This window comes from Peromyscus maniculatus, chromosome 21 (assembly GCF_049852395.1).
Source record: "Peromyscus maniculatus bairdii isolate BWxNUB_F1_BW_parent chromosome 21, HU_Pman_BW_mat_3.1, whole genome shotgun sequence".
Classification (NCBI taxonomy): Eukaryota; Metazoa; Chordata; class Mammalia; order Rodentia; family Cricetidae; genus Peromyscus; species Peromyscus maniculatus.
The window spans coordinates 49,763,754-49,895,235 of NC_134872.1; the positions used below are offsets into that span (position 1 = coordinate 49,763,754).

Genomic DNA, 131,482 nt, shown 5'->3' on the forward strand with positions numbered 1-131,482 from the left:
ACCGGCGCGCCGCCTCCCCCTCCCGGCCCGGGCCCATTCATAAAACCCAAAGGCATTGCCCGGGCCTGGCAGGCTTGGACTCCTAATTGCAAACTCATTAAGGAGTTTGCATCTCATTTGCATGGAAATCATTTCCTGGGCCCTCAACAGAGAACTGTCCTCTCTCTTTAGCCATCAAGCATCCTGTGCCCAGTTCGACCCATCCACAGACTGGGATAGAAGGGGGCCTGTCTCTTGGCCAGTGCCCCCTCCCCATCCTACCCACTGGGAGTCCGAAGAAAGGGGGTGGTTGGCAAAGCACCCACCAGCAAGGAACCCTGCCTGCGCCCCAGGTGAGCTGGCTCTGCCCCAGTGGGTCCAAGCGAGGGAGGTGCCCGCCAAGTCATTTGCCCCCCGGCCTGGCCGTGCCCAGGGAAGGGAGGAGGCGGTAGGCATTGGTCCGAAGCAGCTGGTCGTACCTGGCAAGAGTAGGGCTGGTGGGTGAGGCTGTTCGTGCCCAGCCTCACGTACCTCCCTGCTACAGGCTGTGCCCCCACCCCCACACCCCTTACCCCACAGAACAAGCGCTTAGTGACTCCAGACACAGACACCCAGTCACAACGCACAAAGACACCCACAACTGGGCCAGTCATCGTGGCCACCACCCTGGCAGCCACGCTTGATGGCAGACAAATCCTTCACAAGCCATTTTGTCCAGGGTTGGAGGAAAGAGTCTTGTCCCGAGGAAGTGGGTCCAAGGGGGCGGGGGGTGACGTATGTACCTCACATGTGACCTTCCGTCCCTTCTGCCCTGCAATCCCTTTTAGAAATCCCCAAGGGCTGGCTCTTGCAGAAGGACTTGCCCAGGCAGTAGGGACTCAGGGACCTCGTACCCAGGAAGGAAATGATACTCCGGGATGGTAATACTAGACTCCATCAGAGCTGGTCTCTGTCCTGGTCCTTCATGTATGCAGTTGGGAGGGTATCCCCAATGTGTGGGGAAGGGGTATGCTTACCACTTACCAGGACTGTCTGAAGTACATGAAATCTGATTTGGTGTAGGACACAGTGTCCTCGTTCTGTATCACCTGCTACAACAGAAAGGAGATCACATGTCCAGCATTCGGAACGTAAACGAAGAGCCAGCTCTTGTCCAGATCACCTCTGTCCCATCTCACTCCCACCCCTCACTCCCACTCCCCACCCCAAGATGTAATCCTGCTCACACTTCCCACCTGAGGCACCTGAGGTTTCTCAAAGGTGGGCAAGACAATCATCCCGAATGGGACGGAACTGCCTCTACCTCCCAGATTCTGTCACATTTAGGTTTCCAGTAGAGAATGTATGTATGCACGGTACAGGCATGCTGGAAGAAAGTGCTAGAACACCTATGTGTTTTCTAATACTGCATCTCATCTCTATTTTCATTTAGCGTAAGTGTATTACCAAAAAAAAGCAATGTAAAATTACTTAAGTTACTGGGCAGTGGTGGCACACACCTTTGATCCCAGCACTCAGGAGTCAGAGGCAGGCAAATCTCTGAGTTTGAGGCCAACCTGGTCTACAGAGCAAATTCCAGGACAACCAGGGCTACACAGAGAAAACCTGTTTCAAAAAACAAACGAAAACTTGTTTCAAGTGTGCATGAAACTTTTTTTTAATTGCTAGGACACAAACTCAAAAACGCCTTGAGACGTCACAGGTCTAAACTTCAGGTGAGGTGATGTGGGGGTGGCTTGTCCAGTCTGTCTTCATATATGGCCTGGAAAAGAGCGAGTGTCAGGGACAGAGTGCAGAGGAACAAAGTCCACCTGTGGAAGTGAAAGGTGAGGAAACTGAGATGACCCTGAGGTGGGGACATTCCTCAAAGGAGAGCCTGGGCGGGAGAGTCTCCCACAGGCCCTGTGTCCACAGCCTGCCAGTGCAGGGCACCTGGCACCCCCAAACCCACCCCCAAGAAGCACAGCCCCCTCTTCCACTCTCTGGGCTCATTATGGGTACTCCAAGAGCATAGTTATAAGGGATGTCACCTACCATATCTGTCACCCCCAACCTTACACGCCTGCCTCAGCTTGGCCTCCTAGAAAATTCCAGAAATCCACCTGTTGTGGGGGAAAGAATCTGGCTCCAGAGAGGACTCAGTCCTCCTACAAGTGGGTGGCAGGTACGAGAGCCTTGGTTTCCTCACTTGTGATGTGGGACTAACCACCACACCTATTACCCAGCATTGTCGTGGGTACTGGCTGACCTACTGTGTGTACAGGCTCTGGCACACGGGGGTTAGGGGTCATCCAGTAAGAGTCTTACATACAGCAGGTGCCGCACAACAAACCTGTGTATATCCAAGGACATTGCAAACTGTTCAGCATCAAAACTTGGAGTGAAACCGAGGCTCTTAGCCAGGTCATCTGGGTCCTGGGAACGTGAGTCACTGCAGACATCCTCCTGCAGCAACTGCCTGCCCAGCCCGGCAGACTACGCCGCCGCTGCTCTCAGCCCATCACCTCCCTGGAGGGAGAGCTCCAACCATGAGCGCCTTGCGGCACAGCCGCCCTTCAAGTGTGAGCTGTGGCTGACACCTAGTGGTCATTCCTATAACTGCAGGGCCTTCCCACAAGTCAAGTCAGCCAGGAGCCTCTGCAGAGCGGCCACCCTCTCTCCCTCGCTCCAAACTCCAGCCCCTTCGGATAGGGGGATGGTCTAGAAGCTTCTGCACTGCTACCCTTGCTGTTTTAGCCCCCATCCCAGACAAGAAGCAGAACTAGTTAACCTCCCCCCTTGCTTACTTCTTCTTACTAACTCATTGGTATCACAAAGGGAGAAGGCGAGGCTCAGAGAGAGTCACGTATCACGTAGTTCAACACACGGATGAAATGAGACGACCCCCCAGCAAACAGGGCACCAGACAAGAAGTCTCAGGAGACAGAGGAGAGCTAGAGGAAGTGACCTTCCCCGGCCTTACAAACGTCAAGTCCCAGCTCGTGGGGTGACCTGCATTACGAGTCTGCCATTCCCTGGGCCTCTGTCTCTTCAACTGTGCCACAGGAGGATTCTCAAGCTGGCCGGCTGTGGCCAGCGTGGGCAGGGCTTCCGACCAGCCATGCTTGCCCAGTCCTGACTGACAGAGAAACGAAGGTCAACACAGGTGGGGCTGAGGCAGGGCTGGCGTTCCGAGTCTTTCTCGATGATTCTCAGCTCTCCTCAGAGCACTGTTCTTCAGATGACAGTGCCTCCAGAGCATCCCCCTGTCCCTAGGCCAGGCCTCTCCAGAGAACCATTGAATCTGTTGGCCCAGACCCATGGGATAAGGGGTCTCCTCCTCTCCAGGGGCCCCAGGGGGACACCAGCCAGCCCTTTCTAGAGGTGCCATGGCAGACTTGAGCCTCCTTAGTCTCTGACCTTAGGCCTAGCCTCTAGAGCAGGGGAGGGAAGGCCACAAGGAGCTTAACCCCAACAGGATGAAGGCGCCATAATTAGGGTCAGGCGGTTGGCTCAGCCTGCGGAAATCCTTGGCTTAGTAGGGATGGGGGCCTCAGCCTGAGGGGGGGGCAGAGCAGAAGTGAAGGGGCAGAGGAGGCCAGGCATGCGGAGATCCAACGGCTTAGCCCCAGCCATCCCCTGAAAGAGCCCATTAGGGACACCAGCACGCAGACCCTCCCTCTCCAAAGTGCCAGTCCCATGGAAGAAGGGTGACAGATTGCCCAGCCCCCACCACAAATGTCCTGATGCTCTCTCAGGCTGGAGTACACCAGTATCACCCCCGACCATGCCTTTGGCCGGAGGAAAGCCATGTGAGAAAGGCTGGCCCCTGCATTCCCAGGGCAGCCCAGGCCAGCCCTGTCTGTAATCCTGGCAAGGATCACTTTTCCACTGTGGAATGTAACACCCGGAGATGAAACAGGACAGAGCAGGGCAGGGACTTTGATGAGGGTGCTCCCCAGCTCCCCAAAGGCTCCACAACTGAAGAAAAAGGCTCTTGCTTCCCCCATTACTGTCTGTGTCTGTTGCCGGGGTGCAACCTGGCCTAAGGTCTCAGGCTGGCTTGGCCAGGTGTCCCCAGAACATCCCCACCTGGGACCCCCACACAGGGAGCCAGCCTGTATCATCCTCCAGCAGAGGAAGCAGGTCCAGCATAAGAAGCGGCTGAGGCCGCGTGCAGGAGAACCCCATCCAGTGCTAGAATGAGGAACTGAGTAGCAGAGGGACAGCAGGGTTCCCACCCCTCCTCTGGGACAGGATCACAGTGACCTGCACCACACAGCCACAGCACGTGCAGACACACACACACACACACACACACACACACACACACACACACACACAGAGGCACGTGCAGACACTCCAGAGCATGAGTCCCTGCACGTCCCAGGAGCTGAGAGTCCCAGCCCCTTCACTCCCCTCTGATAACGTAGACGGTTCCAGCCGGGCAGACACGTCGCCTTCGGGCTGGCCATGACAGGCATGTGCCGGGCCAGCGGCCAAGGCCCCGAGCTCCAGGCTCCTGGGCCCTAGAGGATGCCCTGCTCAGGTATGGGCTGCCTCAGAGGTCACCTCACTGCAGGGTAGGGCCTGCAGCGGACCATCACTGCAGCCTCTGCGTAGCAGCAGCCACTGCTCGCACCCCAGGACACCCCAGGGCACCCCAGGGCACGCTACAGAAAGACGGAGGGAAGTTCTGCAGGGACCAGCAGGACAGGGAAGGGGTTGGGTGGGCAAGCGAAGCGGAGGGTCTGTGCCGGCTTTAGAGACGTTGTGGAGAAGGCCTATCCAAACGATGCTGGGGTCCCCCAAAGGGGCAGAGAACGTGAGGGCGCCAGCAAGCAGAGCTGTGTGAGTTCAGATCTCTGCTCTGCTGCTTTGGAGCTGGGTGACTTGGTGAGTTGACTTGGTGGCTGGTGCTCTCTGGGCCACACCCCGACAGACACACACCCAGTGTCATTTACAAGTGGGAAAAATAGAGAGGTCCTGGGTGGAAAGTGTCCATACCTAGCGAGTCAAAGCTAACCACAGGGGGATGTGAGGAAAGGTTGCTCTTCTGGGAGGCCACAGAGAGCCTGGACCCTGGAAGCCCTGGTCCTAGTCACTTCCATCTTTGCTTGGTGTGGCAGGGTAAAGACCCTCTACTACTATCCTAGCATCTTTCCAGAGGCTTCCAGAGGGCCTTGCAGATCTCTCCAGGCCAAGCCCAGTGTTCAGAAGAGTCGGTGAGGCCCCAGAGAGAAGGGACTCCCTCAAGGTCACTCGGAGTGAAGAGAGAGACGGTCTGTTGAACACACCATCTCCTGCCCCGTTCAGAAACGGAGGACAGGGCAAAGCCTCCTGAAGCCTGGGAGGACAAAGGCCCAGAAGCCACAGCTCCAGACAAGGCAGGGGAGAACTCAGGCCCCATTTCCACCCCGGGCTCCCACTAAGTCCTTATCAAGGCCTGGGGAACTCTGGTGTTTGATACAGAAGACTCCTCCCTGGAGAATCCCACCCTGGCCGGCAAATCCTGCTCTATGGCCTAGCTGAGCCCTGGCCAAACAAATGAGCTCTTCCCATAGTAAAGAATCACTTGGAGCTTTTGCAGCTAGAAACAGAGTCTTCATCAAGTTGTAGACCCCAGAGCTGACATAATGGTCCAGCCTAGCATGAGCATGCAGGAGCCAGCTCTGACCTTGCTGGGCAAGGGACCCCCAGGCAAAGAGCCAGGACACTGAGCACTGTCATGCACCCCGCCCTGTCCCTCCCCTGGGCCTGGGTCCATGTCAAGAGCAGGTTCCTGGTGCAGGCTGTACCTTGTCCCTGACACCTGGCATTTAGCAAAAGGGCAGGGACAGAGAGAAGGGCCTCTCGGAGCGTCCACTCCTGCGGAGGCTGCGGGAGGGGAGGAGTCAGATTTCAAAGGCCTGAAGATGACGGAATGACAGCGGACGCTCGCTCGAAGGGTCGAAACAAATCCGGGGGAATGTCTAGGCTGGACGACTAAGGAGCCTCTGCAGAGTAACAAGAGGACAGAGAGCCTGTCCCAAAAGTGAAGATGAGGGACAGACAGTTAATAAAGGAGACAAAACTCCAAAGCTAATAATAAACCCCTCGAGGAATGCCAGCCAGCGGCGGCACTCACGGGTCTGATCCCAACGCTTAGCTAAGGCAGGAGAATTGTCATGGGTTTGAGGCCAGCCTGGACTACATAGCAAATTCTGGGCCAGCCTAGACTATAGAGTGAGACTCAGCTAAAAGAAGAAGGGGTGGGGAGGGGGGTGCAACACCTGAAAGCCACCAAACACCACTTTACCTCTGGTAGGACAGCTGAGTGAAGCCCGGCCTTGGTGGAGACTGGGGACAGGGGGCTGGGGGAGGCGGGGGTGGGGGAGGCAGGGGAGCTGGGCAGCCACTCTGGCCCTGTGTCGGCCAGCCTTAGACTAAGCACCCAAGGGTCCCGTAATCCAACAATTCCATTGTGGTTTTCATTGCTGGGCATTCAGAAGCAGCTCATCCAGGTGGGGTGTGGGTGAGGAAAATGGGGTACCCATCCTGGGGTGCAGGCAGCAACTTGAAGCAACAGGGTGGTGTGGATATGTAACAGTGGCATTTACCAAAGTATAAATAATAATAGGGCTGGGTGGTGGTGGCTCATGCCTTTAATCCCAGCACTCGGGAGGCAGAGCCAGGCGGGTCTCTGTGAGTTCGAGGCCAGCCTGGTCTACAGAGCGAGATCCAAGAGAGGCACCAAAACTACACAGGGAAATTCTGCCTCAAAAAAACAAAACAAAACAAACAAAAAAGGTAATGACGGATGTTTGGAACATAGCCAGGCCCACTTGCAGGAGGCACACGAACAAAAAAGGCTGTGTGAAGGAGCGCAGAAGGATGTGAGGGGAGGACGCAGTGAATAATAAGTTCATGGGGGTGAGGAGAAGGCTCAGCGGCCTGAAGAGCTGAGTTCAGATCCTTAGCACTGACAGAAGAACCAGGCCCAGGGCCTGGAGAGATGGCTCAGTGGTTAGGAGCACACACTGCTCTCCCAGAGGACCGAAGTTCAGCTCCCAGCACCCATGTCAGGAGCTCATAACTTCCTGTAACTCCGGCTCTAGAGGATGTGATACCCTCTTCGGGTCTCCATGACAGCTGTACACATACATGTGCACACACACACACACACACACACACACACACACACACACACACACGCAAATCTACAAAACTATTAAAAATCAGCAAAGCCTGTAGTCCTCGCACTGAGGAGACAGACAGAAAGTCTGGGGGCTTGCTTGCCAATCTGGCAAGTTCCAGGTTCAGTGACAGACTTGTCTTAAAAAAAAAAAAAAGATGAGGGGCGGGGCTGGAGAGACGGCTCAGTAGTTAAGAGCACTGACTGCTCTTGCAGAGGACCTGGGTTCCGTTCCCAGCACCCACAAGGCAGCTCACAACTGTCTGTAACTCCAGTTGCTGGGGTTTGCACCTTCCTCTGGCCTCTGCAGGCATTGCACACACATGGTGCACAGACATCCAAGAAGGCAAAACACCCACACACATAACTTAAAATAAGTAAGGCAGAGGGCCTGGAGAGATGGCTCAGAGGTTAAGAGCACTGGCTGCTCTTCCAGAGGTCCTGAGTTCAATTCCTAGCAATCACATGGTGGCTCACAGCCATCTGTAAATGGGATCTGACGCCCTCTTCTGGCAGGCAGGCAGGCATACATGCAGACAGAGCACTCATACCAAAAAGAAAACAAAACAAAAAGAGTGATAGTGAAGAAAGACATCCCCATCCAGGAATGCACCCCGCCCCGGGTGTGTGTGTGTGTGTGTGTGTGTGTGTGTGTGTGTGTGTGTGTCCGTCTGTCTGTCTGTGTATATACCCAGAATAAACAGAACTAGAGGCGTGGGAGGTGCCATCACCCGAGTCAGCTCCAATCCTGCACCTGAGCTAGTCACAGGGGCATGTCCCGAGCTGCCCACAGAAGTCACCTCTCCCTCTGCCCCTTCACAGGCTGGGCGAGAGGAGACCATCTTGGGCAAAGCCAACCCATCACACAGTGGAACTATCCATTCCTGAGCCCCTTTTATGGCCCGAAACGGAAAAGAAAGAACCTCCGACCCCAAGAGCAAATGCTGGGGGGAAATGGGAGGTTACCTCCTCCCATGTCACAAGCTCCTGTAGTTAAGGTGATCTTTTTTCCCCTTTCAGATGAGGCCTTACTATAGATAAAACTCTGAAATATCACTGGGCAGTGGTGGCGCATGCCTTTAATCCCAGCACCCGGGAGGCAGAGGCAGGTGGATCTTTGTGAGTTCGAGGCCAGCCTGGTCTACAGAGTGAGTTCCAGGAAAGGCACAAAGCTAAACAGAGAAACCCTGTCTCAAAAAACAAAACAAAACAAAACAAAAAAACAAAAACAAAAAAAAAAAACTCTGAAATATCTGTGGAATACTAAACTGTCTCAGAAACACTTTAAAATAATCTAGAGCCAGGGGCTAGGTGGGGAAAGCAGATTAGCCTCAGAACAGATCCCCCCACCCCACCCCTGCCCTGGTCTGAGGGGAGGTCCCCAAATCCTTGTCAAAGCTTCCTGCTTCTTTTCAGAAGGGTCCTTGAAGCCCTGGCCCCAGGTGCCTGACACCTAAACCCTGTCACTGGACCCAAGAGGCTCAGGGCTGGAACAGGCTTCCAGTAGGTGTGGCCCTTGTTCCAGGCCTCACCCTGCACGTGGCCCTGGCTTCTCAAACAACAGCACCTGCCCGAAACAGGAAATGCCCCCAGCCACGCTCCTCAGAGAAGGCCTCTGCCCCAGCCTCCCACACCAGCTCCTGGCTCCTCACAGCTGCCTCCACCAGGACTCTGCCTCCACCAGGACTCCAAGCACCAGGTGAGCTGAGGATCAAATAAGGCACCATTTGTTTACTGAGAGCCCATAAAAGTCACCGGGACCAGGGGACGGACCTGCCAAGGTCACACACGGCCGGAAGTCTGGAGCTGCGTCCACACAGGTGTAGGGCATCAGGCCAGCACTACCCCGCCTCCACAGAGCCCACAGGCTGGTGCACAGTGCCCTCATTTACTGTCCGGGGTGGTTTCCCTGAGACCACCCCCCCACCCCCACCCCCGCCCCTCTAGGGTCCTGTTGCACAAGGCCTGAGTCAGGAAACACAAGGAGCCCTGTGTGGGACAGATGCAGCCGGGAAGGGAGGGCTGGGACAGAGGGCGACAGGAACCTTCTTTTTCTTTCTTTCTTTTTTTAACATCATTACATTCGTATTTATTTGGTCTGTATGTGGACATGGGGTAGTTTGTAGAGGGCAATTTTGGGAAGTTAGTTCTCTCTTCCATCATGTAGGTCCTGGGACTTGAACTTAAGTCTTTCAACCAAACGAGACTTTAGCCATTCTGTCTGCTCTGAATAGTATCTCACTTAGTTCTCAAGTCCTGGGGCCAGTGACATCACGTTCCCCATTCAGCAGATGGTCCCCCTAAAGCAGAGAGGATACACAACTTCCCCGTAGTCGCTCAGCTAGGGAAGAACAGAGCTGTCTAGAAGGTTCTGGCCGGCTGCATTCAGTGCACTAATCACCCGGACATACATGCAGCCTGACATGGTACTTTTGATTCCTAGAGTCTGACTGGCAATGCAGTGGAGGGTCTCTGCCCCAAGGGGTAGTGGTGGTGCCCCCAGGACAGCCTGGGACACCTCACCTTGTCTGCCCAGGGGAGCTCAGTGCCCCGGTATAGCAGTGGAGGCCGTTTCGTTATGAAACCTTCGAGGCAGTCTTCTAACAGGGGCCTGGCCTTTCTGACATCCGGCAGTCTGCCCTCCCCTCTTTCTGGAGGCAGGGGGTGGAGGTGCCCCCGGAGGCCAGAAGAGGGTGTTAGGTCCCCTGGAGCTGAAATTACAGGCAGTTAGTTGTGAGTCCTGACACGGAGGCCGGGAACCAAACTGGCTGGGCATCGGTCTTAACTACCGAGCCCTCTCTCCAGCCCCGCTTTTCCTCTTAACTTCAGTCATTCACGGGAGTTTGCCAAGACCAATGGCAAAGCCCGGAGAGAGCCCGTCTACCAGTCCCGTAGTGGCCTGCAGAGCGACCCTCTCCTCAGCTGCATGCATCGGCTGGTGCATCTGTGTGTGGCCCGCTACCTTGAGGAGGCGTTATAAAGGGGCGCTGGTGGGTGCCTCCACCTCCAGGCCGTGCAACCCTCAACAAAATATTGACCTCGAGGGGCTTTAGTTTTCTATTAAAGAGCTGTTTCGTGGTTCAAAGAGTCATGTCCCGCAAGCGTACATACAGCCTTGCGCCTGCGCACAGTGAGGGCAACGCAGCCCACTGGTACTAGTGCTGCTTTGGATCAGCCCAGCCGAGCCCCCAATGCAGGAGGAATGGCAACCCGTCCTTCTGTCTGTCTCAGCGTTTTGCACAAAGTGCGACACACAGTGGGTGCTCTTCGTCTTGCGCCAGATCCCGAGAAGCCGACTCTGAACTGAGCATGCTTGGCTTTGTGATCTTGGGGGTGCTCCTGGGAAAATCTGGAAGGGAGAGGCCGTCAGGGTGCAGTTGCAGATCCCGTGGCGACCTTAGGGTGTAAGCTATGTCTCCGGGCTGTCCCCACTCCACAAGCAAGGGAGAAGGGACCTCAGGCGACTTCCTGCAGCCCAGCTTGGGAAGGATGCACTTCCAAGACTGCCCACTACGCGGCAGTAGCTGAGTAGTCTGAAGAGCTCTCCGGAGGAAGGCACAGGAGAGTGGATAGAAACGGAAGGGAGGTTGGGGAGTAGGTCGACCTTCCTCCTAAATGTCCCCCCATCTCTGAATGCAGACGCTCTCTGTGGCGTCCCGCGTGCTCCTGAAGAGGACGGGACCGCCAAGCAAAGAGGAGCTCCTCTAACTTAGGCTGCTGGACGCTCGCTGGTCAGAGCCAGGAGGCACGTGGCGCACGCAGCAGGACCTCAGAAGAGCTGGGGCCATTACACTTGTCTTGGGAGCCCTGCTGTGTGTCCGATGCGATGCTAAATCCTTACCACGATCTACTCATTTAAGTCTCCCATGGCCCTGTGTAGCACCAATTTAGAGAGGAGGAAACTGAGGCATGAGTGGGGGACCTGCTTTGCATAAGGGCAAAGATGATGGAGGATTAGTCCTAGGAAGATGCAAATTAAAACCACAGTGAGGGGGCTGGGCATGGAGACGCACGCCTTTAATCCCAGGACTTGGGAGGCAAAGGCAAGTGGATCTTTGAGTTCAAGTCCTGTCTGGTCTACATATCGAGTTCCAGGCCAGCCAGGGCTACAATGGTGAGACTCTTTCTCAAAAATAAATAAGTAAATAAATAAACATAAAATAAAGCTATAATCAGGGGCAAGAGAAACGGCCCAGTGGTTAAAAATATGTACTGCTTCTTGCAAAGGACCAGAGTTCTGATTCCCAGCACCTACATCAGGTCGCTCACAACCGCGGGTAACTCCAGCTCTAAAGGATCTGACACCCTCTTCTGGCTTCCCAGGGCACCTGCACTCATATGCATTTATTCACACACAGATACATAACTAAAAATAAAACAAATCTAAATACACACACACACACAGAGTGAGATACCATTTCATAATGACTAGGATCGTTATAATAAAAACTAAATTTAAGAAAATGGAGCCGGGTATGGTGGTAGCACACTTTTAATCCCAGAACTTGGGAGGCAGAAGCAGGTCTCTGTGAGTCCTAGGCCAGCCTCATCTACAAAAGGAGAAGAGGGGGGAGGAGAGAAGAAAGAAAAGGGGAGAGAGAGGGGAGGGGAGAGAGAGAGAAAGAGAGAGAGAGAGAGGGAGGGAGGGAGGGAGGGAGGGAGGGAGAGAGGGAGGGAGGGAGGGTCTGGACACAAGAAGCCATGTACCTTCTGGTTCCCTTTACATGAAATCCCAGAAGAGGAAATCCACAGAGACAGAAGGGAGACTGGGGACTGCTGGGGTGGAGCACTGGGGAGGGGGTGGAAGCTGACTGCCTCGTGAGCCCTGGAACGGCGCAGCCATGACTTCCACACTGGAATGGTGCAGCAGTGTATTCACACTGGAATGGTGCAGCGGTGATGTTCACACTGGAATGGTGCAGCGGTGATGTTCACACTGCAACGGCGCAGCCGTGCCGTCCACACTGGAATGGTGCAGCAGTGTATTCACACTGGAATGGTGCAGCGGTGACATTCACACTGGAATGGTGTGGCAATGACATCCACAAACCACCACAAATGTACTATGACTGGATTGTGCATTTTGAAAATAATTAAGCGACATGTTTTGTGTGGGTTTTACAAGTGTTTTTAAAAAATACATGTTTGTGTGTACGTGAGTGTTTTGCCTACATGTATGTGTGTGCACCTCGTGCCTAGTGCCGGTGGAGGCCAGAAGACGATGCTGTAAGACTCCACTTTTGGTCCTCTGCAAAAGCAACCAGCGATCTTCGCCTCTGAGCCATCTCTTCAGCCTCTACAGAGAGAGAGAGAGAGAGAGAGAGAGAGAGAGAGAGAGAGAGAGAGAGAGAGAGAGAGAGAGAGAGAGTTAAAGGCAGGGCCGCAGTCAGAGGTGGTCATGGCCCTTTACTCTGAGGGCTCAGGAGCTCACACTGAGCCATCATTTGAGGGAAGCAGAATAAACCATAAACAAGTCTGCCGATGCCATGCTGTCAAGGAAACGGAGCTCACGTTGTTTTAAACATTCTTATTTTTATGCCCTGGCATCCTGGAGAAACAAAAGCATCGGCCTTGCCGCCAGGCAGATCTAGAGATGAAATGCAGGTTCCTCCAAGGCTGTGTGACCTCCAGCAAACCTCTGAGTTTCTGGGCCCGTTTTCTTACCTGTCAGGTGAGTCCATCTACTGTGTCAGAGACGTGAACGAATTAACTGATGAGAAAGCCACACGAAAAGTCCCTGATCCCAAGAAAGGCTTGGCCAGGGTGGGCTTCCTCCCTCCCGACCCCGTCCTCACCCCTGCACTTGGTGTTTAGAACAAGTGGAGTTCACCTGTGTGAGCCTTCACACGCCGCTGTGAGCACAAGCCACACCGACCCTGCTTCTCTGAGGACCTGCCCATGGTAGAGTTCATTGCAGAGAGAACCAGCTGACTGGTGGAGGCTTCAGGGTCCAGGGAAGCGCGAGACCTCCAGACCCAGGCAGGACACATGCAGGATGAGCAGCACCCCAGCTCTAGCATCACGCCAGCTTCAGTGATGTTTTCTTTTCTGTTTGTGTGTGGTGTGCACGCGTGTGTGCGCATTCACTTGTCTGTGCATGTGTGTGCCCAAGGCTGATGTGAGAAGTCTTCCTCAATTGCTTCCCCCTTATTCACTGAGGCAGGGTCTCGAAACTAAACTCAGAGCTTAAAAATCTGGCTCGCTTAACTAGCCAGGCTGCTCCTGGGACTCCCTGGATCTGCTTTTCAGGGCTGGAACTGTGGGAGAGACCTCCACACCTACTCAGCATTGATGTGGTCCGGTCCTCATAGTTGGGGGCAAGTTCTTAGCTCACTGAGCCAGCCAGCCATCTCCTGGCATTCTCCCCAGCCTGGCACCATTTTCTTCCCTACACGTGTGCACACAAATATCCAGGCATACACATCCAACCCCCCCAGAGCTAGACTTCACCTTGTCCTCACCTGTCCCCAGCCCAAAATATTAGTGAATGCTAGCAGGTCTTCCTAAAGATTGTCTCATTATATTATAATATATATCATTAAATACATTGTTATTCAAATGGTCATAATTTTAGCCAGGCCTGTAATTCCACTACTTAGGAAGCTAAAACAAGAAGATCATAAGTTCAAGGTCAGCCTGGAAACTTACCCAAGACCCTGTCTCAAAGTGAAAAGCAAAAAATGCCAAGTGTGGTGGCGCACACCTTTAGCCCTAACACTCAGGAGGCAGAGGCAAGCAGATCTCTGTGAGTTTGACGCCAGCTTGGTCTACAGGACAGCCAGACCTATGTAGAAACCCTCTCTCTCTCTCTCTCTCTCTCTCTATATATATATATATATATATATATATATATATATATATATATAATATATATATTCCACTTAAAATCCTGTCTATACAAAGGAGCCAAAACTATACAATGGAAAAAAGAAAGTATCTTCAACAAATGGTGCTGGCATAACTGGATGTCAATATGTAAAAGATTACAAATAGATCCATATCTGTCACCATGCACAAAACTCAAGTCCAAGTGGATCAAAGACCTAAACATAAATCCAGTTACACTAAACTTAATAGAAAAGAAAATAGGAAGCACTCTTGAATGCATTGGCACCGGAGACCATTTCCTAAATAAAACACCAACAGCACAGACCCTGAGCACAACAATTAATAAATGGGACCTCTTGAAACTGAGAAGCTTTTGCAGGGCAAAAGACACAGTCAATAAGACAAAAAGACAGCCAACAGAATGGGAAAAGATCTTCACCAGCCCCACATCTGACAGAGGATTGGTCTCCACAATATATAAAGAACTCAAGAAACTAGACATCAAAGTACTGAACAGTCCAATTAAAAAATGGGCTAAAGAGCTAAACAGAGAATTCACAAAACAAGAACTACAAATGGCTGAAAGACATTTAAAGAAATGCTCAACATCCTTAATCATCAGAGAAATGCAAATCAAAACGACTCTGAGATACCACCTTACACCTGTCAGAATGGCTACGATCAAAAACACTAATGTCAGTCAATGTTGGAGAGGATGTGGAGCAAAGGGAACACTCCTCCACTGTTGGTGGGAATGTAAACTTGTACAACCACTGTGGAAATCAGTATGGCGGTTTCTCAGAAAATTAGGAATCGAACTACCTCAAGACCCAGCCATCCCACTCTTGGGCATATACCCAAGGAATGCTGATTCATACCATAAAGATACATGCTCAGCTATGTTCATAGCAGCACTATTTGTAATAGCCAGAATCTGGAAACAACCTAGATGCCCATCAATGGAAGAATGGATGAAAAAAATGTGGTACATATACACAATTGAGTACTACTCAGCAGAGAAAAACAATGAAAGCATGAAATTTGCAGGCAAATGGATGGAACTAGAAAAAATCATCCTGAGTGAGGTAACCCAAACCCAGAAAGACGGTCATGGTATGTACTCACTCATAGATGGATTCTAGATATAAAATAAAGAACAATCAGACCACAACCCATAGAACCATAGAGGCTATATATATATAGCATGGAGGTCCCTAGGACAACTGTGGCTTATAATAAATTTCAGTTTTACTCAATTATTGAAAAAAAATAGCCAAATGAATGGAAACACATGAACTATGAACCAAAGGCTGAGGGGCCCCCAGCTGGATCAGGCCCTCTGAATAGGTGAGACAGTTGATTGGCTTGATCAGTTTGGGAGGCAACTAGGCAGTGGGACCAAGTCCTGTGCTCATTGCATGAGTTGGCTGTTTGAAACCTGGAGCTTATGCAGGGACACTTGGCTCAGTCTGGGAGGAAGGGACTGGACCTGCCTGGACTGAGTCCACCAGGTTGATCGCAGTCCTCGGGGGAGGACTTGTCCTGGAGGAGGTGGGAATGGGGGGTAGGCTGGGGGTAAGGGGAGGGGGTGGGAGGGGGGAGAATAGGGGAACCCATGGCTGATATGTAGAACTGAATGAGAGAGAGAGAGAGCAAAAAGGAGGCTGGGATATGGCTTGGTGATACAGGACCTGTCTAGTACTTGAGACCCTGGGTTTAATCCCAAGCACCACAAATACAAGAATAAATAAATAAGTAGTCGTGTGTGTGTGTGTGTGTGTGTGTGTGTGTGTGTGTGTGTGTGTGTGTGTGTAAAAGTGAGGACCAGGAACTAGAAGCATTTGGCTGGTTAAGCTTTCAGGCTTCTAGCTGCACAGTTCAGCTGAGATTCATTCTGGATGAGGACTCAGAGGCTTCCAGTCTGAGGAAACAGGATCAGCTGAGGAACTGGCAGGGTGAGGTAGCTCTGGCTTGTTCTGCATCTGATCTACCAGCATTCACCCCAATAACTGGCCTCGGGTTTGATTTTATTAATAAGAACTGCTACGATTCCTGCTACAGTAGGAAACTGATTTTTCAGCTTCCCTGAGGGCTGAGGAGTTGGCTCAGGCTGTGCAAGCACAAGAAGCCGATGTCCAATCCTGGCCCAGTGAAAAGCTGAGCAAGTTCCCTCTGAGCGCTCGAGGCTTCACTAGACTGTGGATCCCACCCAGCCTGGCCCCGCCCAGCCCGCCGCCCCTGAGAAAGATTTATGGCAATCACTGTGCCCTCCAGACCCTTTCTGTGTCTCTAGGGTTTAACCAGATTATTCTAGATCAGGAGATGCTGAGAGTGTGAACAAGGCTTCAGGGTCCACTTAAAATCCTGTCTTAGCCTTAAAATAAAACCAGATACACTGAACCTGATAGAAGAAAAAGTGAGGAATAATCTTGAACTCACTGACACAGGAGAAGACTTTCTGGACAGAACACTTAGCATGGGCACTAAAATCAACAATTAATAAATGGGATCTCATGATAATGAGAAGCTTCTGCATGGCAAAAGACATCATCATTCAGACAAAGCGGTAGCCTCCAGAACGGGCAAAGCTTTTTACTAAATCCACATCTGATAGAGAGCTAATATCCAAAGTATATAAAGAACTCAAGAAACTATATATTAAAAAAAAAAAAAAAAAACAAAGAATGCAGCCGGACGGTGGTGGTGCATGCCTTTAATCCTAGTATTCGGGAGGCAGAGGCAGGCGGATCTCTGTGAGTTTGAAGCCAGCCTGGTCTACAGAGCGAGATCCAGAACAGGCACCAAAAAACTACACAGAAAAACCCTGTCTCAAAAAACAAAAAAAAAACAAATAATCCAATTAAAAGTTGGGTACAGATTGAAACAGAATTCCTAATAGATGAAACTCAAATGGCTAATAAACATTTAAAGAAATGTTCAACATCCTTAGTCAGCAAGGAAATGTAAATAAAAACGACTCTGAGATTTCATCTTACACTAGTCAGAATGGCCAAGATCAATAAAACAAGTGACAGCTCACGCTGGCCAGGATGTGGAGTAAGGGGAACACTCCTCCATTGCTGGTGGGACTGCAAACTTGTACTGCCATTATGAAAATTGGTGTGGTAATTCCTAAGGAAGATGGGGATTGACCTACCTTAAGATCCAGCTATACCGGGCTGGAGAGATGGCTCAGTGGTTAAGAGCACTGGGTGCTCTTCCAGAGGTCCTGAGTTCAACTTCCAGCAACCACATGGTGGCTCACAACTGTCTCTAGTGGGATCTGATGCTCCCTTCTGGCATAAAATTATGCATGCAGATGGAGCATTCATATACATAAATAAATAATTAAAATCTTTTTTTAAAAAAATCCTGTCTTAGCAAAGCTGGAGGTAGGTGGCTCAGTGGTTAAAGCTTGCCACATAATCATGAGGGCCAGAGTTTGAATCTCCTGGAAACCCATGGAAATGCCAGATAGGCTTGGCAGCCTGTGTGTAATTCCAGTCCTGGAAAGTGGAAGGAGGGAATTGATCCCTAGAGCTGGCTAGCAAGACTAGCCATATCAGAGAGCTCTGGATTTGATTGAGAGAGCCTGCCTCAATGAATAAAGGGGAAGGGTGATCGAGGATGACTCCTAACACCGACCTATGCATGGGTGCACACAAGTACAAATGGGAAGGAAGGAGGCTTCAGGGCCACCATGGGCTGGGCCCAGGCTCAATGCCAAGACGATAAACAGGAACTGGGAGACAGAGCCCCTGTGGGATGGAGCTTAGAGAAGCAGGCCAACCCTGGGGAGAGGGAGAGGTCAGCCCTAGCACCAAGTCCATTCGCCTCCCAAGAGCCCCTGCTTTCTAAGCAGGAACTGAGCTAAAAGGTTGACCAGTTGCCATGAGGCTAAGTCCTAGAGGAAACGAAACAGAACAGGAGACCAAGCCGAGCTAGACCCACAGTTTAGAGTGGGCAGGTGGTCACAGAGGGCCTCACAAAGTGACGCTGAAAGGAGCCGGAGGATCCCAAGTAGAACACAGCAGCATAAATGCCAAGAAGCCAGGGGATGTCAGGAAGCCGTGGCTGGAGCGCAGGATGGAGGGGTGGGGAGAGAGACTGGGCTGGCTCTGTAGACGCCATGGCAAGGATTCAGGGTGTGCAACATGGGCTTCATCCCATTTGGTGAGAAGAAGAACGAGGCTCAGCAAAGTCAACTACCATACAGCTATCAAGTGACCCAAGAGACCAAGCCAAAAATCTGCCAGGTCTATTGACAAGGACCACGGGACAGGTTTTCATCGCTCTACCTATAAACCAGGATCTGGGCCGGCTGCTCCAATATGAAATGTACCAGTCAAGTTACTGATGGCAATCACTTTATTTATTTTTGTATAGGTATTGGGGAATGCATGCCGCAGCATGCATGTAGAGATCAGAGGGATCTTATGGGAATCAGTTCTTTCCTTCTACCATGTGGGTCCCGGGGATCGAACTGAAGTCATCAGCCTTGGCATCTTTCCCCACTGAGCCAACTCCCTGGCCCTGTATCTCAGTCTGGCCTCAAACTTGCTAAATAGCCAAGGACGACCCTGAACTCATAATCTTTCTGTCTCCACCTCCTGGGTGCTGGCATTCCAGGTGTGCACTACCACATCTGGTGTAGGCGATGCTGAGGATGGAGCCAGAGCTTCATGCATGCTAGACAAGCACTCTGCTGATGACGCCACATCCTCCACCCCTAACGGCCCATACAATGGCAGGAGCTGGGGGGGAGGGGCACTTTTCTCATTTGTGTAGGAGCCAACAGGAACCAGGCCTGAAGAACTAGGGGGTCTTACCAGGTGGAAAACTGGGGGGAAAGGCATGGGAAGCAAGGGCCATCGCTTGTGAGCAAAGGTCAGGAGCACAGAGCACAGGGTCTGATGGGAGCCGGGGGATGGAGGGTGACTGAGAACAGATGTCTGTAAGACACAGGTTTAAGGAACTCTGGCCCGGGCTCTGCATGTCTGAATTACCTCTAGGAGCTGTAGGTAGTCAGGGAAGGTCCTACAGGCTGAGCCAGTTAGTCTTTAGAAAAAAAGAGTCAGGGCTAATGAGCTGGTTCAGGGGGTAAAAGCTTTTGCTTCCAAACCTGATGACCTGGGTTCAACCCCAGGGACTCACACTGTGAAAGGAGAGAACTTCTACAAATTGTCCTCTGGCTACCACACTCATGCCTAGGCAGATGGACAGACAGACAGACAGACAGACAGACAGACACACACACACACACACACACACACAATGTAATCTTTTTATTTTATAAAGAAGACTCTGTTGTGAGGGGGGCAGGAAGGGAGAGAACAAGGGAATCTGTGGCTATTATGTAGAACTGAATAGTATTGTAAAATAAATAAATAAATAAATAAATAAATAAATAAATAAATAAATAAATAAATAAATGAGATGCAAAAAAAGAAGAAGAAGACTCTGTTGCAAGAACCTAAGTGGTTGGGAACAAGAAAAGAAGGCTGTAACAGGTGAGGGGACAGAATTTAGACCAAAGGTATCTTACTTAGGATTACTACTGCTATGATGAAACACCATGACCAAAAGCAAATTGGAGAGAAAGAGGTTTATTGGCTTACACTTTCACACCACAGTCCATCACTGAAGGAAGTCAGGACAGGAACTCAAGCAGAGCAGGAACCTAGAGGCAGGAGCTGATGCACAGGCCATGGAGGGGTGTTGCTTACTGGCTTACTCCTTCTGGCTTGCTACTTTCTTGTAGAACCCAAGACCACACCCTGAGAGTGGGGTGGACCTCACCCTTCAGCATTCTACCCACCTCCCAGCCTCACCTGGGTCTGTGGACAGAGTCCATTCCTAGCCAGCCATCCTCAACTCTTTGCCCAAGTCTTTGCCAGGAACCCCAGGAGCCTACAGCTTCCTGACCACAGCTCCTATAACCACTGTCCTCTCCAGCACCCACAGTCCCATCCTCTGGAGGAACTAAAGGGTGGTGACACTCACAGACTGGCAGCCCCTTGTTCATTTTGTTTTTCAAGGTTTCCCTATGTAGCCTCGGCTGTCCTGGAAGTCGCTCTGCAGACCAGGATGGCCTTGAACTCAGAGATCTGCCTACCTCTGCCTCCCAAGAGCTGGGGATTAAAGGCATGTGCCACCACTGCCCATCTAGACAGCCATCCCTCTCAAAGGGGCTTTCTTTTATTTTTCTAATATTCATTTTTTTAAATTTTATGTTCATTGGTGTTTTGCCTGCATGTATGTCTGTGTGAAGGGAGAGTGTTAGATCCCTTGGAACTGGAGTTACAGACAGTTGTGAGCTGCCATATGGGTGCTGAGAACTGAACCCAGGGCCTCTGAAAAAGTAGCCAGTGCTCTTAACTGCTGAGGCATCTCTCCAGCCCCGATCTTTTATTTTTCTTAGACTGGATTTCCTATGGCCCAGGCTGGCTTTAAACTCACTGCATAGGCAAAGATGACTTTGAACCTCAGAATCTCCTGTCGCTCCCTAATGCTGAGATCACGGGTATTCACCACTGGGCTGGGTTTATGTGGTGGTGGTGTCTAACCCAGGGCCTCATGCATGCTGGGCTAGCACTCTGCCAGGTGTGCTGAATCAAGAGTGCATTACTTTGACAACATCCCTATGAGGTCCCCTATATTCCAAGGAGGGAAACTGAGGCATGACAGACTTGTCCACTGTCATCCTTGATAGTCTGGTATCAGGATCCATGGTGTCCTCAAGGTTACATCCACACCCTGGCGCCTTCTTCCTTTTCCTCCCTTTCTTCTTCGAAGATCCAGATGTTTCGTTTCCTGCCAGAATGGAGGGCTGCGTGTGGAGATGTGGAATCTGGGTTCCAGGTTCCGTCCCCTCGGAGCCCAGCTGCCCACTGTGGGGATCAGGCCAACCTGTGGAACCCTCCACGACATCTACACAAGATGGCCAGGTCACCTCAGACTGCCCTGTTCCCAGCCGACCCCCGCACCCTGCTCTGGCTACTGGGAAAACAGGGGTGGGTGGGGCAGCCCACACAGCCGCTATGGGCAGTCAAGGTGCCAAGGTCGCACTTGAGTTCCAAGACCTTGCTGGGAGCCCTCACATCCAACAGAGGGCGCAATGTGCACAGAAATTTGTCTACTGGCTCGACCTCCCCTCCACTCCCTCCAGGCACTCCACTGGTTCATTCTTTTCTTTTATCCCAGTTCCTCACCCTCACCTAACACAATCATCATATATGTTCCTGTAAGCCAAGTGCATGCATTTTTTTTTTATTAGTAGTATTTTTTGGTTGGTTGGTTGTTTTTTTGTTGTTGTTGTTTTGGGTTTTTTTGTTTGTTTCAAGACAGGATTTCTCTGTGTAGCCCTGGCTGTCCTGAAACTGCAAAACCCAGATGGCCCTTTCCTCTTCTACAGAGCTACACCAGCTCTCTGAATTTCCCCACAGCTCTTCCCACCCCTTTTCAAGTGATCTGTGCTTCCCAGTTCTGCCTGGGAATCCCAGGGTCTAACACTGAAGTAAATAGCACCCCCTCCTGGCCTCTGCCAACAGGGTCTCTGACTTACCCAGCCCAGCTTCCTTGCAGAAGTCGTTGGCTGGAACCAGACATAGTCTCAAGGCCCTTAACTCAACTGTCACTCAAAGAGAGCTCAAATATTGGGCGGGGGGCGGGGGGGGGGGGGAGTAAAAGCCAAAAGAGCAACAATGGGTGTGATAGATTAAACACCCACTCTGTGCTAGACCTTTGCTCTGGTCTGCCATGTCACCAGGCCCTGGAGATCGTCATTGCCATCTCTACTTCAAAGCACGTGGCTAGGGGCTCAGAGAGTTAAGGGACTTGCCTGAGGTTGTCGACAGATCATTGTCAAGGTCGGGTCTTGAACACAGGCTTGGGGGGGAGAAAAGCAGTCTTCCACTCCACACCACTCCCTTCAGAATCCTGACCTCTTCCTTCTCTCAAGCCCCCAGATGAACATCGGGGTTTTTAAATTGGTTGTAAGGTCATAAATAATACAGGAATACATTCTCCTTCTTAAAAAATTAAAGTACTCAGGGGCCTGGGAGACGGCTCAGCAGTTAAGAGCACTTACTGCTCTTGCAGAGGACCCAAGTTCAATTCCCAGCACCCATATGGCAACTCAAAGCTGTCTATAGCTCCAATTCCAAGGAATCTGAGCCTTCTTCAGGCCTCCAAGGGCACCAGACATGAGCATGTTCCACAGACACGCATGTAGCATGTAGGCATTCACACATACACATTCAAATAAGAAATAACTTTTTTTAAATTAAAATACTGCCAGGTGTGGTGTCTCAGGCCTGTAATCCCAGCACTGTGGAGTCAGAGCAAAGGATCTCCTTTGAACCAGCCTAAGCTCCAAGTGAGATTCTGCCACAAAAAACCAAGATACCTGCTGCCAAGGCCTGACTGAGTTCAGTTCTGGGACCCACATGGTGACAGAGGGAATCAATTCCTCCAGGCTGTTCTTTGACCTCCACTCACACGCCATGGTCTATGCATCTCGGCCCCACACTAATGAATAAGTATAGTAATTTTAAAAACAAAGCAGGGGCTAGAGGGATGGCTCAGTGGTTAAGAGCAATGACTGTTCTTCCAGAAGACCCAGGTTCAATTCCCAGCACCCACATGGCAGCTCACAACTGTCTGTAACTCCAGTTCATGGGGATCTGATGCCTTCACACAGACATACATCCAGGCAAAACAACAGTGTGTGTGTGTGTGTGTGTGTGTGTGTGCGCGCGCGCGCGCGCGCGCGCGAATATATATATTGAGGGTTTTTTTTTGGGGGGGGCAGTTCAAGACAGGGTTTCTCTGTGTACCCCTGGATGTCCTGGAACTCACTCTGTAGACCAGGCTGGCCTCAAACTCAAAGAAATCTGACTGCCTCTGCCTCCTGAGTGCTGGGACTAAAAGTGTGTGCCACCACTGCCTGGCACAAATAAATCAATTTTTTAAAACAAAAATAAAAAATGAGACAAGAGGCCAGACATGGAATTCTGCAGTCAGGAAGCAGAGACAGGTGAATTTCTATGAGTTCAAGGCCAGCCTGGTCTACACAGCTGTTCTAGAATAGCCAGAGCTACATAGTGAGATCCTGTCTCCAAAATAAAATAAAATAAAACAAACAAACAAACAAACCACAAGATTTAGTGGAACATGGTGGTGCACTCCCAACACTCAGGAGGCAGAGGCAGGCAGATCTCTCTGTGTGAGCTGGAGGTCAGACTAGTCTATATAGTGAGTTCTGGGCCAGCCAGGGCTACATAGTGAGAGCTTGTTTTTAAAAATTAAAATTAAATTAAAAAATAAAGACTCGGAAGTGGCAGAGAATTTGCCTAGACTGTGCAAATGTCCCGTCTCTAGATCCACACAAAGACATATAAAGATAGATACAAAGTTGATAAGACTGTCTGATCTAAGACCAGGACTTCCTTTCCCTAAGGGATTCTGCTACTCAAAGTTTGGGGGCCACAGTCCAGAGCTTTTTATATGCCTACATACAGCTTTCCTATAACTACAGGAATGAAGTAAGCCCTGTGCGGCTCGGCCCTGGTGGGTGGAAGACACCCACAGGCCCGTCTGGTGCCTCGGAGTGGACACCATCACAGTGAGCGAATCTGTGGTGGAGAAATGGGAGAGGAGAAGCTGGGCAGTTCGTGTGCCATGGAGAGACGTGAAACTGGAGAAGCCAAGGCGGGGAGGAACAGGTTGCCATGAGTGGCCTGCACTGCCACCCGGGGCCATGGTGACATCCGGACTCGGATAGCTGCCAAGGACCATGTCTGGGTCCACAGTCCTATAGCTACTGGTATCTGTGATGTCCATGGCCCATGTTGCCACCAAAGGCCACACAGATGCCCGGGGTCTGGGCTGTCATTTGTGGCTGTGTTGGTGTCCGAGGGCTGTGTGGCCACTGAGGTCATGCAGATCTGGGTGGCCTGCTCTGCCACTTGGGGCCATGCCTGGGTCCGTGGTCCTGCCAGGATTGGGGTCTGTGTTGGTGTCTGTGGCTCTTGTTACCACCAAAGGCCCTTCAGATGCCCAGGGACTGGACCACCACCTGGGCCATGTTGGTGCCTGAGGGCTAGGCTGATCTGAGTGGCCTGCACTGCCACCAAGGACCAGGGTGACTTATAGGCCTGAGCTGCTGCTAAAGACCTTGTCTGTATCCTACCAGAGCCAGGGTCTGTGTTGATGTCCATGGCCCACATCGACACCAAAGGCCACAGAGATGCACAAGCCAACCATGCTGGTGTCAAGGGCCATTTGACCATCAGGGGCCATGTGACCCATGCATGTTGAAATCCAAGGGCCATATGCTGAGCTCTGGCCCTGCTCCTCACTAGCTGCTGCTGCTGGAGACCTGGCCCCACCCTTCACCACTGGCATGGCTGAGCTGACCCCAAAGGCATGGGCATGGGAGAGCTGGCCCTGACCAACTCAGCTACCACCCAGGCCCACCTCTATGACCTGCTGGAACATAAAGGGGCTGGTCCTTTGGAACTGTAGCTGCAGGATCTCCAAGACTCAGGGCAATAGCAGGATATCCCAGAGGATTGGTGAGGGTCCAGTGATGATAGTGGACCAGAGGCCAGAGGCCTTGAACCAGTCCAACAACTCATTACACAATGAACATTTGCAAGTAAAGCGGTTTGAACAAAAGGGTCTCCTGGGTGATACACAGCAGCTCCCAGTGTCACGGAGGGAGGAGCGGAGAAGTGGTTTTTGTTTTGTTAATTTTTTTTCTTTTGGGAGAATGCTGCAGGGGTGAAAGGTGGATATGGAGGGACTGGGAAGAGTGGGGTTGGGGTTCATGATATGAAATTCCCAAAGAATCAATAAAAAAAATGTAAAAAAAAAAAAAGGAATTAAGTAAATTGGGCAATGGTGGCCCACACCTTTAATCCCTGCACTTCGGAGGCAGAGGTGGGTAGGTCTACAGTCTGAGTTTCAGGACAGCCAGGGCTACATAGAGAAACCCTGTCTCAAAAAACCTAAATAAATAAGTAAATAAATAAATAAATAAATAAATAACCTGTTTTAAATGGGGCTGCTGAAGCCAGGTCTGGGGTGCACCCTTGTAATCCCAACACTCATGTAGTGGAGGCAGGAGAATAATGAGTACAGGCTGAGACACACACACACACACACACACAGGCCCCTGTGCACTGAGATGTGTGTTACCACCCTCTCCCATCGCCTGTCACACTAACAGACATCTCTCACGGTTGTTTTCCTTGGGAGCCTCTGGAGGCCTGGAGGTGTGTGTGTGTGGGGGGGGGGGTTCCTAGCCCCTGACATCACACCTAAAGTTACCTTTGTGTGCTCTGCAAGTATTAACTACGCTGCGGGGCAGAATGCCCATAACCATGCCAGGTTTCAAGCTCTTGGTGGCCTCATTGGAGCCAAGAGAGGGCCCATGCTCCAGCTGGACTGTGGCACATGCTCCAGGAGACCAGGAAAGCATGACATTCCTGTCTCCAGCTCTGCGGTGCGCTCTGGAAAAGACCCAGGGGGCTCTGTCTTCTGGGGAGGCGCTGCTTCTCCAGGGAAACCTTTGGGTGACTAATTAACACTGGAGCCTTGGTTTCCATGAAGTGACATGGAGCGGTCCCGGAGAGCTGTCAAACTTGGTGATGATTCCAGCATGCACTGTCCGCGTTACCTTACCTCAGACAAAGGTCGGCAACTGTTTTAAGGGCAGTCTGGGCCAAAATCTGTCATGGACTGATTAGGAGCAGTGACGCCAAGAATTGGTGACACACATCTATATCCCCAGTACTTTGGGAGGTGAGGCAGGAGGATTAGGAATTCAAGGTCATCCTAAACTGTCTCAAAAAAAAAAAAAGGTGAGGTGGGGCTGTAGCTCAGTTGGTAGAGCACTCACGAGCACAGGAAGCCCTGGGTTTGCTCCCCAGCACGGTACAACTCTAGAGCAGTTGTGCACATCTGTAGCCCTGGCATTTAGGAGACGGAAGCAGGAACATCAAGGTCATCTTTGGCTATATAATGAGTTTTTTTTTTTTTTTTGTTTTTTGTTTTTTGTTTCTTCGAGACAGGGTTTCTCTGTGTAGCTTTGCGCCTTTCCTGGGACTCACTTGGTAGTCCAGGTTGGCCTCGAACTCACAGAGATCCGCCTGGCTCTGCCTCCCGAGTGCTGGGATTAAAGGCGTGCGCCACCACCGCCCGGCTATAATGAGTTTTTTTTTTAAAGATTTTATTTTTGTATATGAGTGCTCTATCAGCATGTACAACTTCATGCCAGAAGAGGGCATCAGATTCCACTAGAGATAGTTGTGAGCCACCATGTGGTTGCTGGGAGTTGAACTCAGGACCTCTGGAAGAGCAGGCGGAGCTCTTAACCACTGAGCCATCTCTCCAGCACCTATAATGAGTTCTTTAGACACTGTCTAAGGAAGAAAGGGAGAGAGAGAGATCAGACAAAAAAAAAAAGACCTACGACCAATGACACCAGGCAAACTACTGAGCTGACTCTGGTTGTACCACACACTGTGGCTGCAGGGCCCACCCTGGGCCTGGAAAGGCTTTCAGGAACAGCTCTGACCGGAGCAGTGTGTGTGGGTACCTCGTGTATGCACCAGTGGACGGTCATGGTCTGTACTGTAAGTGTGTGTGTGTGTGTTCACTGGGAGCTCACCGGGGACAAAAACAGGAGAGCTGCATTCAAGTAGGCCATGCAAGCACTGGCGTTCCTGGTAAGTGCCACGGACACCAAATGACATGCTTCCTGCCCTTTTGAGTCAGGCATGCAGTTCTGTGTAACCCCGTGTGTGGCACCCAGGGGCAGAAAACGCTGGCTGGAGATGTAGCTCAGTCTGCAGAGTGCTTGTTCAGCATGCATAAAGCCCCAGGTTAGAGTTCCAGCATCGCAAAAGCCAAACATAGTGTGACCACCACCACAAGAGAGGCAGGGACAGGGGGACCAGTTCAAGACCTTCCTCCTACATAACAGTGAGTTCAAGGCCAACCCAGGCACGATTCTGTCCTGGCCATTGAACACTGAGAGATGAAACATGACTTCTGCCTTGCAGTTCACACTCAGGATGCTCCTGGCTGCCTGTTCTGTTCCATATATGGTCCCAGAGTCCCGCTAGATAGGATCTCGCTCTAGAGGATGGGAAGTCACAGGGGCCTGCCTGTCTCCACTTCTCCCTCCCTCCTGGCAGCTGGTCCTCATCCCTTCCATCGCCCCTTCCACTTCTACAGCGTCAGCATCCTGAACCCCTCCCACACACATTATCTCTGTCCTAAACATGTATGGGTGTTTCATCTGCATGGATGTCTGTGGACTGCTTGCATTCCTGATGCCCGTGGAGGCCAGAAGGCGGCCATTGTATTCCCCTGGAACTGGAGTTACAGATGGTTGTGAGCCACTGTATGAGCACTGAGAATCAAACCGGGGTCCTCTGGAAGAGCAGCCAGTGCTCTTAACCACTGAACCAGTTCTCCAGCTCGGTTTGTTTTGTTTTGTTTGTTTTTTGTTTTGAGATAGGGTCTTGCTACACAGCCCAGGCTATTCTTGAGTTTATAGTGTAGTCCAGGCTGGCTTCAAATTTATTTCAATCCTCCTGCCTCAGCCTCCCATGTTCTGGGATTACAGACATACCCAGCAAACATGCTTACCTCCCTGCCTCCCGTTAATCCTCCTGTCTCCCCAGCTCAGGGAATAGAGCACCTTCCACTTTCTCATGCTCCCGGAGTCTCCCCCACTGCAGGGTCTTCCTCCACCAATCTCCAGCATCTCCATCATCTCCCTCCCTCCAGCTTCCTCCTTCCACTTCAGGATGGCCACACTGCAGAGTGCTTAAGCAGTCCAGCCCCACCAAGTCTCAGCCCAGCATCTTACACGTTATCCCATGTCCAGAACTTCGAGTCTGATGTCTGGAGCACATGGCAAAACCCAGCGGTGTGGACAGAAGCCGCCTTGGGAGGCCCCTGGGAAAATGAAGGATGTGGAGTACATCCTTATGGGGACCACATGAAGGGACATCCACCAAACATGCCCAGTGCTGCTGCGGACTGTGGTACTAGAGTCTCAAAGGCCACAGAACCACCAGGGAAGAGAGAGAACCAGTGATGCGGAGTCACGGCGGCATCAGACAGTGTCACGGTCCCCACCAAAGCATCCTCCTGGGCTGACAAAGTGGCTCAGCCAGTAATAGGATTTGCCATGCAAGCCTCATGGCTTGAGTGTGATCACCAGAACCCACAGCGAGAGGGGAGAACAGAATCTCAAAAGTTGTTCTCTGACCTCTCCACTCATGCATCACAGCACACGTGTGTGTGCACACGATGATGAAGATGATGATGATTTTTGTTTTGTTTTGTTTTTCAAGACAGGGCTTCCCTGTGTAGCCCTGCCTGTCCTGGAACTCGCTTTGTAGACCAGGCTGGCCTTGAACTCACAGAGATCCACTTGCCTCCGCCTCCTGAGTGCTGGGATTAATGGTCTGCACCACCACCACCCAGCAATAATAAACATTTCTAAAGCATCCCTCAGTCTACGTCAGATAAGCTCTTGATTCTGCCCCTCCCGGGGTCTCCTTCACTCCAACCCCACCCAGCACCTTGGCTCTCCATCAGGCAGTTTGTTCTACTTCCTCCCAGAGGGTCAGTTTCACCAAGTGGAGATTTCACCCGAAAGTAATAGGACTGTGCAGGGGTGGGGTGGGGGTGGCGCACGCCTTTGATCTCAGCACTCAGGAGGCAGAGGCAGGTGGATCTCTGTAAGGCCAGCCTGATCTACAGAGTGAGTTCCAAGACAGCCAGGGCAACACAGAGAAACTCTGTCTTGAAAAACCAAAAAAAGAAAAAAAGAAAAAAAAAAAAAAAAGCATTGGGAATGAAACACAGACTATACTGGGACTTCCCTGACTAAACATGCAGACTTCTAGCATTTTCTGTGTTTAATGTCTTACCATGGGACCCTCAGGAGGTCTTTCTCTCTCTCTCTCTCTCTCTCTCTCTCTCTCTCTCTCTCTCTCTCTCTCTCTCTGTGTGTGTGTGTGTGTTTATGTGTGTGTGCGTGATACTTAGAAGGGGACCAGAGGTTAACATCTGGTGTCATTTTCAAGATGACACTTATCCACCATGGTTTTTTGTTTTATCTTGTTTTGTTTTTCAAGACAGGATTTCTCTGTCTTGTAGCCCTGGCTGTCCTGGAACTCACTCTGTAGCCTCGAACTCACAGAGATCCACTTGCCTCTGCCTCCCAGAGTGCTGGGATTAAAGGCATGTGCCACCACAGCCTGGCTCACCTTGATGTTTTTGTTTTTTGAGACAAGGTTTCTCACTGGTACCTGGAACTCAATGACAGGGCTAGACTGTGGCCAGTGAGCCCCAGGGATCCCCCCCGTCTGATTCTCCAGCTCTGTGATGACAAGCACGTGCCATCAGGCCAGGCTTTTTAACATGGGTGCTGGGGATCAAATTCAGATCCATACTTAAAAGGCTTGAGCTACCCCTAGCACCCCCTCAGGAGAGCCCGCCCATCCACAGGAAGTTCATGTTTCCCCAGCTCTTCTACTGACTTCTCCATACAGCCCACCTTTCCTGCCCCTTTCAGCCACGCTCCTTACACGATCTCCAACAGCTGTGGAGACCATCCCTGACCCCACCCCCTTCCCACACTACCACAGGCTGCCTGACACCAACGCTCTCACCAGTGACAACCCCTTCTGTCCCTCTGCAGGCTTCACTGTGTCCGATGCGGTTACCCACTTCCTCTTTTTTTTATTCTTAATGATTCACTTATTTTTATTATGTGCATTTATTGGTGTTTTTTCTGCATGCATATTTTTGTGAGGGTGACCGATCCCCTGGAACTGGAGTTGCAGACAGTTATGAGCTGCCATGGGGGTGCAGGGACTTGAACTCAGGTCCTCTGGAAGAGCAGTTAATGCCCTTAGCCACTGAGCCATCTCTCCAGCCCCAGCCCACTTCCTCTTAAGGCTTTACCTCCTTGCAGCCAGGACTCCACTCCCTCAGCCCCTCCTCCTTCGGGACTGGTCCTTCCTGGTCTCACCCTGTTTCCTTCTTCACTCACCTCTGCCCTTGATGCACTCCTCTCTCTCCCTTCTCCTTAGGTTCTCCCTTGAAGCACCACCTACATCCCGACGCCCCTGGAATCTCTCTCAGATCTCCCAGGCCTTGGGTTAAGTAGACCTCACTGCCCCTGAACATCTCAACCCAGAATCAAATATGAGTCCCTTCCTCCATCTCTCCACTCCCAGGATCCTGGACTCCATGGGGAGTGTGTCCCTAACCCCAAGCAGGACCTAGAGTGGACCATCACCAACTTCTACCCCAGCCATTCTTTAAACAGTTTTAAAATTTAGATTTATATATTTCATTTATATGAGAATATTTTGCTTGCATGTATGTCTGCGCATCATGTGCATACTTGATGCCCATAAAGGCCAGAAAAGGGCATCAGATCCCCTGGAACTGGAGTTACAATTGTGAGGCACCATGTGGGTGCTGGGAATCAAACCTGGGTCCTCTAGCAGAGCAGCCAGTGCTCTTAACCACTGAACCATTCTGCAGTCCCGTTTTTTTTAAAGATTCATTCATTCATTCATTCATTCATTCATTATTATTCATTCATTCATTCATTCATTCATTATGTATACAATTTCCTGTCTGCATGTATCCCTGCATGCCAGAAGAGGGCGCCAGATCTCATTACAGATGGTTGTGAGCCACCATGTAGTTGCTGGGAATTGAACTCAGGACCTCTGGAAGAGCAGCCAGTGCTGTTAACCTCTGAGCCATCTCTCCAGCCCCTGTTTTTGTTTTGAGATAGGGTCCAGGCTGGCCTCAAGTTTATTTCAATCCTCCTGCCTCAGCCTCCTGTGTTCTGGGATTACAGACATACCCAGCTGTCTCCACAGCCCACCTCCTACTATTCTTGAAGGTCCACCCATTCAACCTCGGGGACACAGAGAGCCCTGGGTGGAAGGCTGCAGTATGGGCAGGCACATGGGGTGCTTGATTTAGAGGCCACAGCCTGAGGAGGGGGTGCTTCTCAGTAGAGGGGTCCCAGCAGGCAGCCAGCTCCATGGCCCAGGTCACACAGCAGGCAGGCCAGACCTCTCCAGGGACTACAGAGCAGCAGAGGCAACCTGTCCACTCCCCCAGTCACTCACTGAGCTGGCCACACTTCCCCCAAAGGCCCGTCCTGTCCCAGCTCCACTCCTGGGCTTTCCCTCCAATTCTCCCCACACACACTCAGCTCTCCACTAGCTTCTGCTGCCTTCAGCGTTTGGCTGCCTAGCAGACTCCACAATGACAAGTATCCTCAAACTGCTAAAAACCTATCCCTACCCCAATTTCTCCCCCTTGGCTTTTCCAGACAGGGTTTCTCTATGTAGCCCCTTGCTCTGTAGATCAGGCTGGCCTTGAACTCAGAGGCCATCTGAGTTTTGCCTCCTGTGCTGGGATCAAAGGCATGTGCCACCACTGCCCAGCCCATCTTATTTTCTTTGGGACAAGGTCTCTTGTGGTCCAGCCTGTCCTTGAATATCCTATGTGACTGAGGATGACCTTGAACTCCTAGTCTTTTGCCTCCACCTCTGGTATGCTGGGACCCACAGGTGTGTGCCAGCCATGAGCATAAAGCCAGACGACAATGGTCAGAGCTGCAGCCCACAGGCCGGCCTCTGCCAGCTCGCCATCACCACTATGAACCACAGACTACGGCAGGTCTCAGTACAGCCCACTCACTGTCACATCTGTGGCTCTGGCTGGGACTGGGGGTTATTGTCCTTCAACAATGTCACTTACTAACTCTGACTGGTCTCCCCCGCCCTGGCCATCCTCTCTGGAAGTCCTCCTTGTTCTTCCAGGTTGAAGGCTGCTGTATGTACCGATCCATGCCTTAACACCATCACAGAATGTGATGTCCATGGGGGCAGGGAAGCCCCTCCCAGGAGCTCCTCTAGAGGCAGAGCCCTATCTTGCCCACTGGACGCACATAGTGTTTGAACCAGGCAAGAGCAGAGCAGGCAACAGGTGGGCCCCTCTGGGACAAACTTGGAGTATCTGTGAGCAGCTTAACAAAGGGAGGGTTTTCAGAGGTGTGCGCCAGTATGGATACTGCATGGCCCTGCGGTCCAGCCCCTGGGCAACATAGGCACTTGTCTGTAGAGTACTGTGGCATGATGAGGGCTGTGGCCAGCCCTGAAGGGGGAAAGAAGCCGGCAGCAAGTGCTGTAGCCTTCTCTCTTGTCCTCCAAACTCCTGATCAGCATCCCCAATACAGAGCAGCATGGACGAGGTTCTGAGGTGCTACTTAAGACACTCAGCCTGGACTTCAAGTGTCTGTTGAACAGAACTTCATTGATGAGAAATCTGAGCAGGACTCCGGAGGATGATCGGTCACCTCTCCAGACAGGAAGGGACACAGTGCCACCTGTGAGCTTATACTGGGCGTATGCCGGGAATTAAAGGCGGAAATCCTAGGGACGGAGCAGGAGAAAGGAGGTCCAAACAAGAGGTCCCTGAGTGGGGTTAAGCTCCAGTCAGTACTGCAGGGACCACTGAACAGAACCACCCACCCAGCACCTAACTGGCTTCTGTGGCCTGGGATTTACGGAGAGGAGGATGGGGTTTAGGGGAGACAGAGCTAACCTATCGCTGGTGTGGGAGAAGGCTCACAATCTTCATTCGGTTATTTATTCAACAACCATGGAGACCCATTTCCTTGCTGGGTTCTGAGAGCCCAGTGGTGAACAGACAGACACAGGGCACAGGCCCTGGGAAGGCAGAGGGCCCATTTCCTGGGCCACAGTGGATGCCAAGTGAGAGATGACAGGAAGCAGAGCCGGGAGGCAACCCCATGGGGAAGCGTGGCCTTCAGAGCTTAGACTAGAGGATAATCTCAGAGGCAACCGGAAGCAATTGCAAGTATCTTGGTGGTCATCCAAAGGATACTTCCACAAAACCATTTTAATTGCTGGGGAGGCAATCTTACCAAGATTACTTCAAGCCGGGGCAGCGCAGCTGAAAGAGCAGGAGCTGTGAGGTCAGATGGTCCTGATTTGGAGCCCGGCCTGCCATTAGCCAGGAGTTCCTGAGCGCTGGTCAGCCTGGGGTTCTCTCCTAACGTCAGGCATACAACAGAGTACCGATTCGAAGATTACTTGGAAGACAAGATGTAAAATGCCAAAACAGCACCCCACCTCCATCCAACAGACTGCTCTCTCCTCTCTGCTCCTGTTCAATATATGCTAAGTATGTGCTTAGTATGTATGCGTAGTATATGCTACAGATTCAGGGTGAGAGGGGCGTGGCTTCTGTTCCCGAGAACTGGTGGTACAGTGTGGGGCGTTTACCCACCACCCCCACAGCTTCCCAGAGTTTTCTTGAGTGCGAGCAGCAGGAAATATTAGATAGAAGGATTTATAGCGGAGAATCTTGCGGAGATAAACAGATAGAAAATAAAGGATAGCCTCGAGAGGGCCTGGAACCTATTCCAACGGGCCCCGACTGTCTCTGGTCCAGGGTTTTTATAGAGACGCCAAGGGGTGGAACAAAAGACCTCCTCCCCCAGCACAGCCAAGTGCAGGCCATCTCAGACACCTGCACTCAGGCCCGTGGTCCTGATCATCCTCTATTCGGACCTGCTGGGTAAAGCCACGAGGAACCCCAGAATGGGCTCCCACAGGTCCCCCCTTCTTAATATATAAAAAAATAACTATTAATGGCTTACAGCAATCTCCATAGCTGTTACACCTCCCAGTATGGGAGTAGAGGATGATATAAATGGCATTTCTCTTTTGAATTAGGTCCAAGGTGACCACAGCAGTCTTAGCTGCCTCAAGCCCTTTCTAAACCAAAACTCTTAAGGCGACTACAAACTTAAAGAATCCCTTAGCTTCATCATTACCATTAATAGGTTAACATAAATATTGCTATACATAGTCACAATTCTCTCAATCTTACAACTCAAAGCAAACTCTTAACAGAACCATTCGAGTTAGCATATATGGTGCTATATATAGTTAACAATTTTCTCCGTCTTACAACTTTAACTCAGTCATTTGAATTTTCTTGTTAACAGAACATAGGAAAAACTTCGATGTATTCACATCAAACTTAAACATTTTCTTAACTCCACAAAACCAGGGTGCATTAATATCAATAGGTTTCTGCGAACATAATTCAATCTCATAACTCCTCCTTTTCTTTATAATTTTTTAAACAAAGTCTCAAACCTAGTTAGAGGAACCCAAACTTATCTGTTTGAACAGTTCCATTTGTAACACAAAACCAGTTCCATAAGTAATTCCATTTTTACATAAACAGTTCCACAAAACAATTCATAAATCTCCAGTTAATAAAGCATATACGCATACACAAAATTGCATCTTGATTCTAAGTAGAAATACATTTCTTCATTTAAACAGTTTCATTTTTAACCCAATTCCAGAAAACCATTCCTAGGTCATTACTATAAGTAAGCTCAAAATTGTCCCATTGCAATGAAATCTCTATTGTTCATTTCATTTAAGTACCAAAATTCAAATGATAAATATTGGTACTAGTCTTCCAAATTTGAAGAAATCCATAACCAAAATGTTTTTGTAATTTTATCTCATTTTAAGTTCAAAAAGTTTAAATAAGAAATAAATTCTGGTATCAGGCTTTTACTTCCAAATATGAAGAGACTTTTTTAACCAAAACTTTTTGCAGTTAATAATTTTTGTTCAAACAAGCGTCTCTGCAACTTTTGTTCTCACAGACAGACCTTTTTAGTTATAGTAAGATTTTAAACCGCACTGTTTTTGCTGTTAGCTCAGGTTTTTCTGTGCTGCGTTGATATTCCACGGATCTCAGCTGCGGATGCCTTGTGCTGGTTCTGGCGTCCGCCATTCTTAGCTTCTTAGCGGCTTCTGGAGCTTTTGAAATCATTTAGACTGCCTACTTTGCAGTCTACTAGGACACTATCTCCTGTGTCTCAGGTGTTTTCACCATATACATTAATAGACTCACACTTAACATTTACACTTTTTCACAAACTCACATATAACATTTTTTGCCTTGCAAAGCATTTAGACTCATATTCAACATTTACACGTTTTTACAAACTCACATACAACATATTAACATCTACTTATTTATACTTTATAGAACTACTTTAGCAAATATATTTCCTATTAATTCTTATATACTTATCTTATTTCTTATTTAAACTTACATTTACAACTAGCATCTTACAAGCTTATTACTACATGTCTTAAGACTACCTTAGATACTTCTTACTTATCTTATTTCTTATTTAAACTTACATTTACAACTAGCATCTTACAAGCTTATTACTACATGTACAAACTTATATAGGCTACCATTAGCATATATCTAACTTAGCAAACACCTAAAGATTTCTTAACACAGATCTAACAAGACAGAATTTCTACAAACTTACATATCTTATTTTCATTTTTCTACTTCTTACTCTTAATTATTATCACCATCTCTATCAGAAAGATTCTCTTAACTAGACAGGAAGTACGTACATCATTTCTAAAGTTTAGCGTTTATAGTCAGCTTTGTTATGAAGCACTGGGATTTAGTGAGTGTTGTCATTATAGAGTTGTGATACTTGTTGCTAGGGGATTGTAACATTCTCAGGACGAAGCCACACCCCAAAGTTGCGAGTTCTCTCAGCAATTCCGGACAGGCAGAGATGCACTGTCAGCGGTAAACGGTTTTTTAACTCGAGGCTGTCCCTTCACCCAAATTCATAATAGCTCCCCTAAGAACTTCAATTCAAACAAACGTTTCTATCACAGCAGTTTTTTGGTTTGTTCTACTGAAAAACTTTACGCTGAGGGTGAAATTATCATATTTAGCTGCTGTAAAGCTCTTCGCCAAAAACTGCACAGCTATTAGGTGGTATTTTAAGGATTTTAAAGTGACTTGTTTGCTCTTATAGGTAGTTTTGTCATCCAATTACCGTAAAAACTTTGCACAGCTATTAGGGTAAATAAGGCATTTTACCAACGGAGCCCCAAACCACGAAGCACCTAGTTCCGTATCCTTTCCATCTTTCATTGGAACTGATACTTAAACTTAAACGACTTTCCTACTCATTCTTTTAAAAGCTGTATTTTAAGTTTACCATGAACGTATTTTCGAGCTGACAAAAGTGTTTCAGGGCAATTGTCGCCATCTTTAGCGGAAAAACTACCTTTCCCAGAATGCATTTCCCTTATATCAGTCCATAATAATATCAGTCCCATATCAGTCCCTTATATATCAGTCCCTTATATCATTTCCCATATTTCTTATCAGGTTTGAGAGTCAACTGGTTCTCTTTTACCAGACTTGCTTACAAAATTTTTGCCCGGGAGGTTTGAACAAAGTTTTTTGCTTTTGCAACGGGAGATTTGAACAAGCATTTTACATTTTCAATTGTGGGACATTGGGAGATTTCTATTCTCCTCAGCTGGCTTCAACAGGTGTCTCTCCTTCATTAGACACTGGCCCCCGGATCAGATCCACACCTGCCTCGTTAGCGCGCATTGAGGCTGGCATTTCTGATAGCAACTTTCCTCGGGGCTTGTGTTTGTTTTAGCCAGTCAGTGAAAAACAAGATCATGTACAACAGCTTTTCCATAGCTCCTTCAGAGATTTTCTCCCACTGATCTTATTCTCATTTTGCTTGTTCCTTCCCCCCCAGATGCAGAGCTTCAGGTATCTATCTGCGGCTCTGTACCTCTGCTAGCTGCCTTTGGAGGTAGGGCTTTTTTTTTCTCCCCCTGAATCTGCCTCAAACTCTAGCAGCTTTGTCAGGTCATGCATTTTTTGGGGAGGAATCTGTCCCTTCTGTTTCTTCAGAGTCTTTCTCCCAAACAGTTCCCAGTTTGGTCTCAGTTTATCCCCTCTACCCCAGAAACAGTTTCCGACACTACAATGGCGGCTTTCCCTGCTACTGAGGGTAGGGCTTTTTGTCCGTTTCTGTTTTTGGGGTCTGTGTGGTTTGCGTACAGACTGAAAAATTTAACAAGGGAGGTTTTTTGCCATTTCTAAACTCCCATAAGGACAGGTGTTTTGCCTCATCAGGCCTTCACCTGGCCCAGTCCCCCAGTGGGTTGGGTTTGCTTGTCTGGGTGCTCAAGGACAGAGCTTATGGCAGAGGCAATCACCCCTCAGGGCTACACTCCCTCATCTCAGGGAGTCAGTTGAAACAGTTTTTTTCAAAGAGGTGCTTTCTCTGACAGAAAAGAAAGCTTTACTCCTGGATAGTTCTGTTCTGCCCTGGCTGGGCTCTTTCCCCAGACAGCGTTCTGACTCGGCAGCACGACTGCTTCAGACCCAGTTCAGCTTTACCGTTTTCCCATAAAGGTCCTTACTCTGATAGGAAAGCTTTTTCTCAGATTTCTTTTTGCAGCTGTGGACCTATCAAGCCGGGCCTTGTAGGAAAGTGGACAACTGTGCCGTTCCCACCGGCTTTAGCTTTGTTTGTTCATTAGCAATCTTCCCCTGGGTCCTGCACCTTCCTGCCTCAGCTCTGTGTTCCAGGAAGTTTACAACTGCAGGAACCCTAGTATCCCCGAAATGCACTCCAACTCAGAGACACTGGCCAGTCACCTCTGGGTTTTTGCTCAGAAGCGAGGATACAATGTTAACCGTTTCAGGGAATCTTTGCATAGGACATTAGGAGCACCTTTTCATTCTGAAACGCTCACTCAGAACCTTTGCCGCCTCAGCTCCGCTGTAACTGAAAAGCTTGGCTTTTTTGCTTTTCTCAGGTAAAGTTTCCTGCCCTTTTGGGCTCTCTGTAGCTCTTTACCCACACTCTCCCCAAGCGTTTCCCTCAGGGTACTCTGACCCACTGTCTTTTACTAGCTTGAAGAGAGAGCTTAGAAGACGTTCTTAGAAACTTGTCCCTGCCTCCTGCATTGCAGGGAGGATTGTTAAAGCTTGAAAGAACTTAGGTTTTGCTGTCTTAAGTTTGTTGTTTTCCCTTAGAGCTAATCACAGGTGGTCCCCATACTAAAATCTTCAGGTGATTCTAATTTTTGTCCTGAGAAAGTTAAAGGCTTTAGTTTCTAAGTTTCTTAAGAGAGAAAGATTAGGGCTTTTTAGAGAGATTTTCCCCCCAAGTTTTCCAAGAAAAGCTTTATAGTTTAAGAGAAAGGTTTTTTTTTCCCCAGGAGAAAGACCAACTTTTCCCAAAACTTCCCAACTTTAAACTTTGACTTCTTACACCCCCATTTTTGCCTCAGGGAGAAATTACTTTCTCCTGCCGCTTGGACTTGGCATTTCAGCTGTCCCCAGATCAAAAGCTTCCATATTAAACTTTTTCTTCCCCATAAGCTCAGAGAAGAGCTTTTTTACTACCCGTAAAGCCCAAAGAAAGATTTTTTCCCCAGTTTGCTTTCAAAGCCCCTAAAGTTAGAAAATTGAAGAGTTTTTCTGTCTAGTTGCCTTACTTATTTTTTCCTACACAATCTTACACTTCTAAGTTTTTCCTAACTATATTACTACCCTATATCTTATACTTATCACAGATAGAAATTGAGAAAGGGATAGAAGATAGAAAATTTTGACAGAAGAGAATTTCGCTGCAGCATCGGACATCCTTCCAGTCCGCTTTCCTTTTCTCTCGAGGATAAAACCCCTGCCTTCCCAAAAAATATATATAAAAATATATATATTCCATAACACCGGCATGCCTTTCCACTGGCAGGGCTGACTCAGCACTTTCACCAAAAACTCTGTAATAAAACTATTATTTTCCTTTATCTTTAGTCCCTATTACTTTGTCTTAAGTCCCTGTTCATTTGTCTTTAGTCCCCTCTTTTTTGTTCTTTTTTCTTTAGTCCCTTTTCTCTTTAGTCCCTTTTCTCTTTAGTCCCTTTTTTTCTTTAGTCCCTTTTTTTCTTTAGTCCCTGTTCACGGCGCCATTCTGTGGGGCGTTTACCCACCACCCCCACAGCTTCCCAGAGTTTTCTTGAGTGTGAGCAGCAGGAAATATTAGATAGAAGGATTTATAGCGGAGAATCTTGCGGAGATAAACAGATAGAAAATAAAGGATAGCCTCGAGAGGGCCTGGAACCTATTCCAACGGGCCCCGACTGTCTCTGGTCCAGGGTTTTTATAGAGACGCCAAGGGGTGGAACAAAAGACCTCCTCCCCCAGCACAGCCAAGTGCAGGCCATCTCAGACACCTGCACTCAGGCCCGTGGTCCTGATCATCCTCTATTCGGACCTGCTGGGTAAAGCCACGAGGAACCCCAGAATGGGCTCCCACAGTACAGCATGCTGCTGATTCTTGTAAACTCTCTTACAGCATGCAAAGATGGGGGGCCCTAGGATGGAGGAGGAACAGGGGTGTGGGTGTAGGAGGAGCTCCTTCTAGAGCAGGGCAGAATGTGGGGTTGAAGTTGGTTCTCAGTGTGCTTGCCTGGCATGTATGAAGCCCTGGGTTCTATCCCCAGTACCTCAGAAACCAGGCGTGGGGTGCACACCTGTAACCCCAGCACTTGTGAAGTAGAGGCAGGGTGATCAGAAGCTGAAGGTTATTATGGGCTACACAGCCAAGTTTAAGGCCAGCCTGGTACACATGAGACCCGGTCTCAATTTTGTTTGTTTTGTTTTGTTTTGAGGCAGGGTCTCACTGTGTAGTCCTGGCTGTCCCACTTTGTGGACTAGGCTGGCTTCAAACTCAGAAATCTGACCGCCTCTGCCTCCAGACTGCTGGGATTAGAGACATGCGCCACCACTAGCTGGTAAGTATTTTTTAAAAGATGAAAACACCAACTTTAGACTGTCAATAAACTTGTTCATGGGGGCTGGAGAGATGGCTCAGTGGTTAAGAGCACTGGCTGCTCTTCCAGAGGACCCAGGTTCAGTTCCCAGCCTCCCCCCTCCCCCATATGGCAGCTCACAACTGTCTGAAACTCCAGTTCCAGGGGGTCTGACACCCTCACACTGACATACATGGAGGAAAACACCAATGCACATAAAAAAACAAAACGTGTTTACTCCACAGCCTCTGGGTGGAGATAAGGGGGAAAACAAGCTGGAGGAGGAAGGTGAGAATCCTTGTCCACACGCAACATCCTACAGCCAGGCATCGTGGCACAGGACTGTCCCAGCACCAGGGTAGCTGAGACAGGAAGATGACAGCCATTTCAAGGCCGTCTTCCTCTACATAGAGTCCCCGGCCAGCCAGAGCTATTTATGAAGACTGTCACCAGTGAAAACGTACATACATATGTACATACATACGTACATACATACATACATACATACATACATACATATCTTCCTGGAATGGAAGAACACTGAATCCAGTTTGTGGTAGCATGACATCATTTCCCAAAATAACTCCCCATTATTTTGGTTTCCTGTATGGCCCCTGCCTGAGGGGTACTGCCGATTAACTTCCAAGACCACACAGTCAGTTTGTGTGTCCCCTCCTCCTATCCACCTGACACACAGACCCTCACCCAGCCTGAGGTGATGGCTGCCCTCACCACTCTCCCCAAAGCAGGTGCCCCATGGGCCACCTTGTGACCCTCTTCCCCTCACTGTGAACAACTGGTAATTCCACAGAAACTTCTGTGGAATTAGAAGCAGTGGAGCCAGGAAACAGTATTTAAATTCGGAGAAGGAAGTAACCAGTTACAGTAGGGTGCAGTGGTGTACCCCTGTGATCCAGCACTTAGAAGGTAGGAGCTGAGGATCAGGAGTTCAAGGTCATTACTGGCTATATAACAAGTTTGCTGTTGCCCCATGAAACCCTGTCTCAAAAGACCAAGGCAGGGCCAGGAAGATGACTCCAGGAGTGCAGGCCCCTGTCTCAGAACCTGATGACTTGCGTTCAATATACATGGTGAATGGAGAACCAACTCCCAAAACCTGTCCACATGTGTGGTGGGATGTACTGGCACACACACACAGACACATTTTTGTTTGTTTGTTTGTTTTTGTTTTTCGAGACAGGGTTTCTCTGTGTAGCTTTGTGCCTTTCCTGGAACTCGCTTTGGAGACCAGGCTGGCCTCGAACTCACAGAGATCCTCCTGCCTCTGCCTCCCGAGTGCTGGGATTAAAGGCGTGCGCCACCACTGCCCGGCACATTTTTTTTTTTAAAGACAGTGTAAATTGGTGGTGCACACCCTTTAATCCCAGGACTCAGGATGCAGAATCTGGCAGAACTCTGTGAGTTCCAGACCAGCTGGGGCCACAGAGTGAGACCCTATCTCAAAAGAGAGGAAGGAGTTTGGGGTGTAGCTTTCAGTTAATGCTCCCTTTTCATACCTCATCCTGGAATAGACATCAAAGTTGAAGCCAAAATGTCACATTATCAAAGGTTCTCTCCAAGAAACACATCGATTCTCTGCATATAAATGCAGACTCCAGTTTAACCGAGTTATCAATCTAGACTTGGCACAGGAATCGCCCCGTGAGTAGGAAGCCCGAGGCACTCAGCCAGTGAGGGCAGTCTGTGGAGGTAAGGAGCTATCTGGAAATGGGCAGCCCTGGCCCGCTCAGGTGCCTGTTAGCACTGCATATGTCTGCATGTCACCCCATGCTAGACCAGTGTTTGAAGACTCTTAACCTGGGAGTCCAAGAGCCAGTGAACGGTGACACAACCCTCTAGTCCCAGCCTTTGGAAACTGGAAACAAGTGGATCAGAAGTTCAAGGACGTCCTGGCCCGCCCAAGTTGTTTGGGGCCAGCCTGCACTGTACAAGACAATGTCTCAACAAACAAACAAATAAATGAAATACATAATCAAATTGAGAGCCCTAATCTTTTCTCTTTTTAAAAGACTGAGCACAGGCCAGGCAGTGGGTGTGCACACCTTAATCCCAGCACTCAGGAGGCAGAGCCAGGTGGATCTCTGTGAGTTTGAGGCCAGCCTGGTCTACAGAGCAAGATCTAGAACAGGCACCAGAACTACACAGAGAAACTGTCTCGAACCACCCCCCCACCCCCGCCCAAAAAAATTGAGTGCTTTGTTTGCATGTATGCATACCACACAGCTTCCTGGTGCTCTCGGAGTTTAGAAGAGGGTATTGATTGGATCCCCTGGAACTGGAGTTACCAGCAGTTGTGAGCCACCACATAAGTGTTAGGAACCGAAACCACGTCTTTTACGAGAGCAGCAAATGCTTAGACACCGAGCCATCTGCCCAGCCGGAGAGATATGGTGCTGTGGAATATTATTTTAAGGTGTATTAATTTGTTCGTGCTGTGGAACATTTGTTTTAATGATGCAAATATGTGCTGCATTCTTTTATGCTGCATTTGTTTAATTCTGTGAAGCTGTGTTACTTTGCCTGTCTAAAACACCTGATTGGTCTAATAAAGAGCTGAACGGCCAATAGCGAGGCAGGGGAGGGACAGGCGGGGCCGGCAGGCAGAGAGAATGAATAGAAGGATAAATCTGGGGGGGAAAGAAGAACGAGCAAGAGAATAAGAAGAGGATGCCAGGGGCCAGGCACCCAGGCACCCAGCCACCTAGGCACCCAGGCATGGAGTGAGAGTGAAAGTGAGGTTACAGAAGTAAGAGAAAGGTGAAAGCCCAGACAAAAGGTAGATGGGATAACTATAGAAAAGAAAAGATGGCTAGAAACAAGCTAAGCTAAAGGCCGGGCATTTATAACCAAGAATAAGCCTCTGTGTGTGATTTATTTGGGAGCTGGGTGGCGGACCCCCAAAAGAGTCAAAGACCAAAGACCAAAAGAATAAAAAACAACCAACAATATGGAGCCGTAATCTTAACGTGGAGCAGTAGTGAACAGGACAAAACTGAGCTTGCACTCAGGGGGCTCGCCAAACTCCACAGGGGTATAGGAAGCACCATGAAGTAGGGCAAGGGGGACCGTGGGATCTTTTGGAGCCGGAGATATAGGTGGTTGTGAACCACACAACCTGGGTGCTGGGACCTGAACTCAGGTCCTCTGGAAAAGCAAAAAGCTCCTAACTGAGGATCCATCTCTCTAGCCCTCTTTAGTGTTCTTTCACATTCATTTATTCATGTGGTGTGTGCATGTTTGTATGCAGGTCAAAGGACGACTTGCAGGATTCTCCTCTTCTACCATGTGGCTCCCAGGGATCCCGGTCAGGTTGTCATGTTCAATGGCTAGCGCCCTTTACCCACCAAGCCAACTCACTGGCCCCCGTTTTCTATCTTTAGAATTGGGACTTCAGTCAGGCATGGTGCCACACACCTTTAATCTCAGCACTCAAGAGGCAGAGGCAGGCAGATCTCCGAGTGAGGACACCTTGGTCTACAGAGAGAGTTCCAGGACAGTCAGGACAACACAAAGCAGCCCTGTCTCAAAAAAAGAAAGAAAGAAAGAAAGAGAGAGAGAGAGAGAGAGAGAGAGAGAGAGAGAGAGAGAGAGAGAGAGAGAATGGTGAATGCTTATGCTCACATGCTCACATGCTTCTCTCTGCAGTCTAGGTTCCCAGCCCCAGAAACGGTTTCGCCTACAGTGGCCAGTCTTCTCAGTTCAACTAACCTAATCAAAATAATCTCCTCCTGCAGGCCTGCCCAGCCACCCATCTCCCAGGTGAGTATAGATCTCAACAAGTTGAGATTAATCATTACAACCCCCTAGACAAAAGCCCTGTGGGGTACAAGCAGTGCAAGGCAGTTCTGCAATTGTGTTGTTCAGAAGCCGGGGGTCCAGAGGAGGAAGGGACTTAGGACTAGGTGGGAGAGAAAGCCACGAGGGGCCCTCCTGTGCTGACCCAGGCTGTGGGGGGCAACGGGCTCAGAGAGGTCTCCACACAGCACCCCTCGCCTCCTGCCTGTCCAGCACTGCACACTCGGCCCTGTCTCACTGTGCCCCAGACAATAGTTCTTGGATACCAGGCTCTCACCTCCTCATAAGCAGCCTTGGTTTGTTTTTAACCAGTCCAGCTTCTTAGGCTAGTCCTATCTACAAGGCTTTGTTACTTGTTTGGGGGCTTTTTGTTGTCTTGAGACTTCAGCTCTGGTCTGAAATAAACTGTCCTCAAGCATAGGTCAGATGACTTTGATTAAACCTGGGCCTTAGAGAAAGGCCCCTCCTGCATCTAAGCACTGGGTTTAAAGGGGGAAAAAGTTTAAGATAGGGTCTCATATAGCCCAAGCTGGCTTCAGACTCACGGTGTGGCTAAGAATGACCTTAAACTCCTGATCTCTCGCCTCCTCCTCCTCCTCCTCCTCCTCCTCCTGAGAGCCAGGATCACAGGCAATCACAGGATCACAGGATCACACTTGGTTTACGGTGCTGGAGACCAAGCCCGGGACTTCACGCACACTAGGCAAGCACTCTGCCAGCTGAGCTCCATCCCAGGCCCTGGGTGTGAACTCTTGAAATGGAAAACTCCAAATCCTCGCAGACTAAGATCTCAAATGTCCCCACAGGCTCCTGGTCCCCAGCTGCCGGCACTGTGTAAGGAAGTGAAGTCACATGGGAGGCGTGTGCTTGAAGGAGACCTCAGAAGCTCACCCGTTACTTTCTCCGCTCAGCAGCCATTGTGAGCATCTGACCATGACCCCAGACCACGAGCCACGAGGGCTCTCCTCCCTTCAACTGTTTCTCTTAGGTATTCTGTCAGCGAAGGGATCTCGTAAGGACTCGAGTTCAGTTCCCAGCACCCATGGCTTACAACCACCTGTAACTCCAGCTCCAGGGGATCAGACACCACTTTTGGCCTCCAATAAAGTAAAAATAAATATTTTTAAAAACACAAAACATACAACCCTATGAAGAGGACAAAAATTAATTTTTATGCATAACAAAATACATGCACACACAAACTCTCTCCAAAAAAATGAAATATAAAGGATACCTGTTGGTTGGGAGGTCTGCAGCAAAGAGTGTTAGGGATAATTGAGGAACCACAGGACTATAATTACAGGGATCTGTCCTGGAGAAAGAGGTTCTACAAAGAACAATAAAGCCTTCACTTAAGCATCCTTCTTTTCCCCACACCCCTGAACAGAGCTGGCGGCAAATCCAGTTGTTTGTTACGAACGGAACACTGGTGTGGTTATGGACACATGAACGCATAGCTCCCTGGCTCCGATGTGCCCACCCCTTTCTGGACATGAGCTGTGGCTAGCCAGGAAGGCGCTGGGTGAACCCCGAAAGGACAGTACAGTCCACTTCCAGGCTGCAAATCCCCCGGAGGCCAGGGGTGGTAGCCAGTGCTAAGGCTAGCATGGGAGACACACCCCCTCCTTCTCCTGTGCCAGGCAGCTCTGGGGAAGCAAGAGGAAATCAACAGGAAGCCTGCAGCAGGACTGGGGGATACAGGGGACAAATGGCCAGCTGAACCCTCCATCCTGGGTGAGCAAGGGTTGCTTCTATTTGGTATGTAAATACTGGGCCTCCATCACTCACCCACTCCAGGTTTCATAATACCCAAGGGTATCCCAATTATGCAAGAGCTCTTGTGAAATTCTCAAAATCAGTTTTTCATTTTCAGCAAGCCTGTAGTGTGTCCAAGGAGACAGATGGCCTGTTATACTGTCAAGCAAATGGCAAGGGGTCATCACTACCCTGAATGTGTTAAGCAAACCCATGATCCCTTTCATCCCAGGAAGGCCAGATACACTGGAAATGAGTCATATTTGATAAAATAGTTCAGCAAAAAATGTTTCCAAGGCTGAGAACAAAATAGTGGTCCACAGCCAAACAGGTGGGAAAAAAATAAAACAAAAGGCCACAGTTTCTTTCTATCCTGAAGACTGAATTACCAATTTAAGCTACGAGTACAATTTCAGCTATGCATCTGGCCCCAATATAGTACAATCTCCACCAAAAACTGTTCTCAGCCTGAGCTGGGCGGAACACCACACACCCGTAATCCCGGCACATGGGATGCTGAGGCAGGTGGACTACCAAGAGATCAAGCCAGGTCTACATAGGGAGCTCCAGGCCAGTTTGTACTACAGTGAGAGACATTCTAAGGTCTCTAACCAAGGACCATGAGGGAACGTGAAAAAGCCAAGAGAGGCTAAGTGGGAAGCAGAGACCACGCAGGAGGCAGGGTTGGTGGCATTGGGGGTGTTGGGATGGACCACCTGACACTCCTGCCAGAGACAGGCGACTTGTAGAGTGCCAGGGTAAGGCAGCCTCTGCACACGCTTTGGCAGCTCCCTATCTGTAGCCATGGGCACATCCTTCAAGGTGGCCGGGGTGAGGGCTGGATCTGTGAAATGCAGCCATCATCCAGGCCTCCTGAGCACCGAGTCATCAAAGGAGAAGCCGCAGCTCCCCTTCAGCCCGAGCTGTGCTCAGAGACACACAGCAAGCTGGGGCTTCCAACCGCAGATGCCAACCTAGGAGCCTTTGCCACCACAGTCCTTCTGTAGCGACGTGGCAGAGTCACACTGTGGGTGGGCAGGACACCAGCAAAGACACTGCAGGGAAGCCCACGGTGACCCTGGAAGGATGAGTGAGGCTGCAAACCCGACGGGCGGCTTCTTAGGGGCCCAGAAGGGGAATAAACAAAAGCAAGCTTACACTCCCGAGGAAACATAATCTGTGATTATAAATATTTCATGGGCAAAGAAAGTACTGGCTGTGGGCACTGGGGGTGGGGTGGGGGGAGGCAACAAATTAGATCTCCCTTTGCAAAGTGATAGGAGAGCTGGAAGGGCAGCAAGGCCGGCTATTCTGGGCAGTGCGCTACAAGGGCCTGCGTCACAGGCCCCGGCCACTCGGCTGTGTTGAAACCACAGGCTTCCCGTGGTCAGCACAGTACACCTTGGGAGTGTGCTTAAGTCCGTAAGAGACCAGGGGACAGCAAGGATAGAGCCACTCAGAGGACACCGGTGAGCCTCAACAGCCAGGACACAGGTGAGGGGGCACAGCAGAGCAGCCAGCACCCTGAAAACACATGACAGGGCAGAGGGAGGGACCAACTCCGGCTAAGCAAATGGCCAGAGCAGCTGTAAGGTAGCTCAGGCCAAGCTGTCCTGTCAAGAGCAAAGGTCCAGGCAAAAGCAGGTTATGTCAGGCTGAGGACAATCGCTGCTTTCCTTTGCCCCAAGACAGAGGCTTCATCCACCCCACCCCCACCAGGCCACCTTCCAAGCTGCAGAGACAGCAGGGAATTAAGAGCCCACTAAGTCCCAGCTGCCAGGCTGCACACACACCAGCAAAACAGCAAGGTGCTGGCGGGTGCTCTGCCAGTCACCCACGCCTACAGCTCACTAGAGCAGCCCGGCAAACGGGCAGGAGGGACGGGCAGGCTCCCCAAATACCCAGGATCCCTTGAAGCAAACTTAGCCAGAAGAGTCCCGTGAGCAGGAGACACAGGGCTGGAAGACACAAACGGAGTGTCTGCCTGTTTGTAATCAGGCAGACAGTGCCCCGCCGCCGCCGCCGCCGCCGCCACCACCACCACCAAGGTCTGCCCTGAGGTGTGCAGGAGAATCAAAATGGCAGCCTGCAGGATCACAGCTGGTGGGAGTCAAGATGGAGAGACCTCAGCAACAGAAAAAACAGAGTCGGGGATGTTAGGGGAAGACTCTGAACGGGAAGTCATAGATCTGGCCTGAGACCCAGCTTCCCCACACGGCCTCTGAACCTGTCCTCACCTGCAGTGGGGCCAATGCTTGCAAACCCAAGGGCTGTGAGAAGCACTGGGAACATGGCATCCCTGGATGTCGCACAGTGCACCAGCGCATACCTTAAGACTGTCCTCAGCGACCTGCTCGGTACCTCAGAGGCACGGTTACTTACCCACCCACCACCTCCCTCTCAGACCCTCAGGCCTCTCCAGCAGCCCCCGAGCTCAGGGTTCCTCATGAGTGGAATCCAGAAGCCCCAGATTCACCTTGGGCTGTCACCGTGTGGGCCCATTGCCAAACTTAGCTATTCAAGGCATCTACTTCCGACTGTGACCAGTTCATGGTAGCATCTTCCAGGACTACTGCAGTCTGTCCTCTTCCAACTCTCCTCCCCTCCTCTTCCCTGAATACCCACCACTTGCATCTTAATGTATCTGAGTAAATGGAGGTCCACTCCTCTCCTGCCTTGCCATAGCCAGATGTGAAGTGGCCCCAAAGGCTCACATGTTAAAGGCCCTGGTACTTACCCCTGGGTGGGCCTGTACACAGGCCCTTCTCCCTAGCGAATCCCTTCTCCTTTAAAAGGACATGAGTAGGGGTTGGGGATTTAGCTCAGTGGTAGAGCGCTTGCCTAGCAAGCTCAAGGCCCTGGGTTCAGTCCTTAGCTCCAAAAAAAAGAAAAAGACATGAGCACACAGCTCATTAATTATTCACAGATAAAAACACTCATCAACTGCGAAGTCTAACACATTCCCAATGCCCAGAGGCTCCCTCTTGCCCCTTCCAATCCACACCACCCCCAGCACCTCAAGTAACCCTTACTTGGGCTACTATCATAATGCCAATTTAGATGCAGCGGAGGCCGGCAACCCTTTCTCTAGACAGCACCAGCCTTACTGAAGGCCTAACCCGTCGTGATAAGTCCTGCTACACTCGGGCACTGCGTGTGTGAGAGGGATTACTGGGTGTAATAAATACTCTGAGTGCCGGGAGGACCAGAACCACACCTGCTTTCACTCACCTTTGTTCTCTCGGAACTGGCACATGCCGTCACGATACAGGAAAGCCAGGGATCGCTCTGAGCAATCACAGGCACTGGCCCTTTCCATCTTTGTATCAATGGCATCATGTGGGCACCACTGCCATGCATCCTGTGAGGACACGGAGGCTCAGAAAAATAAACCAACTTGTCCAACGCTATGAGGTGGTAAGGGATGGAGCTGTGACTCAAATCCAGGCAGTCTGAACCCAGAGCCTGTGAATCCCCATCATTGGCCCCTCAGACGCCAAGAAGATACTTTTGTAAGTCACTATAGTATCTTTTAATTAATTTATTTTTTTAAATTTCATGTATAGGAGTGTTCTGCCAGCATGCATGTCTGTGTACCACATGTACCCACCGAGGCCAAAAGCTGGGGGCATCAAATCCACCGGAACTGGAGTTCCAGAAGGTTGTAAGCCTCCATATGGGTGCTGGGAATAGAACCTGGCCTCTAGAAGAGCAGCCAACTCTCCAATCCCACAGCATCTTCAACAAAACACTTTGTGAGTTGATAAGGTTCTTTTAAAAAAACTAAAGGAGATCGATGGGTGAAGGGGAGAAGAGAAACAGGCGCTCAATCACCGCATGGACGCAAGGCTGATGGCTGTGAAAGAAAGCCCAGAGCATCCCTGGGGTCTAGGGAGGAGACCAGCGTTCAACTGCTCTGTTACCCACCTCACGACCACAGCTCAGACAGCATAGGAAGAAAACACACATTAAAACATTTATTCTGTTCCAGGGCGTGTCACCAGTGTGAAGGGACGCCTGCATGGCTCAGAGCCGCCCTGCTCACACAAAGTTCTGAGCTATGGCCAACACCTTGGAATACTCGCCTTCCCTCTTGCGAAGGCTGGATGGGATGGGTGTTTTAATCCGAGTCCCCACAGGGTTCCCATTGTCCTCGATGAGGACCACGTTGTTGGAGTCAAACCTTGGAGTCATCCGGGGGCCAGGCATGCGGTGCCCCACAATGAGTGCTCTCTTCTTCTGCCCCCTGATGGCCAGCAGGATCTGATCGCCTACCTTGCCCACCCCACTCTTGTTGTAGACGTGGATGCACCGAGGAGGCCGATGGTAGGGGGTGTTCCCCAGGGCACTGTTGTCCACCACGCGCACCCGAGTCATCTTCTGGATTGCCCCGAGGCTCCCAGAGGTGCTAGTGGGAGAGAAAAGGAGTCTGTGACACAGACCTCTCTGGGCACAGGGCACAGGTCTCAGACAGCCGGGAGGTGCACGTTAGCCACATGCATAGACATGCATGTACACGCTGAGCAGGGATGACCCCGGACCCAAAATAAAGTCAGGGGTTTGTGAAGCCTTAACTACTGATTTCCTTGTAACTGAGAACATCTTAGACAGTGTGCTGGCACACACCTGCAATCCCAGCACTTGAGAAGCTGAGGCAGGAGGATCACAGGCTTGAGGCCAGCCCGTGTTCCTCAGTGAGACCCGCCTTCATAAACTAAGAGCTTCTACTGGGTGTCAAGATTCCAGTTTTTCTCCGACAACAAACTTCACGGACTACTTCACCCGCAGCCTTTGCTTTCTGCGTGTCGGGGAGAACTAAAGGAATCTCTACAGGCAGCCTCACCCCTGCCGATCCTGCAGAACCTGCTTCCCCGGGTGCAGCCCTACCCTGCTCTCATGGAGTCTGGGACCCGGAGACTCTGGTTGAGGGATCCTGACACAACACGGCAGAAAGCAGACACTGTCCAGGCAACAACTTCGTAACGCTAGCAAAGGGGCTTGGCTTGGCTTTGGAGACGGGTCTTCTAGGTTGCCAAACTCCTGACAGCAAGTGATCCTCCTGCCTTAGCCTCCAAAGTGGGAAGACGGAGCCATGGCCCGCAGCACACCACCCCCAGGCCCGATCCTTTCCAGAAACAGAATGCTATTACCAGCAGACCCAGTCTGGCCACTGGGATTTCCATCTCCTGATGTTCACCCTAAGGGGGGTTTTCTCCAGCACAATCCCCCAGTCTCTGACCCTTTCTCTGCTCGCCCCGCCCCAGGGTTCCAGCTATGATTCACCTCTGGGCCAGGTCGCTCCTTTGTTTAGCCTTGACTTAGCCTGCAGAGCTCCCTCCGACGACGTATGCTACACATGCCGCAAACTCAGGTCCTGAGTTCGAGTTCGCGATCCTCAGAAACTCCCTTTCTAGGTGCCTCTACCTCCTTCCTCGACAGACAGCTCTCCTCAGACCTGGCAAGCACTCACCAAACCGCTCGCTGCTCTATTATACTCATCGTGTTCATTTTAAAAACTCCTTCTCCTTACTTGGTGTGTGCACATGTACACACGTGTGGAGGTCAGAGGACAACTGACGGGCTGGTACTCTCCTTCCGCCATGTGGGTCCTAGGGATGGAACTCATGAGGTCACCAGGCTGGTGGCAGCCCCCATTCCTGAGGAGCCAGCTCCCCGTTCTCACCCCTCTTAGAGTCAGCGGCTCCACAGTCGGTTCTGAGGCTGGCCTCGGGAGCTGTTCTGCTGTGGGATGTTCTGTATGTCCTGTGGGAGCCCGTTCTCGGGTTCCTCGAGGCTTTACCCAGCAGGTCGGCATAGAGGATGATTAGGACCACGGGCCTGAGTGCAGGTGTCTGAGATGGTCTGCACTTGGCTGTGCTGTGGGATGGTCTTTATGTCAAATTGCTCTGATTGGTCAATAAATAAAACCTGATTGGCTGTGGCTAGGCAGGAAGTATAGGTGGGACTAACAGAGAGGAGAAATAAAAGGACAGGAAGGCAGAAGGAGTCACTGCCAGCCGCCGCCAGGACAAGCAGCATGTGAAGACACCGGTAAGCCACGAGCCACGGTATAGATTTGTGGAAACGGGTTACTTTAAGCTATAAGAACAGTTAGCCAGAAGCCTGCCACAGCCATACAGTTTGTATGCAATATAAGTCTCTGTGTTTACTTGGTTGGGTCTGAGCGGCTGTGGGACTGGCGGGTGACAAAGATTTGTCCTGACTGTGGGCCAGGCAGGAAAACTCTAGCTACACTGTTCTGCACTGGGATCCATTCTCACCCATGGCTGAGGATGCAGTAAAGATGGGTAGCACCAGATCTCAAAGGGGAAGGCACTGTGGCTGGGGTGGAGCCGTCTTGGCTTGGCAAAGAAGCATGTGCTGACAAGAACTGTGCAATTTTGTGATTAAAGAATAATTTTGCCGTGTTTTGTGATGCAAGAATACAATCCTGTCAGAGACTGGGCAGGAAGATGGCAAGTTCAAAGTCAATGTGGGCTACAGAGTTCAAGGCCAGCTTGGGGAACTTCGTGAGACCGTATCTCAAAACCAAAGAGTAAAGCAGATGGCCGGTAGCACACACCTGTAACCCTAGTGCTCAGGAAGCAGGAGAGGGAAGATGGCCAGCCTGGTCTACATGGAAATATCCAGGCCTGCTACAGCTCTATAGTGAAACTCTGTTGCATAAAGCACATGAAAACAACGAAAATCAAAGTAAATGTAAAGGAGGGTTGGCTGAAAACCCTAGATTCAATCCATAGTCCTGAAAAAAAAATCATCTTAAAAACGTTTGGGGGCCGGAGAGATGGCTCAGTGGTTAAGAGCACCAACTGCTCTTCCAGAGGTCCTGAGTTCAATTCCCAGCAACCACATGGTGGCTCACAACCATCTGTAATGAGATCTGGTGCCCTCTTCTGTATACATAATAAATAAATAAATCTTTTAAAAAAAAAAGTTTGGGGTGGTACACACCTTTAATCCCAGCACTTGGGAGGCAGGCAGATCTCTGTGAGTTCAAGGCCAGCCTGGTCTACAGAGCTAGTTCTAGGACAGCCATGGCTCCACAGAGAAACCCTGTCTCCAAAAAAGGAAGAAAGAAAAGAAAAGAAAAGTTTGGGGTCAGTAAGCTGGCTCAGCAGGCAAAGGTGCTTGCCACCAAGCCCAACGACCTGAGTTGGATCCCTAAGAGCCACACTGTGGAGAGAAGCAACTTCTGCAAGCTGTCCTGTGACTTCCAAATGTGTACCGTGATACCTGCATGCCCAAATCTGTGTGTGTCTGTCTGTCTCTGTCTGTCTGTCTCTCTCTCTCTCTCTCTGTCTCTCACACACACAGTGATTTTTTTGTTTTTTAATGTAAGGTGTTCTAAAGCCCTGGGAATGACAGACAGGATCAAGAGCTGTGACTCTAAGGAACCGGCATGGACTGAAGACAGCTTCCACCATAGGCCATGCTTTCCTGCACCCGAGATAGAATCTGCATGTCTGTCCTAGCCCTTCCCCGTGCTGACCAAATCCCAGCTCCGACTGGCCCATGACACCTCCCTGAGTCTCCTCTCCCATTCTAGTCACCACAGGATCCAGTCAGGGCAGCAGGCTTACCCAGGGACACTTCTTAAGAATAAGACGTCAAGCATTACCTGAAGCAGCGCTGGCCGAATGCTCTGCTGGCGTGGGCAAGGGGGCCCCAGAGCCCAATAAGGACAGCCATGGGATCCCAAGATGGCAAACCTGCAGGAGAGGGCACAGAGCCTGTTTGTATGGGGACATGTGTGGGAGAGGACACGGTCACACAAGTTCATTAGTCACTAACTACGAGTCTCAGTGTTTGAATGCTACACGATGATTAGACACAACTCCAGCTCCCAATTCTGCTGAGTCACATTCCCACAGGTCAGCGGGGCTGGCCCTCAACAGTTCTGCTGTAACAGACCCGCAGAGAGAATGCTGACAGCCTGCAGCCTCCCGGGCAACAGAAAACAGGAGTCCAGCACACCCGAGCTAGCACAACTTCCCAGGAGGGCCCCCAAACTCAACACCGTCCTGACACCTTCTTACCCTCCGAAACCCACTTCAGCACCCTGGGAGAGAGCACATTAGCCAGGCCTGCAATCTCAGTTAGTCTGGAGAGGAGGACCACATTCCACACCTGGCCAGACTACAGAGAGAGTTCTAGGTTGGCCAGGGTAATTTACCAAGATCCTGTATTAAAAACTCTTCAGCCAGGTATGGTGGCTCACACCGGTAATCCCGGCACACTGAAGCTGGAGGATGAAAAGTTCAAGACCTGTGCTATGTAGTGAGCTCTGGGCCAGCCTGGGCTACATGAGACCCTGTCTCAAAGAAATTAAGACACAAAACATGCCAGGCAGTGGTGGTGCACACCTTTAATCCCAATGAGAGGCAGAGGCTCTCTATGAGTTCGAGGTCAGCCTAGTCTACAGAGAGAGTTCCAAGACAGCCAGCTACATAGTGAGACCCTGTCTGGAAAAACAAAACCAAAAAAAAAAGACAAAACAAAATTTGGAGCTGTAGAGATGGCTCAGTGGTTAAGAGCACCCACTGTTCTTGCAGAGGTCTTGGGTTTGGTTTCCAGCACCCACATGGTGGCTCACAACGGTCTGTAACTCCCGTTCCAGGGGTCAGGCATCCCTCTGGCCTCTTTGGGAACCAGGCACACATGTTGTGATCTATACATATGGAGGCAAACACTGGTACACATGAAACAAAAATAAATTTTTAAAAGGGTTGTGAATATAGCTCAGTGGTAGTGTGCTTACACATACCTTGCGTCCAATCCATAGTGCTAAAAGGGGGGTACAAATGTCACCTGTCACATATCACCCTTCCCCCAAATATGAATGCCAGGACACCTGTAGAGCCCAAGGTCAGCAAAGTAGAGCCAAAGCCGCCCTGGCCAAGGCACTGACCAGTCTATATTTGGGTGAGTCTCCCCCACAGCACTGTGGCATGGAAAAACTTCCACAGACAAGAGACAGCTACAGCACCTTGGGGTCAGGAGTCCAGTTCACAGAACTCGGTCACATAGAAGTCAACAGGTCCTGTAGGGCATGAGCGTGGCTGCGTCATGGCAAGGAAAACTGCCACCAACCGACGGGGATCCCAGCTGTAGGCAGCCAGCTCTTCCACCCAGACACCTGACCATAGAGGGCACCACTGGAGAGCCCCAGAGCTATGCCTGGGCACCGGAGTATTTACACACAGCTCTGCCTAGTGAAGCTTCAACACGCCTGCCTCAGATAAGACTATTTAATAAAGGTGGGAGAGAATGCACCAGACACTTCCACAGAAATACCTGGGCATTCCACAAATGCCCGTCACTGAGAGCCTAGCCTCAAATCCCATCACCCAGTGTTCTCCTTGGGACATCTGTGAAGTGCTGGCCCACTCCATGATCAGAAAACGTGCAGCAGTTGGCAGCTAACCTAGGCAAGCCTGAGCACTGGACACACAGAGACCAACGGGAGAGGCCAGCTTTACTAACGTGAAGATCCTGGGCAAGTGAGCTATGCAGATCACCCAGCACAGGCTGGACGCCCATGCCGACCAGTTCTCTTCCTCTTCCCATCTCATCGGATAGATGAGGAAACTGAGGACACAGAGCACTAGACAGAGCCCCACAACCAGTCAAGGGCAGAACCAGAACCTCAGCCACGGCCTCAGGCCCTCCCTCGGCACCCCTCAGGCTTTGAGTTGTTGGGTCCCTGTTTTCTTGATGAACCTTTGCTGTGGCGGTTACAGGTCAAGTCATCTCACTCAAACATCACTGTGCAGTGCACACCTTTACCGACCTCACTGTCTTCACACACACACACACACACACACTTGACCAAGGCGACACAGTGCAGAGTAACAAGGCTGAAATCTGAACCACACGAGCCCGCTATGGCAACCTCAAGTATTTCAACAACTGTTCACACGCTCTACTTCCACCAAGAATACTGACATCTGCCTGGTGTGCAGGTGCATGCCTCCATGCCAGCACTCAGGAGGCAGAGGCAGGGGTTGAGACCAACCTGGTCTCACAGCAAGTTCCAGGATAGCCAGGGTGATATAGATAGACCTCCATCTCAAAAACTTAAAACAAACAAACAAAAAATGGCATTACATGTCCACCTGATTGACGGGCACCTCCCTGCCTGCTGAAAGACTTGAAATACCAGGTGAAGAGGATTCTTTTCAATCCAACCCAGAGCTTCGGCTGTGTTCTGTGGTGCTGGATTGCACACAGCACCTTGACCCTCTCGAGCGCTGCACCCATCTAAGTTCTGAAGACAATCTGAAGTGTAGGCAGCAAGAAGGGCTCACGCTCTAATCACAACTAAAAAACCACCACGGCTCTGAAGGGCAGCCTGCCTGCACCTTCAACCTCAACCACGCTGCGCCATCGGATGCCAGCAGGCCTCCAGGCTCGCTCCCAGAGGAAAGGGACTCCTTCGACATTCAAAATGAATCGAATGCAGCCCACAGTTGATCCTTCTAACTGCTAAACGACGGGCCCAGGTCTCCACTTGGCACCCGCTTTCAGCTGGCCCTGTGACCCATGCCCCTCTCTGCCTACTGAGTCTGACCTGGTCCCAAGCCTTTTTTTCCAAGTGAGCTGCAGCCCCATCTACACGGGGACACCCTGGTATCCCGTGCTGATGGAAATGTCACTGAGATAATGTTCAGTACACTGAGGGGACCGACCCTCGAATATACTAGGACAGTGACATACCACTGAGACACACATCTCAGCCCGAGACTCATTCTGCCAAGCCAGAAATTGAACCCAGTGCCTCAAAAATGCTAGGCAAGCTTTCTACCACAGAGATCCACCCTCATTGAACTGCCCAGACATGCCATGAACTTGGCATCCTTCAGTCTCAGCTTCTGAGGTCGCTGGGATCACAGGCCTATGGACATCAGGCCACTAGGTCTGGTTTTTGGGTAATTCTGGATGTCCCTTCACATTCTACTCCTTCCTACTTACTACCCCAAATTCAGGAACTTAGAAGGACATCTCAAATGACCACAGGAAATGGGAAGGCAGGAGCTCTGTACTCCAGTACAGGGGTCATGCCTCCAGGAAAGACTTTGACTTTCTTAAGGCCCATGGTTACTCTCACTCTTACTGTGACTCTAACCTCTGACCTCAACCCCAGCTGACTTAGCAACCTTAGTTTCCTGTGGCCCTAAGGCAGTCACAGATCTCACCTATATGCCTTATTCCTCAAGACAACAGCTCCTCCCATACTGGGAAAAGATCTCAAGTCCCAAAAAACATTAGGAGTGCAATGAATGAATTAGCTGTTCACCACCACCACCACCCCACCCCCCACTCCTCACCCCTCTCCATGAGACATGGGAACCTCACAGGCAACCCCTCTAGGAGTTCCCTGCTGCCAACTTGGTGCTAGTGGTGGAGGAAGTCCATGCTTTGTCTGCAGACTCCTGGAAGCATCTCCCAGTCTAGTAGGACAATGTCCACATCACTCAATAACCGCTCCGGAGCTACGGAACAGCAATGAATGTCAAAGAAACTCTTGAGAAGCCTTTACATTCTCTGCTAGCATGAGTCCATCCTGCAGACCCAGGACCTGAGGCTCGGCAGACCTGGGCACACAGAATTCTGAGTCTCTTCCTCAGCCTTGTGTTTGCCCAGGCAGTCCTCGGTATATCTTTCTTTATGACACTCACATTCAGATGGAGTCAGGTTTTTTGGAAGATTCCAAGGCCAGAGGCAGCCTTTCATGTGATTTCCTGGTCAACTACGAACACTACCCTCCCATTTCAGAGTGTGAATCACAACCTCTCCTTCACAGGGCAGGGTGGAGATGATTTAATAGGTCTAAGAAGCAGGCCCCTTTCCCATCGAGACTCAACTAACTCTCCACTGTGCTGCAGAGACACATTGGTGAGGTGTCCACTAGCCTTATCACATGCACGTCCCACTGGAATGCATGCTTCATGGAGGCAGGGCCCAGTACCTGCCCTGCTTAGTACTCTAGGGTGGAGAGCCACTGACATATGACTACCGCTCAGAATTGCCAAGTGGACAGAACTGACTTGCAGTTCAATGTGGAGCTCAGTTTCCACGTTCTGTGAGCTTGTGTGTTTTGACTTTTTTCACGCACCCAAACTGCGGATGTTTAAGAGCAGTGGTTCTCAATCAGACTGCAACCCACAGACAGAACCAGGGAGGCTACCTAGCAGGGGGGACCCTAGGATGACTGTGGCTTATTATAAGTTTTGGTTTTACTCAATCACTGGGCAAGCTTCAGTGAAACATTTCACTATTAGGATAAGAATTTGTACTGTATCAAGCTGATGATAGAAAAAATAAAAATTTTATGGTTGGGGGCCACCACAATTAAAAAAAAAAAAAGCAGTGGTTCTCAACCTATGGGTCTCGACCCCTGGTGGGTGGAATGACTTTTTCACAGGGGCCACCTAAGACCACTGGAAAAACACAGCTATTTACCATTTATAACAGTAGCAACATTATAGTTATGAAGTAGTAACAAATAATTTTATGGTTGGGGGTCAGCCCTGTATTAAAGAGTTGCAGTATTAGGAATGTTGAGAACCACTGATTTAGGGATTCATCTTAAACTAGCTTTCTTTCCTTTTTTGGGGGGGTAGGTAGTTTTCAAACTAAGGGCTAGAAGAGCAATTAAGTAAGGAAGCATCCACGCTTGGCATGCTTTGTGAGAAAAGAAAGCACCAGCATTTGCGGATATTTATCTGTTATTATGAGTGTCATGGTGCACATGCAGCGGGCAACTCTGGGGTCAGATCCCTCCTTCCACCTTTACATGGGTTCTGGGTAGCGGACTTAGGTGCTCAGACTTGCGCATAAGCATGTTGCCGCCCTGCTCAGCCGCCCTGCTCAGCCATCGTTCCCCGGGTATCACTTGGGTGCTGAACTGTACAAAGTAACCAGCAGAGCAGCCCTCTATACACGTATGCCGCCACATACTGAGTATCACAGACCCATCCACTGTTTCCAAGCCAGGCCTGGTGGCACACACCTTCAAGCCCAGCACTCCGAAGGCAAAGGCACTTGTCTGGCCTGCATTGATGTCCCGGGTTCAATCTCTAGTACCAGGGGCAGGAGGACCGAGAAACAGGAGAGTCACTTTTAGTTCAAGGGCAGCCTGGGAATTCCAGACCAGCTTCACCTACAGAGACCCTGTCTCCAAAAATAAAACAAATCAAATGTATAGGAAAAAAGGAAAAAAGCAAAGGCCTGAGCACTTTGAAGAATCAGAAAAAGACCTTTCCCATCATTCTAGACCAACAAATACTTGTATTTGTTGCTTAAACACTTGTTACTGTTTCCCTACCTGCGGATTCTCATTCTCTTTCAGGAAGTTTACTTTGTGTATACAGTTTAACCTCACACAAGTCTAACATGTTGCAATTCTCAAAGTATCCACACCAGAGGGCTTTCTTTGCTGAGTTCATTCCTAGGCACCCAAAGGAAACAGAAAAACAAATAAGAACAGGCAAGTGTAAGAGGCTGGACCAGCTGAGGACTGGCATCATCTTGCGGGAGGAGGAACCAAGTCAGAAATGGTACTACTGCTTGCCACCCCTCCCAGGTAAGAAGGCAACCAAGTCCAGACCAGAGCTCAAACTTCCTACCCAGTGCGCCCTGTAGGACAGGGGTATGGCTCAGATACAGTCCTACCCACTAAAAAACTTCACCAAAAACAAACACAACACACACATTTATGTGTGTAAAGGCTGGCACATGTTTTTAAAAACTCAAGAAATAAAAAGCTGCCTTTGTTGTGGTGGTGCACACCTGTGATCCCAATATTGGGGAGACAGGGCAGGGACATCAAGAGTTCAAGTCCCACATCAGCTACATAGAGATTCAAGGCCAGCCTGAGTTTAATTAGATTGTCTCCAAAAGAAAACAAATAAAGCCAGGTGGCGGCGCACGCCTTTAATCCCAGCACTCGGGAGGCATAGGCAGGTGGATCTCCAAAGCAAGTTCCAGGAAAGGCGCAAAGCTACACAGAGAAACCCTGTCTCGAAAAAAAAAAAAAATGAAAAAAAAAAAGAAAAGAAAAGAAAACAAATAAAACAACTAAGGCCAGGCTTGGTGGTGCATGCCTGTAATCCCAGCACTTGGGGGCAGAGACAAGCAGATCTCTGTGAGTTCAAGACCAGCCCTGTCTACATATTGAATTCCAAGCTAGCCAGGAATACATAGTAAAATCCTGTCAATAATAATAACAATAATAGTAATAACCACACCCAGCACAGCCCAGGACAAAACAGAAGCAGATTTGACTCTACCCGGGTGTGAGTTTTCACCACTCACCACTACCAAGGAGCACAGCTCCCTTCAACAATATGAAGATCTATTTCTTCTACAGCTGCCACTGAAAAACCCATTTATCAGCTTGGTCCACAGTTTTTATCTTAGGCTTAACTTTCTATGAGGACTTAACTGAGCCAGTGGCAAGAAGCCAGGGATAAGAAGTCAGGTAGCCAGAGGAATGTGGGATAGCAAGGTTAGAACCAAAGAGGAAATGCTCCTGGCAGAACTCATCTCTCGGATATGTCTGTGACCTTTAAGCCACTTCTCCAGGTCTCAAGGACTTGTGGACAAGTGGGGTCGTTGGGTAGAGCAGAGCTGCCCGGGTGAGGGACCACCTGGGGAATCCTTCCGGTCCAGAGTAGGCAGCGTGTTTCCTGGCTCACTCCTTCTTCACAAGGCAGCACCAACAATTCCTTCATCTCAAATCCTCAAAGTGCTTCTCAGCTTAGAGGAGACACAGGAAAGTATTTCCTGACTTTGCAAGGACAGACATGATTTTTAAGAGGTTTTTTATGGGGGGGCCTTCCACCCTGATTCCCTAGTGAATAATAAGCTACTGACCTCTCCTTCTGGGTCAGCACATTTCGTGACTCAGAACAATACCATGAGCCCTGAATCACAGTCCTTTCTTGAACACTGACTATCATTGTTAACATACCTGTAAAATTATATCAGATAAACCTTCAACCTCTAAAATGAAAGAATGGAGTCGGGTATGGAGGTGCACCCATTTAATCCCAGCACTCTGGAGGCAGAGGCAGAAGGATCATGAGTCTGAGGCCAGCCTGGGCTACGTGAGCCGAGGTCTCACCTAAACAAACAAATAAATACAGGTTAAACTATAATCTGACTTCCTGAGGCCTCCCAAGTTCCCACAGAACAGAGTCACGAACAACTTGGAAACACATTTGGGCAGATCCACCTGTGACAGACACAACACAGGAGCAGACCAAGGTAATCTTCACAGGACTTTTGCTTTAATCCCAGCACCCAGGAGGCAGAGGCAGGCGGATCTCTGCGTTCAAGGCCAGCCTGGTCTACAGAAACCCTGTATGGGGGTGGGGGAGGGTTTTTGCATCATTTAAGATTCTAGGCACTGTGTTCAGATAACAGCCAACTGAGAAAAGGCCTGACGAACCCAGAGGTTGGCTGGAGCCTAGGTTTCCTAGTGACTGTACCCAGCAGGACTGCATGGGAGGTTGATTGGACCACGGGCCTGGGTACCAGGTGTTTGTAAGGGTCTAACTAGCAAGGGGGAGGTCTTTTGCTCCATCCCTTGGCACTGTTATAAACAGACCTTTGGAATACAGTTCTGGGCGGGTGGATAAGGATCCAGGCCCACCCGAGTCTGTCCTGTGTTCTCTCTCCCTCTCTTTCTAACTGAGTCTCTATCCCTCATTCCTCAAGAGTCCCTGGGGTAGATAAGTGTGGGGGCTGGTCTTAGAGGTTCAGGTTCACACTTGTATTATTTTTTAAAATAGTCAACAAACATCTTCCAGTGATCCCTACAGGTCCCCAAACCAAGTTAGCAGGGCCTCCATTTCCATTTTCTAGATACCCACTGTCAGTGAATTGTGTTGTTCCAGGGACATTCAAATCAATATGGGAGGACTTTTTACAAGAACCCCTGTGGGTAAAATGGGTAACACCAAAACATTATAACATCCTTTTTCACCAAGAACTGTTTACTCCAACACAGCTTCTCAGAACCCAGACCTACAGACTTCTGCCACGAAGCTGTCTACACTGACAACCTCACCTCCATCTTCTTTCCCTTACCTCCAACAAAATTCTCATAGTTTGGGACGGGCTTGGATTTTTGTATGTTGGTTTGGTTTTGTTGAGACAAGGTCTCAGGCAATCTCAAGCCGGCCTTAAACTACCAAAGCAGCTGAGGATGGCCTTGAACACCTGCCCACGTCTAGGATTACAGGCAAGCCTCACTGCTAGCCACTCACCAACTGCAACTTCAGAAGATTTAAACTGACTGAAAGCTCAAGCCGAGGAAATCGAGAGGCATACAAGTTTGGATCGATGCTTCTCCAAACTTCTCTATGACACAAACAATATAAAACACCTAATACAGCGTGCCCTTGTGTCCCAACACACAGTACCTACTCTAAGTGCAACACACACACACACACACACACACACACGCACGCACGCACGCACGCACGCGATGGCCATGATCTACTAAACTGATTTTCAAGTCACTCATGGGAGTGTTTGAAAGACACTTCAACAGCCCGAACCTTCCAGCTACAAACGGGCAGCTGGATATCCAAATACAGCAGACACACTGACCAGGATAGACAGTGTCCAGCCGTGACTGCAAGGCCCTGGGTGCCAGCATTTCCCAAGCAACCCAAGGTGACTCCGTCTCAGCTCTTGTGACCGCTACATAATCTGTCCCTTAACGTCTCAGCGTGGCAAAGCTCACTTAGTGCGCACAGTGGAAAGCAGTGTTTCCTTCTGTTCCCTTTAAGAACCCGCAATTAAACAGGTGGTGTTTGTCCTGTCTTTGTGATCGTGATTTGTGTGGTGACACATACAGAAAGGAGGCGGTCCGCCTCTCCAACGTCCCAGTCTTAACCCCTGCTAGGTGAGGTCTTTGGTGAACTGAGAGAGCAGGGAAAACCCTGGACCAGAGGAGTAATTCTGCCTGACATAAGCGAAAGCAAGGACTCCCTCTTTACACTGAAGAAGCTTCCAGCAAACTCATCTCCAGACCCAGTGGGAGAAGGAGGAGCAGATCAACTGCAGGAGACACGCCAGAGCAACCGACCGAAGTTACTTGGCCCAGGCTAGACTGCAGCTCCCATTCCCCGAGGCTCCACCTCCCTGACCGGGATAAGCAGGTGAGCGCATCCAGGGGGCGTGGGAGGCGCGGAAGCGGCGCGCACCATGAAGCCCTAGGCAAATAGGAGGCTAGAGAGGGTCCAGCTCTGAGGCCTCGCGAAGCGGGGGACCCCTCTCACTTGACTCTGGGCCCAGTATGGCTTGTCCTCACCCCTCCCCGAGAGCGCCTCCCCTACTGCAGAGAAGAAAGGGGAAGGAGAAGCTGCGCGAGGGGAACAAGGTGGCCCCTGAGCCCCCATCATACCGCGTTGGCTGCCAGGGAATCTCCCGCCACGAGCCCTGCAGGTCAAGCCCCACCCCGCACCCTGCGCCTGCGCGCCGGTGGCGCTCCGCGAGTGCGCGCGCACTTTCTACGTGTGCGGCGTGGGGGGCGGGCCCGCCGGGAGCCCCGCCCCCGGGCTCCCCTCCCTCCTCCGGCTCCCCCTCCCCCACGCGCTGCCGCGGCCGCCGCAGGAGCCCAGAGCTCAAGCCGCCCGGCGACTCCCCCTCCCCCTCCCCAGCCCCGCCCCGCCCGGAGCCGGGGCTCCCGAGTCGGAGCCGAGTCTGCGCCTGGGGGTGAGTACGCGGACCCCTCCCCAGCACCCCTTACTTGGAGCACAGGATCCCACTACCACCCCAAGGAAGGAAAAAACAAAAAGCAAAAAAAAAAAACACCGGGACTCAGCTGCGCGTCCCCTCCTTTCCACCTCCTGCGGGACCCAGAGGTGCCCAGGCCCCGCGGGACCCAAGGGAGGCACGCTTTGTCCCCAAACCCGCACCGTCCCTGGCCAGATGGGAGTCCTTCCCTCCTTGTCGGGGCTCCAGATGTGCGCCGCCCTCTGCCCCCGCCCCGCTGGGATATCCCAAGGGGTGGGACCCCCTCTGTCCCGGCCCTTGAGTGCTACTCTCGTCCCACCTGCCCCATCCAGGTGCGCGGCCCCTGCGCGGCCCTCCTCGGGTCCCAGCTGCTCCCCAGCCGCCGGCGCCGCTGAAGGGAACCACCCGCCTCCGCCCCCGAGTTTTGCATTCTGGGGTCGCCAAGTCCAATGCCCTCGGTCTCTTTTTATTCTTTCTCTTGTTGCTGGGGACGAAGCTGGCCTCGAACAAGGGGTCCAGGCTCGGGCAAAGGGGAGGGCTCGAGGGTCCTGGCACCTGACGGGTGGCTGGCCCTGGCCCTGGTGGGGACTGGTCTGCCGGCTGGAAGAGGACGGCTGGCCCCGGGAGCATGTCCTCTCTTGCGCCCCACACAGAGCAGTTCATTCATGAGCCGCCCCGGCCTGCGTTGGAGGGTGCGGTGGGGAGAAGAATCAGACGCCAATCCGGAGTAGGCAAAGGCCCTGTTGAGGGGGAGGGGGCGCGCTTTGTCCCTCCCGGCTGTCTTGACCGCCTGGTGCGGACTGTCCCAAAGCTTGTCGTTGGGTTACCCAGAAGAATGAAGGAGGCCTGGGAAGTGGGGAAGAGAGGTCAGAGGGGCTGGCCGCCCTTGGGGCTTCGTGCTGCCACCAGCCTTGGTCCCCTTGTCAGGTCTGGCGGCCCATTGCCCAGGGGGGCTTGGGTCTCCGCTCCCTGACCCTGTAGCCTCCGCCCCGGTCTGCAGTAGTCCGGGGTGAATGAGAATGTGCCCAGCAGCTCCTGAAGAGGGTCCCACAGCCCTCTGCCTTCCAGATTCTTGAGAGCAGGGGAAGGGGAGTGAGTGACTGCCAGGCTCAGGTGGGGGGTTTGCTGGCAGCACTTTTGTCCTCCGGGGTACCAGAGGGTCTACGCCCTGGCATGCCCCAGGTAGCACATGCTGGGGCCTGCTGTTAGTTCATCCAGTGCAGCCAATGAGTGAGTGAGTAGGTGGGTGGGGATGTTTTGAGGCAGAAGATGGGTGATAAGTAGCTAAGAGCCCCTTTTTGGACATCATACAAGTTCCTTCCGAGCACAACAAACTGACAGAAACTTGGGTTCGAATCCTAGCCGTGCTGTTCTTGAGCCGTGTGACCTTGACAAGTTACTTAACCATCGGAGCCCTCTGTTGCTATTTAAAAGTGTGATTGGTTACCACCACCTCCTTCCGAGGTGGAGCTTTGGGATCCGATAGTGTGATGCAGGTAAAGAGCCTGGCAGGCTGCCTGACGGTTGATCAATAGTAATGGGTTCACTTCTCTGAACTTCCTGACCTACCAGTCACCTCTGGTGCCCCACCTTGCCTAATGCAGGTGGATGGGGTACATTCTGGGACTCGGTGACAGAGTCCTTAATGTAGAGGAAGCAGCCTCCCCCACTGAGTAGTTCAATTCCTATCATGAAATTATATGCTTTATTTTGTTCTTAACCAGCCTACCTCCATTAAAGCAACCTCTTGGAGTCTATATCTTGTTAACAACAGCTGTTTTTGTGTTGTGTTTGTTTGAGATCCACTATCATTTAGCCCAGGCCAGCCTTGAACTCCTGATCTTCCTGCCTCCACCTCCCAGGTGTACATCAGCATGCTTGACTTTCAACAGCTGGTCTTTTCTTGTGGCAGTTTGTTTTGTTTGGTTGGATTTCTCTTAAGAGCTTTGAACTCTTTTGTTTGTTTCTAATCTTATTTCGTCTTTCAAGCGGCCACAGGGCTGAGTGGCTGTCCCCATCTTCCAGGTGAAGGACCTGAGACCCGAGCTGGTTAAGTACTTTTTCCAGAATAGAACCCAAGTGCATTTCATTCTAGAGCCCCTGCCTTCTATCCTTGCCTCAGAACTTGAACCCACAAACTCGAGTCAAGGATCAGGAGCTACAAGCAAGAAGAAAGGCAAGCCTCCAGGTCCTGGGGTGTGGCATTCCAGAGCTGGCACTGACAGCCCTCAGCCTCAGAGCCCTGCTGGTGGCCTCCCCTTTTTGCAGGGGCAGCAAAATGCCTGGGCCTGTCTCTGGATCTACCACAGACTGGTGACTTCCCCAAGTTATTTGCTCTCTGTGTGCCTCAGTGGCCTGTTGGGGTTGCCAGGGGTAGCAAATAGTAACATTTCCAAAGTGCTTGGGGTAGTAATGCCTTGCACAGAATAAAAGTAAAATAAGCCAGTGTGGTAGCTTGTGTCTCCAGCATTCAGGAAAGTCTTGACTTGAAACAAAACCTAAACTATATAGCTAGACTCTGGGGAGTGGGGCGGCTGGCCTCTGGATAGATACGCTTTTACTTTTCTCAGAGTTCCACTCAGGCCGGGCAAAGCCATTAATACTATTTGTTACAGGTTGGAAGAGTGAGGCCCAGATTTCATTTTAAAAATTAATCTCACTGGGTGGTGGCGGCGGCGGCCGCGCATGCCTTTAATCCCAGCACTTGGGAGGCAGAGGCAGGTGCATCTCTATCAGTTTGAGGCCAGCCTGGTCTACAGAGTGAGTTCCAGGACAGACAGACAGAGAAACCCTGTCTTGAAAAACCAAAAAAAAAAAAAAAAAAAAAAAGAGTTAATCTCTTCTCACTGCCTGTATAAGAATCCCAAACCCTAAATTAAGTCTTTCCCAGTAACTCTACAAGGAAAAAACAAACAAACGAAGCAACAAAGTAACTTCTACCCTGTGATACACAGTTTTTATTAGTGAAATGACAATGTTGACTTGGTCTAACATCCCCATCCTGCTACAAAGCCAGTGTGAGTATCCAACTAGAGAAATGGGCTCACAGCTGGCTGGGCACGTCTGCACTTGGAGAACCTTCCACTCCTACTACTGTCTCCCGGTAGTTTTCTGTCCTCTTCTCAGCTTCCCAGCCCTAGGCTGGATTGGAAGGCAGTTGCTCTGGATGACACAGCCCAAGGGCCCCACCCCTACAGTTAAGAGCTCGAAGTCACCCTGTGGACTGGCAAAGCCACTAACCCAACTCCACCCCTTCCCTACCCTGTGACCTTGCCTGGCTCCATTCCCTTCCCTGGTCCCAATTTCCTCCCTATGGATGGGTGATCTGGGTGTGCCCTGCTTGCCTTGGGGGTGGGGGGAGAGCGGTGTAGTTGGGAGCAGAGGGTGCTCTCTGGCAGTACAAAAATTGGCCATGAAAAGACCTGGTAGTTAGCAAGCATCCCGGGGAACTCTCACCCACCCTAACAGAGCCATATCACGTAGAAGCTTCCAGAATGGCCCATCTTCATTCAGAGTAGAGAAGACAGGAATGGGAAGGTGGCACTTTTTAAAAGGGTTTGAACAGTTTAGAAACAAGAGATGGGTTGGGCACTGAGGTTCCCGGAGGTCAGAGAGGTCAGGACTGGGCATTTAGCTTGGTGGAGAGAGTGTTTGCTTCCCATGAGTGAAGACGTAGGTTCGATTCCCAGCACTTGGGAAGTAGAGGCAGGAGGGTCAGGAATTTAAGGCCATCCTCAGCTTCATAGCAAGACTGAAGCCAGTCTAGAATATATGAGACCTTGTCTCAAAGGAAAAAGGGGGGGCTCATCGGAGCCTCCCTCCGCAAAGTGCCTATACCCACCTTTAGCCTGTCCTGGTGCCTCACATCTGTGCATCTTATATTTACACACCCAGGCTCCCAGGCACACCCCCACACACACACACTCCTCCACTCAGAGGCCATGAGTCCCTTTATTTCTACACAGTGTTGTATAGTCACCTAGCTCCTTAGACAGACAGACACATGTATGAGCATGTTTACACATCTGAACACATGTCTCGACTGCCCTTGTATTCTCTGCCTCGAGAACAAATAATTAGCATTGTATTTATGAAGCTTCCATATTATGCAGAGGATTTGAGGGGGGGCAGGTTCAAGACAGGCTTTCTCTGTGTATCTTTTGGAGCCTGTCCTGGAAATCACTTTGTAGACCAGGCTGGCCTCAAACTCAGAGATTCACCTGCCTCTACCTACCAAATGCTGGGATTAAAGGCGTGCGCCACCATTGCCTGGTATATGCAGAGATCTTAAATTGGAGGTCAGCCTAGGCTACACAGAGACCTTGGGAAGAGAGGGAGACAGAGTGCTGCCCCACCCCCACCCCTGGCATGGTTACATTTTTACCTTTCTGTGAGAGCCTCGCTGATATCTCCTTGTTACAGAGTGGAAGAGTGAGGCCGAGGTCCACCTTCACCTGTCCTAGGCCCATCAGCAAAACATCTGTGTTCAGAGAAGGGTCTCCCCCTTGGGTAGAAATTGACTTGGGTTTGAATTCAAGTCTCCATCATTTTATTTGCAGTGAGACCTAGAGGGCAAGTACTTAACTTTTCTGAGCCCTCTCCTCACATCTTCAAATGACAGTGATACAACTCACAGGGTGTTTGAGGATTGTTTGAAGTGTTATTGGTTTGTTTGGTTTGGTTTGGTTTTTTGAGACAGGGTTTCTTTGTGTAGCTTTGCGCCTTTCCTGGGACTCACTTGGTAGCCCAGGCTGGCCTCGAACTCACAGAGATCTGCTGGCTCTGCCTCCCGAGTGCTGGGATTAAAGGCATGCGCCACCACCACCCGGCTTTGTTTTGTTTTTTTATCTTAATATTGTGTGGGGTGCTTTGCCTGCATGCATGTCTGTGTACCATGTGGGTGCAATACCAGCAGAGGCCAGAAGAGGGTGTCATGTCACAGACAGTTACAGACAGTTGTTAGGGGCCACATGGGTGCTGGGTATTGAATCCCTGTTATCTGCAAGAGCAGCCCATGCTCTCATCCACTGAGCCATCTCTGGAGCCCCGTATATTGTTATTCTTGAAACAGCGGACACTAGATAAATAGTCCTTGCTACAATGATTAAACTCCTGTGTTTTTAAAGGCAGCTTGGGCCAGAAAAGGAGCCTGTCTAACACATGCAGGGGAGTTATTCCCTGCTCCATCCTGACGCAGGCTTTGCAAAGATTCTCTTGCACCAAGAGAAGCACACAAACAGTGCTCGTGTTCTCATCCTTAGAGAGCTTCTGGCTCCTGCCCTGTTTGAATGGGAGAGGGGAGACCCCAGGACTGCTAGGTTACCCCTGGGGGGCTAAGGGACAGACAGTTCCTAGTAAACTGCCAGTCACCTCCTCTAGACTTGTTATTCTCTCTTTGTCTGGTTACCTTTCTTCCCTGGGGACCCACCTCCAGGCAGATCTTCCATGTTGTCAGCAGAAGGGGCCCTCAGGGGCCCTGAGTAGGACCGGGTGGGGCTGTGCTGCTGTGGAAGTGCCTCTGCTGCAGCCACGCTTCCCCAGCCTGGGGACCTCCCAGGGGCCCTGCCCATCTTTGTCCCCAAGCATTTCCAGAGCCCCGGGGTCCCATTGGCCTTCCTTTCCTCCTCTCCTGCCCCTCATCCACTGACAGCACAAAGGGCTGTGGCAGGCACCAGGCAGGCACCAGGCAAGACAGTAGTACAGTGGTTGCTGGGGGCCTTTAGAGGCCTCCGCCCACTCTTTCCCCTCTTTTGCCAATGGAAAAGCTGGCTGGAGGGCACAGCATTCCCAGCCTGCTCTGCTCCGGAGGCAGAAGCACAGCATTCTGGGAGTTGTAGTCCTCACACCCCTCTGTTCCCCCTGTACTGCTAGTTGGAGGGAGGGAAGGGAAGCTGGGGTGGAGAAGGGCAGGTGTGGCTGGCACCAGCAGGTGACACAGACTCTGAAGTCTGGTGCTGTTGCCTGCCTTCCAGCCAGTGCTCTGCCCTGAGGACACAGGAGCGGCTCTGAGGCCATCTGTTTGGAAGGTGGCTCTATGGAGTGGTTAGCAGAATTCAAATCTAAGCACATTTGATCATTCTGTTTCTCTTCTCACTTTTCAATTGAACTTAGGGGTTCTGAGGGGGTCAGAATGAAGCAGTTGGCTCTGGACTCTTACTCTCTGGCACAGAGACAGGCCTCTACCCATCTTTAAAATGTTTATGTATATTGCCTTGTGTGTGTGTGTGTACCACATACATTCCTGGTGTCTGCAGAGGTCAGAAGAGGGCATCTTATCCCCCTAGAGTTCAAGTTATGAAGGTCATGAGCCTCCATGTGGATGCTGGAAACCTAACCCAGGTCCTCTGGAAGAGCAGTGAAGCTCTTAACCGTGGAACCATCTACAGTCTCCACCCCTCCTCATTTCTCCTGCCTAAGAGAGATTCTCTATGAGTTGGGGTAGGTGGAGGTAGACATTGAGCTCATGCTTCTGCCTTTGTAGTGAAACCAGTCACACACACACACACACACACACACACACACACACACACACCAATTAGGATCAGAGTGTGCTGCCCGGACTCAGGATAGAGTCATAGCCAGAGGACCATGAAATAAACCCATGTGATACACACCTCTCTTCCCGAGGCCCTTATTTCTCACGGGCAGAGTTCCCACCCTCTGAGGCAGCTGGTCAACCCTCTGTAGACCCACCTTGCAAGGCCAGGGTGGGTAGGGGACGAGCCCAGCTGACTGACTTGCCCTCTGCGCAGGAGGACCATGCGGCAGTAGCAGCCATGCTGCCATTCTTGCTGGCCACACTGGGCACCGCGGCCCTCAACAGCAGCATCTCCAAGGACTACTGCTACAGTGCCCGGATCCGAAGCACTGTCCTACAGGGCTTGCCCTTTGGGGGCGTCCCCACTGTGCTGGCTCTGGACTTCATGTGCTTCCTTGTGAGTGTCCTCATACCGTCCCTACCCTGGACACCTGGGCCCAGGACACCCCCTGCAGACATCCTCCACCTCTGACCCATGCCCCGCCTTCCCATACCTAACCAAGAAAAAGGGGGTCCCTGCTTTCCAACTCTGTCCACTGACCCAAGCCAGCATCCTCCCTTTTAAGGTTCTGAGCCCTGGCTGTAGACAGCTGTTGACCTGCCTCCCCTCTGCCCTCAGGCCCTGCTGTTCCTCTTCTCCATCCTCCGGAAGGTGGCCTGGGACTATGGGCGGCTGGCCTTGGTAACAGATGCAGACAGGTAAGAAGGCTTGGGCTTGTCCCTCCACTGTACACCAGCATCATGGTCTGTGCTGCTTGGGAGCAGGGGAGAGCCAGCCTTTTCCCATCCCCTCTCTTGAGGGGTGGAAAGAGACGAGTCCCTGGGCCAGCGTGGGATGATGGTCTGTGTCCCGCCGGTCCCCGGGGACTTTCCTTCGCCCTGTAACCTGTCTGTTCTCTGTCCCCAGGCTTCGCCGGCAGGAGAGGGAGCGAGTGGAGCAGGAATAGTATGTGGGGCACCAGCCCCCTCATCCACACTAAACCAGCTTCCCTTTTCCCTCTCCTTTTCACGCTTCTCTTCTCTCCGCGCCAGTGGCTGGTTCTCTTTTTTGCAGCTTTCTCCTCTGCAGGCTCTTGTTTCGGATTAACGCAGGCGGTGTGCTTTGCAGAACAAGGGGCTCCTCAGCTTGTCTCTGCCCCTCCTGGTTTCGGTCTTCCTCTCAGGCTCCCTGCCTAAGAAAATCCCCTCTGTACGGACCCCTGCATTCTCAGCCTTCACTGGCTGGGCCAAGGGACCATCCTCTGGGAACTCCCCAGAAAATCCCTAGCACTATCATGCAGAGACAAGATTGGGTGTCACCAGCGGTTCCCATCCCCTAACAGCTAGTTCTTCATATTCCAGGGTTCCCTGCTCCTTCTGGAGGCCTAGGACGGGCCCTGCCCAGGGAGTCCCCATTGTGTGGCCTTAATGTCTCCTTGTGGTCTCTGTGCATAGGACCGAATTGGAGCTGTGGAAGCTGATGGCTCCGGGAGAAGGGAGGGTCGGGCCCTGCCCAAGAGACACCTTCCAGTCTTGCCACCCATCTGGGTCCTTCCGGTCCCCGTTTTCCTTCACCTCCCCTTTGCTTTTGGGGTAACACTGGCTCTGTTGCCGATCTCCCACTCCCCCTGCTGGTCACCTCCGGAACTGCAGGGACCTCTAACATTTCTTGCTTCAGCCTCCATTCTGGGCAGTAATGAAGACCCCCTTAAGGTCCACTCACTGTCCATCACCCCTGAGGGAGGCAGGGTAGGGGGAGGTCACTCCTGCTTCAGCCTCTGCGCTTTCTATACTTTCTTGAGCCCCTCTGGGTGCTGAGCCCCTCTGGGTGCTGAGCCCCTCTGGGTGCTGACGTCTGCCCCTCCGAGGCTCACGTTCCTCCTCTCACCTTGCTCTGCTCTGTCTCCCCACCCCAGTGTGGCATCAGCTATGCATGGGGACAGCCATGACCGGTATGAGCGTCTCACCTCCGTCTCCAGCTCCGTCGACTTTGACCAAAGGGACAACGTGAGTGTTCTCCCGGTTTCCTTGACTGTGCTGCCGTCAGGTCAGGGACACCAGCGTGGCCTTCTCTGTGTGTGAGGAAAGTGGCATGCTAGCCTTCGGAGGCCAGCAGCAGGCCCAGAGCGCCCGGGACACAGGACGAGGTCCTCTGAATGGTACCCCTAACATTTATCAGTTCCGAACTTTGTCCGCCACAGTAGAACTTGATGCCCACCTAGACTATTGATGAAAACTCTGAACATGGTTTTAGAAGCCATGATGAACTTGAGGGTCCGTGTAGTGAAGCTTAGACCCCCCTCACGTTACACTGCGGTTGTAGGCTAGTGACCCTGGCCCTGGGGACCGACTGCCTTCCGGGTGTTAGTGCTGACTAAACAGTCCCCTCAGACCTGACCGGTCACAGCAGTCCCCAGACCTCCTTCGCAGCAGACCAGGCACACAGCTGTTCCCTGCCTGGTCCTCCTGTCGTTTTGATGGTGAAGTTCCCAGGCAGAATCTCTGGGTCAGCCCTGGCCAGTCACACTTGGGCTGGGGCTCCTGCAGCAGCCTTAGCAGAGAGGTCAGCTTCCTGAGACTCACAGGGTAAGTGGCGAGCTACTGGGATCACCCCTGCTAGCCAGGTGTCCCGACGGTCCCCAGACCTCAATGGAGCTCAGGTAACCAGACCTCCTGCATCTTGGCCGGAAGGCGCACTCTCCCCATCCTGCGCTAAACCGGAGCCTTCTCCTGGTAGAAGGTGAGGAGGACCCTCTCTGAGCATCTACTCTCTACCTGGAGGCAGGCCTGAAGGAAAGAGAGGGAGGTGATGCCGGCCAGCTCACCCTAGATTTTGGTCCCTTCGAGGTGGACTAGGAGATGTAGGCAGGCACTCAGCAGCACAGCACGCCTCTCTGCTTTGGGGGCCATGCTTGTTTGTTTGTTTGTCTTTTTGAAGTAAATTGTCAGATTTTTTTTTTTTTTTTAAATTTGGTTTGTTGGGACAGGGTTTCTCTGTGTAGCTTTGCACCTTTCCTGGAACTCACTTGGTAGCCCAGGCTGGCCTCGCAAACTCACAGAGATCCGCCTGGCTCTGCCTCCCGAGTGCTGGGATTAAAGGCGTGCGCCACCACCGCCCGGCTTAATTGTTTTTTTATATGGACTTTTATGGTGTGTGTGTGTGTGTGTGTGTGTGTGTGTGTGTGTGTGTGTGTGTGTGCGCACGCGCGCGAGAAGTGGGGGAGGGTGACACAGCTCGTGTGAGATCAGAGGTCAGCTTCGGTCCTCCACCATGTGGGATCTGGTCAGCAGCAAATGCTTTCACCATTGCTCAGTGAGCCTATTTTTTTTTTTAATTTAATCAATTCATCATTATAAGTTTGTATAAGTTTGTGGGTGTGTTCCCACTGTGGACATTTTATGTGTGGAGGTAAGAGGGCGACTCTTGGAAATTGGCTCTCTCCTTCCAGAATTGAACTCGGGTCATCGGGTTTGGTGGCGAGCACCTTTACCCTCCGAGCCATTTTGCTGGGCTACAAACTCTTCGTATTAGCCAGAGATCGGGGCTCCCACTCCTTCCTTGAACCCCAAAGTACACCCATCCCCACTCTGGCCTGTAGCACCATAAGGTTTTGTAGTTATCTGCACTTCCGGACACGGGGTCCAGCAGCTAGGTGCTGGGCCTTTTCTTCCTTAAGGGCAGACCTTCCTAGCTCGTCGTGTGTGTGTGTGTGTGTGTGTGTGTGTGTGTGTGTGTGTGTGTGTGTGTGTGTGGTTTGTGCGTGTGCAGGTGTGTTTGCACATGTGTACAGGAACATGGGGAAGCTAACAGTCAACCTTGACCATTGTTCCTCAGGTACTGTCACCCTTGGTTTATCTTTTGGGGTTTTTTTTTTGGGGGGTTACATTTATTTGTCCATCATGCATGCTCATGTACACATACATGCACATACTAAGTTCTGTCTGGAGATCAGAACACAGCTTGGGGAAGTCAGTCTGGCCTTCCACCGCGAGGTTCCAGAGATCAAACAAGCCGTCTTCCCAGGCCTGCCTCGCTGTCTTCTGAGACAGGCCTCTAACTGGGACCTAGGGCTCCCTGTTAGGCTAATCTGTCCCACCAGTGCACCCCAGAGACCCGTCTGTCTTTGCGTCCCCAGGGCTGGGAATGTGTACCACCATGCCCTGCTCTTTTTTCTGCCGGATCCGGGAATTGAACTCTGGTCCTTTGGTTTGCAAGGCAGACACTTTACTGACTGAGCCGTCTCCCTCACCCCTACTTAAAGACTCATTTTTTCAGTACTAGAGATAGAAACCAGGGCCTCACCCATACTAGGCAGACTCTACCAGACTTCTTCTGTCCTGTGTGTCGATGAGGTTTGTCCCCGGGTGTAGGGGTGGGTGTAGAACTGTTTCCCGGTGGAAGTTAAGGGAGGGAGGTCGGGTTGGTAGGTCGGGAGCTCCAGTGTGTTCCCTCTGTTCCCCTAGGGTTTCTGTTCCTGGCTGACAGCCATCTTCAGGATAAAGTAAGTGGATGGTCTGCGCACTCTAAAGAGAAACAGAGAAAAACCTCAGAACCTGTCATCTCCCTCCAAAATCAAGGCCAGCAGCTTTGAGGGCCTTAGTGCTCCTGGCCACTGCAGTACCCCGAGCCCTACTCCAAGAGGCCAAGCAATGGGGGTCTAGCCTGTGCTGGCCCCCGAGTGCTTATTCTGACCCATCATCTCCTCTGTGGCACTCTGCTCGAGGCCAGCCATGCCCTGGTCTACCAGCCCTGGTCACAGCTTGAGAGCAGAGGCCGGAGCCTCCACCTCGGCCTCTCAGCAGCCAGCGAGCGGGTAGGGGCAGCAGGCAGGCTGGAAGCAGCCAGCCAGCCGCAGGCAGGAGCCAGCAGCCAGCAAGGCAGAACTCAGGAGATCCAGCCAGAGTCCACAGGCAGGCAGTGAGCGCTGAGAAAGGCAGGAAGCTGGGACAGGTCAGCACCGGGCCCCTCCCCGTGCTCTGGGCCCCTCCCCTAGGAGCTCAGCCCTGGGACCCTCTGGCCCTGGAAGGAGCTGCCGCTGCCCGCGTCCCAGCCTCCGTCCCACAACATCCCGACTTCTTGCCTCCCGTTCCCGTTTTCCCTCTTCCTGTCCTGTTCTCTCCCTCTGACCTTGCCCCCTCTTTCTCTCACGTCTCTTTTGCTGGCCACTTCCGGGCTCTGAGCATTCCTCCTCCTTTCTTCCTCCCCTCCCAGGAAATCGGGAGGAGAAGTTCCATCACAGAGCCCCATTGCTGCCCCACCAGCAGGGGTGGCCGGGGTGGGGGTGGGGGTGGCAGGTTCCAGCCTCGCCTGCCTCGGCTGCTGCTCACCAGCCTCTCCCGTCTGCTCCTGTGGTCTGCAGGGATGACGAGATCCGGGACAAGTGCGGGGGCGACGCTGTGCACTACTTGTCCTTCCAGAGACACATCATCGGGCTGCTGGTCGTCGTGGGCGTCCTCTCCGTGGGCATCGTACTGCCTGTCAACTTCTCAGGGGACCTGCTCGGTCAGTGAGGGCCGGGGGGCTGGAGTGGGAGGGGCCGGAAGGGCATCCGTGCCGGCCGGCCGACCCTGCCGCCATCCGTGCCGACCCTACCGCCATCCCCTTCTCCTTCCCGCCTTCCAGAGAACAATGCCTACAGCTTCGGGAGAACCACCATTGCCAACTTGAAATCAGGGTGAGGCTGGGGTCTGGGGTGGAAGGAAGCCAGAGATGGGAGGCTTCAGAGACGCATGGACACACGGAGGTAGACGCTGCTGACTGAGGACCCCACGTGACCCTCTGCCGCCCACAGGAATAATCTCCTCTGGCTGCACACCTCCTTTGCTTTCCTGTACCTGCTGCTCACCGTCTACAGCATGCGGAGACACACCTCTAAGATGCGCTACAAGGAGGACGACCTGGTGAGGAAGTGCGGCCCCGGGGCTGCAGCGGTGGAGCGGGGCCGCTGGGTGGAGCGGGCGGCTGGGTGGAGCGGGGCCGCTGGGTGGAGAGGGCTGCCGGGTTCCCTCCAAGTGGGATGAGCGCACCTCTCCAGGGATCCTAGGAAGGGACTGCCTGGGCCTCCCCATGCTGAGCCCGGCCCTTGGGCAATGGCCCTGGCTGGTAGTGCTGCCAGATGGTTGTATTGTCGTCTTGCTTGATATGGATGGTAGGAATATCCCTTCACCTTCTACTGCCATTCACCCGGCCTGCACCAAATGTCTGTGCTTCGTTAGCCACTGTGCTAGGTCCTCCGGGATCTAAGTGTCCAGCCATCTGGTGACCCCTGCAACCCCTCACAGAACAAGGCACCTCTTGGCTCTTCCGTCAGGCTTCTATTACCAACACTCCACTGAGACCTGACAAAGTCCTGAGGCCTGTTCCCACCCACCTGCCCCTCTGCTCACCCCACCCCCAGCCCCTCCCTGCGTCCTCTGGCTCTCCTGGAGCCTACCTTCCTGCAGGAAGACAAGTCTGTCCTCTTCCACAGGTCAAACGGACTCTCTTCATCAATGGAATCTCCAAATATGCAGAGTCAGAAAAAATCAAGAAGCATTTTGAGTGAGTAAGCAGCCCACCCCACCTCAGGCATGCAGACCCTTGCCTGCCCGTTAGCCCCAAGGACATCTGTGCACCCTTGAGTCATACTCAGTGGTTGGCAGCACAGGTTGAGAGGAGCAGACTGGGGGAAGACCTCGCGTCCCAACCTGGGCTGGTCTCCCACTTTCCTGAGTGACAGCCCCTTCAGAACTGGACAGAGCTGAGGGGTCACTCAGAGTCACCCGTGGCCTTGGGTTTGATCCCCAGCCTTTCAAAAAAAAAAATTAGTAAATGAAAGAAATAAGATGGAATCCTGAAGAGTGCAGCCTGTGACATTTATTTCCTCCACTCCGCGCCCCCCGCACCCCCCCCACACTCCTGGCTTGGACTGGGTCATAGGTAGTTGGCCCAGGAGCCGGAGGTGGCCGCTTCTTCGGAATTATTAGCAGCATTTACTTGGTGCATATGCAGACTTTGTGGGAAAGCTCATGGGCTGTGAGTGGCTTCTGAGGAGGTTGGCCTGTGTTCCCTCAGCTTCTTTGGCTCTTCGGTTCAGGCACCTGGACAGGCACCTTGGTGCTGAACTCATGGTGTAGAGAGTCAAGGGCTGCCAGTCGTGGTGGTTCACACCTTTAATCCCAGCACTAGGGAGGCAGAGGCAGGTGGATCTCTGTGAGTTCAAGGCCAGCCTGGGCTACAGAGCTAGTTCCAAGACAGCCAGGGCTACACTGAGAAATCCTGTCTCAAACAAACAAACAAGAGTTAAGAGCCCAGCTGTAAGGGTCTAGAGGGACAGTCTGCAGCAGGATTAGAGGTAATGTCACACTTTTATTCATTTCTTCCCAAAGATGAATGAACAGTCATCCAGCTCAAAGGTCACACCATGGAGACCAGCTATAGCAGTTAGTCAGGGGTCTGAACTGAGATTGGTTCAAATCAATCTGTGACCCAAATTAGGAACCAGCAAGTGTCCATGACAAGGGACAAGTCAATCTGCGACCCAGATTAGGAACCGCCCAGTGGTTGTGACAAGGAACGTTGGTCTGGGTCCAAGCTCAGGCTTCAGGCAGATTCAGGGCTTTTTCTTTCTTTTCTTTTTTAAATTTTACTTATTTTATGTGTATGGGTATTTTGACTGTGTACCGTGTGGGCACAGTGCCTGTGGAAACCAGAGAGAGAGAGAAACAGTTCCCCCGGGGCTAGAGTTACAGATGGTTTGAGTAGCTGTGTGATTACTGGCGATCAACTCGGGTCCTCTGGAAGAGGACCAGTGTTCTTTGGCCCCAGCCATCCCCCCAGCCCCGGGTCTATTCCTGAGGTCCGGGTCTGCTGTCATTGTCCTGGGCTGGTCAGTATGTCGTCCTGTCAGCAGTATTGTCTGAGCAGGTTTGGAGGCCACATTCCAGAGCCTTCTACAGGGTATAAGGTACAGAGATCCAGAGCTAGACACACACATTGAATATCTGTGTGCAGGCATAGAAATGTTAGCAGTAAGGCCTGCCCTTCTGCAGCTTACGAAATAGGGTAAGAGAAGTATGTGGGGTTCAACCTTTTATCAGCATGGGGCGCTCTAGGTTGAGGTCCAGTGTGTGCTCAGGATCAAGGGACATTTTGTCCACTTGGACAATTGTCAGCTTGCGTTGACATGTCCTGATGCAGACCACTAGTGAGCCATGGGCCTGCCCCGGGTGAGGGCTCAGCATATAGCAGTAAACAAGCCCAGCCATTTTCCTTTCATTAGTCCTGGGAGTCAGTGGAGACAAGCTGCTCTAAACACCTCACGTTGCAGAGGTGCTAAGGTGCCATCCGGAGCAGGGAAGGGGGACATGTCAAAGTGACCCTCCCAGGGTGGCATTTGACAGACCTGAGCGCAGCGAAGGAGTGTACCCTCCTGGTCACCTCCGCTATTCTATGTGCTCTGGGAGACAGAAAGCCAGACTAGATTGACAGGTCCTGGCTGGGCTGCTTCAGGGTTGGTCTAGGAAAGAGCCTGTGGTTAGAGTTCATGCTCACTCACAAAGGAGGTGTGAAGAGAATCTAGTCTTTATTGGACGGCTTTCCGTGGGCTGAACATATGAAATCCGACTTTCACCCACCTGTCCACTCAGCCTGCTTTGTTGAGCACTTACTGTGGGGGGGCTGTCGGACAGGACCTTGTATGTGATGATGATTAGGAGATATCTGTGGTCCACACTGAGCTGAGCGGTCATCCGTGTTCACTGAGGCTCGTGGTCCAGGTCTAAGGACCGTGTGGACTAGAGGACTGCCCCAGAAGAGGTAGAGAACATCCTTTGTGTAGAATCACCGAGCCTGTCTGGTTAGCTTTAAAGGATTTGCCATGAGCCTGGCAAGGGTGAGCGCTTGCTCTCCCAAAGAGGAAGCCTACAGCATCTTAGAGAGCTGTGAAGGAAGAGCTGTGGCCACCTGCCAGCTCATTTTCAAGGACCCGGAGCCAGATGTGAGTTTGTGAAGTTCATCTTGCTGTTGTGGGACTTTATCACACGTGTCTCGAATATTTGGTGGCCCTTCGTTTAATTTTAATAAGATATCAGAAGATGGAAACAGTCAAGATTAAGGACTGGATCAGTTTGCAGTCATGTGGGAAGGACCCTGCTTGGTGGATCAGCAAGCATTTTGTGAATGCTCTCTGGAGCCACGTGCCAGTGGGTCAGGGCAGCTGGCCCTAGCATTCCATCTCAGGTTGGGGGGAGGGGTCAGCCCTGGGCCTGGGTCATGGCCAGGGTTAGAGATCAGATTCAGGATCGGTTTCTTGTTGGTCTTGGGCCAAGATTGGTTGTAGAAAATCCAAAGTCAAGGCCAAGTGTTGGATCAGGACCAGGGCTTCCGGGAACAGGGCTCAGAGAACAGCCTGTGACTAGAAACAGTTTCTCTGAACCTCAAGTTCACAGCCCTGGGCAAGAATCAGACCAAAGCCCTGGCCTCCCCAGTTCCACACAATAGTGTCCTCACACATCCTGGGTTATTGTCACCTCCTGCCTTTCGAGAGTCTGAAGGCATACCTGCACCCCGCCCCCACTCACATAACATGAGGAAGTTATTTTCAAAGTTCTGTTCTTTTTGTCTGTGTATTTTTCAAGACAGGGTTTCTCTGTGTAACCCTGGCTGTCCTGGAACTGCCTTTGTAGACCAGGCTGGCCTCAAACTTACAGAGATCCACCTGCCTCTGCCTCCTGAATGCTGGGATTAAAGGTGTGCACCACCATCGCCAGATGATTTCTTTCTTTTTTTTTTTTTTTTCCTTCTGAAGTTCTATTCTTGAGAGCTGTAGACTAAGATGGGGGTGAGCTGGGGATGTGTTGATGTGGGGGAACCCTGGATGAAAGCAAGGGTAGGCAGTGAGGGGCCCTGCAGAGTATGACGGCTGGACTGTGTTTCAGGGAGGCCTACCCCAACTGCACGGTGCTGGAAGCCCGGCCCTGTTACAACGTGGCTCGTCTTATGTTCCTTGATGCCGAGAGGTACTGGGTTGGGGTCGGGGAGGATGACACCAGGGGCCCTCTGCTCATCATGGAGGGAATCTTGGCCACCTTGTGGGATCCTGGCTCCCTTTTAGGATGTTCCCTTGTGTGCTTTGAATATGACTCAACCTCAGGAGGGATGGGGTCTGTGGCCCTGACGTCTGAGGACTGACCCTCTACAGACCCTCACGTCTGAGGACTGACCCTCTTAAGCTACAGTACAAGAAATTTATGGCAGACTAGCAAAAGAATTGGCCCTCCAGAAATGGACAAGGAAATCCTTGGATGGGATTATTGCTGAGCCATATTGGCTAAACAAACCCCGGAAAGGTCCCTTGGGGACCTGAATTTTGTCCACTCCCAACCCCTTTGCATCTGAGAAAATTTTACATGGCCTCAGGTTTGTAGGTATATAAATAGGAGTACAAGTCAAACATTTACTGATTATAAGTCATAAATGTATTTTAGCTGGTGATTGTTGTATGCACCTTTAATCCCAGCACTTGAGAGGCAGAGATAGGCAGATCTCTGAATTTGAGGCCAGCCTGGTCTACAGAGCTATTTCTAGGACATCCAAAGCTATACCGAGAAACCCTGTTTTGAAAAAAAGCAAAAACAAAAACAAAAAAGGAAGAAAGAGCCAGGCAGTGGTGGTGGACACCTTTAATCCCAGCACTCGGGAGGCAGAGACAGGCGAATCTCTGTGAGTTCCAGGCCAGCCTCATCTACAAAGTGAGATCCAGGACAGCCAGAGCTACACAGAGAAACCCCGTCTTGAAAAACCAAAAAGAAAGAAAGAAACTTAAGACAATTCTTGGGGTTGGAGGGTTGGAGGGCTAGCTCAAAAAACTTGCCTTACAAGACACTCAGTCCCCAGAAGCCATATTTTATAAAGGTGTCACGTCACAGCACACACGGGTAACTCTAGTGTTGGTGAGGCAAAGACAAGAGACCCTGCCTCCAAGGAGGTGGATGCCAGAGTGACAGTGGTGCCCGGGTTATCCTCTGTGTGCGTGCGTGCGTGCGTGCGTGCGTGCGTGCGTGCGTGTGTGCGTGTGCATGTGCGCACACACACTCATTTTAAAAAATTCCTTGGTCCTTATATAATCCTATCACTTATTATTTAATGAAGAGACTGGGCTGGAGGGTCAGTAGGTAAAGCATTTCTCATGCAAGAGTAGAACCTGTGTCTGGATCCCCACCACTCACGTGAAAGCCAAGCCCCAGGCACATCTATAACCCTGGTCCTGTGAGGGAAGAGACAGGCGATACCTGAAACTCACTGGCCATCCAGCCTGACCAAATTCATGAGCTCCAAATTCAGTGAGCGCCCTTGCTTCAAAAAGTAAGGTGCAGGCCTGGTGGCATGGTGGCATACTCCGGAGGCAGAAGCAGGTGGATCTGAGTTCAGCGCCAGCCTAGTTTACATCATGAGTTCCAGGAGTGTCAGGGCTACATAATAGAGAGACCCTGTCTCCAAAAAACAAAACATAAATTAAAAAAAAACAAAACCTAAGTTGTAGAACAATTGAGGAACACCCCCAATGTCAGTACACACATGCATACACACGTGCACACACACAGCACAAACAAGAGGAAAGCACATTCCTAAAATGGATGTACTGGTGTGTCTACACAGTACCAAAAGTACGAGGAATAGCTCAGGAAAACGTTAACTCTTTGTTTTTCATAATTAAACCAGTCTTCTTCTACAAGAGCACAAAGCTATTGGTGTGCAGTGAAGTCACTAACACAGTCTGAGCCTGACTGTTTCGGGGAGCAGTCACTGGCAAAGGCCACACAAACCGCAGGCTGTGTGTTCAGAACCAAGGCTGCAGTGGGGTCGCATGCTGCAATACAGGCGAGCTCTGCCAGACTCGGAGGTGTTTATTTTGAATTAATCTGTGGTTATTGAACTTTCAGAGACCTTTGACTGTGGCCTGACTTTTCATAACCCTCAAGTTCAGTTATGTGTCCCCACCTCACGCCCACAGTTAAAAAAGCTTTGAGTTTTACCAGGTGGTGATGACACACATATTTAATCCCAGCACTCAGGAGGCAGAGACAGGCAGATCTCTGGGAGTTCGAGGCCAGCCTGGTCTACAGAGGGAGTTCCAGAACAGCCAGGGCTACACAGAGAAACCCTGTCTCCAAACAAACAACACAAAACCCTTGTGGTTTCTTGGTGACCCCAAGCTCAGTTCCCCACCCCACCTCCCAGCCATCCCCAGACCCTATGTGGTGGGTAACTGGCCCCCCGGGTCCTACAGGAAGAAGGCTGAGCGGGGAAAACTGTACTTCACGAACCTGCAGAGCAAGGAAAATGTACCCACCATGATCAACCCCAAACCGTGTGGCCACCTCTGCTGCTGTGTGGTTCGAGGCTGCGAGCAGGTACCGTGTGGGCTGCCTGTAGGTGCCCAGGGTGCCTGGCAAGGCTGGGGAGGATTGGTCAAGTCTCAGTAGACATGGATGGCCACGGGTAGACCCGACCCACCACCCCAGGACAAACAGGTGTGGGGGACAGAAAGACCCAAAGGTGAACAGACTCCCAGAGGAAGAGGGCCTGGGCCCTACCCAGATAAGCCTCCCACTGCCTCTGGAGTCCATGGAGACCCGATTCTTTCTTTAAATAGTTATTTGTCCGGGGGAGGGTATACCATGGTGCGTGTGTGTGGGTCAGGGAACAGTCTGCGAGAGTCCGTTCTCTACACCGTACGGATGCTGTGGCTCAGACTCTGGTCCTCAGGCTTGGCGAGGACCTTTGACTCACTGAGCCGTCTTGCCGGCCCCTGAAGCCCCGCCCTCACTGTTGGGTTTATCCTGTTGGTGGTAACTTTTTTTTTAAAGATGTATTTATTTACAGCGTATATAGTATGCCTGTACACCAGAAGGCGGCACCAGATCTCATGACAGATGGTAGTGAGCCATCACGTGGGTGCTGGGAACTGAACTCAGGACCTCTGGAAGAGCAGCCAGTGCAACCACAGATTAGGCGAGCATATCAGTTGTCGGGCTGTCGTTCAGTGCTGGCCTAGCACACACAGGCCATGGCTTTGATCCCCGGTACCACACAAACCAGGTGTGACACATGCCTGAGACCCCAACATTCAGGAGGTATAGGCAGGAGGGTCAGAAGTTCAGGGTCATACTCAGCTGCATAAGAGAGTTTGAGGCCAGCCTGGGAGACTGTGAGACCCTGTTTTTTAAAAATAGTCAGCTGGGAAGCTAGTCAGTGTAATAGTGTGTACTATTGTACACACCTGTAACCCCACTGCTTGGGAGGTTGAGGCAGGAGGGTCTCCTGTTTAAGGCCAATCTTGACTGCATAGCAGTTTCCAAAAAGAAAAAGAAAAGGAAGGATGGAAAGAGGGAGGGAAACAAACTGTATTTTTAACAAGTTTCTTAATTGCCCCGTTCCTTGGTTTCCCCCTTAAGACTGGGTTCAGAGACGGCTCAGCGGTTAAGAGCACTGGCTGCTCTTCCAGAGGACCCGGGTTCAATTCCCAGCACCCACATGGCAGCTCACAACTGTCTGTAACCCTAGTTCTAGGGGATCCGACTCCCTCACACAGACATACATCCAGGCAAAACACCAAAGAACATTAAAAAAAAAAAAAAGGCTGGGTTCCTTGTGCCCACCTTGCAAGGTCAGAGCAAGGACAGAGCGACTCCAGACCTACCAGAAAGCCACAGGGAGCATGGCGTGATGCTGGCTGACGCCGTGGGTGCCTCCCAGCGCTGACCAGAGCCCCTGACCCTCCTGCCTGTAGGTGGAGGCCATTGAGTACTACACAAAGCTGGAGCAGAGGCTGAAGGAAGACTACAGGCGGGAGAAAGAGAAGGTGAACGAGAAGCCACTTGGCATGGCCTTCGTCACCTTCCACAACGAGACCATCACAGCCATGTGAGTTGTCGGCGTGGTCACATGCTCCCAGCCCCGCCTGCTGCCCCCGGCCCTCTCTCTGCCACAGGGCCCCGCACTCACCACTGTGGGCCCCAATCTCGGCTGCATTAACAAGTATCCATCCCCCCAGCATCCTAAAGGACTTCAACGTGTGTAAATGCCAGGGCTGTGCCTGCCGTGGGGAGCCGCGCGCCTCTTCCTGCAGCGAGGCCCTGCATATCTCCAACTGGACCGTGACCTATGCCCCTGACCCCCAGAACATCTACTGGTGAGCCGTAGCAGGTGGAATGGGGCTTCTTACGGACGGACAGACGGACGGACGGACAGAGGGGCTGTTTCCGGCAGGAATAGGAGGGGGAGGGGGTAGATGTTGCCAGACACCGATGAGTCCAGAGTCCTCAAAGTGACCCTCCCCCACCTTCCCAGGGAGCACCTCTCCATCCGAGGCTTCATCTGGTGGCTGCGCTGCCTCGTCATCAATGTGGTCCTCTTCATCCTGCTCTTCTTCCTCACCACCCCAGCCATCATCATCACCACCATGGACAAGTTCAACGTCACCAAGCCTGTGGAGTACCTCAATGTGAGGCCCATGCCCACCCCGCCCTCTGTGATGTGCCGTGCACATCTGTGCCAGGCAGCATCTCCCTCATCCCTACTGTGGTTCTGGTTCCGGTTCTCCTAGCCTTAGCCCCTCCAGGATGCTCCCACCGTACCTGCCCTTGGGTTCCACTACACCTGCCCTTAGGAGGGGCCACCCTTGGGTTTACACCTCCTGGATAAACCCCTCAGGAGGGCACATGACCTTGGGGAAGGCCCCTTTTCTCCTCTCTCTGAAAGCGGGGAGGTTTCGACTGGCCCCCTGGCATCTTTGTGTGCATTCAGAGCCTCTTGTCAGCGGAAAGCCGCTCAGAGGACAGTAGGGTACACCCGGGACTACCCAGCCTCTGCTGCCCCCCCCCCCCCCATGTACGGAGTACGCCTCCCTGAAACTCAGCACTCCAATGCTCAGTCGATAAGATGCAGGTCCTGGTCCTAACCCAATCCCCACTGGCTGGCCAAGCCATGGAGTCTCTTGTAGCCTAGGTTGGCTCGTTGGGAAAATGATGTAGTTTCATGGTCATGTGCCCAGGCGCCCGGCACAGCGTAGGTGGTTCAGCAGGTGCTCACCATCAATATTCACCCTGGAGTCGGTCCCAGGTCCTCCACCCTCACCCCAGCCATCCAAGTGCTCTGAACTTTTGGACCCACCCACCTGCCCTGGCTGACCCCCCTGTCCCCCCACAGAACCCCATCATCACTCAGTTCTTCCCCACACTACTGCTGTGGTGTTTCTCGGCCCTGCTTCCCACCATCGTCTACTATTCTGCCTTCTTCGAAGCACACTGGACACGGTGAGCTGCCCGCACTCCACCAGCCCTGGGCCCTGTACCTTCGCCTAGGGGAGCCCCCACCACCCCGGGGAGCCTGCTGGGACATGGTCCCAGGATGAACTGGCCTGCCCTGACCTCGGCCCTTGCTCTGCCGCCTGCCTGCTCTCCTAGTTCCGGGGAGAACAGGACCACAATGCACAAGTGCTACACCTTCCTTATCTTCATGGTGCTGCTCCTGCCCTCGCTGGGGCTGAGCAGGTGAGTGCGGAGGAGCCCGCCGGGCGGGAGAGAGCGGGAACAGGGAGAGAGCTAGGGGAGAAGCCTGCCTGTCCCTGGGCTCCCCTGGAGGCTCCGGGGGACCCTCTGCCCCCCCCCCCCCCGTTCTGCGCTCTTCCAGCTCCCGCCCTTCTCTCCTCCCTGCAGCCTAGACCTCTTCTTCCGCTGGCTCTTTGACAAGAAATTCCTGGCCGAGGCAGCTATTCGGTTTGAGTGAGTGACCAGAACCCTTGGGGAGAGAGACAAATGACGGGTGGATGTGGCTGAGACACCTCTAGCCTTTATAGGAGGGTGTCACCAAGCTTCCAGCCATAAGGGGTGGGGTTCACATCACGATCTTCTAAAAGAAGGCACCGTAGGGTGTTGGGTATGTACTTGGATGGAGTGGGCACTTGATGGCTCATGCTCGGGAGTGCACCTGAATGGCTGAGTGATGCTCAAGGTAGATTTTAAGTCTTCGGAGCTCACATTTGGGGTGTCATGTGGGGACTCCTACTCTAGGACTGCTGTGGGAGTCTTGGGTTTCACCCAGGAGGTCGGGGAGGTACCTGTACTAGGAACTTGGTCATAATCTGGGGGTGACTTGGGGACTCCTAGAGTATCCCTGAGGATTCACAAGAATACTGAGGTCTCTTAGGTTCACAACTCAAGAGTGGCCGGCTCTGGGCCACAAAGCTGAAGGTGCTTATGTAGCACAAGTTTTGTCTCTAAAGTATGTCACACTCACTCAGAGTGAGACTGTTTTGTCTCCGGGTGCATACGGTGGCTCTCGTAGGCTCAAACTCTAGGGACTTGCTGGAATCTTCTGTGACCATCTTGGACTTAGGGACTGTCTGGTTCTTGTCACCCCCCCCCCCACACACACACACACACACATCATAGACATCTGAGGGAGGGTTTCTGAAGCTGATGAGTGAGTCTGAGGCTCTCTCTATTGTGGGAATGCCAGTGTTGGAAAACTTTCTGGGTTTTCTGGGGCTCAAATCCTTGGAGATCTCTGAGGGTGCCATTGAGATTTTCTGTGGAGGTCTCAGCAGTTATATACTACACATACTGGTGGCCTTATGTGGTCTTGGATGTTTGTGGGGTGGGTACACCATCTAGGTAGGTCTATGGACTGGTTTTCAGGGTGTGCATCTGGGCTTGCTTTCGTGCTTTGGGGTTCACACTGCGGAAAAGCCGGAGCACAGGTATTGTGGGTCTAGGATGGGGGGGGGTGTGCACCGAGAGGGAGCAGCTGAGGGTGAGAGCGTGGTGTGCTGCCATGTAGGCAGTGGGCAGGCAGCCACCAGGTCACCCCAAGGGTGCAGTGCTGGAGCGCCTGCTGCCTGCAGGTGTGTGTTCCTGCCGGACAACGGCGCTTTCTTCGTGAACTACGTCATTGCCTCAGCCTTTATCGGTAACGCCATGGACCTGCTGCGTATCCCGGGCCTGCTCATGTACATGATCCGGCTCTGCCTGGCGCGCTCCGCCGCCGAAAGACGCAACGTGAAGCGGGTATGGCCGCCTAGGGCAGCGGCGACACGCACAGCGCCCTCTGGTGGCCCAACCAGAAACAGCAGCAGTCAGGCTCGGGGTGGTGGGCGCAAGGATGCCGGGACTTAAGGACTTTAGTTCCCTCGGAAGCCTCAGTTTCCCCACATATATAGCTATGGGTGGACATAGATGATCCCAGGACGTCCCTGAGTTCTGAGAGCGTAGTGTTATGTGCTTGGAGTTGGGAGAGGTCTAGCTCCCTTGGTCTAGGGTCCCTCTGCCCTCATTCCACAAGAGGGCGCTGGAGAGCTTGTCCCCTAGTCCTCCACTTTGGCCCTCCCTGCCCACGCCCCGTCACTGCCCCTGCCTGGCCTCCCCCTCAGCCACAGCCCCTGCCTCCCACCTGCTTTGCCGTCCCCCGCACCACCCCACATTAGGCCCCTCACTCCCCGTGGCTTGATTCCCAGCCCCAGAGTTCCTGGCCGCCTCCTACCTGCCTTGTCCCCCCCTGCAGCCTGTCCCCTCCACCCTGAGCCACCCTCCTGCCCATGTCCCCCCCAGCATCAGGCCTACGAGTTCCAGTTTGGCGCAGCCTACGCTTGGATGATGTGCGTCTTCACGGTGGTCATGACCTACAGTATCACCTGCCCCATCATCGTGCCCTTCGGTAGGCACCGCCGCGCCGGGACCTGGGCCCTGCTCGGGGGAACCCAGGGCCTCACCCGCTCCACTCTAGTAAGGCAGGCCACCCCAGCTGGACAGGGCCCCGGCTGGGAGACCGGCCCCTCCGGCCTCCCGCCTGGTTCCTGGCTCAGTCTGGGGCCAGGCCTTGGGGAAGAGGGGAGAGCAGTTGACTGAGGCTTGGCCCGCCTGGCATGCCCAGTCCCTGATCAGCATCCACCTCAGCAATAGTTACTGGCACCAAGGCCTTCCTTTGGTTATACGTGGACATACTTCCCTCCGAGTTGTAATACACACGTACACACATTCCTGTTACCAACATCTACACTGATACACAGACCTCAAAATTCAAGAAAGCCCCTTGGATTCCAGAGTGGGCTAGATCCTTGTACCTCGTGGACATGTCCTAATGCAGGCAAACCATGTGACTTGGGCAGGTCCCTCTTCCTCTTTGAAGGTGTTTAGCTAGGCTTCTCATTAACCATGATCCCACCAATAGCCTCTACCTTCCCCCATAGCATCCTAACGCCCTACCCACCCTCTGTCACTGTTGAAGGCCCCAGATTCTCAAATTAACCTCTTAGCCCTTGTCTAAAGCTCCCTCAGCTTCAGGAAGTAGAACCTGCCCTTAATCTATAGTCAACTGTTGAGGGACGGGGAGAATGAAGTGAGGTGGCTTTCAAAGGCTTCTTGGTCATCTAGACGAGTGGCGCTCTGATGGCTGCTGTGGGGGATGGGGAGGCTGCCCAGGATGGAGGGACTGGAGCGTGGGAAGCTGCAGCTCCAATCTGTGGCAGGTCAGGGAGCTGAGGGAAGGGGCAGGTCAGGAGCCGAGACCAGCCCTTCAGCCACCCCAGGCGGCCAGGACAGCCTGTGGCCGACACACAAGGCCCACGGGCGCTGGTTCCGAGGTCAGGGCCATTGGCTTTCCTCAGGACTCATGTACATGCTGCTGAAGCACCTGGTAGACAGGTACAATCTCTACTACGCCTACCTGCCGGCCAAGCTGGACAAGAAGATCCACTCGGGGGCTGTGAACCAGGTGGTGGCGGCGCCCATCCTCTGCCTCTTCTGGCTCCTCTTCTTCTCCACCATGCGCGCGGGTGAGGGCCACCACCCCATGGTGGGGGGGGGACAAGGACAGAAGGGACCTTTGAAGACAGAACTCGCCACATAAGGCCCACGTGGTAGACAGTGGCGGGTCGCGGCTGGGAGAGAAGGAGTCGGAGGCTGTGGGCCCGAGGGACAGGCCTGGTGGCAGCTCCTTCCTTTGTCCCCCGACCCCAGGATTCCTGGCCCCCACGTCTATGTTCACCTTCGTTGTCCTGGTCATCACCATCGTCATCTGTCTCTGCCACGTCTGCTTCGGACACTTCAAATACCTCAGTGCCCACAACTACAAGGTGCGGGCCGGGAGCGGAGCGGGCAGAGTACGGCGGAGGGCAGAGGTCTTCTGTGGGGGTGGCGTGCAGGGTCAGAAGGTGCTGAGAGGGTGTTGGGGCGCGACTGGGGCGGAAGACAAGAATGTTTCCTCTCCTTCCCTGGACCCCTTAAGATTGAACACACAGAGACAGATGCCGTGAGCTCCAGAAGTAACGGACGGCCCCCCACTGCTGCCGCCGTGCCCAAATCTGCGGTGAGTGCCCTCCACAGCCATGGGTGCTGGGGGCGGGGGCCTTTGCAGAGACTCAGTCCCAAATCTGGGTGGGCCATTAGTCCTCCACCAAAGTCAGCCTAAACCAGACCTCATGGCGGTGGACACCGGCGCGGGCGAGACCTGGGTCCACCCTCTCCACTCCATCCCCTAGGGCACCGTCCACTGTGTTCCCCACAGGCCCTCGGGTATCTGCCCCCCACCTACCCACCCATCAGGGGCAGCTGCCCACCTCACCCCTCTTCCTTTTCCCTTCAGAAATACATCGCTCAGGTGCTGCAGGACTCAGAGGGGGACGGGGACGGGGACGGGGCTCCTGGGAGCTCAGGCGACGAGCCTCCGTCGTCCTCCTCCCAAGATGAGGAGTTGCTGATGCCGCCCGACGGCCTCACGGACACGGACTTCCAGTCATGCGAGGACAGCCTCATAGAGAACGAGATTCACCAGTAAGGGGAGGGAGGGGCCCTGGAGGCCACGCCCTGCCCCTGCACCCACCCCCCGACGGACACTAAAAAACAAAACGCTAATAATTTATTAGAACTAAAGCCCCCCCCTCCTCCTCCCCTGTCTCCTGCTTTCATTAAGGTATTTAAACCTGGGGATTTCACTGCTCTCCCCCACCATGGAGGGAGGGAGCCCCCCAACCTCAGTGAGGACAGCCCCGAGCAGGCCCCGGGGCAAAGAGGGGTGTGGAAGGGAGTCCCCGCCCAGATCACCCTCACCACCCAGTAGTGTGCCCAGGAAAGGGTTAATGAGAGCCAAGGTGGGTACCCGGTGCCGTGGCTGGAGGCCTGAGGAGACCCGAGCACATCTGTAGCTGCCCCCCAGTTCTTTCCTCTCTTCCCCGCCCCTGGATCTGGGCCTCCAGGGACATGAACTGCAGCCCCCTGGGATGCAGGAGAAGAGAGGGAGGGGTAGAGTGGGAGGGAGGGTCAGGCCTGAGCCGGGGTGACCTGGAGGGGCGTGCCTGACACTGGAAAAGGGGGTTTTGCACTGGGTTTGTTTTTTTGTTTTTGTTTTTGTTTTCCTTTAATAAAAACAAAAGCTCCAAGCTTGTGTCTGATTGGGCGCCAGCCCTGGAACCTCATCCTCTGCCCTCCCACGAGGCCCTATCTGCAGGCCCCTGGAATGGGCCCCCGCTTTATTAAAGAGGGGCCCTCCATCAGGAAGAGCCTCGGGGCTCAGGTCACCTCACACCAGCCCTATGCTCTGAGCACCCCAAGAATTACTAAGAGACAAAGGTCTTAAGAGAAAAATTGCAAAAGCTCATTGCTCCAGGTGGGCCCAGGAAGAGGGCAGGGCCCTCTCCAGCACCTCAGGGTGGCCTGCCTGAGCCCCACATGTCCCCAGGATGCCCTATCCTCTAGTCGTCTTTTCTCAAGACCCCAAACTCACCTTCTCTAAGAGCTTTCTTTAGGCCACTCAGCAAGGACACAGCCATAAATACCCACAATGCATTGTGTGCAGCAAGAGCCAGAGAGCCTCTGTCCCTGGCTGGTTCCGTCGCCAGGTGGCTGTGTGTCTCTGAGAAAGCCTACACCCATCTCTGGCCTTGTTTCCTCAGTCAAATCAAGATGTATGACCAGATAACCTCTAAAGCCGACCTCAGACGCCATTCTCCAGCCTCTGCCCACCACTGGCTGGAGTTTTCTATCCTGTTTGTTTGCTTGCTTGTTGATTTTTACAGAGACAGGGTTTCTCTGTGTAGCCTGGGCTGTAGACTGGGCTGGCCTTGAACTCAGATCCATGTGCCTCTGCCTCCTGAGTGCTGGCGTGAAAGGTGTGTGCCACCACTGCCTGGTGAATTTTCCATCCTTCAACAGAACATGAGAAAGTGAGTTGAGGATTGCCCAGAGAGAAGAGGTCAGGAGAGGAAGAAAAAGCAGGCACCAGAGAGCCTGCCGAGGCAGGGGGAGGGAAGCAGAGCCCCAAGACCCTGATGAAAACCGCACCGGCGGGAACAGGAGCTAGGCCCCTCCCAGCAGTGGTGATGCCGCTGATCCCCACAAATGATGCCACAAATCCCCACACAGACCCAGTGCTCATGGCAACTGACCGTGGGTGCAGAACCCGGCCAGTTACCATGACGAAAGGACTGGCCTTGGCCCTGTCTCAACCTTCACATAAAACTCAGGTCTGCAGCCTTCATGAAGTAAAAACTCCCAGGTGGAGTCCCTCAGAGTGCTGAAACAGGAACAGTTGCCAGGCCAAGGCCTGCAGCCAGGGTGCCGGCTACTAGACAGAAACTGAGGAGACTGAAGCAAGCACCTTGGTTACAGAAGGTTACAGCACTCCTAAGCGTAGTCTGCATGGGTGAGCAGGCGCACCGCATCTTCCCTGGAAAATCCTATTGTCTGCCACTGTGTCCTGGACAGACCTTAGCCCTGACCTCGCTCACCTGTTGTAGCATGCCTCCCTGCCCTGAGGTGGGGGTGGGAATGCGGTTCTCTTGGTTCTACTATAGGGAGTCTCCTCATGGGCCTCAAGTTCTAAGCCAACTCCAAATGCTTAGGGATGAGAAATGAGGTAAGACTCAAAACCGTTCACAACAAGGGTGCTGAGGAGAGTCCCTCCCCGGGGTGGAAGGCTGCAGTGGAGAAGGCCCAAGCCTGCCTGCTCCTGGCTCCTGGCATCAGAACTCGGGTCATCGGGAAGAACCAACAGTATTTGGCAAACAGTGCTTAACTCTGGTCTGGGTCCTTCAAAGACCCCAAGTTTCTCCATGACCTCTTAGTATCCTGCTGGCTGCAGGTATGGGAAGCAGGAGGGGAGGGCCCTGTCCCCTCCTAACGGATGATAGGTAAGGGCTGAGGCCTTAGGCTCAAACCCTGGCTCAGCCCTTTACCTGCAGAGTGACCCTGAGCAAACAGTATCACACCCCTGGACCTCACCTATGAAATGGAGTAGCAGCTCGCATGTGCTCAGTTGGTGGCGTGCTTGCCTAGCATGCGCAAAGATGGATTCCATCCCCCCAAGGCGTGAACTAGGTGTGGTGAGCACACCTGTGACCCCAGGACTCGGGAAGCAGAGGCCCTCAAGATCAGAAGGACAGGGGTCCAGGAGATGGCCCAGCAGGTAGAGAGAGCACTTGCCGTCCTGACCTGAGTTCGAGCCCCGGAAGCCACAGTGGAAGGGAAGAGGAGGCTGTCAAAAGCTCTCCTCTGATAGCCACACGCGCGTGGCATATGGAGGAGGCGGAAGCAGGGCCGGTAACACAAGTCCGCAGTCTCAGCACCTGGGAGGTAGAGACAAGGGGGACCCAGGGTTCAAGGCCTTCGCTATGAAGCAAGTTTGAAGCTAGCCTGGGCTACATATCTCTAAAAAAAAAAATGTGAGGGAAGTAAGACGTGAGGACATGAGGTCGTGACTCTTTTGTAAATGAGAAGCTTTTCAGGGTTAAATGTGCAGGCTGAGGGGGTAGGAACAACCGTCCAGAAACCTTAGACTGACGGGGAGGGACTCGCCCCAGTAGGGACAGGCCTTGGCCCTGGCAGATCAGAAGGGCCAAGTGAGGAGGAGGGAACAACGGAGGCAGCCATTAGACCCCTGACTGCAGACTCCCCCTGCATTGGAGAGTTCTGGGTGGGGGAGGGGCGGTCTCTGCCCCCCTCCCCCCCCAAGAACCTTCAACTGTCAAGCCCTGTGCTAGGTCCTGCTTGCACTAGGAGTTCACCTGATAGCCCTCGGCATGCTGTACTCCCCAGGTAGGCACCCACGGGGCCGGCCCCTTCTATATACTAGGACGTTCCTACAGAAATGCGAGCTGTGTTCCCTGAGACCTCAGACAGGGTACAGCCGGACCTCTCTCAGGCTGGATGCTCTGAGGGTAAAAGCTGGGCTTCCTTCTCGTGGGTAGAGCGATGTCTGATACCCCTCAGTCACGGCTGTCTGCAAAGGGGTTTGTGTAAGGGGCCCCCATCGGCCATTAGAGATACGGTAAGCCAGAGGGAACAGAGGAAATCTCCCAAGCCTAGAAAAGTGGCCTCCTTAGTCCAGAGACCTGAGGTCCTAAGACACAGCAGAAGCAAGCTGCTCGGATGAAGCCTGAGCTCTCCCCTCAGATCCAGGGCGCACTGGGAAGGAGAGGCTGAGAAGCTGGTCCTTTGGGTAATCAATCCAGCTTCAGCAGCAGCAGAGGCCTGAGGCTCAGCTCTGGCCCTCCCCCTCGGCCTGTGAGAGGGGAGAGAGCTGGATTCATATGAGGACAAAGGCCCCTAGACTCTGCCTCCCAGCTTCTGTGACAGGCTAGTGACCTGCCTCCTGGATGTTTAGGCTTGAAGGAGACCCCAAACCCCTAGAGTTTTCTGAAGCAGTATCTCAGTTTCCTCCAAGCTCTGGAGAGCAAACTATCCATAAAACTATGGGTTCCCTGATTATAATGTAATGGTTTCAAAAATCCCTGGGAGTGGGCCCGAGGGGGGCTCCGGGGTTAAGAGCCTAAACTGCTCTTGCCTAAGACCCAAGTTTGGTTCCCAGTGCTCGTGTGGGGTGACTAACAACCACCTGTAACTCTGGCTCACAGAAGATCCAACACCCTCTGTGGGCATTTGCATTTATGTACACGTACACATAATTAATATTTTTTAATCACTGACAGCAGCGGTTGGGATGTAACTAAGGTAGTAGAATGCTCTAATGCATGAAACCCTGAGTTCCATCCCCTTAAAACCATAAAACTGGATGTGAAGACACAGACCTGTCATCTGAACACGCAGGAGGTAGAAGTGGGGGGATCTGGAGTTTAAGGTCTCCTCAGCTACATGGGGAGTCTGAAGCCAGCCTGGGTCTATATGAGACCCTGTCTTAAAAAAAAAAAAATAGTATTCATATTCAGTGTTCTTACCACAACAAAAAGTGTGTGAGATAGTGTATCATATGTTAATTAGCTCAACCGAGGCATTCCAAATAAACAGATTTGGGGGTTTGGGAGGCATTATTCTTGTTCTTTTGTTTCAGAGACTAAGTTTTACTATGTGGCTGAGGTCTCAAAAACAGGATCCTTGCCAGTAAGGTGGCTTATTAGGTAAAGGTGCTTGCCACAAAGCCTGATGACCCGAGTTCAATCCCCAAGATCCACAAGGTGCAAGGAGAGAGCCTACAGCTTGTTCTCTGACCTCCAGATATATGTGGTCTGGTACATGTATGCTCACATAAAAAAATAAATAAATAAGTAAATAGATATAATCAGCAGGATCCTCCTGCCTCAACCTCACAAATGCCAGGTTACAGTAATGTGCTACCACATTCTTCTTAGATTTAATTTTTCAAAAATCTACAGGTCCCTAGTCTGATGTGGGTTGCACCCCACCTTGACTTTTAGTCTGATGGAGGAGGCAGTTTCCTATTTTTCAATACAGGTTTTCTCTGTGTAGCCCTGGCTGTCCTGGAACTTGGTCTGTAGACCAGGCTGGCCTTGACTCAGAGATCCGCCTGCCTGTGCCTCCCGAGTGCTGGGATTAAAGGTGTGACCCTCCACTGCCCAGCATGGTCATGTCTCTTAAGATCTCCCATAGTTATCTGTCTGAGCTTCTGCCTGCCTCATCTGTCTGTCTGTCTGTCCCACCTTGCCCCCCTCCCACCAACCCATGTATTGCATGAACCTTTCAAGTTCATGACGTCACCGAACACCTACGCGCCCCAGATAAGACCCCAACAAGAGGCCAGAGTCTAACCTGGGCTTGTTTCCGGTGCACTGGTGAGAAGTTACTCACAGGGGCATCTCTGGAGAGTCTCACCCTAGCGCGGATGACAACTTCCTGGTGGCTACACAGACGAGCCTCCCTTTAACCTTCCACGTTTACACACTCTGGTACTTCCCAAGACCACATGCCATTGGCACAGAATTTCAATCAGCTGGCTAGGATGTGCAAGAGGGAGTGGCCAGGACCTCGGTGAGGATCCAGCGGCCCTGGGAGACCCTTTCCTCCATGAGGGAATGTCTACAGGCGCCACCTTGAGGGCCCACTGCCAGTGGCCACAGCTACTCTGATGGGGATGACAATGGTTGCTGTACTTGGACACAGGGCCCCACAGCACCATGGCAAAGGACCTGGGGCAGCTGCCTTCTCTAGAGACGCTTGCCACAGCAATGGTAGTGGGAGCCAGGTAGAGCGTATGACTCCCCGCTGTCCACACTAAGTAACAAGCTCAGACACGGGGGACTTTCATGGGGATTCTAACCGTTGCTGTCAGTATAAGAAACGACTCTGGGGGGCTGGAGAGATGGCTCAGAGGTTAAGAGCACTGGCTGTTCTTCCAGAGGGCCTGAGTTCAATTCCCAGCAACCACATGGTGGCTCACAACCGTCTACAGTGACATCTGGTGCCACTTTTGGCCTGCAGGCTGAACACTCACTGTATAATAAATATATAAATAAATAAATATAATAAATATATAAATAAATAAATATAATAAATAAATAAATAAATCTTTAAAAAAGGAAGGAAAGAAGGAAAAGGAAGGAAGGAAGGAAGGAAGGAAGGAAGGAAGGAAGGAAGGAAGGAAGGAAGGAAGGAAGGAAGAGGAAGGAAGGAAGGAAGGAAGAAAGAGAAAGAAAAAGAAACGACTCTGAGCTGGGCAATGATCCTGGACGGAGCCCCCAGGGAAATAGAGAGGTAAAGCCGCACCTTCTCTGGGCTGGGCTGCCCCTGATGATGTTCCAGTCCTCTCGGATGCCAGCCCCTTCTGTGACCCCTTCTGTGACCCTCCAAGACCTCCAGCAGAGGCTGAGCCCCCCTCAGTCCCAGCGCAGCCATGGCAGAGGCCTCCCAGGGTGGCCCGAGTGCAAGGCACCAAGGGGCTCACTTCCCTGTGTGGATGGCCTGAGTCTGCCCCAGATTCCACAGCCTCTGCAGAGCCACTGACGTCCCAGGCTGAGTGACCGTTTGTCCACATGGAGGCAATGCTGTCCCAAGCATGGTAAAGCAGTCAGCTCATGTGGGCTCCGTCCACTACACGCCAACAGCTACCACCTCGGTTGTGGTGGCAACCAAAAGCCTCTCTAGACATGGCCAAGAGACCTTAGGCTAGGTGAGGCAGTCTCCCTTGCTGAGAACTTCTGTCCATCCCTCCCTCCCTCCCTCCCTCCCTTCCTTTTTCCCTCTCCCCGGTCTTCCTCCTCTTCCTTTCTTTCTCTCTTTATCTCTTTCTTTCTTTTTCTTTTTTTCTTCCTCTCTCCCTTTTTTCCTTTTTTCCAGACATGGTCTCACTATGTAGCCCTGGCCCGGAATTTGTTATGTAGATCATCAGATTTGAACTCACAAAGATCCACCTGCCTCTGCCTCCCAAGCCCTATATTTTTGTTGTTGTTATTTTGTTATTAAATATGCACGGATGCTTTGTATGCATGGACATCTGTGCATCATGTGAGTTCCTGGTGCCTTCAGAGGCCAGAAGAGAGAATCAGATCCCCTGGAACATCAAGTTGCAGATGACTGTGAGCTATCATGTGGGTGCTGGGAATTGAACCTGAATTCGCTGGAAGAGCAGCCCCTGATTTTTTATTTTAAATTATGTGTCTATGTGTGGGTATGTGCACATGGGTGCAGGTACCCAGGAAGGGCAGAAGTGGGCTTCAGGACCTCCGAAACGGAAGTTGCGGGTGATTTATAAGCTCCCGTGTGGGTCTGGGAACCAAGGCCGGGTCCTCGGAAGGCCAGCAAGCACTCTGAACTACCCAGCCATCTCTCCAGTGCCCGAGTCTCATTTTCTGAGACACCTCTGCCAAACAATGCTCTCCAAAGGGGCCCCGTGGCTTCCGGTCTCCCTGGCCGTGCTCAAGGGGCCCCAGTCTTCACTTCGCTCACTGTGCCTTGTCATCATCCCTCCTGTCGCCTGTGAGTAGGATGGATGGGGCGGCACTTGGTGTTCTTGACCTTCTGAAAAATGTCCAGGCCACTTCTGTTTGTTTTCTGGGGCGAGGTGTCATTTAGCCAAGGCTCTCTGCATGCATGATGCTTGCACTGTGTTTGGTCCTGGAGAGACGACTCCACAGTCAGGAGCATTCGCTGCACAGTAGTGGGGACCAGAGTTTGGATCCCAGCATCCCCGTGAGAAGCCGGTCACTTGGCAAATGTCTGTAACCCTAGCTCCAGGGTTCTGACACCTTCCGCTCCCCCAACACACGCAAACACAGACAGGTGCACATATAAATAAAATAAATCCTTTAGATTTATAGGGCTGGAGAGATGGCTCAGCAATTAAGGGCACTGGCTGCTCTTCCAGAGGTCCTGAGTTCAGTTCCCAGCACCCACATTCGGTAGCTCACAACCATCACCTACTCCAGTCCCAGGGGATCTGGTGTCCTCCTCCGGCCTTGGTGGACACTGCATACACCTGCCCAGACATATATGCAGGTATGACACCCATACACATTTTTTTTTAATTAAATAAGGCTGGGCATGGTGGTACACACCTTTAATTCCAGAACTTGGGAGGCAGAGGCAAGAAGATTTCTGTGAGTCTGAGGTCAGCTTGGTCTACACAGTGAGTTCCAAGCTAGCCAGCACTACATAGTAAGACCCGATAGATAGATAGATAGATAGATAGATAGATAGATAGATAGATAGATAGATAGATAAAATAAATGAGTATTTAAAATAAATGGGGCCAGGTGGTGGGGGCACATGTTTTTAATCCCAGCATTTGAGAGGCAGAGGCAGGCGGATCTCTGTGAGTTCGAGGCCAGCCTGGTCTACAGAGTGAGTTCTAGGACAGCCAGGGCTACATAGAGAAATCCTGTCTGGGGGAGGGGGAGAGGGAGGGTAGGAGGCAACTCAATGGCACCAGCTGCTCTTACACAAGATCTGGGTTTGAATCCCAGCACCCACATGGTGGCTCACAGCCATCTATAACTCCAATTCCAGGGGATCTGATCCCCCTTCTGACCTCTGTGAGCATGTGGTGCACAGACATACACTCAGGCACACACACATACACACAAAAGTGAATAAGTACTGTCTTAGTCAGGGTTTCTATTGCTGCAACAAAACACCATGACCGAAAAGCCAGTGGGGGAGGAGAAGGGTTTGTTCAGCTCACACTCCCACATCGCTGTTCATCACTGAAGGAAGTCAGGACAGGAACTCACACAGGGCAGGACCCCGGAGGCAGGAGCTGATGCAGAGGCCATGGAGGGAACTGCTTACCGGCTTGCTTCCCCTGGCTTGCTCAGCCTGCCTTCTTATAGCACCAGGGCCACCAGCCCAGGGATGGCACCACCCCCTGAGGACTGGGACCTCCCCCATGGGTCACAAATGGAGAAAATGCCTTACAACTCCGTCCTCTCTGATGGCTCTACCTTGTGTCAAGTTGACACACAAAAGCAGCCAGGACAGTATGAAAAACTAAAAACCTCTGTGGCTGAAGAGGATCGGCTCCTGACACCCCTCCCAAACACCTGCTGCTGCCACCCGCCCGGCTTCAGTACCCTTTTTTATTTTTGGTTGTGAGCCTAGCCTTTAACGGCTGAGCCATCTCTCCAGCCCTTCAGTGCCGTTTTAAATCGGGTTACTTGGGTTTTTTTTTTTTTTTTTTTTTCTTCTTTACCGAACAGAGCCCATTTTTAATGAGAATGGAATGGTGGCCTTCATAAACAGTAACAGGCTCAAGGCCAAGGGCGTGGGCCAACACCAAAACGCCCGCAACTACAAGAACCAGAACTTTGAGGAAATTCGAGCAGCGTGTCTAAGGAAGGGGGAACTGTTTGAGGACCCCTTCTTCCCTGCTGAGCCCAAGTCTTTAGGCTTCAAGGACCTGGGCCCCAGCTCCAAACAGGTTCAGAACATCTACTGGCAGCGACCCAAGGTGGGCACTGGGAACGGGGAGGGCCCGGTGCCCTCAGAGCTGGGGTGGTTCCGAACATGCTTCCGTCAAACCTCCTCGTTTAACCCTAGGCTGGCACCCAAGCCTGGCTATCGTAGCCAAGCCGTGGTCAAATGGATCCGGGTTCCCCCTACTGCTCACCTAGAGCTCAGAGGAGCGCGGGAGGGCGGATGGGGCCCTCCACCCCTCGACAGACACCGATGACGCTCTTGTTCCTTCACCACAGGATATCACGCATAACCCCCAGTTCATTACGGATGACTTCTCCCCCACAGACATCTGCCAAGGGGTCCTCGGTGAGTGGGGAACCACGAGCTGGCCTCCATGGGGAGAGCGGGGAGAAAAGGATTGGGATGGGGGGCTACGGCGGGGCTCTCAAACCTGGAAGCCTGGGGCTCCCTAGGCTCCACCCACCTCTGTTTCCCTGTCCCTCCCCTTCCAAGAGATGACCTTCCGTAGGAGGGTCACGTGTGTCCTCTGTGTCCCTTCTGTATCTGCTGCAGTCTGGTTTGGGAGTAAGTTGGGGTGGTATAGCAGATATTTTTTGCTGCCTAATGTATTACCCAAGGCTTAGCAGTCGGAGGCGGGTGGAGAGATGGCCCACAGTTAAGGGCACTTGCTACAAAACAGTGAAGACCAGAGTGCCAAGTCCAACACCCAAGTACCAAGTCCATCATCCAAAATACCCGAAGCTCCAGCTCCAAGGAATCCAGCGCCCCCTGCTGGCCTCCATGTGCACAGGCATGTGCCTGCTCCCGCCCCCAGGCCACCACATGTGCACTCTCAGACAGACACACACAGACAAAATAAATCTTTTTTTTTTTTTAAGTTTCAAACCAGGCACGATGGTACCTACCTAGGGAAAAAGGGGCAAAAAGGTCAGGAGTTCGAGGCCAACCTGGGGCCACATGAGACTGTCTCCAACAACCAGCAAGCATTTCTCACCTCACAGGCTCTGTTGGGGAACCTCAGAAGCAGAGGTGTGGGGCTGGCTCAGAGTACCTCCTGAGACTACTGCTGTGGTCAGCTGCCCTGTGGGGCCTGGTCCTCTGAAAACTCGGCTGGGTCCAGGGCTGCACTGTTGAGATACCGCTGCACGGAAAGCCCCAGGGGCTTTTTGTTTATTTGCTTGTTTTTATTTATTTATCGAGACAAGATCTCACTATGTAGCCTTAGCTGGCAGAAAAGTATGTAGACCAGGCTGACCTTGAACTCATAGAGATCCATCTGCCTCTGTCTCCCAAGTGCTGGAATTAAAGGTCTATGCCACCATAGCTGGCTCATTTATTTATTTTTTTACTTAGCATGAAACCCAGGGCCTTCAGCTAGGCAAGCATTTCACCACTGAACTATAACATGCCCTGTCCCCGGCCCACCTGATCCTCAGGTACACACACACACACACACACACACACACACACACACACACACACACAGTAATGTCCACCATGTTTTGTTAGGAACAAGCCCTGAATGTGACCCATACTCAAGAGGCAAAGGATTATGGGGCTGGGTGTAGCTCAGTTGACAGATTATTTGGCTAGCATGCATGAATCCCTTAGTCTAATCCTTAGCGTCACATAAAACTGGGTATGGTGGCGTGTACCTATAATCCCACAATCTAGAAGAGGCAAAAGGATTATTCACAAGTTCAAGGCCAGCCTGGTCTACAAAGTGAATTCCAGGTTAGCCAAGAGTCTAGAGACCTTGCCCCCCCCCAAAAAAAAGAGTATGGGCAATTTAAGGTATCCCCAGCTATACAATGAGTTCAGGGCTAGCCTGGGCTATAGGAGACCCTGTCTTTAAACAAACAAACAAACAAACAAACAAAAAACCTGGGAATTGGGCCCTATCTTTGAGGAGACAAAACTCAAGTGTTTGTCATCTGTCCCAGGTGGTAGGACTTCTTTAGTCTGGGCCATCAAATAATGGAGCAATGGAGTCACATGACCCTGCCCCAGGTTATCTCCTCGCCCCTAGCTGGTCCTGGCTTATAATCTCTTCCCACCCCGTCAGTGCCAGGGCAGGCATCAGGACCGCTTTATTTTCTATTTGTGGCAGGGGAAAGGGCAGAAATAAGTCTAGCAAGAGGCCAAGGAACACAGTGGCCTCCGTGGCTCAGTGGCCCGAGGGATGCTGGGTACAGGAGGAGGAAATGAGGGTTGTGCCCTTGTACTGATGATGACTGCAGCTGCCCTCCAGAGCCCAGAGGCCACTAGTCATCACAAAAACTCTCTAGTGCATGAAAGCTTGGCCAGACCCTGGAGGCCACACAGCAACCCCCATTACCTGGCCTCTCACTGAGAGCTGACCCTGGGGGACATGGCAGTGGATGGCTGAGGCATGGCACTGTGCTCCCGTCTTCAGCTAGCTCCAGGGCTCACAGTGGGATAGAGTCAGAGCTCATCATCTCCAGTAGAATGTGGGTGATGGGACAGACATCTTTCCATTTTCAGATTTAAAACACTTTTTAAATTATTAATGTGTGTGTGTGTGTGTGTGTATCAGAGTATGAACACATATGTGTCTGGTGCCCTCAGAGGCCAGAAAAGGGCATCCAATCCCTTGGAGCTGGAATTACAGGCGTTTGTGAGATATCTGATGTGGGGGCTGGGACCTGAACTCTGGCCCTCATGGTAGAGCAACAAGTGCTCTTAACTCCTGAGTCGTCTCTCCAGTCCCACGACATCTTTTTTTTTTTTTTTTGGTTGATTGAATGGGTTTTTTGTTTTCTTTTTGCAATTTTTCTTTTTAATTTTCATATATGTGTTTCTGTATATGGGTTTGTGCATGTGAGTGCAGTGGCTATAGAGGCCAGAAGAGGGCGCTGTCAGATTCCCTGGAGCTAGAGTGACAGGTGGTTGCAAACTATCTGATGTGGATCCCAGCCTGAACTCAAGTCCTCTGAAAAGCAGGACGTACTCTTCACTGCTGAGCCATCTCTCCAGCTCTTGATTGGTTTTTTTGAGACCAGGTCTCACTTTGTAGACCAGGTTGGTGACAAATGAACATCTTTTTAGCCGTCACCACCCAAATGCTGAGATCACAAAAGTTTTCTAGAGAGACATCTTGGGCCTTTGGCCGCTACTCCAGCACATTCACAGGGTGGAATGAGACTCACGAAGAAGGGTTACTGGATATGTGCAACAGGTGGGACTCTTCCTGAGAGCAGGATGCTATGCAGCCTGCCCGAATTCCCCCAAACCAAAGTGTGTTACCCCGATTTGTGACTCCCTTGACTGGACAAATTCATGAGCTCACTGTCTGAGCTCTGCCTCAGTTTTCCCATTTGGCTCTTTTCCCAACTTCTCAGTGAAAAGGCAGAGGGAGCCGGGTGGTGGTGGTGCACGCCTTTAATCCCAGCACTCAGGAGGCAGAGGCAGGCGGATCTCTGTGAATTCGAGGCCAGCCTGGGCTACGGAGTGAGTTCCAGCCTGGGCTACAGAGTGAGTTCCAGGACAGGCTCCAAAGCTACACAGAGAAACCCTGTCTCAAAAAACCAAACCAAACAAAACAAAACAAAACAAAGAAAGACAGAGGGATCTTTTCTGGGGAGACCTGTAGGGCTGCTCCTCTGACTGGGGATCTGGGGCCTCCACACATGTGGGGCTGCTCAAGGAGCAATATCTGCCTGCCTGCCTTTAAGGGGACTGCTGGTTGCTGGCCGCTATCGGCGCCCTTACCACGTACCCCAAACTGCTGTACCGTGTGGTGCCCAAGGGCCAGAACTTCAAGAAAAACTATGCTGGCATCTTCCATTTTCAGGTGAAGGGAAGCGGGGAGGAGAAAGGGAAAAGGGGAGGAGGGAGGGAGGGGAGGGAGGGAGGGAGAGAGACTGAGTCACCATTCTATTGCTGTGAAAAGGCACCATAGCCATGCTAACTCTTATAAAGGAGAGCATTTAAGTAGGGGCTGGCTTACAGTTTTCGAGGTCAGTCCATTACCATCACGGCAGGGATCGTGACCTCATGCAGGCAGATATGGTCCTGAAGATTCGGCTGAGAGACATGTCCTGGTCCAAGGCAGCAGGAAGCGAGGACTTCTGGGCTTTGAAACCTCCAAGCCCACCCCCAGTGACACACTTCCTCCGGCAAGGCCACACCTCCTAACCCTTGTGAAATAGTTGCACTCCCTGGTAGCTGACATCCAAATACATGAGCCTATGGGGGCCAATCTTATTCACACCACCAGAGAGAGAAAGACCATGTATGCACTTACTTTGTTTTTCAAATACAACACCGATTGGGGTGACTTTTCAACTAATCTTCAGAGAAATACCTGCTTATGAAAGAAACCATGTAAGCTAATTTTTTTAAAGTTCCGACGAAAATAATTAGCGGCTTGTGCCTCCCTTCCAATTCTCACTGTGACTGTGTGTCCGTGTCCACGTCTGTGTGTTCACATGCACGTGCTCCTGCCCAGGAACACGTTACATAGGTATCATGACACTGAAAATCTCCACCATATAATTTATATGACCCTTGAACTGATACAGGAACAGTTCTGAGTGTCATAAAACAGGAAGAGGATTTTAAGATCTGAAAGCTCAGCCTTCAGCTACCTTTTATTTCTCAGGATAAAGCCTCAGTCTAAAGGTGGGTGGGGTCTTCTTTCTTTCTTCTTTTTCAATGATTTATTTATTTTTATTTCATGTGCGGTAGTGTTTTATGTGTATGTACATCTATGTGAGGGTGTCCAATCCCCTGAAGCTGGAGTTGCAGACAGTTGTGAGCTTCCATGTGGGTGCTGGGAATTGAACCTTGGTCCTTCGGAAGAACACCAGTGCTCTTAACCACTGAGCCAAATCTCCAGCCCCATGGGTAGGGTTTTCTTGACGCTGGGGCAGGACCCAGGTTTAAGGGTGGAGGTGGGGGAATAGAGCGAGATTTTTAGGGCTTTTGTGGACTTTCTCTTACATATTCTAAGAGTGACTGGGCCTTGATCAAGGTGGCTCAGGGGATAAGTGCACTTATCCCAAGCCTGATGGTGATGGATGGCCTGAGTTTGATTCTTGAAACTCACATAGTGGAAGGAGAGAAATCATACACACACACACACACACACACACACACACACACTTTACAAAAATCCCCGTATGAGTGACTATTGCTAGTATGTTCTTGACTTGGCCACCAGGCGGCGCTCTGAGGACAGCGTTCACCAGTGTGCAGACAAATGTCCCTTTGCCACCCCACAGCTTTGGCAGTTCGGGCAGTGGACGAACGTGGTGGTGGACGACCGACTGCCCACCAGGAATAACAAGCTGGTGTTCGTGCACGGCTCCCAGCGCCAGGAATTCTGGAGCGCCCTCCTGGAGAAGGCCTATGCCAAGTAAGTGGTCCAGACCAGGAGCCAGGACTGACCTTCAGGAGCCTGGGCTCGGCCGCCGAGGACCTTGGGCCACTCACTGAGCCAGGGGAGGAGACAGGGCACGATCTGGCACGTCTCTCTTCCCTCACCATTCTTCCCGACGGCTCCCTCCAAAGCACATCTGCAGCCCGGGGCTCAACAGCGCCCTGTCTGCCTGCAGGCTGAACGGATCCTACGAAGCGCTGGCGGGAGGAAGCACCATAGAGGGTTTCGAGGACTTCACCGGCGGCGTGGCCCAGAGCATTCGGCTCCGTCAGCCCCCTCACAACATGCTAAGGCTCCTCAGGAAAGCCCTGGAGAAGTCTTCCCTTATGGGCTGTTCCATCGAAGTAAGCCAGGCTGGGTCAATAAGCACCCGACAGATATTTATTCAAATAAATAACTGTACCCAGAATGCTTCCATACACCAGCAGTTACCTGGGGGGAGGGAGTTATTGAAGAGGAGGAGGAGGAGGAGAGGAAGAAGGGCTAGTCCCCACAAAGCCTGCGCACTAATGCTTGTGGCAACTCGACTCACAACAGTGAAAACAGCGATCTAGTTGTCCTTCTGCAGGCGAGTCACAACAGTCGTCTGGTTTAAAAAACTGATTGTTGGGACCGGAGAGATGGCTCAGCGATTAGAGCACTGACTGCTCTTCCAGAGGTCCCGAGTTCAATCCCCAGCAACCACATGGTGGCTCACAACCACCTGTAATGAGATCTGGCGCCCTCTTCTGGCCTGCAGGCATACTTGCAGGCAGAACACTATACATAATAAATAAATCTTCAAAACAAAACACCCAATTGTTATTCCCCACAGAATAGAAACAACAGCAGCCCCAGTAAATTGTAATCTGCTTCTATATGACCTTCTGTGATGGCAGCATTGTCCTGGACAGATTAGTGATGTTCAGGGGAGGAGGGAAGGGAGGGAGGAGGGAGGAGCCTGGCTGCAGAGGCCATGTGAGAGATGCTTGTATTAAGAACATGTTCTTGCCGGGCGGTGGTGGCGCACGCCTTTAATCCCAGCACTCGGGAGGCAGAGCCAGGCGGATCTCCGTGAGTTCGAGGCCAGCCTGGGCTACCAAGTGAGCTCCAGGAAAGGCGCAAAGCTACGCAGAGAAAGAACATGTTCTTTATCTTGACTTTGGTGATGGATCTATGAAACCACATATGTGATAAAATTGCACAACCAATCACAAATGACCAATGACAAAGCTAAGAAGAAGGGGGGGCTGAGGAGGTGACTCAGTGGTTAAGAGCACTGGCTGGTCTTCTAGAGGTCCCAGGTTCAGTTCCCAGCACCACACGATGGCTCACAACCACCTGTAACTCCAGTTTCAGGGGATCCAATGCCTTCTTCTGGCTTCCTAGGGCACCAGGCACAAATGTAATACACAGACAAACATGCAGATAAAACACTCATACACATAAAATAATCTGTTTATTTTAAAGACAGTGACACTCAGTGTCTCTCTCTGGCCATCCCACGTGTGCACATACACCACACACACACACAAATAGGTGACTGCTGTGGTGTGTGTGTGTGTGTGTGTGTGTGTGTACACATATATGTAAACTATAAGCAAGGTGTGGTGGCTCCTGTCTATAATCCCTCCAGAGGCTGAGGCAGGAGGATCAGGAGTTTAAGAATAGTTGGATAGTCATGGTTACATAGGGAATTTGAGACCCTTAATGCCATGTTAAACATCTCCATATGGATATATAGTGTGTGTTATGAGTCACATAAAACAATGGCTTTCTTGGGATTTCCAGACCAGACCTCAAATGCCATCCATCCCTTCCTCCTTTTCTGTAGATCACCAGCACTAGTGACTTTGAAACGATGACCCACAATATGCTGGTGAGAGGACACGCTTACTCAGTGACTGGCCTTGAGGACGTGAGTGCAGGCAAATGGTGTCCCTGGAGAGCCACAGGTATGTGAGGGCCACCACCCGCCCACGTCCTGAACTTCCACGCCTCTCCCCCAGGTCTACTACAGAGACAAGGTAGAAACCCTGATCCGGGTCCAGAATCCCTGGGGCCGGATTGAGTGGAACGGAGCCTGGAGTGACAGGTAGATGCCCTGACCCAGGGGAGGGGAACAGAAGACACAGCAGGACCCACGTGGAAGCCAGTGTCACAGTGGGACCAGCCCTTGTCCCCATGCCGCTCCGTTTACCGAGCACTCTGGAGGTGGCCCTCAGAACGTCCCTTAGGGAGGAAGAGTGACTGACTGCCCTTCCCTTCCGCTGTTTTCTCTCTGCAGAGCCAGGGAGTGGGAAGAGGTGAGTGTGGACGTCCAGCTACAGCTGCTACGAAAGAAGGAAGATGGGGAGTTCTGGTCAGTGAGGCTTGGGGGAGGGGGGCGGGGGTCCGACTCCCCATACACCTCCCTCACCTCCCGCACCATCCTCTCCACTGGACCGGCAATGGGGAGGTCCCTCCGCAGTCAGGGGCTGCAGGTGTGCCCGCGGACTGTGCCGACGGACAGCGCTGCCTGCTCTCCCACCCCAGGATGTCCTATGAAGACTTCATGAGCAACTTCACGCTCCTGGAGATCTGCAACCTCACCCCTGACGCACTGTCTCCCTTGGAGCACAAGAGCTGCTGGCACACGACGTTTTATGAGGGCAGCTGGCGGAAGGGAAGCACCGCGGGCGGCTGCCGGAACAACCCCGGTGGGTGTGGGCAACCTGTGGGCACGAGGCCCCAGAGTCAGGGCGGACGAGGGCGGAGTCAGTCGGATGCCACGGCCTTCAGGGAAGGAGGCAGATGTATGGCGGGGACCTCGGTGCACCCGAGTCACGGACGGACGGACGGACGGACGGAAGGCCCTGCCCCAACATAACCACCTCGTCCTGCATCTCCCACAGAGACGTTCTGGAGCAACCCCCAGTTTAAGATCTGTCTCCCGGAGGAGGACGACCCAGAGGACAACTCTGAGAAGAGCGAGGTGGTCTGTACCTGCCTGGTGGCCCTGATGCAGAAGAACTGGAGACATGCGCGGCAAGAGGGAGCCCAGCTGCTCACCATAGGCTTCGTCATCTTCTCGGTGTGCCTCCGGGGTCCCCAGCCACTGTGCTTCCCCCCTGGCCCCTCTTCTTCTTCTTCTTCTCCTTCTCCTCCTCCTCTCCCTCCTCCTCCTCCCCCCCTCCTCCTCCTCCTCCTCTTCTTCTTTCTTCTTCTTCTTTTGCCATGTAGACCAGGCTAGCCTCAAACTCAGAGATCCACCTGCCTCTGCCTCCCCAGTGCTAGGATTGAAGGCGTGCACCACCTCTTAAGACCCTTCTTCCCCAGGACCCCTGTGAGAGTCAGCCCCCAAAGCCACACAGCCCTGGCGCAGGCTCTCTCGCTCTCTCTCTCTCTCTCTCTCTCTCTCTCTCTCTCTCTCTCTCTCTCTTGTCTGCATACATGTTTGCTTACCACATGCATGCCTAACACCTGCAGAGATCACTGGAGCTGGGGTTACAGATGGTTGTGAGTCACCATGTGGACTCTGGGAATCAAAGCAGGCCCTCGGCGAGAGCAGCCAGTGCTCTTCATCACTGAGCTAGCTCATCAGTCCGGCCCTGACTCTGTTCCCTTTTCATAGATTTCTTTGTTTTATTTGTCTTTGGAGACAGGGTTTCTCTGTGTAACCACCTTGGCTGCCCTGGATCTCGCTCTGTAGATCAGGCTGGCCTCGAACTCACAGAGATCCGCCTGACTCTGCCTCCCGAGTGCTGGGATTAAAGGCGTGCACCACCACCACCTGGCGGTTTTTTGTTTTGTTTTGTTTTTTTCTATTAACCTACCACACCAACTGCCCTTTCCTTTGTGGCAGGCATCACCCCAAAGACCCGGTACATGACACTTATTATTGCCCTTAGCGGACAGGAAGGAGACTGAAGGCAGGCGAGATGAGGTGACCACACTTGCTCACACACTGAAGGGGCAGAGGTGGAGGCTGTGTCCCAATTCCTGAACAATGGTCTTCAGCAACACCCCCACCCAAATGTGGCCCCAGCCACTCCAAAACCGCTCACTGCAGAGGCCAAGAGGCGTCCCCAGTCTGGGTTTCTCAAGACCAGTCATGATTTGCAAGATCCCAGACATGCCCGTCTAGCCATTCCCTTATGCACTCAACACGTAGGGAATACTGCGCAGTCTCCTACTGCACGCCAAGCCCCTGGCCAGTCCCCGGGCACTCAGCAGTGAACAGAAGCAGCGCTGCTCACCGGCATGTGTGCCAGCCTAGGCTCCACCCCAAGGGGAGACTAGAAAGGGGGTGGAGCCAGGGCTGCTTCTCCTCTGTGGCTAATACACTCTTCCCAAGACAGGAGGGGCCAAGGTTTGGGGCCAGAAAGGAGGCTCAGCGAGGAAAGGCATTTGCCTCTAAACCTGACACCCTGACCTTAGTCCTCCAGCCCCAGGGAGGAAGGAGAAAGCCTACTCCCTCAGGCTGTCCCAGCAAGCACACACTCACAAAGTAAATAAAATGTGGAAAAAAAAAAAAAGTCGAGGTTGGGGGCTGAGCACTTATAGCTCTTCCAGAGGACCTGAGTTCAGTTCCCAGCACCCACAGGGTGGTTCACAACCTCAGGAACGTCCATACAAACACAAAGGCAACACATTCACAAACATAAAATAAATCTAAAAAAAATTTTTTTCAAGACAGACTTTCTCTGTGTTGTCCTGGATCTTGCTCTGCAGACCAGGCTGGCCTCGAACAACTCAGAGATCCACCTGCCTCTGTCTCCCAAGTGCTGGGATTAAAGATGTGTGCCACCCCCTGGCTCTGAAAAGAATTTTAAAAGTCCAAGGTCACTGCTCGCTTCAGCCGCACACGATGATACGAAGAAGCTTAGCGTGGCCCCTGCTCAAGGATAATGAGAAAACTCTTGAAGCTGTCCTTATTTTTCCACACTGAGGAGCAGAAAGTTGTGGTGAAAGAATTGAAGGCACAAAGTCAGAAAGATAAAGTAATAAAATAAATATGGAGCTTTTTAAGTAATAAAAATCAAGCTTTGTTCAAAAAAAAAAAAAAAAAAAAAAGTCCGTTAAGTAAGTTCAAGGGAGACTGTCCCCAGCCTGGGTGCCCTAGCACATCAGCTAGGATAAATGTGCTACGCGCCTATAAACTGTGTGCTGGCCTGTCTGTGATCTTAGCACTCGAGAGGCAGAGGCTGGAGGATTATCACGAGTTGCAGGCCAGCCTGGTCTATACAGCGAGACCCTGTCTCAAAACAAGATAAACAAAGGTGTTCACAAGCCCTGCGGTGGGCCCCATCCCTAATCTGTGTCTGTTGGTCTAACTGAATACCATGGGCAAGCTAATTTATAAAGAAAGGAGATCATTTAGCCGACTACCCCGTCAGTCCGAGAACACGGTGACGGCATCTGTTTGGCGTCTGATGGCGATTCTCCTGCTGGGTTGTGACATACTAAAGAGCATGATGAGAAAAGCCAGTGCTCCATTTTGTTTTTTGGTTTTTGGGTTTTGTTGTTGTTGTTGCTGCTGTTTTGAGACAGGGCCTCATGTAGCCTAGGCTGCCCCCCTGATCCCCCTGCTTCTGCCAAGTGGTGGGATTATAAGCATGCACACCACATCTAGCCCCTCTCTCTGTCCTCCCTCCACCCCTCTCCGCTCTCGTTCACCTATGCATGTACGCACCAGTCAGTTCTTACTTGCTACCTTCTTGGGTCACGGTCTCTCTATGTTCCCCTGCTACACAGGCTCCTCCAGGCTGGCAGGTCTGTGAGCAGCCAGTGTTCCTGTTGTCCCCGCCTCCCATCTCACCACCTGAGTCCTAGGACTGCAAACGTGCACTAGCCCATGTGACTCCCCAACACACACACACACACACACACACACACACACACACACACACACACATACACACACACACACACACACACACACGGTTTTCTCCTTGTAGCCCTTGCTGTCCTAGAACTCCCTCTGTAGACCAGGCTGTCCTGGAACTCCCTCTGTAGACCAGGCTGTCTTAAAACTCCCTCTGTAGACCAGGCTGACCTGGAACTCCCTCTGTAGACCAGGCTGTCCTGGAACTCCCTCTGTAGACCAGGCTGACCTGGAACTCCCTCTGTAGACCAGGCTGACCTGGAACTCCCTCTGTAGACCAGGCTGACCTGGAACTCCCTCTGTAGACCAGGCTGACCTGGAACTCCCTCTGTAGACCAGGCTGTCCTGGAACTCCCTCTGTAGACCAGGCTGACCTGGAACTCCCTCTGTAGACCAGGCTGTTCTGGAACTCCCTCTGTAGATCAGGCTGTCTTAAAACTCCCTCTGTAGACCAGGCTGTCTTAAAACTCCCTCTGTAGACCAGGCTGACCTGGAACTCCCTCTGCAGACCAGGCTGTCCTGGAACTCCCTCTGTAGACCAGGCTGACCTGGAACTCCCTCTGTAGACCAGGCTGTTCTGGAACTCCCTCTGTAGATCAGGCTGTCTTAAAACTCCCTCTGTAGACCAGGCTGTCTTAAAACTCCCTCTGTAGACCAGGCTGTCCTGGAACTCCCTCTGTAGACCAGGCTGTCCTGGAACTCCCTCTGTAGACCAGGCTGTTCTGGAACTCCCTCTGTAGATCAGGCTGTCTTAAAACTCCCTCTGTAGACCAGGCTGTCTTAAAACTCCCTCTGTAGACCAGGCTGACCTGGAACTCCCTCTGCAGACCAGGCTGTCCTGGAACTCCCTCTGTAGACCAGGCTGACCTGGAACTCCCTCTGTAGACCAGGCTGTTCTGGAACTCCCTCTGTAGATCAGGCTGTCTTAAAACTCCCTCTGTAGACCAGGCTGTCTTAAAACTCCCTCTGTAGACCAGGCTGACCTGGAACTCCCTCTGTAGACCAGGCTGACCTGGAACTCCCTCTGTAGACCAGGCTGTCTTAAAACTCCCTCTGTAGACCAGGCTGACCTGGAACTCCCTCTGTAGACCAGGCTGACCTGGATCTCCCTCTGTAGACCAGGTTGGCCTAGTTTTTTAAAGTGGGTTCCAGGAGTGCTTGCTTCAGCAATACATATACTAAAATTGGGGGACGTGGGTTCAGGGGTTGAACTCGGGTCACTAGCCCTGAGTGGCAAATGCTTTTGCCCACTAAAGCCATCATCCTGGTCCTTTCCTCCTCCTCTTATAGAGCCACTAATGCCATCACAGGCCCAGGCCATTACTCTCATGACCTCATCTAATCCAAAATCATCTCCAAATGCCATTGACACGTGACCTTGGTATTTATTAAGTTCCCATGTAAGTTTTAGAATGACAGACACCCAAACCTTGGCGATCACCTATTTTATTTGATCTGATTTAATTCATCTTGTGCGAACTTATTTGAAAATACAATTTTTTTTTTAATTTAATTTGGTTGAGACAGAGTCTCTTTATGTAGCCCTAGATGGCCTGGAACTGTCTATGCAGACCTGGATGGCCTCAAACGCACAGCGATCTGCCTGCCTCCACCTCTCATATGAGGGGATCAAAGGTGTGCACCACCACACATGTAAGATCTTTAACTTTGAATTATGTGTATGTGTCTCTGTGTGGGTATGTGCACACAAATGAAGGTGCCTTCAGAAGCCAGAAGAATCCAGAGTTCAAGGCCAGCTTCGGCTACATAGTTAGAGACCGGCCTGTCTCTAAAAATCAAAACAAAACAAAAATTAGTGATGTAACTCATGTGCAAGAAGTCCTGGGTCCTGTCCCCAGCAATGCATGAGACCGGGCACTGTGGCACACGTCTGTTATCCCAGCACTTGGGAGACGGAAGCAGGAGGACCAGAAGTTTAAAGTCATCCTCTGCTACATGGCAGATTCAAAGCCTGGGCTACGGGGGTGGGGATGGGGGGCAGACATTCCAATGTATTTGCTCCTCAGTTTCAGTAGCCACCTACGCCATTCCTGTAGGTGACGCTCCGTGAAGTGCCATCCTAGCAGCACACTCTTGGGCTCACATCCCAACGCTCTTTGCCTTTTAGCAAACCATCCCTGCCTCTCTAGGACTCTATCCCCTGTCCTTAACCCAGAGTGATAAAAATCTGCCTTTGTAAACTTTGTGCAAACTGTACTTTGAAATCCCAAATGGACAAATTCTTAATGCCAACAGCCTACATCCCACCCACCACCATTGCTCCAGTGCCCTGACAACCCCAACCCAGGCTCACACTTGTGCTCACATGCTCATGCGCACACACACGGTGCACACTCACATAGTTGAAGGCTAGAGCCCCTTCACCGCCCTGAAGATATGACCCTCTCTTTTCTTTTCAGGTCCCAAAGGAGGTACAAAAGGCTTACTCCTGGGCAGGTGTCCAGCTCACCCCTGGCTGCATGTGGGTTGGCAAGGGGGGTGATCTGGAGAATGGTTCTGGGGAACCCTGAGTTAGGAGTCCAACCCCTACCACCCAACGGTGGGAGTCAGGGAAGGGTGAGACCATACTGGGGTTTTTGACTGCATGGGAGGAGTCCAGGCCACAGCAATGGTACTCATACCCACCACCAGTCCTGCCCCCCAAATGGATCACCTTGGGAGATGCACCCTCCTGGCTCTCTTGTGCTAGTACCGTACCCACCTCCAGGGTACATACAGTTTCAGAACCTCCAGGACATCCATCTGAAGAAAGAGTTCTTCCTGAAATATCGGGACCACGGCTTTTCAGAGATCTTTACCAACTCACGAGAGGTGCACAGTCATCTTCGGCTGCCGCCAGGGGAATACATCATTATCCCCTCCACCTTTGAGCCCCATAAAGACGCTGACTTCCTGCTTCGGGTCTTTACGGAAAAACACAGTGAGACCTGGTGAGGGCTGACCTCACTTTGGCGAGGTTCCCTGCCCAAGGGATGCAGGATGTCAGGTTCTGGCCCCTCCTCCAAGTCAACCCTATTTTACACTCAGGTCAACTGAGGCATGAGGATGTGAGGTCTAAATTGGTAATAGAAACAGTAAAACTAGAGCCCAGCGTTGATGGATTGTTCAGTACTGCTCCATATGCAATGACAGGACCTTCCCCGGGTCACCTCATTGAGAACCCCATCTCGCTGGCCCCCAGTCACCCCAAACCTTCACTCTCTTATGCCCAGGTTGCTGGATGAAGTCAACCGGGCTGAGCATTTCCAAGAGGTAATAGAAAGCTTTGAGATTGAGGGGTCGAGGGTGTGAAGGATGTTTTTGAGACTGGCTCCCTCCCTCCCCGGCTTCTCTTCCCCAGGAGACCATCTCTGAGAAGGATTTGGACCAGGACTCCATCCATTTGTTTGAGATGGTGGCAGACAAGGTGAGAAGGCCAGGGGCAGCGGCTGAAGGGAGGTGGCCATTGGGCCCAAGGGGCAGAGGAGGTGATTGCAGTCTCTCCTCCTAGGACAAGGAAGTAGACATGTATGAGCTTCACAAGCTCCTCAACAAGCTGGCGAATAAATGTAAGCAGTCCACCCCACCCTCAGAGTCCATCCCTACAACGGTCACCCATGTCCCACACAGCATTCCTTCTTCTCTTCTTCCTCCACCTTGCCTCCCTCACAGTCAAGAACTTCAAGACTAGAGGCTTTAGCTTAGATGTCTGTCGCCGCATGATCAACCTCATGGATGTATCCTCCTGTTCTTAACCACTACTTCCCATCTTCTCCGCTGCCCTCCAAGGCTGACTCAGAAGTGGCCATCTCTCCAGCCAGCCTCAGGACCCTCCTTTGTGATAGGGGTTAGATTTGGAGGGTAGCTAAAGATTCCACTTCTGGCTGTTAGTATTCAGGAACCCCAAGCCTGTGTCCAGGCCTTCTGTTCCCTTGCCCTTCAGATGCCTTTTCACTTTTATCCTTGACTAGTCCCTCTAGAAAGATGGAACTGGCAAGCTGGGTCTTATGGAGTTCCAGATCCTGTGGAAAAAGATCAAGAAATGGACGGTAACGAGCCCTAAAGAGACAGCCAAGAAGGGTGGGAACTACCAACAAAGCCATTACAACTGAAAACAAACAGAGACACACAACACACACACACACACACACACACACACACACACACACACACACACACACACACACAAACTGGTTAGTAACCGTATAGCCTGGAGTAGTGATAAAGGGTGCCTGCAGAATGCACTGGGCAGGGTACTAACATCCCCTTACCAAGGGTTAACCCCTCAACCACGAGAAGACAGGAACCTTAGAGATTCAAGTGGTTGGTCAGGGTGGTGGGGCTCCAGGGTCTTGGGCAGCTGTATAAGTCAGTCATACTGCACTATTCTCTTATTTCAACCACCATGCTACACATGCGGCCCGATGACATCTGTCTCCAGGACATCTTCAAAGAGTGTGATGAAGACCGCTCTGGGACCTTGAACTCCTACGAGATGCGCTTGGCAATAGAGAAAGCAGGTGGCCAGGGAGCATGAGGCTGTCCAGAGACAGGGAGCTGGGAAGTCAAGTCTGGGGACCTGAATTCTGCCTCCCGTGCCCCATCTGTCTCCTAGGCATTAAGATGACCAATAAGGTAACTGAGGTGGTGGTGGCTAGGTATGCGGATGATCACATGATCGTGGACTTTGACAGCTTCATCAACTGCTTCCTGAGGCTAAAGGCCATGTTTGGTGAGTGCGGCACCTGCCCCCCTCCAGCTTAGGCCAGGCCAGCCTGGCTTGCTCCCACACCCCCTCACCCTGTGGTCTTTCTGTAGAACCACTCCCACACAGAAAACACAGCAGACCCAGGTTCAAATCCACAACTTGCTGGGGCCGTGCCTATTGCCTGTACCCCGATTCCTTTCTCTAGAAGATATGATAACGAATGGTAATCCCAGGGGCAGAAAAATCAGGAGTTCAAGGTCATCCTCAGCTACAGAGTGAGCACGAGGCCAGCCAAAAGACCCTGTCTCAAAAAATAAGTCAAAATCAAACTATTGTCCCAAGGATGGATGGGGTGGCCCATATTTATACTACTTGAAATTTGGGAAGTTGAGACAGGAGGATCACAGGTTTGAGGCAACCTCAGTGGCCAGGCGGATCTCTCTGAGTTCGAGGCCAGCCTGGGCTACCAAGTGAGCTCCAGGAAAGGCGCAAAGCTACACAGAGAAACCCTGTCTCGAAAAACCAAAAAAAAAAAAAAAAAAAAAAAGACTTTGAGTTAAAACAAACATTAGGGAGAGCAAGCTGGCTAAGTATATAAAAGTGCTTGCTGCCAAGACTGGAGACCTGAGTTCGATTCCCAGGGCCCACGGGGTGGAAGCAAAGAACCAATGACCACCAGTTGTCCTCTGACCTCCACAGGTGCAAGCTGTGACATGTGGTCACCTGCATACCCCTCCCACACCCAATATATAAACAAGTGTAAACCAATAATAAGTCAGTGCTGGTCCCATCTCCCCAGTGCTCTAGTGCAGAGTAAATGAGTCTGGGGCAAGCGCTCATAACCGGGCCTGGCTCTTAACCAGTTGTGACGTTTCATTCCTGATGGGCAAGGAATAACTTCCTATCTTCCCAAGTTTCTCCTTTTCGGGGGAGTGGGTCATTTAGACCATCATCTCGGCACTAACCCCTCACCCCACCTTTTTCTTAAAACAGCATTCTTCCTATCCATGGACACCCAGAAAACTGGTTCTATTTGCTTAAATATGGAGCAGGTACGTGGGAAGGGGTGGGGAGGTGGGTCGGGGGCCACACATGGTCCCCACCCCTCTAGTCCTGTCCGCTCTCCATCCTCTGCAGAATGCCTTCCTTTCTCTGCTCTCCTTCCAGTGGCTGCAGATAACCATGTGGGGGTAGGGAGATCCGGAGCCTGGCCCCCTCCTTCTGCCGGTGGTGCTCCAGCCAGGATGGTGGGTGCTCCTTGTCACCCTTACTCTCCAGTGCCCCGGACAGTGTTTACTCTGTGCCCAGGCTCCGGGCTCACGGGAGCTCTAACCCCCAACCTCACCCCACCCACCCCGAGCACTCTCATGCTCTGAGTGTTTTGACTGAAAATTAGGTGGACTCCTCCTCCTCCTCCTCCTCGGTTTTCCCTGGGGAAGGCAGCCTTGCGGCCAGCTTGGTATCTCCATATGCTATCAACTCACGCCTGTCTTCTTGCTGAGAGGATTTTCCATGGCTCCTCTCCTCCCCACCCCACCCCCACCCCCGCCACGGACATTATTCTAATAAACAGGACATGGTTTGCCACTTCCTTGACACCAAAGAGGGGATCCACTGTATCTCTGGGAAGCATCTACAGATGTGTTTGTCACAATTGCTAAGGGGCACTCCACCGTCCCAGGATGCTAAACACACCCCAGTCCCATGCCTATGAGAAAGTTAGGAACTATTAGGTGGGTTGAGCCATGTGGGGTGAGGGGCACCACTGGACCAGCTGCCAGCGAAGCCTGAGCTTGGAAATGGCAAAGCCAGAGGCTACAAGGCCCTGAGCCGACTCTGGCCTCCTCTCCCTCAGACTGGAGCCCTTCCAAATACGGCACTGCCGGGCAAGAGCCAGCCACCAACAAGCCACACAAGGAGGGGTCCCTTCTGGTGTGAGACTGGAGGTCTCTGTTCCTGCCGCTGCACAGGCTCCTCTAGGCCCGCTGGCCTGGGAGCAGCTGCCGTTTCTGTTGTCTCCCATCCCCCAGATCCCCACCAAAGGGCACTTGGCTTGCAGATGTGCACCACCTTATCCGGCTTTTTTGTTTTGTTTTGTTTTATTGTTTTTTTGAAACAAGGTTTCTCTGTAGTTTTGGTCCCTGTCCTGGATCTCGCTCTGTAGACCAGGCTGGCCTTGAACTCACAGAGATCCGCCTGGCTCTGCCTCCCGAGTGCTGGGATTAAAGGCGTGCGCCACCACCACCCGACCTTATCAGGCTTTTTAAAGTGAGTTCCTGGGATCAGACTCAGGTCATCACGGAGTGGCGAGGGCTTTCCCCCACTAAGCCATCTTCCTGGTCCTCTCTTCCTCTTTCAGAGCCAGAAATGATGCCATCATAGAACCTTCCTCTCATGACCCCAGCCTCCTAGACAGGACTACCTCACTTCCCTTAGAAACCCGTGTTCCACAGAACAACTAGAATCCTCTCTGGTCCAAAGGAAACTCCGTTTCCCCAAATTTTGGTGGATAGGCAAAAGCCAGCGTTCCTCAGGCACTGTGAAGCCAGATCCCCTCTACCAAACCGAGCAGAAGGGACAAATGTTTACCTGGTGCCTCTTAGCACACCCAAGCTCGTGGTGGCCTCCGGGCTCCCTCTGTATCCCAAGTGCCTGTGACACATGTCAGAGTCCACACTGGCATCCTGACTCTTCTCAGGTCTTTTTACGCCTGCCCTCTCCCCAAACGTCCTCCGGCTCGTGGGCTTTCCTCCCCTGCTTACTGTGAGCTCTCCTCATCTAGCCCTGCTATTATGGCTGTCTCTCTCTCTCTCTCTTTCTTGTCTTCCTCTCTCTTGTCTCCCTCTCTTTACCCACTCTTTCGCTCCCTCACTTTTGCCCACTCTCTCTCGGTCTTCCTCTCAGTCCCCCTCTCTCTGTCTCTCTCTCCCATCTCCCTCTTCTGCCTCGATCTGCTGGCCATGTTTAATTCACTGCTTTCTCCCTCTGCTCCTCACTGCTCGGACGCCTCTGGCTGTTCTCTCCCTCATATCTACAATAAAAACGCCCCCTCAACCATACCATAGAGCGGCCATGTTCTCCATTTATGGTTTCCAGTTTCTTCCCACAGTAGGGCTGGGTACTTCCTGCTGGTGTTGGCCGGGCCCGCCCTGGTAGGCTGTGGGGACGAGAGGAATTCCCATCCTTTTAGAGCCCTCCTGGGTCTCCAGCCTCTCCCTTGCTCCTCCGGCAGCCTGCACAGGGCTTCCTCCATCTAGGCCACACCCGGCTGTCTCCTGAGGAACTGTTTCCTGTCCTGCCATCCCCTCGCCTTCCTCTCTGTGTTCCTTTCCATGTGCTGGGTCACACTCTCGAGGGAGCCTCTGGAAGTGCTGTGCCTGCCTTCCCTTTGAGTGAGGCAGCTGCCGGTCCTCTGCAATGCTCTCTGCCTAAAGAGCTCATCTCCCTGGGGATGGCAGGCAGCTCAGTGACGTTCTAAAACTAGCAGGTTTGAACTGTCAAGAGGTCCCCACCAGAGCAGGGCATGGTGGCACCCACCCCTTTAATCCCAGCAGAGGCAGCCGGATCTCTGAGTTCGAGGCCAGCCTGGTCTATAGAGTGAGTTCCAGGACAGCCAGGAATACAAAGAAACCCTGTCTCAAACCAAAAACAAACATCCCAACTGTCTCAGAACCCAAAAGCTGCTGGCTCCACCATGACTCCCTCTCCCTGGGGTGAAAAACTGCTTTAGATCACAATGGGAGAGAAAGCAGAGAACCCCAGAATCAGGACTCCACTAAAGTGATGCTTTTTTGTTCTGTTTTGTTTTGTCTTTTATTTGTTTGTTTTTCAAGACAGGGCTTCCCTGTGTAGCCCTGCCTGGCTGTCCTGAAGCAGGCTGGCCTTAAACTCACAAAGATCCAAGTGCCTCTGCCTCCCAAGGGCTGGGATCAAAGGCGTGCGCCACCGCCACCCGGCATTTGTTTTCGTTTTGTTTTGTTTTTTGTTTGTTTGTTTTTTTTTTTTAATTTGAAGGGGCTAGAGATGTAGCACAGCTGGCAGAGTACTTGCCTAGCATGCACAAAGCCTCGGTTCCACCCCCAGCACCACACAAGTCAGACATGGTGGGATACTACCATGAGCCCGGCACTTGGGAGGCAGAAGCAGGAAGAGCAGAATTAAAGGGCATCCTGAACATAGCTGGTTAGAGGCCAGTCTGGGCTACTTGAGATCCTGTCTCAAAATAAATAAATAAAACAACAACTTGTATTTGTGTATTGTGTGTGTGTGTGTGGGGGGGTGCACACGTGTTGATATACACACAGGCGTATGTGCAGTGGTGCACGTGTGCAGGACAGAGGCTAATTTGTGGAGGTAGTTCTTTCCTGCCCCTGAACCGAGGTCATCAGGCTTGGCAACAATACCCACTGAGCCATCTCGATGGTCCTAATTATATTTTTATTAACACAGTAATTGTACTGTTTCTGGGGTACAGTTTGCATGTTAATATATGTGTACAACATTAAATCAGGGTAACTGGTGTGTTACTGTTCCAGACCTCTACCACCTCTTTGTGCCGGGAACATTTCAAGTCTTCTCTGCTGGCTGTTTTGAAATTCTATTAAATGTTGACAACCAGGACTATCACTTCCGGTTGTAACAAAACCGGATAGACTCAGAAACATACTGCAAATAAAGGCACTGAGATGGTTAATCATGAATGTCAGCTTGATGGGATCCAGGGTCTCCATGGAAACCGACTTCTGAGTGTCTGTGAATTCCTAGATTAGGTTAGCTGAGGTGGGAAGACGCACCCTGAATGTGGGCGGCACCATCCCCATGGGTCAAGATCCTAGGTGGAATCAGAAGGGTTGAGGCCCAGCATCCGCTGCTCCCTGATGAGACTGCTCAGCTGCCTCTTGCTCTCACTGTTATGCCTTACCCCTTCACCCTCCAACCGTGACCGAGGGAAACCTGTCCTAAAGCTGTTTCTGTCCCATATGTTCTCCCAGCAGAGAAAAGTAACTGAGACAGGCCGCAGGGCAGCATCACTGGTGCTCTCAGGGTGGCCTTGGGCGTGAACTTCTCATCTCTCACTGTCTCCCTTCAATTAGGAGTCACAGTGTCTACCTTAAAAGAATGTTATAACAGCCGAAGCTATGGAATGAAGCTCTTGGGCCAGGTATGGGGCTGTACATCTCTGAGCCCGGTACTAGGGAGGTAGAGGCAGGAGGATCAAGGCCAGCCTAGGCCACATGGTAAGTTGGAGGCCAACTTGGGCTATATGAGACTCTGTCTTTAAAAAATAAAAATCCCTTGTGTACATGACTTTTTCCTCACTTAAATATTATCTGTATATCTGTAACAGTAGGGGAAAAAAAAAACAGGAGGGGAGTGGCTGGAGAGATGCCTGTATTTAAGGGCCACATTGCTCTTGCAGAGGACCCAGTATCCACTTCGGGAGGTTCCCAACAACTTGTAACCCCAGCTCCAACACCAACACCCTCCTCTGACCTCTGGGGGCTCTTGCTGTCTCACACACACACACACACACACACACACACACACACACACACACACACACTTGAAAATAAAATCTTTTACAGAGAAGAAAACTAGAGCTTGAGAGACAGCTCAGCAGTTAGAAAGTGTGCCACTCTCAAAAAGGACCTGGGTTTGACTCCCAGCATGCATCCTGGGCAGCTCACACAACCACCTGTAACTAGTTCCAGGGGGTCTGTACAAAACTACACATAAGCTGGGTGTAGCTCAGGAGGCAGAGGCAGGCAGATCCCTGTGAGTTTGAGGCCAGCCTGGTCTATATAGTGAATTCCAGGACAACCAGAGCTGCATAGTAAGACGCTGTCTCAAAAATATGAAGAAAAAAAAAAAAACCCACACACAGACATATACAAAATACATAATTTTTGTTTGTTTGTTTGTTTGTTTTTATTTTTTTCAAGACAGGGCTTCTCTGTGTAGCTTTGGAGCCTGTCCTGGAACTCACTCTGTAGACCATAGACCAGGCTGTCCTCGAACTCACAGAGAGCCACCTGGCTCTGCCTCACGAGTACTGGAATTAAAGGCACATGCTACCACCACCCGGCCTGCTAAAATAAATCTTTTAAATAAGGAAAACAGAAAGCAACATTAGATTATAAATATAATAGATATTACACATGAAAAAATACTAAGCCCTTGGACTCAACATCATAGACCACATGAGGTTTATAATATACAGTTAAATAAGATGCCTATAAACTTAGAATAACTCTGACATCAGCAAGTGTTTATGTGTGTGCAACAGCTCTATATAATGTGTGTTAAAATACAGAAAACAACACACACTATTCTTCCAGCCCCTTTGACTCCATCCCCGTGGATTTCACATGGCCCCCTCAAGCACCTCACAGCCCTGGGAGGCTGTTCCCACGGTGCCCTCCCAAGGATGTGTCCCCACAAATAGGTAGCCTACATTTCTGCTCTTCCCCCTTAGTCCTGGGCACAGACATGTCTGCTCACAGACATGTAAGCTGGCTTTGATTGGGTCCCTGGTGATCTAGATTTCATCTCTTGATAACCAACTGCCATTTTCCACAGATGCTGCCCCTCCCCCACACCCTTGCTCCGACAGCAAAGCCTTTGATGTCAGAGAAACAGTTCCCCCTACCTCTCACCTCACTCAAAGGATCTCCATTGATCTTTTGGTCTCCCAGAAGGTGAAGTCTGGAATGTTCTGGAAAACCACATAATACTATGCAATAGTTAGAAGCAATGAACTAAAATGCCGTCCAATGTAGAAACATACGCAGTGTAAAGAAACAGAGAATGGGTTCATTAAATTGAAACTTTATTTATTGTTTTTTGTAATGTGGCAAAATACATAGAAGATAAAGTTTATTGTTTTATAGGCCAGCAAGATGGGCTCAGCACAGGTTGAAGGCACTCCCCTGCCAACCCTGCCAACCTGAGTTTGATTCCCAAACTCTTATGATGGAGAAGACAACTGAGTCCCAAAAGTTGTCTTCTGATGTCAACCCCCGACTGCCTGATCCCAAATAACCGACTCAGAGGCTGAATATGAATTATAAAAGTTCAGTTGATAGCTCAGGCTTGTTACTAACTAGCTCTTACATTTAAATTAACCCATTTCTATAAATCTATGTATTGCCACATGGCTTGTGGCTTGACCTGTCCTCTAGCATGTCTTGCCTCCTGGACAGCTGGCTGGTGTCTCCCTTGACTCGGCCCTCCTTCTTCCCAGCATTCTGAGTTTGGCTTTCCCAACTAACTTCTAGCCTGTCCGCTTTTTATTAACCAATGAGAGTAATACATATTCAGAGTGTAGAAAAGGATTGTTCCACAGCAGTGCACACACAAAAATACACAAATAAATGCAACCTAGGGGCTGGAGAGGTGGCTCAGTGGTTAAGAGCACTGGCTGCTCACAACTGTCTGTAACTCCACATGGCAGCTCACAACTGTCTATAAGTCCAGTTCTGCTGCGGGCCGCAGGAATATCATAAGAACTCAGCTGGTTATGGCAAAGTCACTACCTGGAGGAATCAGGGAATTCCTCCAGAGGAAGCCAAATCCCAAGGAGTTTTTGGTGTTACTTGGCTTGTTATATATCAGCTGTATTCTGTTATGAAAATCATGTGTACCTTCCTAGTTTTCCCAATTGATTTTTCCCTAAGAAGGGCTAACAATGTGGACTGATCACTCTCTAGACATATACATTCCAGGCATTTGGAGAACAGCCTCAGGAAAGGCTTTCTCTGGAATCAGATATCTCCCCTAGCCACTTTCAAGGACTAAAGGAGACATCACCCAGGTGGTCACCCAATTTCTGAGGATTAAGAGTGATAACAACCCACAGGCTAGTCTCCTGACTTAAGGTAAATTCCAGAAGGGGACACCGCCTAGGTCAGGTAGACATTAAGTAATAGCTTTACACAATTCAGTTCGGACCCTCCTTTCTTACAGCCTTACCAACTTTATAGACAGCTAACTCCTTACCTAACCACTTCTAGGAATATTTAGATAACCTTCTTCACTGACAGCTATGCTCAGCCAGAACTCCCAGTTCAAGCCTCCCTGTAATTATCATTATTGGTAGCATCCGGCCAGGTCCATCACTGGATGGAGGAAAGTACCTTATCAGAGATACCTCTGTACTCTCTAAGAACAGACTTAAGCATCCGGGCTACCTGTTTGAGAAGGCCTGTCAGATGTGCCAATTAAGCCTTACTTCCTCCTTTCCTAAACCTTACCTCTAGTTCCAGATCTCCCTTTAACTATCACCAGAGGCATCTAGCTGTACACAGGTTGCCTAGCGACTGAGCACACTTTCCCCCACCCTGCAGAAAAACGGCAGATAGCTTGGACAGATAGGAGCTACAGGAATAAAGAAGACAGTTTTATTTTCTCCCATTGACCTAGCAACTTATAGATTCTTGTTTGTTTGTTTGTTTTTTTGTTTTTTGAGACAGGGTTTCTCTGTGTAGCTTTGCGCCTTTTCCTGGAACTCACTTGGTAGTCCAGGCTGGCCTCGAACTCACAGAGATCCGCCTGGCTCTGCCTCCCGAGTGCTGGGATTAAAGGCGTGCGCCACCACCGCCCGGCATAACTTATAGATTCTTAACACTTTCTACCAACCACGTTTAAGATTATAGTTGAGCACATAAGAGCCCTCTTCTTAGATATTACCTGAATTTAGCCTTTAGTTAATTCATTTCCCCATTGGTCACTTCCCTTTGGGATTGCAAATGATAATTAACGGTTATTGCCTCCCTGTGTGATTCTTATCACCCCTCCATTTGACCCTGGAAGCCTGGCTTTGCACTGCTAAGGGAATACTGCTTGTAAGTGTATATATACCAGAACTCCCAGGGCACGAGAGGACAGAGAGGAGAGAAGAGAATGGAAGAACTAGACGGGTAAGAACTTGAGAGGAACGAACTGAGATGGGGAAGAACTAGATTGAAGGGCTAGAAGAGAGGACAAGAGGAACGAGATGGAAGATGAGGAAGAGCCAGATGGGGAAGGACAAGATGAGGAAGAGCCAGATGAGAGAGGAGACGGGAGAGGAGCTGATAGGGGAAAGAACTAGATAGATGAGAACCTAGAAGGGACAGAACTAGATGAAGGAATTAAGATAGGACATAGAGGGGAGCCGGGCGTTGGTGGCGCACGCCTTTAATCCCAGCACTCGGGAGGCAGAGCCAGGCGGATCTCTGTGAGTTCGAGGCCAGCCTGGGCTACCAAGTGAGCTCCAGGAAAGGCGCAAAGCTACACAAGAGAAACCCTGTCTCAAAAAACCAAAAAAAAAAAAAAAAAAAAAAAAAAGATAGGACATAGAGGGGATCGCAGACAAGTGTAGAGAGAAATCAGGCTAAAGATGACCTAAATATGAGAGCAGAATATAAGCTTGTAACTATCACAGAATAATAAAGTATATGGACTAAGGAGTTTCGTGTACATAGATTCATTTCTTTTCATCAAAGATTAATTATCAGCTGGTTGTAGATTCTTCCCAGACCCTTGGAGGGGACTATCGAGGGGCTGGACCCCCATAGTCCCCGATACAGTTCCAGGGCTTCTGACACACACACACACTCACACACAGACATACCTGCAGGCAAAACACCAATGCACATAAAAGAAAAAGGAAAAAAAAAAAAAAACAGCTGCAATGTAAAAATTTTTGGTTGCCATCTTATAAAAGAAAATTGGCATCTTAGCTTTAAACCTTTATTTATTTATTTATTATAATTTATTATAACTAAACTTATTATTATTTAAGATTTTATTTATTATTATGTATAGTGTTCTGTCTGCATGTGTTCCTGCAGGCCAGAAGAGGGAGCCAGAACTTATTACAGATGGTTGTGAGCCACCATGTGGTTCCTGGGAATTGAACTCAGGACCTCTGGAAGAGCAGTCAGTGCTCTTAACCACTGAGCCATCGCTCCAGTCCTAAACCTTTCTTTGTGTTTGTGTGTGTGTACACGTGACAGTCAGGAGTCAGTTCTTGCATAGGAGGTCCAGGGATTGAACTCAGGTCATCAGGCCTGGCAGCAAACGCCTTTACTCCCTTGAACCATCTCCTCAGCTGACCATTTCATTTTAATGCTTCTTAAGTGTTGAACCAACCAACCAACCAACCAACCACCCAACCCACAGAATCCTAAGGCTCTGACTTCCCCCAGCAGAGGCAAGCATGACACTCACGTGGTCATCTAGACAGGGGCAGAGAGTTCCCTCACAATTCTGTCTCATGTTTCCCTTCCCTTAAGCCTCTGGGCGCTGCAGCTTGGTGGGCACAGTCTCAGAATCCCCACTTCTTCTTCAGGGGCATGCTGCCCTGGCCTGGGTGGTGGGCACAGTCTCAGAATCCCCACTTCTGCAGGGGCATGCTGCCCTGGCCTGGGTGGTGGGCACAGTCTCAGAATCCCCACTTCTGCAGTGGCATGCTGCCCTGGCCTGGGTGGTGGGCACAGTCTCAGAATCCCCACTTCTTCTGCAGCCGCATGCTGCCCTGGCCTGGGTGGTGGGCACAGTCTCAGAACCCCCACTTCTGCAGGGGCATGCTGCCCTGGCCTGGGGATGCTGCAAGGGCTGCTCACAAAGACCTGGAGGAGAAAAGTTGGTGAGATTGACTCTCGAGCTGTTTCAGCTTGGGAGGCAGGAGCAGAAGGAGCCAGAATTTGGAGCCAGCCTGGGCTATGTAAAGAGATTGGCTTCAAGAGCTTCAGTGCATCATAGAGCAGGGAGGTCCAGACAGCACTTCTTTTTTTTTTTTTTTTTTTCTTGAACACTCTGATGTTCTCAAATCAAAGCACTGGTGGGCTTCAAACTCACAATCGCCAAGTTCTTTACTTCATTTCTTTCTTTCTCCCCCCATGCACCCCCCCTCTCTGTGTGTGTGTGTGATAAGCAAGGGGAGGAGACTAGAAGGAACTACGGTAATAAGTTAGATTGGCGGTGTCCATATGAGCCCTTATTTAGCTTAGTACAGAAACAAGTGATTGCAGAAGAATAGTTAGAGACCTGTGCACATACACAGGGTGATAGTCACACCTACTTCCTTACCCTCTGGTGACTTAGGAGCAACAGTACACCAATAGAGACCATCTTACCTCATGACCAGTAATTGATTTTTTTCTGTTGCTTTTGTTTTTCCAGACAGGGGTTCTCTGTGTAGCCCTGGCTGTCCTAGAACTCACTCTATAGGCCAGGCTGGCCTCGAACTCACAGAGATCCACCTGCCTCTGCCTCCCCAGTGCTGGGATTAATGGCATGTGCTACTACCACCCGGAAAAATAGCTTGTTTTCTTTTTAAGTCTTTAAAATACGTGCTTGTAGGTCCAAGAGATAGCTGAGTGGGTAAAGGTGCTGGCCATCACACCTGACATCGTAACCCCTGAAACCCAACTGATGGAAGGAGAGAACCGACTCTTAAAATCTGTCCCCTGACCTCCACATGAGTTCCATGCCATGGGCATGCACACAAATGCTTTTAAAAACTAAAACATTAGAACAGAGAAAATCCAGGACACAGAAGAAACCCAGACTCACTTTTGAGTCTGCCTCTTGGGGGAGCTACTTCCTGTCATGTGCTTTGTTGGTGTTTCTGCGAGCCTCTCTCTCTATTTCCTTATATTTCTAAAGACTTTCATTTATGTGTGTGTACACCGTGTGAGTGCCAAGTGTGTTGCAGGTACCCGCAGAGTCCAGAAGACAGTGTCGGGTCCCCTGGACTTGGAGTTACAGGCAGTTGTAAGCTGATGTGGGTGCTGGGAACTGAACTCTGGTCCTCAGCTGGAGCAGGAAGCAGGACTCAACCTTCACCTCTGAGCCATCTCTCCAGCTGCCTGCATTGGCTCATTGGGCTCCAACTCCTGGCAGGCCTCATGCCTGGGTGCTGGTATTACAGGCATGAGCAGCCATGCCCAGCCACTTAGGAGTTCTTTATTATAGGTGTTTCCAATCTCTTGACATTCTAAACAATGATGCAGACACACAACACTGTACCCGTATTATTTCATTCCAGTGCAAATATTTAGCTTTTGCTGTCTCTCTCCCTCTTTTTTCTTTTAAAGACTTCATCCAGCTGGAGCAGCCGTTGAGTTTACGCAACAGTTCAGCATCACAAAGCCCTTGGCAGAGTACCAAAAGAAGCCATAACAAAGGACGTTAGCGTCCCTGAGTAGGCTCTCAGGAGTACCCGCCAACATCTGGTTGATTTGGCTTCTCCTCAGGGCCCTTCCTCTGGCCTCCAAGGCTGGACTCGAGGGATGAACCTAGGACCTGCTTCCAGCCACTGCGACAGCTACTGGAGTGGCTGGACTCCTGTGTAGGTCCTTCCCAGGTGGCTTCTGAGGTCCTGAAGTTCAAGCACCCATTTTGTCCCTGAAGCAACTTCTTTAGGGTCCCTTTGTGGTCATCACATGTCACCAGGAACTTTGGGGAGTCTCATCTGGGACTCCACTTGTTATCAGTGAAATTTAGGTCAGCTCTTGGGAGCTCTTAGTCTCAACAGTAAACAAATTTAAGAACCAAACCAGAAGGAAACCCCAGGACAACCGCATTGACATGCAAAGGAAAGCCTGGGGCGGGGGAGTGGGGGGGACCCTTGGAGAGGGAAGATGAAGAGGAGAAAGAGGGAAACCCACACCTTCGGAAGCAAGGGTTAGGGTGGGGGACACTTCAGAGAAAGGGTAAGGAAATCCAAAGTCCAGTATTCCAAAGAAAGAGAAGAAAAGCAAACGCGAGACTTTGGGAATCAGGACTCAGACAGGCCGGAGGACCCAGGGAAGACATGGACCTGACAAGGACTGCCAGGGAGTCAGGACTCAGGCTGGAGGACCTAGGAAAGACATGGACCTGACAAGGACTGCCGGGGAGTCAGGACTCAGACAGGCCGGAGGACATAGGGAAGAGGGTGGATCTGAAAAGGACTGCCCAGTGCCAAGGTTTCTTTCTATAGGTGGACTTCTAAGCATGAGACTGATGTGCCGGAGAGAACACACACCTGTGATTTTATGAGTGTTAAATTCCCTCCCTTCCTAGGGTAGTACCACCAGCTACAAGAGGTGCCTGTTTCCCCAGAGCGTCATATGCAGAGCCTGTGGTGAACTCTTTGCATATCTTCAGCCTGCTAAGGGAATGATGGTAACTGAGACGCATTTGGCTGTGGCATTTGGCTGTGGCATTTGGCTGCGGCTGGCGTTTCGTTTCTATGAGCTGTCTCTATTTTTAGCCCATCTTTGACGTTTTTTGTCTTCCTTTATGAAATTCTAGAAACACTTTCTTTGCGCTCTCTCTTTTTTTTTAATTGTTGTCTTTTGTTGTTATTGTTTGAGACAGGGTTTCTCTGTGTAACAGCTCTGGCTATCCTAGAACTTGCTTTGTAGACCAGGCTAGCCTCAAACTCACAGAGATCCTGAGTGCTGGAAATAAAGGCGTTCACCATCAGCCAGCTCATCTATTTCTTTCTTAATAGCAAAGTATTGTTGTGGGAATTCGTTCCACCAATGGCTTTGGGGTACAGGCCTTAGGGCGTGGCTTCTTGTCTGTGTACCTGACCCATTTAAGGGGAGGGAGAAAGGGGTCACTCTCTCTTGGGAGGTCAGAGACCTGCTGGTTGGTTCCCTTCACCCCTGGGCAGAACGGAAGACAATGATGGCTATTTACTTGTTCTATATCCATGAGTGTATTATCTCTATTTTATATCTTAATAAATTCTTGATACCCTTTAACAATCTCTCGTGGGTTCTCATATATATACCTCTGTGGGCTCATGTATCAAAATAAAATACTGTTTAATTAGTTTTAAATTTTATGTGTGAGTGTTTTATCTGTGTACATGTGTGTATACCACATGCAAGTCTTTGCCTCTGGAGGTCAGAAGACCATGTCAGATCTCCTGGGACTGAAGTTACAGACGGTTTCGAGCCCTGTGACACCTATGAGCTGAACCTGGGTTCTCTGGAGGAGCTGCCAATGCTCTCAACCAATGAGCCACCTCTCAGCCCAAGTGCTGTTTCTTTTTTTGAAATTCTAAGTTTTATTTAATGTGTAGGTGTGTGCATACCATGTTCATGAGAGTGGAGACCGGAAACGGGCATTGGATCCTCTGGAGCTCAAGTCAGATGTGGCTTAGACCTGCCTGACATGGATCCTTCTCAAGAGCAGCAAGGGCTGGTCACCTCTGAGCCATCTCTCCGGCCTGGTTTGTTTGCTTCTTTACAGAAGTAGGAGAAGGAGGAGGAAAACACATTTTTAGGGCCCAGAAAGATGGCTCAGAGGTTAAGAGAACCTGCTGCTCTTCCAAAGGTTCTGAGTTCAATTCCCAGCACCCACATGGCACCTCACAACTGTCTGTAACTCCAATTCCAGGGGATCTGGCATCTTCACAGACATACATGCTGGCAAAACACCAAATGCACATAAAAATAAAAACCTTAATATATAGATCTTTAAAGTTACTATATTATATTTTATATATATATATATATATATATATATATATATATATATATATCTTTAAATTTTCTCAAAATGCAGGTGGGCAGTGGTGACACACCCCTTTGATCCCAGCACTCAGGAGGCAGAGACGGATCTCAGTGAGTTCGAGGCCAATCTGGGCTACAGGGTGAGTTCCAGGAAAGGCTCCAAAGCTACACAGAGAAACCCTGTCTCAAACAAACAAACAAACAAACAAACAAACAAAAAACAAAAGAACAATAACAACAAAATTTCTTAAAAAGATTACATTTGCACACACACACCCCTGAAAACAGAGGTAAGTCGTTTTCTTAAGCCTTGAAACAAAGAGTTTGGGATCTCAGAGGACAATTATCTGGTAGGACAAAAATTGTGCCTGGAGCAGGGGTAACCGGTTCTCAAAGTTAATCCACACTCTCCAGCAGTAGGAACCATGTCATAGAACCAGAATTGAGTCTAGGATCAAGAAGACAACATCTTGGCCAGAGCTGTAAAATTATATAAATACCTCCCCTTTTTAGTCAAAAAAAAAAAAAGATTTTCTTTAAAGTTTAAATTTAGAAACTTGTGTTAATCCCCAACCATCTAGATATCGCCACCTCAGTTTGTTTTACCAAAAGAGTGTGATACCTCAGTAAAACCCCCCACTCTATCCCCTACAGACAAAGAGAAGCTTAAACCAGTATTCCTAAGTGTAGATAAGAACTTAGACCCCTTTTCCCCAGGTGGTTGTATCTGCTACAGGGACTTTGAAAAACACAGTCAGGATATTTGACCAAAAGACTAAAAAGGGAGGCAGGTTAAAATAAATTATATGGTCTGTGCCTTTAAGAACTAGCCTCACAAAGAAAGGGGAGCGCTCCTTCCAACCTCCCTGCTGTGAGTGAGAGACTTAGAAGAGCCTCCCTGGAGGCTTGTAAACTTAGAATACACCTTACTTTTGCATTCTGTACCTAAAGTCTCCAGTGGCGGCTTTGGGGACACGATCTAGGCACAACAAGACCCTCACTCTATTGTCTCAAAAAGGGGGCCTTAGACAAAGATATCTCAATATAGATAGACCAGGCCAGTTTCAAGTCCCCAGAAATGATGGCGCCAGCCCCAGGAACAAAAGAACAGAGTCAGGATGTCTGGTGGTGACCAATTAACCATGAGATGCCCCTCTCCAGAGATAACATGACCAGACCCCGGAGAGGAGTTGTAAAACTCCTGACAAGGCAAACAGACAAGCTAGAATAAGATAAAGTCCAGGCCCAGGAAAAACTGGACCAATCAAGAATGGACCCGTACTAACCCCCTCCCCTCTAAGAAATTTTATGGGTTTTGCCTATAAAAACTAACTTCCCCAAGAAAGAGGAACTCCTCCCTGCCTCACTGTGTTGGGTGTAGGAATGAGTCCCCTGTCTAGCTAGACTTGTATCTGCAGAATAAACCTTGCTGTTGCATTCTGGACATCCAATGTCTTCAGTGGTCTCTTTGGGGGGTCACAATCTGGGCATAACAGGAGTCGTGTTAATTAAATACTCTTTTGTGTCCTCTGCCACTATTTTGTCTTTGACTGGCATAAGGCCAACCTTAGCCTGTAGAGGCCACTGTAGTTAGTTTTTCTCTTAAAATTTTAGTTTTACTGTGCACCGAAGAGAAGGTGGGCCAGGTAACAACTTGAGTTTACAGGAGGACTTACAAGTCAATTTGGCCCGGAGTGAATGAGAAAACATAAGCACATTCTACACGGTACACATACATGCTCACACACGAGGAGGGCTGTTTTATTTTGTTTTTTGTTTTTTTTTTTTTTTTGGTTTTTCGAGACAGGGTTTCTCTGTGTAGCTTTGCGCCTTTCCTGGGACTCACTTGGTAGCCCAGGCTGGCCTCGAACTCACAGAGATCCGCCTGTCTCTGCCTCCCAAGTGCTGGGATTAAAGGCGTGCGCCACCACCGCCCGGCCTTGTTTTGTTTTTTAAACCAAGACTGTGAATGTTACTGCTTGTTGAGATTATATCTTCTAGCCAGGTGTGGTGGTGCAGGCCTTTAATCCCAACACTCGGGAGGCAGAGGCAGGTGGATCTCTGAGTTTGAGGCCAGCCTGGGCTATAGAGTGAGTTCCAGGACAACCAGGGCTACACAAAGAAACACTGTCTTGAAAACAACAACAACAACAACAAAAGGCTCGGGGTTAGAGAGTGCAGAGCTGGAGGTCCTAATGTGCTGCTTTGGGGAAGTGGTTCTCCACTGTGCCTTGGGCTGCTCACCACAGGCAAGAGACTGGCTTTGGATGATGCC

At 51.2% G+C, this 131,482-nt stretch overlaps 3 protein-coding genes across 6 annotated transcripts; 2 read left to right on the top strand and 1 right to left on the bottom strand.

Moving 5' to 3' along the window:
* Window positions 1-49,278: 49,278 nt before the first annotated feature.
* Window positions 49,279-62,864, bottom strand: Mrpl14 (mitochondrial ribosomal protein L14). 2 transcript variants are annotated; one of them, XM_006984971.3, is made up of 3 exons: window positions 62,768-62,864; window positions 52,967-53,057; window positions 49,279-49,735 (listed from the first exon to the last, which is right to left on the bottom strand). In XM_006984971.3, exons 2-3 carry the CDS (start codon window positions 53,035-53,037, stop codon window positions 49,369-49,371), a joined length of 438 nt encoding a protein of 145 aa, XP_006985033.2. In that variant the 5' UTR covers window positions 53,038-53,057; window positions 62,768-62,864; the 3' UTR covers window positions 49,279-49,368. The 2 variants fall into 2 exon arrangements, with proteins under 2 accessions (XP_006985033.2, XP_042121755.2); XM_042265821.2 differs by lacking the exon at window positions 62,768-62,864 and adding an exon at window positions 54,335-54,467.
* Window positions 62,270-90,030, top strand: Tmem63b (transmembrane protein 63B). 3 transcript variants are annotated; one of them, XM_076557776.1, is made up of 24 exons: window positions 62,270-62,522; window positions 69,852-70,034; window positions 70,257-70,336; window positions 70,545-70,583; window positions 71,533-71,623; window positions 74,081-74,118; window positions 74,977-75,119; window positions 75,240-75,291; window positions 75,409-75,517; window positions 76,087-76,157; window positions 79,535-79,615; window positions 81,886-82,009; window positions 83,389-83,522; window positions 83,653-83,790; window positions 83,949-84,102; window positions 84,807-84,913; window positions 85,064-85,150; window positions 85,316-85,381; window positions 86,503-86,665; window positions 87,206-87,311; window positions 88,261-88,428; window positions 88,613-88,728; window positions 88,881-88,961; window positions 89,238-90,030. In XM_076557776.1, exons 2-24 carry the CDS (start codon window positions 69,876-69,878, stop codon window positions 89,427-89,429), a joined length of 2,499 nt encoding a protein of 832 aa, XP_076413891.1. In that variant the 5' UTR covers window positions 62,270-62,522; window positions 69,852-69,875; the 3' UTR covers window positions 89,430-90,030. The 3 variants fall into 3 exon arrangements, with proteins under 3 accessions (XP_076413891.1, XP_076413890.1, XP_076413892.1); XM_076557775.1 differs by lacking the exon at window positions 62,270-62,522 and adding an exon at window positions 62,949-63,078; XM_076557777.1 differs by lacking the exons at window positions 62,270-62,522; window positions 70,545-70,583 and adding an exon at window positions 62,949-63,078.
* A 2,546-nt stretch (window positions 90,031-92,576) lies between these two features.
* On the top strand, window positions 92,577-116,312 carry Capn11 (calpain 11). Its single transcript, XM_042266002.2, has 22 exons — window positions 92,577-92,683; window positions 98,533-98,783; window positions 99,028-99,097; window positions 102,448-102,566; window positions 103,999-104,132; window positions 104,332-104,500; window positions 105,970-106,053; window positions 106,145-106,230; window positions 106,423-106,497; window positions 106,671-106,834; window positions 107,030-107,208; window positions 112,422-112,433; window positions 112,741-112,952; window positions 113,235-113,274; window positions 113,363-113,428; window positions 113,513-113,570; window positions 113,674-113,738; window positions 113,982-114,050; window positions 114,443-114,521; window positions 114,617-114,733; window positions 115,703-115,761; window positions 115,877-116,312. The coding sequence occupies exons 1-22, from the start codon at window positions 92,668-92,670 to the stop codon at window positions 115,901-115,903; spliced, it is 2,151 nt and encodes a 716-aa protein (XP_042121936.2). The 5' UTR covers window positions 92,577-92,667; the 3' UTR covers window positions 115,904-116,312.
* The last annotated feature ends 15,170 nt before the right edge of the window (window positions 116,313-131,482 follow it).

Coding starts and splice junctions, on each gene's coding strand:
- Mrpl14 (XM_006984971.3), bottom strand. CDS start 53,037: ATGGCTGTCCTTATTGGGCTCTGGGGCCCCCTTGCCCACGCCAGCAGA. Junction 49,736..52,966: donor TTCGGCCAGCGCTGCTTCAG/GTAATGCTTGAC, acceptor CTCTCCCACTAG/CACCTCTGGGAGCCTCGGGG.
- Tmem63b (XM_076557776.1), top strand. CDS start 69,876: ATGCTGCCATTCTTGCTGGCCACACTGGGCACCGCGGCCCTCAACAGC. Junction 71,624..74,080: donor ACTTTGACCAAAGGGACAAC/GTGAGTGTTCTC, acceptor CTGTTCCCCTAG/GGTTTCTGTTCCTGGCTGAC. Junction 82,010..83,388: donor TGGTTCGAGGCTGCGAGCAG/GTACCGTGTGGG, acceptor TCCTGCCTGTAG/GTGGAGGCCATTGAGTACTA.
- Capn11 (XM_042266002.2), top strand. Junction 98,784..99,027: donor TCTACTGGCAGCGACCCAAG/GTGGGCACTGGG, acceptor CCTTCACCACAG/GATATCACGCATAACCCCCA. Junction 106,054..106,144: donor CAGTGACTGGCCTTGAGGAC/GTGAGTGCAGGC, acceptor CCTCTCCCCCAG/GTCTACTACAGAGACAAGGT.